The 115,995-nt window shown below is 29.3% G+C and overlaps 2 protein-coding genes and 1 long non-coding RNA gene across 3 annotated transcripts; all 3 read left to right on the top strand.

The window, feature by feature from the left end:
• The first annotated feature begins 31,461 nt into the window (after positions 1 to 31,461).
• LOC136077923 (uncharacterized) lies at positions 31,462 to 34,863 on the top strand. The gene is made up of 3 exons (XM_065792244.1): positions 31,462 to 32,979; positions 33,320 to 33,484; positions 33,710 to 34,863. The coding sequence occupies exons 1-3, from the start codon at positions 31,629 to 31,631 to the stop codon at positions 33,754 to 33,756; spliced, it is 1,563 nt and encodes a 520-aa protein (XP_065648316.1). The 5' UTR covers positions 31,462 to 31,628; the 3' UTR covers positions 33,757 to 34,863.
• LOC136078435 (uncharacterized) lies at positions 33,877 to 37,267 on the top strand. The gene is made up of 5 exons (XM_065794209.1): positions 33,877 to 33,880; positions 33,965 to 35,542; positions 35,658 to 35,747; positions 35,971 to 36,148; positions 37,174 to 37,267. The coding sequence occupies exons 1-5, from the start codon at positions 33,877 to 33,879 to the stop codon at positions 37,265 to 37,267; spliced, it is 1,944 nt and encodes a 647-aa protein (XP_065650281.1).
• A 21,557-nt stretch (positions 37,268 to 58,824) lies between these two features.
• Positions 58,825 to 83,947, top strand: LOC136077646 (uncharacterized). Its single transcript, XR_010637147.1, has 3 exons — positions 58,825 to 58,984; positions 80,703 to 80,748; positions 83,557 to 83,947. It is a non-coding gene; the product is annotated as an uncharacterized LOC136077646 (long non-coding RNA).
• The last annotated feature ends 32,048 nt before the right edge of the window (positions 83,948 to 115,995 follow it).

The following is a 115,995-nucleotide window of genomic DNA, read 5'->3' as shown; positions in this document are numbered from 1 at the left end:
AATTCGCCTTGGATTACAAACAGTTTCAAAAACTCTTCAAAAGTCAAACAAAAGTTATACATTAAATATTTAAAAGCTAAGACAATTAAAGATAAAACCATCTACAAGAATTATGCGAAAATTTTTGAAAGACTTAGAAAATATCTAAAAAGAAATACTAATCTAATTTAATTAAGCAAAACGAGAACCATTCCAAACGCACATTGCAAATTCTAAGTGAAATTACTGGTAACACTAAATCTAAATCATGCTCTTTAAAAAATGACATTAAAATTAATGATGAAATCATATATGATTCTCATGAAATAGCAATTGAACTAAACAAACTTTTTGTCTCAGCTGAACCTAATTTAACAAAAAAAATTCCAAACATAAAAAAAAATTGATATCACGTCCTTAGCAACAACTAATCTTGATTCTTTCGAATTATCACATGCGGAATTTGAAACTGCTTTTAGTTTGCCATAACCAAACAACGCGAGAGGTTTTCATGATATAAATAGCAAGATAATTAAAAATTCAAACGAATTATTAAAGACATTCTTTATAAGATTTTTTTTATAAGATCTTCAATAATACAAGGAGTTTTCCTGATCAGTTTAAAATAGCAAAAGTTACACCGATATTTAAAGGAGGAGATCTGTTCTTCCAGTTTTTTCGGAAATTCTATAAAGAATTATGTATAACAGAATTTACACACATCTTAATGAAAATCATTTGTTACATGACCATCAGTATGGATTTTAAAAAAATAACTCTACAGAACACGCGATTCTCCAGTTAAGACGTTTATCACTGAATCGTTTGAAAAATCTGATTATACCTTAGGCATCTCCATTGACTTATCCAAATCCTTTGATACTATAGACCAAGAAATATTTTTTAAAAAACTCAAACATTACGGAATAACTGGAAATGTTCTTAAATGGTTAAAAAGTTATTTAAATAGTCGCAAACAATTTGTATCCGTTGGCGCTCCTTCACCAATGAATTTGCTAAAGATTACCTGTTTCACAAGGATCATTTCTTTGACCTTTTCTTTTTCTCATATATATTAACGATCGTCATAAAGAATTGAGATTAAAGAAAATAATGTTTGCCGATGATACAAACCTATTTTTATTACCTAATAACATCCCTACACTGTTTCAACTTATGGATCTAGAATTAAACACGGTTTCTTATTAGTTTAAATCAAACAAATTATCGCTCAATGTTAAAAAAACTAATTGGAGTTACTTTTATCCACTTTCTAAAAAAAAAAATTCCTAACAAAATGCCATCTCATTTCATTAATAATGTCGAAATAAACAGAATAAATGTTACAAAATTTTTAGATGTTTATATTGATGATGACCTTACATGGAAAATTCACATTGAAAATTTATGCATCAAAACTTCAAAAAGTATAGGAATTTTATATAAGTTAAGAACTTTTTTGAATAAGAAAATTCTAACTTAATTATATTTCTCTTTTATTCACATCCATATTAACTATGCAAATGTTGCATGTACTACCAACAAAAGCAAACATGAACCTCAATTTCATCTTATTCAGAAGCACATAGGACGATTAGCAAATTTAGTGAACGATTTACCCATGCAAAACCTCTATTAAGAAAAATAAATGCACTAAATATATATCAACTTAATGTTTATAAAGCATTATCTTTTATGTTTTTATGTAAAACCAATTTGAATTTTTCAAAAGATAAAAATAAACACATTCTACGAAATGATAATTTTATTAAGCAGCCATATTTTCAAACAAATTATAGTAAGTTTTGCATTACTTTTCGCGGACCATTTTTATGGAACAAAATAGTTTAAAAAAATTTTTCTCAAGTTTTTATTGAACAATGTAACTACAACTCATTTAAACGAAAACTTAAAGAATTAATTTTTACAATAGATGATTTGGTAATACACTTTTAATATATATGTATTTATTGTGTATGTATGTACAAGTGTATGTAGGATTTAAATAATTTCAAGGAATTTTTCTGTAACGAAAAAATTTGTAATTATCTTGATTATGTTTTACCAATATTACGAGAAATTATCACGTTTATGTTAGCGGTTCTCAAAGACAAGACCTGACAGTCTTCTATGAGTCTCGCGTTCTTTTATTTTTTTTTATTCATCTAACTTTGTAAGTTTTTTATTGTCATTTACATATTATTTTTATCTTATAAACTTGAAAACTTTATATTTTATAACGACATGTTGTTTAAAATGTAATTAAAAAAAAAAAAAAAATTAACCTACTATTACAACTAAAAGATTATTTCTCGGAAAAGCGTTCTCTTCGTAAAGTTCTATTTACAAGATAACCTTGCGCTGTACGCAAAACTTAAAGTCTGTTTTAAGTTGACTTAGCGTCAAAATTTGCGTAAAACAGACTGGTAGTATAAACAATTTCGCTAAACGGACATCAAATTTTTTTTTTCGGACATCAAATTTTTTTTTTTAATTAATCTGCTTGTTAGGGAGTGAACACTTTACTATAACAACTAAATAATAGATTTATTTAAGATTTTTAGCAAGTTATGTTGGGTTTGGCATAAGTTAAATAGTGTCCGCTTTAGGTGGACTTTTTTACGACCGTCCGCATTAGGTTGAAATAGTGTTATATATATATATATATATATACATATATATATACATATATACATAAATATATTTATATATACATATATAAATATATATATATATATATATATATATACATATATATATATATAAATATATTTATATATATATGTACATATACATATATATATATATATATATATATAGATAGATATAGGTTTATCAGGATGCTATGTCTATATCTATCTATACTATATATATATATATATATATATATATATATATATATATATATATATATATATATATCTTCACATATATATATATATATATATATATATATATATATTACATATATATATATATATATAAATTTATATATATATATATATATATACACATTTATATATATATATATATATATATATATATATATATATATATATATACATATATATACATATATATATATATATATATATTTATATATATAGGGTGTATACTTAATTTCTGACCCCCTATATCTCGGTTTAAGAATACGGTATTTCAACACATACCATTTTATTACTGTCATATCAATTTAAATTATACAAAGAATATATGTTAATAGTCAGTAATCAGTATTTTGTCCATTTTTTTCTATGTATTGGGTAATTCTCCTTGGCAGGCTTTCTACTAGGCAAAAACACTCTTCTTGCGTAATGGCAGCCCACTTCTGTTCAAGACGTCTGATCAACTGTTCACGATTACGAGGTCGAGGATTGTGTAAAACACTGTCCTGGAGTCTTGACCAAATATGTTCAATGACATTTAAGTCGGGCGAGTTGCCAGGCCAGTCGGTCCACACTGCTGGAAAGTCTCTGTTGATCACATTCATTGTTGCTCTTGCCGTGTGGGTAGTTGCTCCATCTTTCATCAGAATAACTTTATTTCTCACAGGAAAGATGATCTTATCATCAGCTGCACGTTTGTACACAGGTAGAATATTATCACGGTAATATTTTCCATCAACAGTCTTATTTTGCTCAACAACAACCAGATCAGTTTTGCCATATCGAGAAATGCCGCTGGCTATCATAATCTTGAGACCGAATTTCGGACGTCGAACATAAGGTATTGACTCTGGTGTTGCTGTACGTACTCTTTGATTTTGACGGTTTGGAGCCGGATATAATTCAATTGGACTCTCATCAGTCCACAATACGTGAGCTCGTTTTACTTTACCATCCGGTGAGTCATCTGCAAATCCCTCTTCTTGCAAACGAGTACAAAAATTTACGCGATCAGTGATGTTTTTCTGCGACAACATGGGTTTCACTTTCTGTGTATAGGCATGCTTTCCCCATGTGGTCTTGCGCAAGTATTTACTGATAGCACTTTGTGAAATTGTTTTTCCTCTTTCTTTGTAACTGTCTGAAAAATTCAGTTTCTTAGCTACAGTTCTCGTTCTAACTCCAACTTTGTCTTTGACCCACTTTCTGACCTTGTCCTTGGTTCTTGGTGAAAACTTTGTTGGCTTTCCAGGTCGCTGAGCATCTATGACGTCACCCTCTTGTTTTCTTGCCCACTTCCTTACAGTATTTCGAGAAACTTTACACTGTCTAGTGATTTCTTTAATGCTTAATCCTTGATTACATAAAACTTGAATTCGGTGACGAAGTAACTGTTTATCAGAACTCATTTTCAGAGTAAATTGCTAAAAAACACATGTTATATAATACATGTTAGTAACATATACATATAATACATATAAATACACACAGAGTAAGTAATGTAAATCATAAACATACACCAAGTATCACTGATATAAATAAGGCAAATAAAAATAATGCTGATTATTTCTTGTAGCCAAAATGCTAAACATTAAAAAAGTGTAAACTTAACTTCTGACCCCGGTTTCGAAGAGAAGCAATACTTCATAAACAGTGAAGAAAAAATGTGTTATTAATTGGCAAACTGAGATCACATATTAAGGAGTAATAAGGACAATTTACTTAAAAATCGTGCTAAAACTATAGTCATAATTTCAAAGGCCGTGGAAGACAAGGAGAATGAAAATATTATTTTTATGTATGTTGACAAAATGGCTCCCATAAAAATTTTCTGAGGTCATATCCTATCTGAAGTGAGCGTTTTACGTGCAGAAAGTATAGTTACACCAAAATACATACTATAGTATTTTTCGGGCTAAAGTAGCATTTAAGAGAGCAACTCAAAATCTTGTGTTTGTTACATGTGGGTGGTCAGAAATTAAGTATACACCCTGTATATATTTAAATATATATATATATATATATATATATATATATATATATATATATATATATAAATATATATATATATATATGTATGTATATATATAAATAGATAGATAGATAAAGAAATAGGTTAATCAGGAAGCTATATCTATATCTATACTATATGTATACATATTTATATATATATATTTATATAAATATATTAATTTAGTCTTTTTTATTTGTGTGAACTACTTTGTTTCATTTTTTTATGGGTATGTTGCATACAAAACTTTTAATTTTATCTTTGATTTTTTTTTATATACAGTTTAAACTAAATAAGGAGGTGCCTTATTAATTAATAAACTTTTTAAATCTTCTAAATCAATAGTTTGTTACCGAAAATCTCATAAAATGATAAATTTTATATTATATAATGTTTAAATAATACACTTTTTATCTCCATAACTATATAAAAATGTCTATAAATCAATATTTAAGTACTTTTTATGCAAATAAATCTATCATTCAATATTGTCTTTTTATTGATTCCACACCATTCCCAATGAAACCAGAGATCGCAAGTATCACATTCAATACTTTTATCATTTTCAGTATCAAATTCATTTTCATTTAAGCATGGCTTGTCACACAATGGACACGTATATAAATGTACAAATCCATTCAGGTAACATTGGACATTCAGGTAACATTGGTTTTAAAAAGCAAAATTAAACTTGGAAGCACTCTTTGCCAATGATCTTCATCAAACGTGATTTTGTTTACTAGAACATCTTTCTTTGTATAGACTACAAAATATGTTGAGTTATAACCAGTGATTGCCATTTAGCTAATTATTTGGTTGTAGTATTTGTGATTTATTTTTAACATGACTTTGTTGTCAACCATCTCCAAGAAGTCAGTTTTTTTCCATGAAATATTTACTTCTTCGTCACGAATACTGAAGGGGCATTTATATTCTACACAAGCTTTTAGGCAACACTAACATTGAAAAATGTTGTCCGGAGAAGCACCAAGATATGGTTGTGGTTTATGCAAAAATAAACCACAAATGATTAGTTTCGGGTTTAGATGTTTTACCCCCTCAGTTGACATAAATGCTTTAGCTGCGTTTTTCTCGTTTTCTTTACCCCATTTGATAGATGCTACATATTTTAATTCAACAGGTTCGACAATAGCCTTAGGAAGTGCTGCAACTCTGCATTTAACGTCTTTTTCGCGGTTTTCTTAAAAAAGATGTAACCATTTTGTGTACGGAATAAATGCATGATGATGTTATTCGTCCTCTGCGTTCTTCCCACCATTGCTTTCAGTGTAATTGGTTTCTTGTAGCTTTTTCTAATTTTTGTAGTTGATTGTCATTAAACGTAAGCATATCAAAAAATCTATCAGTCACATTACGTGGATCCGTCGGCGAAAAACTTAGTGCTGCAGAATATATTTCTGTTATTGGGAGTGGCACATCACATTCTGGAGGAGGAATAAACATTGTATTTAAAACGGCGTTAGTGAGAACTTTCTCGACATTTAATAAAAAAGATTTTTTATCAGCATCCGTAACTTCACGCATTTCTTCTTGTCTCGGATCAAAATCTCTTTGGTCTTTACACATCAAATAGTTTTATGTGACCTACCACTTTTGTGTTGAACAATATTCATATCTTTTAGCATAATTGGTTGAACTTCTTTGGATGGAGTTTTCCAGTTACAGACATTGTCAGTACAAGTAGAAGTGGTAATACCTTTAGTGTTTGCAAACTCTATTTTATAAAGTGCTTCTACAATATGGTTGCAACTTTTACTTTGTCCTGCGGTACACGTACAAAACGCTGTGCAAATGGCACCATTTATATTAAACAAAATCCAAAGTTGATGGAACTTTGCTTGAATATGTCGAGAAGGTGTGACCGAAGTACGTATAATAATATAATCGTTCACTTTTTTGCAATACAACTTGTCAACAAAGCCACTTCTAAAGTATGAATACGCTTTTTTTTAGTTTCTAGTGACCAATATAATCAGTTTCAAAAGCATTGCTTTCTAAGATAAAAGCAAATATTTGTCCAATACTTGTAACAGGCCATTGTTTGATATCATCATTAAAGTCAAAGGCTTTCAACGGATCAAAATCTATTTCGAATGATTTCAAAAGATTTGTGTAGTCAGTGTTTAATTTTTCGCAAATATTTTTGGCACTTTTAACAACTTCAATTTTCTGCTCATATGCTATTAAAGCTTTAGCAGCAAGGGAGCTATGATTTCCAGAAGATTGTAAATCGCGCTGTTAGAGATAAAACTGTAGCTCTCCGCTTGACATTTCCATAAAATTCTCAAGAGTTTCAACTTTTATTTTATCGCCGGTTTGCATTGCATCCATATCTAATTGTTATTTTATTTTGAAAAATTTTACTTCATTTTATAACAATGCAACAGTCACGAAATTAAGCTTTTTATATTTGGACGCAAAAGGATCATTTTCCTTATTTCAATAAAGTTATAGTTGTTAAGTTTTTTGACAGAAACAAAAAAGAAGAAGTGATATTTCGGCATTAATAGAGTTTATTATATATATAAAAAAACCTTAAGCTTTGTTTTTAAATAATAAATATGATTTAAATAAACTATTTTTATTAAATAATAATAAATTGTTTTTAAAAACTAATAAAAAAGAAAATGTTATAAATAGAGTTAAAAAATGTTATAAATATGTTACATATGTTATAATTGTTATAAATAGAGTTCACACTGAAAGCAATGGTGGGAAGAACGCAGAGGACGAATAACATCATCATGCATTTATTCCGTACACAAAATGGTTACATCTTTTTTAAGAAAACCGCGAAAAAGACGTTAAATGCAGAGTTGCAGCACTTCCTAAGGCTATTGTCGAACCTGTTGAATTAAAATATGTAGCATCTATCAAATGGGGTAAAGAAAACGAGAAAAACGCAGCTAAAGCATTTATGTCAACTGAGGGGGTAAAACATCTAAACCCGAAACTAATCATTTGTGGTTTATTTTTGCATAAACCACAACCATATCTTGGTGCTTCTCCGGACAACATTTTTCAATGTTAGTGTTGCCTAAAAGCTTGTGTAGAATATAAATGCCCCTTCAGTATTCGTGACGAAGAAGTAAATATTTCATGGAAAAAAACTGACTTCTTGGAGATGGTTGACAACAAAGTCATGTTAAAAATAAATCACAAATACTACAACCAAATAATTAGCTAAATGGCAATCACTGGTTATAACTCAACATATTTTGTAGTCTATACAAAGAAAGATGTTCTAGTAAACAAAATCACGTTTGATGAAGATCATTGGCAAAGAGTGCTTCCAAGTTTAATTTTGTTTTTTAAAACCAATGTTACCTGAATGTCCAATGTTACCTGAATGGATTTGTACATTTATATACGTGTCCATTGTGTGACAAGCCATGCTTAAATGAAAATGAATTTGATACTGAAAATGATAAAAGTATTGAATGTGATACTTGCGATCTCTGGTTTCATTGGGAATGGTGTGGAATCAATAAAAAGACAATATTGAATGATAGATTTATTTGCATAAAAAGTACTTAAATATTGATTTATAGACATTTTTATATAGTTATGGAGATAAAAAGTGTATTATTTAAACATTATATAATATAAAATTTATCATTTTATGAGATTTTCGGTAACAAACTATTGATTTAGAAGATTTAAAAAGTTTATTAATTAATAAGGCACCTCCTTATTTAGTTTAAACTGTATATAAAAAAAAATCAAAGATAAAATTAAAAGTTTTGTATGCAACATACCCATAAAAAAATGAAACAAAGTAGTTCACACAAAAAAAAAAGACTAAATTAATATATTTATATAAATATACATATATATTTTATTATTATTATTATAGTAAAAATTCTACAATAGAAGTTAGACTTCTATGAGTCGAGTAACTAACGTGACCCGACTATAGTAGACCGACGTGAGAGAGAACGGTTCCATTTGTCGTAATTGTTTTTGAACTCGTTAACTGAATTTGAAGCAACTACCGAAGCAGGCAAAGTGTTCCATGATGACACCACTCAGTTTATAAAGAAATTATGTCTTTAAGTGTTTTTCGTTAATTCTCGTTCAATTTTATGCTTGGCACCACGAAGATGACCTGCAGGTCCATCACATAATAGAGCACTTGCTTGGTTTGTCTTCTGTTGCCAGTTAACAACATTAAGTTTTTTATAAATTTTAAAAAATTGGATTACATCTCCTCTTGTTCTACGTTCAGCTAATGTGCTGAGACCCAGATTTGCTAATCGTTTCTCGTATTTCAAGTTGCGCAATTGTGGAACAAGTTTAGTAGCTCTACGTTGGACTAATTCTAATTTTTTAATGTCTTTTAGAAAAAAAGGGCACCAAATTGGTGCACAGTATTCCAATATCGGTCTTACATATGCTGTATAGAGCTTCACAAACATACTAGGATTCCATTTTTTAAAAGTTCTTCTGAGTAGGCCAAGTACAGAGTTAGCTTTAAGAATGGCATGACTAATTTGTTTTGACCATTTGAGTTTATTGTTTATTAAAACGCCCAATGTTCTCTCAACGGATACATCTTCAAGAGGAATTTGACTGCCATTATTATTCACCATTGTAAAGGGGATATCAATGTCTGTGGAACCACCATGAAACTTTAGAACCTTGCATTTATTTATGCTAAATTCCATGCACCAAAGTCTTGACCAATCACATAAAATATCAATGTCTTTTTGAAAAAACCCCAAGTCTGTAACTGTTTTTATTTTGACAACCAACTGGCTATCATCAGCAAATAGTTTGCAACTGTTTTTGACTAATTCTGGCATGTCATTAATAAAAAGCAAAAATAGAAGAGGTCCTATGACCGATCCTTGAGGAACACCACTCTGGACATCCATCCATTCAGATGCGAAATTTCTCAGAACGACACGCTGCTTCCTATTTTAAAGAAAGTCCTTGAGCCAGGCAAGAATATTTTTGCCAAAACCATAGCCAGCCAGTTTGTGATAAAGCAGAGAATGTGACACACGATCGAAAGCTTTGGTAAAATCTAACAAGATGAGCAATGCAGCACAGTTGTCACTTAAGGCTTCGGTAATGATATCCAGTACTTCAAGAAGATTGGTGATGCACGACTTAGATTTGACAAAACCGTGTTGATGCCGAGATAACAGGTTATGCTTAACTAGGTGTTCAGTCATGACATCACGCATTATTTCTCCATTAATTTTCCAACTGCAGAGGTGAGGGAAATAGGCCTGTAATTTCCAGGATCAGTACGCTGACCCTTTTTGAATATTGGCGTTATATTAGCAAGTTTTTACCCAGACGGTACTTGTCCAGAATCAAACGACTTGATAAATAAGAGAGAGAGAGGCACACTGATTTCTTTGGAGCAACTTTTTAGCACTCTAGGATGGATTCCATCGTTGCCAGTGCCTTTCGAAGAGTCAAGCGCGAATAAAAGTTTTTCAATATTGCAACAACTGAATATGGAGCTTGAAACTGGAGAACAAACAATTTCAGTTCTTCGAGGAAAATTTGGCGCTTGGGAGTAAGTGTCAGGTGATGAAAATGCTTTAAAAAATTGATTATTTAAGCAGCTTGCAATAGACATTTTATCTACTAACTGCACTCCATTGTGATCAAAAAGAGATAGAATTTCACTTTTACAAGACTTTTAACTATTTATATAAGAGTAAAACTTTTTTGGGCAAGACTTACAAGCAGAAATGACTTCATTCTCGAACTTTAGTACAGCATCAGCAACAAGCTTTTTGACCAGGCGATTTTGTTTGTTATATAAGACTCTAATATAATCCTTCAATTTCCTTGAAGAACAGCGTAGCTTCATAAATAGGCTAAATTTTTCTTTAGTCGCTGCTTTAATAGTAGAATTAAACCATTTTGGATCACGTTTTTTCAAACTAAAGGACATATTGTATTTAGGAATGTGATGTTCAACCAATGAAATGTAAATGTCTTTAAATAGTTCAAAGCTTTCATCTGCTGATTTATTTGTAAATAATTTCGGCCAATCAATCATTTTTAGACCCTCACTGATGGCATTATAGTCACCTTTATCATAGACGTAATTCACTTTGTGATGACTAATTGTTTTGGTCGATGTTTTAAGTCTAAAATCCCATAAAAGTGAATTATGGAAATGATTTTTTTGTGTACAACCAAGTGGAGGACCAATCGTAACGTTATAAATACGATCAGGGTCATCAGAGAGCACCAGGTCAAGTGTGTTATTGAGTGTATTATATATATATATATATATATATATATATTTATATATATATATATATATATATGAATGTATATATATATATATAAGTATATATATATATATATATATATATATATATATATATAAATATGTATATATAGTATAAATATAGATATAGCTTCCTGATGAACCTATATATATATCTATCTATCTATTCATCTATATATATATATATATATATATATATATATATATATATATATATATATATATATATATATATATATATATATTTATATATATATATATGTTCAAATTAGACGGTGTTTCAATAAAGAGTTCAGAACAATCAGTTATTACAGAGCATTTCGAATAGTACTTTCTAAACATGGTTGGTAAATTTCTTTTTATAATATTTCTGTTTGGAAAATGATAATCCATTTTAACTCAAGAGAAAATAGTTTTATCCATATTATAAATACTGAACTGACAACAGAAGTAGAAATCATAAAACGATGAGCAAGATCTTCAGTTAAAAGAGCTAAGCGTAAACGCATCATTACAAGAAGAAATTCTTGCTGCAATGTTAGAGATTTTAATGATATTGTTTTTAAATTTCAACAACCTCTAGAAAATGGTGGCGGAAACCAATACTTACAAGCTCACGACCAACTGCTTCCTCGATTAGAACACATGCTCCTTTGTGAGTATCTGTGTTGGATGATGTTGTGTTAAAGACTAAACCCTGAAATTTGTCCTGAATTTTCCAATCGTCCAAGATCTTTAAGCAAGTTGCTGCTTGTTCCACTCTTGTTCCTCTTCTAACTTTTGGAACCGCTAGCAATTTCTCCAAACCATTTTCAGTTACAATCACTGCAACGCGGTCCACAGTTTCTTTTGAACCAGTCATATCTGAAAGCAGTTTCCCATTCCAGTGTAGAAGCTACGGAAATTCAATGGAAAGGTTGTCTTTGTCATTCTGAGTAATGTGTTTACGAGTAGACAATCAAAATCTCTTGTTTGTAATTCGAGACAGACTTAAGTTTGCAAGAGGATGTCCTAGTTCTTTAACCACTGAAGCAATAACAAACATAGCTTTGCAATTTGGAAGGTTAACTCTGTCCAAAGCTCCAGCAACTTCTGGACTTGACACAATACTTCTCAGACGCTTTGGCTTTGGTGTAGGCGAAATAGATTGTAATGCAGAAGACAGAATCTCAAAACTCGGGTCATCATCGCTGTCTTGACTGTCTTCTGAGCTGCTGATGTTGGCTGAGACTGGACCACTGGTGTGTTGCTGCTTTCATAACCTTGCATCAAATGCTTGATCTTGAGCTCTCTTTCTGGCTTCCTTAACCGGTAGGTTCATATCAACTCCGACCATGCTGCAGCTGATAACATCATCTCGCTGCATTGCAAGAAATTGCCTATTTTCAGCAATGGTTATTGTCTCCATTGCGGTTTTAGTTACCAAGTCAAAAAGCTCATAAAGCTCAAAAAGCTCATGTGTCCTTGAACTTCTGTTCTTTAATTCTACAGCTTTCTAGGTCTGTAGCTAAATTCTTTTTTAGAAGCTGATAGGAATCGTATAATTTCCGAAGTTTTCTTTCACCAGAATCAATTCTTTGTGTTGGAATTCTTACTTTATTCTACACAATAATCAGCTCTTGAATTGCATGGTGAATGCTCTCCTTTACTGTAAGATGCTCTTCTAGATAATGAAAGAGGAGACAACGGAGGACATCTCCATTTGTTGCCAATCTTGATGATGAAAGTTGCTTAGATGCCTTCCCAATGAGCCATACCTCTGCTGAGTTTCTTGCAGTAACTGCCATTAGTGGTGATGAATCTGTTGATATAAGTATATTAAGTATAAGAAAATAAAAATATTTGTTACCAGAAATAAAATATAATTGTTCTAAATTGTTTATTGAAATACTGCAGACATGTGCCTATTACAAATTGGGCACCAAATTATAGACAACTAAAAAATATCAGATGTATAAGTGAACTCATATATCTAATATTTTTATCATATCTGCTTTTCAGTAAACATTAATTTATTTGCCAGTGTTGAAATAGATATTCAATTATGCAAATATTGCACAAAAATTTGTATAAATTTTTAAAATTTGAGTATTGTCAAAATGATGAAATCATAGCGATCTCTAAAACTGTTCAGATTGGTCCAATTTTTTGTATGGTTATTCTCTAAGCATAGTCGAACAAAATTAGGCTTGTGGAGAGAATGTGGATATATTTAGAATTTTTACCACTCAAATCTGGACCACCCAAATATATATATATATATATATGTATTTATATATATATATATATATATATATATATATATATATATATATATATATATATGTAAATCCAGTTATTAAAGCCAATATGAATTGATTTATTGATATACACTTATAGTCTATTTGCAAAACACTGAAGCTTTGTTCAGTTCCAACATTAAATATACCTGAGAAATCACACGAATCATTCAGCTCAACAAAAAATGCTTTAAAAATTTCGTATCAATAAAACGAAAACTTAAAAAGCTGTTGTTACAAGCACTGGAAAGAGTTTGTCTCGCACAGCAAAAATAAAGAATGAATATAACTTACAGGTTACAATAGAAGATAACAAGTAAATTGTTCAGATTAAAATTTGTGAGATACCATTCTTTCTACCAAAGTGCAAAGTGATCGTTAATGATGCTTTGTAGTTTACATGTTTGGTGTTTGGTTAAAAACTTCCAAATGATTACTTAATTAACAAAGACTTTAAACGAATTATGACAAATGTATTGATACATAACCTACTGCATAAAACTTAACTTTTCAATGTTTGCAAAGGAGTTGAACAAGAAATAATAAATTCCAGTGTATTAAATTATCAACTCAAATGAACTTATCAGCTTTTTTGATCTTGGAGATCCGCATCTAAATTATAGCACTTTCAAAGACATTTATGACCTTGCTTCCCGTTGCTTAGTTTACTATATACGAGGTATTGCTTCCGATTTCAAGTTTGCTTTATCTTTTTTTGCTACTCAAAGTTTTACTGCGAGTAAATTATGTCTACTTTTTGAAAAGCAGTTCTGTTTTAGAATTAGATTGTGCTCCTAATCTAATTGTTGCTGTGTCTGATGATGCTTCTCCAAATTGATTGTTCTACAAAATGCACAAAGGAATGGATAACATTGAATCATTTGTTGTGTTCGTTCAAAAAATATATTTGCATACTGCTTCATGTATTTTTTTGCAATACATTACATCTTATAAAAACATTTAGAAATTTGTTATATCGTTTTGGAGATTCATAGGCGTAATTTATAGAATGAACAAAATTATATATTAAGTTATTTCGTGAAATTAGTGAATGATAATATTTTTAGAGATTTAAAGTTGTTGCCTAAAAAGACCTTAGAATATGTTCAAATAAATTATATTTCTGTCACGAATATTCGCTTAGCAGCTCAAATTGTATGCCGAAGCGTTTCAAATGTTCTACGTTTAAAGTATCCATTAGAAACTCATGCTACATCACAGATATGTGAATTATTAGATAAATTTTCTGATTGTACAATTACTAGTAATAAAAGGAAAACATTTTGAAAAAAAAAATCTTTTTGTCGCTCTAACTTAATGATAACGATGTTCGCTTTGATTGGCTGAAAAATACCTTTTTTAATGACATTGAAACTTGGTAAGAATATATTAAAAATAGAATTGTGAATTTCCATCGGGGTGAACGTGAAAAAAATGCTTATTTCATTACAAATATCAGAAGATCTCCATATAACTGTGAATTTATTAACTGAAGCTACCAAGTTTTTATTAAATAGTGAAATATATTTTGTATTGATTGAACGTTTTACCCAAGATTTCCTAGAAGAATACTTTAGGAGGCATCGCAACCTTGTTCGCCGTAATGACAACCATACCCTCAATCATTTAGAATAGCAATCAAATGCAATTAGAATGCAACAATCTGCAGCACCTGTTACTGGGAATACCATACGAGCTCATATACAAAAACGTTAAGTATTGTGGAGAATTGTTTTTAATGAACCATTAGGATAAAAGTATTAGAGCCAATAAGAATTACAAGAGAGTCTGGAAACATGAAAATAATTAACGTCATTTTAGGATACATATTTTAGGAATTTTATTAATAAAACTAAACGCATGTCGAGTGACATACAGTTTTACATCATGCCTGTTACTCTTTGGATTGTCTTTCCGCAGTCCATCCTTATTCTTTTTTGTTTTAATATTAGTTTATGTTAGGTGGTAATGTTTATAGCCAAAAAAAATGCTCGCCCTTAAAAGTAAATTTTATCATATTTGCTAAAATGTTTTTACTAACATTATAATCAATATCAACTCCATGTCTTCCCAAGATAGAGATATAAAGCTCGCTACTTCTCCATCTTTCAGTAGTTCCACAGTTATTCTGGTAATATTAATTTTTTGCATATGATTATTATTTGTTTCATTTAGAAGTTGCATTTCAGGTTTCACTGATAATTGCTGCCATTTATAATTAACAGCTGTAAGTCTGGCACGACTTTGTGCTTCAATCAATTTCTGATCTGTAGAATTTGTGCTAACAGTGTTATTTAATATTTTTATTATATTTTGGTATTCATTGAATTTATAATTCTGGCTGTTTTTTGATTTTCATATGAACTTTTTGACAAAATAGCCAGTCAGATATTGCAAGGCACCGATTTCATCATTTGTTATATTTTTATTTGGTTTGCTTCATTGATGGGGATTCTTTTGAAGTATGCAAGCACCTTGTCAGTCAGTTGTGTTGCAAAATGGTACTTACTATGGTTATCCTAATTAAGTAAAGTCAACATTTGCTTCGATTACTATGTTATTGTAAAAGCTGGAGTAATAATTCTCTTCATTGTTTGTATTAGTTAAAGCCTCACAAATCTCATTTACATGTGCTTAAAGTGCTTCTATTATTATGAAGTTATAACACTTGAAACTTTCTTTGTCGATTTAAGTTGTAACAATTATCCTCTGATAAATATTTTTGTGACACCAGAACTAAATTACCTAGTACTGTGCTACTTATTGTATTTCTACTTGTATCAAAGATCTCTTTTAGTTGTAAATGTTAACACTTTTGGTGACGGGTAAGTCTCTTCCTTTGATTTACAAATGTTCTCTCAGTCGTCGTGCCCTAGAACTGCCTTGTGTTGACTCTTATTAGAAAAGAAATCTATATTAATGTATTTTCAAAATTTTTAATCATAAATTCTCTATCTGAAAAGACCTTCATCCTGAATATCTGTTAATAAGTCTGAAAATTCTTGTGTTAAAGAGCGGTTATTGACGCCTTGATTTAAATGTTTTGCACACTTTTTGGTCACGTGAATAAAAAACTATTTATCTCAACATGCGCAGCGTAACAATAAGAAATAACAATAGACTTCCAGACCAGGGATGTCCAACCTTTTTACAGCAAGGGCCATTAATTCGTTTCAAAATCAACTTGAGGGCCACAAACATAAAATACCCAAAATAAAAATTATTAAATTTGAAGTTTTTATTTAAATTTAAATAAACAGTTACACTCATAGTTAAGGTTCAAAGTGAAGTTATACAAAAGTTCGATCAATGTGAAACTTGACACTGTTTTTTTTTTGCATAAATGATCTATGTCTGCTTTTATATTTGATGATGCCATTCGAAGGGTATTAGTAAGGTGTTCATCTGTCAATCTATTTCTTTGTTCTGTTTTTACATGCTTCATTTTTGAGAATAACTGTTCGCAGTTGTATGTGCTTCCAAAAAGTGAAAAATATTTAATAGCATGTCTGCACAAATGAGGAAAAACTTCAATGCTCATGTGTTTTTATAAAATTCTAATAATTCTACTTCTTTGTAGACTTCTTTAAGATCTTTATTGTTTTGCAATTCTATTAATTCCATTTGAAATTCATTTCTAACTGTCTCAGCTTTAATGGAAAATGGATGCGCAAATAAGTCTAACTCATTTTTTTCCTTTTTAAAATCACAGAATCTTGTGTCAAATTCATCAATTGATTTTGAAATAAGAGTACAATATCTTTTAGAGTCAATTGTATTAATATTTTTTTCTGATAATGCCTTGAAATGGACAGGTACTTAAGAACTTAATTGTTGTTTCAAAAGTTTTAATTTTAAAACAAATGTTTCTACATTTTCAAACAATTTACTAATAAGTGATCTTTATCCTGCAACTTAAGATTTAATTCCATTAACATCTGAGTCATGTCAATCAAAAATGCCAAATCATTCAGACAGTCAATATTTTCAAGCAAGCTTGTGTCTTTCCCTTTACCTTTTAGAAACAGCACTATTTCAGGTAATAGTATCCAAAATCTTTTCAGAGTAGTAGCTCGACTAAGCCATCTAACCTGGCTGAAATAAATTACATCTTCAGCCTCACTACCACAACCTTCAAGTAATTGTTTGAACTGTCGTGATTAAGGCCACGACTTTTTATAAAGTTAACAGTATGAATAACAAGTTCCATAACATTCATATCTCCAATACTTTTGCACATAGCTGCTCTTGGTGTATAATGCAGTGATATGAAATAATTTCATGAATAATGGATTTCTTAAGTAATGCAATAATTCCAATATTTTTTTCTGTTAGTGCACTTGCTCCATCTGTAGTGACACCACAGAGTTTCTTTTCTGGTAATTCAAACTTCATCAATGTTTTTTTCACTTCAGAGAGAATATCTTCTCATCTTGTTGTGCCTTCATATGATTAATATCTAACAGTTCTTCAATTACTTCAAAGTTACTAGTTATACCTCTAATAAAAATGGGTAGCTGAGCAGTATCACCTCTTTCTGTTGATTCATCCAGTGCCAGACTATAGGCTTCACATTTATTTATCTTTTCTTTTAATGATAATTCAATATTTTTTGATAGATCTTCAACACTTCTAGCAATAGTCTGGTGTGAGAGGCTAAGATCTTCAACAGTAGGTGTTTTTTCAGGACATAACTCTTTACAAAATGTTTTTAAACAGTTTTTTAATAAATCTCCGTACAAAAAGGTTTACCACTTTTTGCAATAGCTTCTGCCATTAAAAAACCTATTTCGGTAGCACTGTAAGAGCTAATCACTTTAGTTTTCATCACTGATTATTGTGCAAGAAAAGTTTTCTTCAACGATTCAATCTTGTCAATTCGAAATTGGCCTTTAAATTTGTCATAACTTACAGCATGTTTTGTAGTGTAGTGCCTTTTTTGTAGTGTAGTGCCTTTTTTGTAGTGTAGTGCCTTTCTCCAAACAAATTAGACATATAATAGAATTACTTTGTTCATGTACAAAATAGTCAGTTGTCCAAGAAGGATTAAATACACGACCCCCATGACCGCTTTCAGTATCACATCTACGTCTTTTAGCTGAAGCCATCTTTATTAAATATATAAAAATAATGTTTTTTCTTTAGCGCGCGTTTTATTATTTCAAATGCTGATTTATATAGTGAAAGTATAATCGAAATCGAATGTTTAATTCGAATTATAAATATATAAATAATATGCTGTTGCTGTAGAACTTATTTTATTACTGTTATTTGAAATTTTTATTAAAATAAAAATTCAAAAATAATGGACCGTGATATGCGGGCCATGCCGTAGGCTGACGAGGGTCACCTTCTAACCCGCGGGCCATGCGTTGGACAACCCTGATCCAGACCATAGTTATATTCTATTGACTATGATTAAATTTAGGGACTTTATGATAAACATTTTGTCTTCTACTTGTCCAAGTCAAATTGTAATTGTATATAATTATTTGAACGTAAAGAAAAGATTGTAAAGTGTGTGCATATTGACGAAATAAATAATGTAACGATGTAACCAATATTCAATCAGATCCTTGGGGTAGCATGGGATCTCCGCTAGCTCCTGCTTTAAGCTTACTTAATTACACAGGTCTGCAAAAAAATATTTTGGGTAAAATAGCAAAATTCGACCAATTTTTCTCATTTTTTAAACGTTATAGATTTTTAATAAACATTTCCTGAAAATTTCAGCTCATAAACTTTACTTGAGCTATTATTTTGAATTTTAAAAAACCCTTAAAAAGCATTTATTCCAAAAAGCAAGAAATAAAAAGAATAGATCATTTTAAAGTATCAAGACTGCTAAAAACCACCAGCTACATAAAGTTCTTTTACCTTATCCTGTTCAGCATTACGGGAAATCATTTTATTTGATCTTGAAGATTTCTCCGACTATTTCCTTCATTATTCGATTTTAAATTCATTCGTTGAATACCAGCAATATTTGCTAAAATTGATTTTTGACAAATAACTGAACCGAATGAGCCATAATACTTTAGTACATTTAATACACCATTCGCACCATCATTGTAATGGATCACTGCTGAATGGACACTCGTTTCAGAAAATGTTTTATTACCATTTTAATAAGTTAAATGCTTTATTACCATTCTGAGTTTCGCCATGTAGGCATTTTTTGAGTAACTCAACCGCTTCTTGGTCTTAAATAATAGGAAGAATTAATGTTTTTAACCATGGTTGAGTTGACATAGATAAATTTATATTTTTCTTGCTACTATCCCAGTACTTTTACCATGCTTTTAGTTATATTTCTAGGGCGAAATTGGTATCGAAAATCATTATCAAGAATGCTAGTAAAATGAAAGAGTAAAGCATAAACTGCATTTTTCATTTGGTATAAATCTCCTATATTGGCTCTAATAGCTGTATCATAAAAATTTAGCATTGAATTAAATTTCTCACACTTTTCCTTTATCAGAAGTAGGTGTTTTTGTTCCTTTGTATTTCTTAACCAAATTAGGTAATCGTGTACCCAATCTTTTTTAGACGTGACCAACTCATTTCAATTTTTTTGGTATTACTTTAAACTCTTGATAAGGATCATCAGAGAAAACATCGTTAAAAGATGATGTATCTCCATTACCGAGATATTCCGTGTAAATCAAATTATTCTTTTGAAGGGATCGCTTGAAAATATTCACTGCATCAATAGATTAAATTGTTCCAAAAGATTTATGATGAATATTGGAGCAGTGATGTCCTACTATCCAAGAACCACTCATTAGTGAATTTTTTCTCTTTTCCCACATTTGCAGTATTTTGAGTGAACTTCTACTTACCACCAGATAATGCAGTAATTACTCAATTCATCGACATGTGCCTACAATTTTGCCAAGAACCACCAATCGAGACACGTATTTTTGATGGTTCATTGGTATCATCACCATTTTGAAGCTCAGTTGCAGTTTTTTTCATGCTATTTTTTGCAACTTTATTGTAAGCTGTCATAACATATTGGCTAACTATTTGAAACCCATGTAGTGTCAAACAATTTAACTTTATGCATCAACAAAACGATTACATAGAACAAAGTCCACAACCAATTTTTCGAAAACCTATAACCGCCCGGATATTTACTTCAAAAGTTTTTTCTTACTTTTTTATATTTAGTTTTGGATAAAACTCTTGGTGAGGTGTTAGTACACGTAGACCAGCCACAAGCTGAGCAGTTTAAGTTGACAAATTGTGAAGTTGTTAATAAAGTATATTTTATGGAGTTTTTCATATAAAAGCACTCCTTAAAAGTTTATTGTCAATTCCCTTTTAACTATTGTGTTATTGACTAAAAGATCGGGCAAGTTAAAAGGAATATTATTGGCTTAACTAGGTTTATAGAATGGAGTTTTAAGAATTAAAAATATATTTAAAACTTGAAAAGATAATAAAAAAACAATAAAAGTACAGGGTGAGGCAAAATTAACTCCCCCATTTGGTTTGCTTTCATTTTTAAAATAAATGAAAGACTTTTTTTTCAAATAGTATGTTTATTTAGCATTTAAATTTTTGTTTGTCAATTTTCAAAAATGACATCAACTAAATGTCCGCCTTTAGCGGTTCTACACAAATCAGCTCTTTTTATGGAATTTTTCATTACTTTTTTGAGTATTTCAACCGGCATGTTTTCTATTTGTTGTCGAATATTATTTTTCAGTTGATCAAGAGTTTGTGGTTTATTCACGTACACCTTTTCTTTAAAATAACCCTATAAAAAGAAGTCTAGAGCTGTTAAATTAGGTGATCTTGCAGGCCAATGCGAATCACTTAAACGAGAAATTAATCGACCTGGAAAAAGGTCTTTTAAAATCCATGTTGTTTCTTTGGCTGTATGTGGTGTGCCACCGTCCTGTTGAAACCACATATTGTCCAGAACTTGTTCTTCCATTTGTGGTATTAAATAGTCTCGGATCATTTGTCGACAATTATCACCAGTAACAGTTGTTGTTTATCCATTTTCGTCTTCAAAAAAATAAGGTCTAATGACATTTTTGGCATGAATAGCGCACCAAACTCTTATTTTTTGTGGATGTAATGATGTTTCATGGATGGTTTGTGGGCTTTCACTTCCCTAGAATCGAGAATTTTGTTTATTGACATGGCCACTAAAATGAAAATGTGCTTCGTCACTCATTACGATTTTTTCACTAAAATCAATTTCTCTCGCAAGATTCAAAATGACATTACTATACCTCAAAGCTGATTATAATCTCTGGACAATAGCTTTTGCACTAACTGGATTTTGTATAGGAAATGGTGTAAATCTTTATTCAAAATTCGTCAAAGAAAGCGCTGAGAAACGTTTAATTGTTGAGCACGTCTTCTTGTTGATGTTTTGGTGACTCTGCAACACTTTCACGAACGCGAGCGATATTTTCTTCTGAGCGGGTGGTTCTCGGTCTTCCTGAATGGAGGGAGTCTAAAGTTATTCCATACTGTTCAAATCGATTTGATAAAGCATTAATTAGGTGCTGATTAATTACGATTTTTTCGATTTTCTCGTTGAGTTAACACCCCTGGCTTATTTTTTTGAATAAAAATAGTCATGATTTCTGCGCGTTGTTGTGGATTGAATCGATTCATATTTAATTTTGTGCTATTCTACTTTACAACTGTAAAAAAAAATTACAGTTAATATCAACAAAAAATAAAAAATAGCTCTTTCAAATAGGGGCGTTAATTTTGCCTTAAAAAATGAGTTTGATATTTGCGAGAAGTAATAAATTAGTGTTATCTGCAAATAAGATAGTGTTTAATATTTTTGATGCTAAATATAAGCCATTTATTTAATGTAAAATAAAAAATGGTTCTAAAATAGAAGCTTGGGATACCCCGCAAGTTATGATGTTTTTTTTTTGAATCTATTGATTTTTAAAGTATAAATTGCCTTTTGTCAGTTAGAGATATTATTTAAATCAAAGTAAACTGTTTCAGCACCATAATTTTTTAGTTTTTTCAACAGTATTTCATAATTTACTGTGTGGAAAGCTTTGGATAAGGCAATAAAAATCTCAATTGTATAGCGATTAGTATTAAATCTATTTGATATTTGTTAAACCAGTTCGACTAGAATATGTCAGTTAAATAGTTTTTCTTAAAACCATATTGACTTCAGTATAAAATTGTTTTTCAACTAAATATTTATAAAGTCTGTTATACGACAGGAACAGGAGCTGTTTTTTGTTTTTTTGCCTTTTCATGCTTTTTTTATACCGTATAACAGCAAACCCACTTGCAATGCGTTGGTTACATTTTTAGGAGTTATAAAATCAGCCAAAACTCTTCCTCTTTTGCGTACCCTTTTTTTATTACGACGTATTTTTGATCTATAAAGTCTCTTTTGCTTTTTTTGATAAACCATTTTTAAAAATTGTCAACATAAAATAAAAAATGTTCTAATGAAATTTTAAAAAAATGTTCTTTTCCATCTTCATATATAAACACAATAGAGAGATGTTTATTAGAACGAGTTACTTTAATAATTTGTTTCTGTTTTAAACAATGTGACAAGGTAAAATCTCTCTTTGCTTTACTGTTTGCTTTAAATAGCGAAATATAAAAATCTCGTGATTGCGGAAACGGAAAACAAATCTCTGCATAAACTTCAAAACTCATTTTTTATGTCTACTTCTTCGAGTAGCCAAACGTTAAATGACTTTTTAATAACATCAACTAAGTCTTCATAACTCATTTCAAATTCGTGTTTGTTTTCACCATAAATAAAAACAATATAAGCTTTATTATTAACATGAGTTACTTTGATTTGTTTACTTCCATCCAAACGAAAAAATAATTTAAAATTACCCTGGACTTTTTAAACTATCATCCGTTGTAAAGGAAGAAGTTTCTCAATTATTATTCGTTTTATAAAATTCGTTTAAACAAGTTTTAAACTCCATTTTTTTTTGTTTATTTCAAATGAATTTCTTTTCTTCAAATGAATTTTTTTTATTTAAAAAATAACCAAATTTATAGTACTTTTTATAAAAAAAAACACAGAAAAAACACTATTAAATATTTTTTTTATCAATATATTTTTGGTATTTTATTACCTACATAAAAACACCGTCATTAATATGCGAAACACAATATAATTTATTTACAATGTCTAAATCCATAATAAAACCACCAAAAAACGTAGATATTTTTGCGTGACCAGTATCTTTATTACCACTGATGATTTCGGCAATGCCATTTTCGTACTCATAAGTTAAAATATACTCTCCTCGCGAGCTTGTATCTGTTCTTAAATTTTTTAACTTGTCGTTGTGTTTTTAAGTCTTTTATTAACCATAAAATTTCTTTAGAATTTTCTTCAACATATCATCGAAGTTTTTGTACGAAACATTTGTCGCATTACTTTTTCATATGTGTTTTTCTGTTTGCTTGTTTGCATATTTTTGAATTCATTTTTGTAAATAAACTTTTTTACAGAGTTAGGCTTTTTTTATACATGTTTTTTAATCCGATTAAATTATAGTTTTAAACAAATCACCAATTAAAGGAGTACCTCCTAATAGGTTACCAAGGATACCTTGACCACGTTTTCTAAGTATACGTTTTCGTCCTTTACCGATTAAAGAATGATAAGGTCTAGGATGAGCTCTCGATTTTCGATGAACAAAAATATATCTTTTAGCATTTCTATGGCCTCTATGTCTTCTATGTCTCATTTTTTTAATAATTATTTCTGTGTTTATCGCGATCTACTTTTGTTAAAACAAAACGATATATCGGTTTTCCTACTCGATTCATTTCACGATTTTGTATATTATTTATATACTTGCTTTTTGTTTTTCGAAAACACATCTGTGCTTTTCTACAAATTTGACGGTTTATTTTTTTCAAGTTTTTCTTAACTCTTCTACGTCTTAGAGTTCTTAGTTCTGTATTATTGGGATCGGTTAACTCGTTTTCATCAAAGGAGGTCCTATCAAAAAATTCAAAAAAAGCATCTCTATGAAAAGGCCATTTTCCATCTACCGTTTATTTGGGTAATTTAGATGTATATCTAGGTTTTAAATTGCTTTTATATGAAGGTGTTGAAAATAAATTCCGTCTTACAATCATACGTGAAAAATCAACATCATCTGCAGCTATTTTGACTTTAACTTTTTTGACTTGTATTTTTTTATATCTTTTTTTTTTACAAGATAAAAAACATGGTGTCACCCTGACACTACCTTACTTATTCTGTCTTTATTTTATCTTAGTAGGCCTACTTACTTGTGTATTTCTTATAGTGTTTATTTTTTATACGGCCGTAACTTACTTAGTCCTGCCTTAATCCTTAGCCTGCTTACTCATTACACCAGTGAGCACGCGTCCCCTGAATTGATTTAAATTGTCATTTGAACACTTTACACAGAGATTTTTTTTCTTCGCAGAGTTTTTAAAAAAAGTTGTTTACTCTGTATTTTAATCTCTTTAATCTTGTTCATAAAAGTGGTATTAAAACTTTCTAAATATAACTAGCATGACACAGCTTTTTCTTTTCATTGCATAAAGTTGCATCACTTTAGTCTTTAGTTCGCATTAAATCTGTAGAGATTAAATTTTTGTACATAAAAAGCGTGTTTTTTCTTAACAAAATCAAATGGCACGAACAAGAGTTGTATACGTTATAATAAATTAAAATCTACAATGGGAGACTTTATCGGTCTAGAGTTAGAATTTACAGAAGAGACAAATAATGTAATTTTAATTGAAGACGATGATGAAATAGAGAAAAGATTATTTAAAATAAGCGAGTCATCTACAACAACACAAGACTCAACAACAACACAAACAGAAATAGATTTTTCTATTGAACAAAAAAACACAACAACGCAAACAGAAATAAATAAAAAAGTAAGTTGTTTTTTTTGTAATTTTTTTAAAAAAAAAATATTTTTTAAGAGTCTTTTTTTATTTTTTTTTTAAAAAAAAAAAAATCGCAAACGTTACGACTCCAAAAGAAGAAGCGAGTTTTTTATAAAAATTTTTTTTCAAGAATATAATAATAGTTTTATTTGTTTCTAATATTTCGTCTAATATTTGCTTCTTTTAATTGATGTTTAATATCGACATAGGATTCGGCTGTATGAACCCAGCGTTTTATTCTTTTACTAACTCTTCCAAGTTTACGATTTGTTTTATTATCTTTGTATCTGTTATTTGTTCTTCGTAAACATGATAATATTCTTTAACAATTGCTCGGTAAATACTGATTTTCAGTCTGTGTCGATGTTGAACTTTGTTTTGTACTCGTTTGTGTTTGAACTGCTTTTTTTGTTCTAGGAACTGTAGTTTTTGATACGCGCCATATTGACAGTATTTAATGATCTAGGAGTATATCTTACTTTAGGCATTTATATAAAAAAATGATATTTTTTTATTTATAACTATTTTTTGTTTATTACAATAAACAACATGGTTTTTTTAATAAAAAACAACTTTTTTTTTTAGCCAAAAATGGAAAATATTTGGATAAACAAACAGTGGTATCCCTTAGAAAAAGAAAACATTTTTAAGTTATTTATTAAAAGACAAAAAGAAAAAACCACTGGCAATTGTTCCGCGTTACAATCCTGTACTTGGTAAATGGTTAATTTTTTTTTAATTTTTATATAATAACTTTCTTTTAATTTTTATAATAACTTTTTTTTCTTTTAGATTATTTTTATTCTTTTCGTAGACAAACGCATGGCAATCGCGAATGATTTAATTGAAACACTTAAAAAAAAGCTAGACTCTTCTCGTAAGTTTTTTAATTTTAGTGTTTTTATTAATAAAAAATAAATATTTTAGAAAAAAAAGTTTTCTTTTTTTATTTAGAACCGCGATATACAGAGAGCGATATATTATAAATTTTTTTTGTATATTTATGGAAATAAACTTTTTTTGTAGTCTTTTTTTATTTTTATATTTTTTTATATACATTAATATTTTGATATACAATTACTATTTTATATATAATAGAATAAAAAATGATTAAAAAAATAATAAATCACACTTCAAAACAACTCCATCATGAATGAAAACATTTGGCATTTTTGTTGAATTTGAAAAGAAATGAAATAAAAGAAATCAAAAAGAATTATATAAAAACAATCGATAAAATAAAAAATGTTTTAACCCTATTTATACTAAGAGAAGCAAACAAAAAGTTGGCAATCAAACATTTGTATTTTATTTTATCCATATGGGAAGATGAAAAACTTTTATATAATATACAACAATGTAAATTATTTATATTGAATTATTTATATTAATTTTTATATTTTTTAGCAAAAATAAAAAAAAATGAATTTTATGCAATTAAAATTAAAAATAGCTTAACATTTGCAAACACAATGGCAAACTTTAGCAGAATATCTTGACTACAAAAAGCGTGAAATCGAATGCATACAATGTGATTATTATAATACCAACGAAAGAATGATGAGACTTTTAAATTTAATATATCAAAAAAAAGGAACCGAAGTCGAAGCAGCTCGTGCTTTATATGATGCTTTATGGGTTTGGTCTATTTACATTTCAAAAAAAGAAAATAATTCAGAACTTATAAAAAATATACAAATAACTATGGAAATAATTACAAACTTTAAATTGCAATAATTTTTTTGTAACTTTTTTATTTTTTTAGCAAACTAATATATTAAAAAAAAATGACACAATACATCAAAAAATGTGGATGGTAAGCCTATTCACTTTTCATCTTTTTTATTTTGTTTATACTTTTATACATTTTTTATTTTTTTGTCTTAGTTATGGTGAATATATTAATGAGGAGACTATTTGTTACCAGGACTTGTTATTGACAAAGCAAGAAGAACAGGATTTGGAAGAATTAATGGAAATGGAAGAAATAACTGAGGAAGATTATGAAAAATATTTAGAACAATTACTGCAAGATATAGAAGAAATGGAAGAAAAAGATGATATTGAAGAGCTAAAAAGAGAAATGTTAAAAGAAGAAGCAGAAAAAGAACTAGAACAGATAGAAATTCATGACATTATAAATGAAATGGATTGGAAACAATATATTTTAGACGTTATAAATAAAATGAATGATTTGCCAGAACTCAATTTGTAAATATTTGTTTTTTTGTAAATATATCTTTTTTTTTTTAGCCAACTAAAAAAATGAATAATAATGATGATTTTGATGTTATGTTTCCCGATTTTGGCGATGTTTTTGAAGAACCTGAAAACATGCAACAAGATATTGAAACCAACCTAATTTATATTTTTATTCTTTTATTTGTTTTATTGAGTTTTATTTATTTATTAATTCTTTTATGTTAAAAAAAGACGTGTATTTTTTATTATAGTTTTTTTATATAAATGTTTTTTTTTCAACAACTTATAAAAAAATGTCAGACAACACATATCCATGTTGTTTTAGTGACAAAGAATTTACTGCAGAAAAACTTTTGAAACATCAAACAGATTGTTCTACAAAGCAATACTCACACGAATGTTTTACATGTAAGAAAGAGGTGCAAGATTTGTTAAACCATGAATGTGATTATGAATTTCTGGACATACAAAAAATATGCTTTTTTTGTTATACCAAAGTGGATGATCAAGATTATTATGAACACTCTGTCATATGCTTTCAATATGATAAAGAACAACAAAATCCATATTTCAACCGTATATATATTATAAAGAACAACAAAATCCATATTTCAACCGTATGGTTCAAGAAGAAAAGAAAAATTTAAATTATTTGAATCTTTCTATTAATCAAATCATGAATGGAATAAAAAATTATCAAGAAATTCAAACTAAACAAATAGTCATCTCAAAAGAAAAAGAGCAAGAAATTAAAAATCTAAAAGAAGAAAATTTTAAACTTTATCAAACCCTAGAAGAAATGAACAAAGAAATAGCAGAATTAAAAATTCTCTTCTATGACAACATGATGGTTTTGGCAAATCAACACGATACAGAACATCTCAAACAAGAAATAACAAAACTCAATTAAATTCTAGAAGAAAACAGCAAGGAATTTTTAGCATTAAAAAAATCAATTCAACAAAGCAAACAAGTAAAACAACATCTTTAAAGACACGCAAATCATCAAACTAGATCAAATGAATCTCGGACTACTATCAGATGAAGCATTTTATACAGAACCCGTTATCGTATGAAAATTGATACTCGAAGTACCAACGTAAACAATCTAGCCATTTACTTTCAATTATTACGAGGTGACCTTAACGATGCTTTAAAATGGCCTTTTACCAAAAAAGTCAAAATGACCTTGAGAGATAAAGATAAATTTTTTGCTCGTACTACTACCAATGATAATTATCTTTAAATTTTAGACGCTAGTTCTTTTGATAAACCTAGTGAAGAATATGTGGCTGTTGGTTTTAACAATTTTATTAAACATGAAGAAAATGAAAAACAATTTATTATTAATAATAATTTATTTATCACGATTACTATTCAATAATATATTTTATGCAAAAAAAATGTATTTTTTTCTCCTTTTTTATTAATATTCATGTACTTTTTTATCTATACTTATTATACATTATTTTTTAGATTAACTAATAAAAAAAATGAATGCAATAGAAATATTCAGAGAAATCAGTCTGGAACTAACCATTGCCAACGTGAAATCTATCAAATTCATGCTTAGAATACCATTTGGAATCAAAGAAACTTTAAAAATGATTTGGATATTGTAGAATACTTTAAAGATAACACTATACAAAACGAACAAGGTCATATTTACGAATCATTAAAAAGCAAATTGGAATATTTACTTGTATTATGCAAAGCTATTCATCGAATGGATATTGTCACTAAATATAAAAATAAAATACCACGTTTGCCAACATATGAAGAAAGCATGATTAAAAATCTACCACCTGTTTAATCACCACCGAACGCAGTATATCCAAGTGCAGTCATAGAAGCCAAACAAGAAGAACTATTCCATTTTTATAATCCTATACCAGAATGAGCACAAGAACCTAATTTCTACTAAAAACTTTTTTTTTTGGGAATCAATTCGTAGTTTTTTACTTGTATAGTAAAACCATGACTTGATTCCCAAACAATAATTTTTTATTGCATTAACTATTTTGTAACTTTTTATTAGACAACTAATTAGTTGTCTAAAAAAAATTATATTTTCTTTATACCAAATGTTTAGATCACACAATAATAATCATTATATTAAAAATGAAGAACTTGATTTTTTTTATAATTGTATTAAAAATACATTCAATGGGCAGTTGATCAATATTATTATATTCATGAAAATAATTTTATTCATTATAAAAATAATATTTTATATATATAGCTAAACTGTTAAAAAAATGGAACCAAAAATGGAAAGAAAAAGTTTTGAAGAATACGATATTCGTTATGAAAAATTGTTATGGTTTTGTCCATTAACAAGGTTGGACTATAAATACGAAAAAGTTCCTACTCTAAAAGAAGTATGCAAAAGAAATATGGCTTACGATAGAATCGAAGCTGAAATCGAATTATTTAAAAAGAAACTCGCAAGTGTTATACCTATGCAATATTACGATAGTGAATATATTATATGGGACGAATCGAAATATAAATCAACAGAATTTACTCCTCGCTTTTTATTTAAAGAACATTTAGATTTTTTTTACAGACAAGCTCATTTTTTATATATAACACTTGAAATATTTTATTCACATTATTTTCACAATTTTTTAAACCACTCTGAATATGATCAATTTTATATTTTATTAAAAAATTACATAGAATGGTCTTATCAACAATATGATTTTATTACTTCTAAAAAATTTGTACATATGAAAGATATTATTTTATATTTATAGCAAAACTAATAAAAATGAAAACAAATACGCAAAAAATCAAAAAACACCCAAAAAAGTTAGAAATCAAATGAAAGGTATATTTTTTCCTGTTTTTTCTTTTAATCAATAAATTTTTTTATTTATTCATCCTATTTTTTTTTACAGCAATGTATCCCTACTTTATCAAACTGCAAAGAGAAAGTTTAAAACAGTCAAGAACGTTAAACGAGCGTTATTTTTGTATCAAACTATGTGGCATATGCCAAAGTTGTCAACTTAAAAAAAATTAATTTTGTATTTTTTATTTTAGAAATATATCTTTTATCACATTTTTTCTCTTTTTTTTTCTTTATTGTTTTTTATTTTTATTCCTCTTTTTTTATACAACTTTATACTATATATATATATATATATATATATATATATATATATATATATATATTATATATATATATATATATATATATATATATATTTATATACTGGCTCCCTTTAAAATAGAAAAGCGGTAGACCTCCTAAGCTAACAAAAGATGAAAATAAAAAGCCTATCTTTGAGAATTAAAAAGAAAGCATCAAATCAGCTGGCAAAAGACATTAACACAGCAACTGGGGAAAATGTCAGCGCTTCTTTTAATAGAGGGCACCTACTAAATTAAAAGGGTGTGTTGCAATTCGAAAACCATTTTACGGTGTGGCAATGAAGAAAAACGACTTAAATATGCAAAACAACACAAAGATTGGGCTAAGGAAATGTTTAATCGGGTTCTGTACACCGATGAGTCCAAATTCGAAATTTTTGAAACGAAAGGACGCCAATATGGGTTAGTGGTAAAAAAAGGCGTTCAAAAGGACATTTCCGAATTTACTAAAATCACTAAACGTTAAATACAGGAAAGTCTCCCTAATTGGATTGGATAAGAAACCTTGTTCCGCAAAGCTCGAATAACAATTTACTCGTTTGCCGGATCATAAAAAAGTATATGTTTTTATGACCATGTATGGATATACATATATATATATAGAAATATATATACTAAAGAGCACGCTTACAGTTTCCAGTTTCTAATTCGCAATAACGATGGTGAGTCAGCTACATCTTTTAATAATATAACTATTTTAAACTTTTTTTTTATTATTTCTAAATAACAAATTTTATGTTTAAGATATCTGGTAGCTTATCTCTAAACAAAATGAAGCTTAATCATCTTACGATCAATAGTTATAATCGACAAGATACGAGTAACATAAACAATTTATAAAAACTGTTCAAGATTATTCCATCAAAACCAGCCAGTTTTCTTTTGATAAAGTTGAAGATGTGTTTTCTCTTATGAGTTTGCCACCTAAACATCAGTTAATGAGATGGTCAACTGAATTATCTCTCCGCAATAATATTGCAAGTGGAATCCATTACATAGAATGTAATTTAGGAAAATTCCTCTATGAAAGTGTTCAGCATCTAATAGCGCTTCATAGGGTTCAAGAGATCAAATTAGCAGTTGATCAAGAGCTGACATGGTTTAATTCTATAAAGTTGGTACCAAAATCAATTGGTATATTCCCTCCTCAAAATTTAATTGAAAAATTCAAGGAAGTGCTTTTTAGAAAGCCAGCTAGTACAGAAATTTCAGAATATGGGATGAACCCTAATACTTTAGCTGAGTTATGCTGTACTAGATGGCTCTCCTCAGATCATATGATGCAAATATCTAGTATTTTAAATTCTATTCAAAGCCATTCAAAGGTAATTTACTTTAACTTTATAGGAAATATTGAGCATTATGTGTCAAGATTAACTTCTGTCCCGAGCAAATTGATATTTATTATAAATGTTGGAGGAAACAATGAGAAAACATTCTCTGGCACAGATTTTAATCCTGGTTCCCACTGGGCATTTGCAGTTTATAATAATATTGAGTGTAGTTTTTACTATGGAGATTCATTAGGTTGGTCAGTTCCAGATGATTTTTTATGTAAAGTTAAATTATTAATCAGGAAATTGTATCACTTAAATAAAGAGGTTAGCATTACATACTGTCATGATCCAAAAACGCACAGATATGGCGTTAAAAAATGCAGTTCATTATGCAGAGGAAACTACCCAATGCAGACATGTGGAAATATTTGTGGAGTTATTACTATAATAATTTGTGCAATATCTTGTTTAAATTATGATTACTTTGTACATATAATAAGCAATGATAAAAGAGAGAACAGTAATTACATTTTTCTACAAGAGCCTACAAAATATTCTAAATATTTAAGATTGGTTTTAATGTCATGGTTTATTAGTAAAGAAATAAATTTGGATTTTGCTGCTCCTGCTTTAGGTGAAGTTTCTAGCAGTTATGAAGTGCCTTCTTATGAAGATTTCAAATATACAAATGTTTCTGAATCATCATTAAATAAGAATAATATGGTTAATATAGAAAGTAACGATTTTTCATCTCTAAAATGTGCATTTTGCAACATTACTTTCACCAAAAAAAAGAATATGCAGCGACATATAAAAAATAAGCACAAATCGATTAATGAAGCTCAAGCATATATTCAGTCAGGCAATTCTTTTTGTCTAGAGTGTGGCTTTCAATGCAGACAAATTAATGGTTTACGAAAACATTTATTTATGGTTCATTTTTATACTTTTCAGAAAGAAAAATTATCTTTTTCTAATTTTAAAGGTAGTTATGTTTTTGATGTAAATTGTTTTATGTGCTTTTATAAAAAAAATGATTTTTATTTATTTTTTTGTTTACTTCTTTAAATTTGAGTTTCATTTGATTTCAAGATTTAAAAAAAAAACTAAATTAGTTAACTAATTTTACAATACTCACAGGAGTAGATTTCTCATAGTTTATATTGTAAGTTATTGTTGCAGGCTCTTTTATAATGCATCTTTCAGAATAGTAGCTTTTATATTATGAATCATTGCCAAATTTGTAAAGGAATAAACAATCTATTATCTGTCTTTCTTCTTATTTTTTTTTATAATTGTTGTTTCATTTTTTTGTTAATGTTTAGAATTTGATTTGTGGAAATCAGATATTGAAAGTAATAACTCAACGCAATATGTTTTACCTTCTGGTGAAAAGTTGGATAAAAATGGTAGGAAAGTATCATACTATCAATGCAACAGAAGTGGATTTTATAAAAGCATGGCAAAGAAAAGAATAACCAAAAGTAGTGGTATGTTTCACTGAAATAGTCTCTGTAGACTACTTTGTTTATTTTTTAAATATTTTTATATTTTGTTTATTATTATTAGAATTTTCTTAATTATCTTTCTTTAAAACAATTTAAAAAGTTAGTTATGTATAATATATAAGTACAGTTAATTGTAATCTTAATAGTCACAATTATCTATTTACCATAATAGATTATTTATTACCATAATAAATATTTTAAAAATAGGCACTCGAAAAATTGCAAAAAATTGCACATCCACTCTAAAAGTTTAACAAAACTTAGATGGAACAATTCTGGTTCACGCTTGTTATTCTCACTATGGACATAGCAATGAAATTCAACATATTTCCCTATCAAATGCTCAAAGACTAGAAATTGCCAGCAAACTAAAAATGGGTATAACCAAAGATAGAATCCTAGATGATATTAGAGATGAAATGGGTTCTGTTTAATCCAGATTACATTTAACTCAATACCAAGATATTAAAAATCTCGAAAAAGCATTTAACATTAATTCTATACAACTTCATGCTAATGACCAAGATAGTGTTGCAATTTGGCTAAAAGAGTGGCAAATGAAGGAAAATAATCATGTTTTACATTATAAATTACAGGGAGAGTCAGATACATTTAATAAATTTAAAGATGCTGACTTTAGCATTATAATGCAAACAGAGCATCAAAAAAAATTTTTACAACAGTTTGGCAAAAATGGTGTTTGTATTGATTCCACACATGGCACCAATGCCTATGATTTTCTGCTGACAACAATATTAGTTATTGATGAATTTGGAGAGGGGCAACCTGTTGGATGGTGCATATCAAATAGTGATTCATTCAGATTTCTAAAATTATTTTTTATAAAACTAAAAGAACATTCTGGAAATTTTTGTCCAATTTGGATAATGAGTGATATGGCATCACAATATTATGAAGCGTTTTGTGATGCTTATTTGTGTGAGCCTTTAAAGTTCTGGTGTACTTGGCATGTTGATAAAGCTTGGAGAGAAGAATTGCATAAAAAAATACACAATCTTGAAATGGAAGCAGATATATATAAACGTATTCGCTTTCTTTTACAGCTAAGTGATAGAAACCTATTTGATGACTATTTACATTTATTAATGAATTACTTGCACTCATCCGATTTAACACAATTATTTGCTGAGTATTTTGAGAAATATTGGGTCAGTAATAAACAAAATTGGGCATTCTGTTATCGTATGGGTCTTGGCATAAATACAAATATGTATGTTGAATCTTTTCACAAGGTCTTCAAGTACAGTTACCTACAAGGCAAGCATAATAAAAGAATTGATAATTGCTTGTTTGCTTTGTTAAAGTTTAACAGAGACAAAGTATATGAAAGAATAATAAAATTAACTAAAGGTAAGATCAGCTTTAAGTTGAAAATGGTGCATTCTAGGCACATTGCAAGTCTGCAACTAAATGAAAGTTTTACTTTGGATGATAAAGAAGCAAGGCTAGTACAGTCTGAAACAAATGCTTGCCAATACAGAGTTTTAAAACACCAAGAGTTGTGTGAAATAAATGAATGCTTCACAAAATGTCCAGAATGTAAAGTATGTGCTCATTTATATAGTTGCGACTGTATGGATTTTCTAACCAAAAATATCCTCTGTAAACACATTCATTTAATACATCGTCTTAGCAGGGTTTGTGTAACTAAAAAAAATGAACCTATTCATTTGCCAACACATTCTATTGAATTAGAGTGTAAAGTTATAAAAGGATGTGAACCTGCAGATATTAATATTTTAAAAAATAACATTATTAAAAATTTAAACAATCTAGTTAATTTAGTTACCTGTAGTACAGTATCAGATGAAGAAGGTTTGAAGAGCTTACACAAAAATATATCGTTAGCTCAAAATACTTTTTTAAATTTAACAACAAATAAGCAAAATGAATTACATTTCAAAAGTAATGTTCCATCAAACACTCGAATAACCAAGCAGTCTCCATTTTATTCAACAAAAAAAAAGCGTAAAACGTCAAACATAAGACTTGCAAAACCTTCTGCAGATGAAATAGATAGTTTTCTTGATTTTACCAACTGGAATTTAAAAATATAAGGTATATATATATATATTTTTTGGCCTTACTGATGTGTTCAATTTTATGTTTTTAATTTTTTTTTTTTTTTATCAAGACTCTCAATTACAGTCATCAAGTAAATTAAACAAGCCAAAACTTGAAACACAAACTAATTGTGTTATTAAAAAAAACATTTTATCACCAGGTAAAATACTTTTATTTAAATGTTTAATTTCAATCAATACTGCTTATTTGGTGTCATAAATGTTGTATTCATTACTTTTCCCAAAACTAAAAGCTAGCAGTTCTAAACCATTGCATATATACACTTAAGCCTATTTGAAAACCTTGTTTCAATAATTAGTTTACCTTTTTGATTGTTTTGCAATTTAATTTTTATTATTTTACTTTGATTAATTAAAATTTAGATCAAAAAAAAATTTTGGAGTTTTTTGGGTACAGAAAATCGCATACAAATCATATGTTGACTGAAAATGAACTGAACATAGATACTGCTCATCTATCTCCAGAAATAATTAACCATGACATTACAATTATCCAAAGTTTAATATATCCGGAAGTATTTGTCAAAGTTAAAAAAAAAATGTAAGTACTAAATATGTACGACTACTTAAATAACATACCTTATTTATTTTAATTTATTTATAAATTACATTTATGACTTCCAGATGATGGACATTATTAATGATTTTGTAATACTAAAATTGTTTTGTAGTGTTTTCTATTAAGAAAAGTTGGACTTGTACCATTTGTAACATACCTCAGTATAAAAATATGATTGAATGTGAAATTTGTGAAACTTGGTATCATTGGTAAAGTAACTTTTATAACCTTGTTGTTTAATTTTAGTGAACAGTTATCCTTAGTTTATGTTACTTGTAGTAAAGCACTATGATGATTGTTAAAGTGTAAATTTTTTTACACACTAAGATTTAGTTATTTATGAAGTAATAGTTTACTTTACCGTTACTCATAGTATTTCCTTAACCATTATTAAATTTTTTTTTACCATTGACCAAATACCATTGTGTGTTAAGTACCCCAAAAAGTCTTCTCCGTTTAAAATTTATTGATAGCGCACGAAAAAGCACTGGCCGGACAGTCATTATTTGTCTGGTGTGAGCAATTTTAAAAAATAATTTTTTTTGTACTTCTTCACATAGAAAAAATGATGAATAAAAAGATTTTTTTGTAATTTAGCAAGCACTAAAAAAAGTGCTGACCAAAGTATTGAGATGTAGGCGAGCGCAAAATGGCAAGAGCGCGAAACCACTCGTAAAACGGAGAAGACTGTCCAAAGCAAAAACATAAATTTTGGTTACAATTTTTTTATCTTTAAATAAAATTTGGTTTACATTATTTTAAATTAAAAGGAAAAAAGACTTAAGACTAAAATTTATTACCCTTTAAATGTGTCTTAACTGTTTTAACTGACAATCATAATTACCTGTTTTTATGGGTGGAGTGCTTCTGGCTACCTCATCCTCCCATTTTCCTTAGACCTTATGTTAAAGTATAAATATTTGGTTGCAAATAAAGAGCAGGCTTAATAAATAACATTAATTTTTAAAAAGTTTTTAAAAAATTTCAATATTAACATTTATTTGTAGGGTTTGTATTTCTGTATCTGAAATGGATCTTGACTGTCATTGGATTTGCTCAAAGTGTGATTCTAGAAAACTTTCCAAACAAGAGCTCCAATAGCACAATACTATTAAGTTAAGTTACATCATACTTATAAGTTAATGAAAATTAAGATTAAAAAATTTCCAGCAACAACTTCTTTTAAAAATGCATTATTTTATATTACATCCCAATAATAGTAAAAGCATAATAGAAAAAAGAATGAAGTTATAATAGGTTTTTGAATCTTAAGATCTGATTTTCAGATAGATAAAGTTTTAAATCATTGCTTATTTTGATTGCAAAAATTTTTAAAATGATTGTAACAATGTTTCCGATTCTAAACCATATTAGAAATTGTACTTATTTGCAATTGTGTTTATTTTCAAAATTATACTTCATTTTTAGTTTATGCCATGATATTGATATTGGCATGAATGTTTATACCTTTTTGATATTAGCATATACATTGGCACAATAATATATTGCTTTTTGTGACACTGGTATAAATTGCCCTAATTGTGCTGTTTGTGTCATGGTGTTAAATTATTTTTGACACAACACGCTTATACCTCTATGACATTGGTAATTTAGTATTATATAGCCAATAGTGAAATTGGTATAAGTCATTAGGGCTATCTTATATATTTATATATTTTTTGCTTGCATTGTGTATGGTGACCTTCAATGATTTTATATATATATTAGGGCGATGCAAAATTTTTAGGTTCAAAACTATCCTCAAGCTTGCCCTTGTTCTATATGACATTAGTAATTATTTTCCAAAATTTGAATCAAATTGGATGATATTTAAGGGTTGCCATGTTTTGTCACATTTTGGAATAAGGTTAAAAAAGTAATAAAAAAAATATTTTTTTAATTATTATCATTTACTTATTATTATGTGGTGGTTTGTGGGTGTTTAATGTTAAACAAACAATAATAAAGCACTGTACTACCATGTGCCCTAAACTTTACATTTGACTTCGATATTGCAGTTGATCCTCCAAGAAAAATAAGGCACAAATTCAAGTGTTTTAAGTAATCATCCCTGAGTTGTTGACCTTTAATTGCTTTACCATAATACACTACCATTTCTTCACGGAGTTTGCAAAAAAATTCACAAATATACAAATTTTCATTCCTTATAGTGAACACCTCCTTGTTGATTGCTGGCCATTGCTTCTGGAAATGGTTAAAAATTCCAACTTCAGGTCCTCCACTACTTCCAAATGCAGTCATGAAAATGGTGGAAGGCATGACTTCAAAGACATGGTGTCTGCATGCTATCCATATAAGATTATCCATATAAGATTCTGCTCTATTATTGTGCAGGTAATAATGTTAAACCCAGTGTTAGATGAAGGAGTGTCAAAAACGAATCCCTGAACAAGTTCTTCCTATTTCCAATCTTTAAGAGCCTTCATACAAGCCTGTTGCTCACCTATACTGTTAATTTCAGCCTGTTGCTCACCTGTAATGTAAATTTTTTTTATTCAAAAAATTTTTCAATGTAGTATTAATTTATAATATAAAACACATTTATTTTATGACACACCCTTATATATATATGTATAAATATATATATATGTTTTATGCTTTCACAGGAAGGCGTGCAATAGCACACGTTTATTTGACCAGGCATATAATATTTTTGTTTTGATGACTTGGCTACAGCTATTTGCGTTTTAAACAGAAAAAAATTGCAAAAAAATAACTAAACATTAGAGAAATTTGTGTAACACTTTAGATATTTAATCTTTTCAATTGTTTCTATACATATATATATATATATATACATATATATATATATATATATATATATATATATATATTATTTTCATGTTTGCAAAAATATATAGGTTGAAGATATAGTTAAACACTCGAGTAAATAAGTACTCATATGTGTTAAAAAATGAAGTTAAGGTGTGAATTATGTTCTGAATAAAAACAATTGCAAATCAGTAAAATTGATTTTTTGCATATGTTATTATTTTTTGTTATATGTTTATATATATATATATATTAGCTGGTAAAAAATATGACAACTGAAGCTCAGGAATCTTGTAAGTTGGTGTTTATTATTAAAATTGAATTTTTTTAATGCATTTCCTATTTTTTGTCATAAGTTTAACCCTTAAATAATTTTGTTTACCTTAAGGTGCATCAAATTATTTTGAAGACAATTCTTGTGGTATTCAAAATTCTAATTTTTTTTAATATTTGATTTATTAATAAATAAAAGTTGTTATTACTCTGATGGTAAATTTGTTATTAATAATGTTACCTGTACTAATTTTTATCTACTCTAGATTTTGTAGCAAGAAAAAAGAATATCGGTAAAAGATTTCTTTACATATACTGCACATATTCTTTTTTACTAAAATAAATTCAATATTAGATCCTTTAAATAATCAAAGGTCTTGTGCAACCCATAAATATATTTTTTGTCACTGTTATTTTATCACTTGCAAAACCAATAATTTTCAATCAGTTCCAATACCAAAAATTTTAAAATTTTTTTTCGATGCTCATTAAGAATGCATTTACTTGTTTAAGAATTTTTTTATTTTTACATCTTAGACTTGGATATAATTAAAAAAGAAAATGGTAATGAAGATAAATGTTTATTTTTATTACAATATTTTATCTATTACATATTTGATTTATTGTCCTTGTTTAATTATATATGTTTTTAGAAAAGAAAGAACTAAAAATAGCCTCGCTTTTAGATAGTATGTACAGAGTTATTCATTGGAATTAAATTATATATCTTTCAAAATTTGCAAAATGAAATAAATTTTATCACGTTTTGAAGATTTTTTCTAAATTGACATTTCTTACTTTATTTTATATATATTGTTAAGTTAATCACACTTGAAAAGAAGTGCAAGGTATAGAAGTACAATAGAATTTTGATCAACTTAGCCAAATTTTGATAATTAGAACTCGTTTAAGATTAAAAAGTTCATAGTCTAATCTAATTTGATCTGTATTATTCAGGTGAAACAGTGAAACCTTGTACCTCCTCTGCTCAAGGAAAACGTACTGAAGTTGTTAAAGGTAATCCTATTTGTTAATGCGTTTAAGTAGCATCGAATTTTATGTTGTGACATGTACTGGAATTTAAAGTACATTATACATGTGTTAACCCTCAGGTATTTTTAAAGTACTTAAAGTTTGATTAAGTAAATAGGAACATAGACTATTTCGAGGCGTTTTTTCAAATACTGTTTTAGTTGTAGTTGTATACTCCAATAAAAACAGGTATTGTCAGCTTTGATTAAGTCAGCTTCGATTTAGATTTCTTTATTTTAGATTCTTCTTGGAATGATTTTATGGGTTGGCGCCGGCAAACCCTGGCCCCAAGACCAGACGGGCGTTCCAATTTTGGGTAAGAAATGGTTCGAAGGACCTGCCCGGCGGCTTTCGATGGAAGATGAAAGGGCCCGAAAAAAATAAAAATATTAATAAAATAATAAATAACTACTTCTGATACTCATCAATAAAAAAGTTGTTTTGTATTTTTTTTTTTTTTTTTTTTTTTTTTAGGGAGGCGATCGACTTTTTAAGGAAGTAAGTTGTTTACGTTTAGAAACCTAAAAATGGATTACAAAACGTGTTGAATGTAATAATGTCTGCACGGTCACGGAAATCGGATTTCTAGAATAAAAAATTCTATATAAGATTGAATTTTAAAAAATCATAGGAAATGTGGCAAACTTACATGACTCATGTCAGTTGCATACACGTAAAGTAAAAATGATATACCATGCGGAAAAACACAATTTTCGTATTATAAAATCTTTGCTTAAATTTTTCCAAAAAAATTTTTACACACAGACTAAACAATGAACTATGACACATTTTTACATACTTTTTTATTTATTTCAATAAAAAGCATTTTAACTTGTTCAATGCTAAATTTTGAATTTAAAAAGTTAATTTTTCGAAGAAATTGAAAAACTTTTTTAATTGTTACTGTAAATATTCAAAAATACCTTTGTTAAGAGATTTTAAGAGTCGTTTTTTTATAAGAGTGAAGCTACTTGAAATTTATAGAAAATTTCGGGGATAAATTATTAAATTCATTAACAAAAACGAAAATTTGATACCATAATTCAAATTGGTCCTACAGTTAATGCGGTTTGAAGTTTCATAAAACGTCGACTTTAAAAACCTGTTTTCTATGTTTGGGTGTATTCAGAATTTTCAGAGCAAATGAAATTTCAATTAATATATTTATACATAATTCTGTATTCACATCAGAAAAAAACTTTTAAAATACCAACAACACACTTTTTACCGTACCCAGTGTGGATTTAAATAGCACAAATTCTGTACTTTTAAGCACCAAGTCGCCGATTAATTTAGATTTTTATTCGGATATAAGTTTTTTAAAAACACAAACATACTTTATTCAATTAAAAAGGATTAAAAGTCTTTTAAAACTCAAACTTAGTCTGAAAATCATTTTTCAAAACCTTAACTCCATTGAATGCAAAGTAATTAATGGTAACTTAGAAAAGCAAAAACTCAGAGCGTCAACAATTACAAATAAACATTTTACAGAAAAATATAAGAATAAGAAAACACCACAAAATCTATAATTAAAAATATTAGTTCATTCTCCACAACATTTGTTTATCACTTCCATGAAGCAGCAGCAGCTGTTTATGGTTTTCAGTGAAGAGATGGTTTTATCAGAGCAAGAATGATGTTGTTTTACATCTTTTTTCAATTGCAATTACTCCCTTTGCAAACGGGGGTTGTTGCGGTTTTATTTTTTTTGAGTCAGGGAACAAATCAAAAACGTTACAAAATTCTGTCAAATCTTTTACCCCAAATTAGGTCAAATATATTTGCATATTATAAATTATTGTGAAAAATCTGTTTCGAACAACCCTTTAAGTATGGCAAAAAGATTTTGTTAAAATTGTGTAAATTTTAGATGCGATGGCAGGGGTAATTTAAAATATTAGTGTTTTTGGCAACGGCTACAAGTGCCATTTTATCCAAAAAAATTTGTTTTTTTTAGCTAATTTGTTTATTTACTTTATATGAAGTTAAATTTATAAAATATTGATAACTACTCAAATAAGGGAGTTTGAAATTGAGGAGTTTCCACCTTAAGGTAAAAATTAAGAAAGGCTAAAATACAACCTTTTTTTTTTTCATTTATTTTTGAAATCACGTTTTCTTAAAATAAGTAAAATTATGCTTTTCTGTCCATCAAATATATTTTTTTTAAAACATAGGATTCTATATGTAATTATTTTTAAGAAAATAAATTTCTATAAAAATTCTTTTATAGAAATTGACAATTATAATTTCTTAATCTTGACACGTACCAATATTAATTATTATGCGCTTTAAAATTTAAATGTATTATAAATGACCGACTAAATGTAATAATAGACTGAATCGAAGATTGGGGTGTTGCATCTATATTATGCTAAATTATAACAAAATTAATTCGTTAAACATCATTTAATTGTGTTCATTATTTGTAACATAAATTGTTCATTAATTTTATTCAGTAGCAAATCAAAATTAATGCTATGATAAGTGCACAGAGAACATCATAAAATATTTACTTGAAAAGTTTTTTTTGATGCTTTTGCAAACGAGACCAAACCATTAACGGTGCATAGGTGCACTTTATATAGTAATATTGTGCATAACAAATATTATAAAATTACCCTTACATATTTATACCTTTAACACTATTATTAATAATACCGTTTATATAACTAATATAAACCTACCGTAACTAATATAACCTCTCTCTCTCTCTCTCTCTCTCTCTCTCTCTCTCTCTCTCTCTCTCTCTCTCTCTCTCTCTCTCTCTAACTATATATATATATATATATATATATATATATATATATATATAAACACAGTGGTGGCTCAAAAAATTAGAGCCACCCAACATTTTTACAAATTTTCATATTCTAAAGCTGATTTTCCCTATATTTTGTAATGAGTTAAATTTACAACTATTTATTTTGGGAATATAGGATATAAATAATAGTAAATGACAAAAATATAGAAGTGTAACGTATATTTAGGAAAAATAAATAAGATATACAAAATATTGTACACAAAATCACTAATACTTAGTGTGGCCACCTTTTGCAGCATTTACGGCTTCAACTCTTCTGGTCATACTTTTGATGAGGTTTTGACAATTTTTTTTTATTTCCTCGCTGTGGTGTCAAACATATATTAATTTTTCAATCAAATCTCTTTTATTTGTTATAAGAATTTTACTTATATCCCTCTTTAACAATTCCCATAAATTTCTATGGGATTTAGGTCGGGCGAGTTTCCTGGCCAGGGTAAGACATGGATTTTTTCAGACTCTAAAAACTTTGTTACAGTTTTTGCCTTATGGCATGAAGCAGAGTCGTGCTGGAAGGTAAAGTTCCCATTCGGATACCACTCCATAACTTGAGGAATCATTCTTTCCTTCAAGACTTGGATGTACTGGTCCTGCCGCATTGTATTTTTTACAATGTGTAACCTTCCAGTACCCTGGCTACTAATGACTGACCAGACCATAATTTTTGCGGGGGCTTCACCCTCTCCACAAGACAATATTCATTGAACATTTCACCTGTCCTTCTTCGGACGAAATTAGTTTTATCCATTAGAATTTCCAATGTGGATTCATCTGAGAAGCAAACCTAAAATTTTCAAAAATTGGGTTAATATTTTTGATGAAATACTTATATTCTTTTTTTTTAATATGGTATTCGTTTAAATTTTAATGTGTTTATATATGTTTATATATATATATATATATATATATATATATATATATATATATATATATATATATATATATATATATATATTTATATACATATATATATATATATATGCTTGCAAATCGTCGGTTAACCATTCGAGACCATGTTGACATGGTTGGAATATCATTTGGGTCGGTGCAAGCGATTTTGAAGGATCATTTGGGCCTCAGAAGACTCAAATCACGTTTGGTGCCGAAATTTCTCAATTTCTTTGAAAAAGAGCGTCGCGTTAAAACGTGTGAAGCAATGCTTTCTGACTATCAAGACGTCTACAAACAAATTATTACTGGCGATGAGACTTGGGTCTACGCATACGACCCTGAAACAACCGACCAATCGAGTGAATACCATGAAAAAGGCGAGCCGAGACCGAAGCAACCACGTCAAAGTCGCTCAAAAATCAAGGTCATGTTGACTGTTTTCTTTGATTATTGTGTTGTCGTGCACTACGAATTCCTTCTAACTGGCCAAACTGTCAACAAGGAATATTATTTAAGCGTAATGCGACGTTTGCGTGAAGCTATTCGCAAAAAGAGACCGGAATTATGGGCCAATAACTCTTGGATTTTGCACCACGATAATGCGCCTTCGCACACAGCACTGGTTCTTCGTGATTTTTTCGCTAAAAACTCTACCCATGTTGCTCCACAACCACCGTATTCGCCCGACTTAGCACCGTGTGACTTATGGCTGTTCCCAAAGCTCAAAAAACCACTCCGGGGAAATCGTTTTGAGTCCATTGAAGAAATCCAACGTGAATCGGAACGCGCATTGAAGGCTATCCCTACCGAGGACTTTTCGGCATGCTTGGAAGACTGGAAAAAACGTTGGCAAAAGTGCATTGGGGCCGGAGGGATTATTTTGAGGGGGACGATACAGATTTGTAAGAATAAATAAAGATTTTTCATTTTATAAAAAAATTCACCTTACTTTTTGATCACAGTAGAATGTATATATATATATATATATATATATATATATATATATATATATATATATATATATATATATATATATATATATGTATGTAAATATATATAAACTGTAGGACAAGTCTAATAAGATAACGTTGATGCTGCTTTTTTCCAATTTTTGTGCAAAACGAGAAATTTTTTGAATATAATAAATAAAAAATTATCTTCGTAATTTTTTTGAACTAGAATTTATAAATATAAATATAAATATATATATATATATATATATATATATATATATATATATATATATATATATATATATATGTATATATATATATATATATATGTATATATATATATATATATATGTATATATATATATATATATATATATATATATATATATATATATATATATGTATATATATATATATATTTGTATATATATATATATATATATATATATATATACAAATATATATATATATATACATATATGTATATATATATATATATATACATATATGTATATATATATATACATACATATATATATATATATACATATATACATATATGTATATATATATATATATATATATATATATATATATATACATATATATATATATATATATGTATATACATATATACATACATACATATATATATATATATATATATATATATATATATATATATATATATATATATATATATATATATATATATGCCAGGGTTATTTTTGTTTTTAGTTGCTAATCCATATTATCAATGAAAGTCAGTATTTTAAGCATTTTAGGCGAAAAAACAAAGCTGTGTAATTTTTCTCAAAAAAAGCTCCTTTTGATTAAGGAAATGTCGGATCATACTACCATTGAAGATTCCTTTCCTAATAAATCTATTTTGAACGATACCTAATCTTGCTCTGAGGTTCATGAAACAGATTTTGATTTTGATGAGACTTCTTTTCCCGCATATCCATTGGATAGTAGTTTTAGTGAAGAAAGCTGTGCAGACGAGAATGATACATCTTTCCGAAACAATTTTTCTAACCTTGTTAAAAAATGTTTCAAGACAATTTGTGAAAGATCTTTTTAAGCTATTGAGGGAAAATGCCACTCAGAATTCCCTAAATCTTACCGTGGTTTGCATAACAACAATGAATTCGACTTTTAAATTTAAAAAAGGTTTGGTGGCGAGTATATTTATCTTGGTCTTAAATAATCTTTATTAAAGTTAGTAGAGTGTGAATTAGAAAAACAAACCTTGGAAATCAGTTTTAATATTGATGTACTACCTGTGTTTAATTCTAGAAATACATCATTTTGGACTATTTTATGTCTTCTAAGGAATACTGTGTTGTTGCTTTGTTTTATGGAACGAAAAAGCCAACGCAGTTGCAGGAACTTCTCCAGGAATTTTTTGAAGATCTTGAAAACCTTTTTGAACATGGTATAGTTTCAAGCACAGCTACTCATCAAATTGTGTTCAAAGCATGTCTGTGATGCACCATCATGATCGTTTTTGCAATGTATTGTTGGTCACATTGGTTATGAATCCTGTGAGCGATGTTTGGCAAGAGGAAGTTGGTTAGGTGGGGTTGTTTTTAACAGTGATGATCTCTTTTCTTTGAGAAATTCTTTGGATTTTGACAATTTCGAGTAATTTAAAAGTGGTCAACAAAAATGCATAAGTCAATTTGTTCTAGACTACATGCACTTGGTTTGTCTTAGAGTTGTGAAACGAGTAAACTTGGTTTGTCTTGGAGTAAACTTGGTTTGTCTTGGAGTTGTGAAACTTTTTTGATTAGTGGACCAAGGATTTGTTATCATTACCATTACATTGTCAAGTAAATCAACTTGAGTTATTGGGATAATGCTCTAATGAATTCGAAATTTTCTTATCCGTCCAATTACCCTTTCAACATGAATTGTTACATGTGCAATATGTCGTGATTCATCGACTTCAGCAGAAGACATTTGCTTTTTTCCTTTGGTGAATTTTGGTAATTTTAAAATCCCTCCCTGTGTAGCAAATTCTTCAAGAAGGATAAATCCTCTATGAGCAAGTACACAATCTCCATGGGTTATTTTTTTTTAAAATCCGGATTTAAGTGTAATTTCTTTATCTGACACTCTGCCACCCCATCCAGGTGATAAAAAACTTACAGCACCTTTGGAGTTATACCAATGAGATATTTAATAGTGTTGTTGTTTTTATAATTTGACCAAGTTTGGGCTCGAGCATGAAGACTAAAAGGTCTTTCAATAAATATTTCCATACAATCAATTATTGCAACACAATTATAAAACTTTATGCGAAAACTTGTTGGCAAATTTCTTCTCAAGACATGCGTTTCTGGCCAAACAATTAAAAACTTTACATTTTCAGCAATAATTGGAAGCCAAATTCTATATATTCTAGTAACTGTTGACTCAGAAAACCCAAATCTAAACTCAAGTCTTTATTTAAAAATCTAAGTTTGATTTTCATTAATAATAACAATAAATGGTCTTCCATTGGTATATTTGTCATTGGTTTTACAAAATCATTAAGTAATGATAAATACCACAAAAATAAATTTGCGTTTGGCAAACCAGTATAAAAAGATAAAAGTGAATTATCATTTTATAGTTTTTCAAATGAAATATACTGAGAAACATATGCTGATGTTATGGCTTTGTTCAAGGTAATCTTTAATTCAACATTGTTTTTACTCAAAGTTTTGACTTGGGAATGTAGCTCAGCAACAAAATTAACATCATCAGTCTGAGATTCTAAAAAAATAATCATGTAACCATTTATTTTATCATAGAACGCAAGTAACTTCTTAAAATTAAATTACAACTTATTTACCTTGATTTAATTTGAAAGGGTCAACAGATGTTACTGCATCCATGTTAACTGACATCTGTTCATTTTCAGCTCTTGTTTGAGATTTATCTTTTATTTATTTTTTTTTGTTCTTTTACAGCTTCTTTCAAATCTTTCAATACTTTGATGTTTTTTTGAAAAAGACTGCTGTCTATATAAAAAAACAGATGGAACATAATCAGGACTATTAGGATCGTCCGATTTTTTTCCTAAATAGAGAAAATAAAAATGCAAACTTCTTTTGTTTTATCAAAATAAAAGAAGTTATGTTAAATTAAATGCAAACATTGTTTGAAACAAAGATAATAATAACATTATAAAAACTTCTAGTTATCAAAAAAATTAATTAATTACCTGAAATAAAATGTTTACTACATAATCTTGCGTTGCAAATCATACTTGTTGACCAGTTTTCACGTTTCAAAGCTAGCAACCACAAAACTCTTCTGTTATTTGATTCTTCTGTATTTCCAAAAGGAATTCGGTAAAAACTCAAGCTTTTATCGCCTTTTGTCCTTTTACTCATATACCCTTCAGCACAACAACTGTCAGGCATTATATTTTAGGAGTTTTTAATCTTATTAAGTTACAATGCAGATTATTTACATGAATATTTGTTCAATAAACACTCACTGTTTGCAAATCGGTTTTTGAATTCCTGCCACCTAGTGCGCATGCGACGGAAATGTAAACATTGAAATTTATCTATATTACATTAAAACAAGTTTCTGTTTTTCATGTTCACTCACTTTTTAAAAGTTGTAGCCAGCTCGAATAAAAAGAGTTCTAGACGAGAAATAGTTAATTTTAATCAGAGAAAGCTGAAGAACGCCCCTGATCAAATTGGGGGGTTGCGTACACAACAACGCCAAGAAACAAAGCACGCTCAAGAACCAGAAGAGAAAGATGAAGAAAATTATGAATCTGAAAATGAATCTGCTGATGATTTTTAAATAAATACATTATGTTGAGAAATACTGCAGTTTTATTAATAAATAGTTCGTCGACTTTTAAATAAATATATTATGTTGAATAATACTGCTGTTTTATTTATAAATAATTCGTCTATGTTTAAACATAAAAGATGTAGAAAATGCTTCCTTTTTTATATTGACATAAAAAAATCTGTAAGTGGTTTTTTTTTCTTCTGTAGAAAAAAAACTTTTATAGATTAAACAAATAATGACGATTAAAAAAGACGTCTTAAAGACGCATTTTTAATGACCAACAAAGACGTGTCGAATTCAATGTCGAAAAAAGATGTCTTTAGATTTGTATATTTGACTAAAAAACACGTCTTAGAGACGCATTTTCTATATTATTTTATGACAAGAAAAAGACAAAAACAGACGTCTTTTCGATGTCGAAAAATAACGTCTATAAGAAATCAGAAATAAGACTTTAAAAGACGTCTTTTCGACGTCTTTTTTCCCACTGGGCAATGTCTGATAGAGTGTCAGTAAACCATCTTACCATAACCAAAATATGTGATACCTGGGGAGGAATCTGAATGAGCCATTTGCACACTCTAGACCTAGTTGCTATTTCATGTTGTGAAGCCTTGAATTATTTAGAATTGGAACAGTGTGGATTACATGAAAATGATTGTATGGCAGTCAAAATTGTTTCCGCTAAAAACAAGACGAGAATTAAAGATGTCAAAGGTGATCCGGAAGGATATGTAAACTTTTTTAGATAATAACAAAGAGCCACGTGGCGGTTCTAAGGTGTCGCGGAAACCGTCTTTGAATTCTTTTATAAACTTGTTTTATTTTAATGCAGAATTGTAACTATTTACAACATTATCTGACAAAGTTAAATGCTCTAGTTTACAATCACTTCTCAGAGCAGTTTTTTGTAATGTAACAGCGAATAAACAAATGGGTGTAATTGCACTATTTAGAAAACTTCAAACAGGAGCACGGATAACTAAGTTTTATGTCTCAACTGAGGATAAAAGTTTTGATCATATCACTAGTTAACTGGTAATAAAAGATGATTTGAAAACAACTATTACCTGCAAATTCGTATTGCCTTTATTTTAAGATAGTAGAGTGGAAAAAGCAAAAAAGACAGTTCAAATATTTCTTACTGAAATCATGATGAAACAGATATTGAAGTTACCGAGCATAAAAAATTTTGAACTAGGGGAGTTAATATTATTTTAATTTGATTATAATATCATGAAGAAATGCTTGAAAAATAAGTTCTGCAGGTTTTGTGCCTTGCAAACAAATTCCGTAAGTTTTTTTACTTGCAAATAGATACAGCAAGTTGTGTGGATTGCAAACAAGTACCGCATGTTATGTGGCATGGATATAGTTATAGTAAGTTTTGCGGTTCGCAAATTTTAATAGACGGTTCTGACACACCTAGACTTAGTGTCTATTGTTAATAATGATTATTTCAATTCATAAATGAAATTCAAAACAATTTTACTACTTTTACTTAAGCATAAGTTACAAACAGCCAAACCGATAGCTAAATAATAAATAATTAGAAGCATGAGTATGACGGAACCTGTTAAAGTATTACATCAACAAGGCTTCTTCAAGACGAAAAATATTCAATTGCTAGAGTGAAAATTATTCAATATTGGACAAGACTATAAGATTGATTGAGAAAAGAGATGCCTAACAACATATACCATCATTTACACGTACTCCTTCTTAATTAAAACAAAACAGGAGGAAGAGCTATTCTTATCCTTGCTTAATTAATAACATATTTTACAAAATGAAAACGAAATGATTACACTTAATATCGAATATTTAGATGTGATCACGCCATTCTGATAAAGAGAAGTCCGCGCAGCGTATGCAAGTAGGAAGGCCATCTGAATTTTTTTGGTTTACCTGTCATAGGATGTTCGTTTGAAACAAAAATATACTTTGAATATATACAAATTTAGGTCGGGTCCTGCTCTAATATTTTAATGAAAACTTCAAAACATGAAATTACTTTAATCGGTTTATAAATAATGCTGATATTGTATAGTTATTGATTTGAAGCAACTAAACTTATGAAAAAGTAACGCTTAGTAAAACTTCGTCTGCGAACCGGGTTATGATATATTTAAGTCAACTGAATTCGTATTGCAGGCCTTGATTAATGGTCTCTATGTGGCAAGTAACCTGAATATATATATGTATGTGTGTGTATATATATATTTAAGTTAAATTATATACACACATATCAGGGATGGCTAAATTAGTGGCTCTTAAAACGTTATCGGCTCGCAAGCGCATGCGGCTTTTTCCAAAAGTTTTGTTGATTTACTATTATTAAAAATTTGAATTATAAATAGCCGGAAGACATATTGATTGAAAAATGGATATAGGAAAAGGTGACAGTAAAGCAGTTCCTAATATATATAAGAAAAGTGAAATTGCAGATGAGAACAGATCACTTCGTGGTGATTAGACAGAAAAATACGCACTTATTGATGAAGAAAGTAAACCTGTGTTCAATTTGCAATACTAATCTAGCTCATAATAATACATGTAATGTTGAACGTCACTATGAAACAAAACATGTGTTTTTCTGAAGAATACCCAATAAATAACATTAAAAAAATAAAATCGAGTTGCTTAAAAAAATAAAATCGAGTTGCTTAAAAAAATAATTAAAAATTACCAAACGAATATTACACCTTCCAGCAAAGAATCAAATATCACAACAACAGCAATTTTATTATAGTTTAGAACATTGCAAAAAGTAAACACCTTACACCAATGGAGAGTTAGTGAAACAAAATCTTTTTGATGTGATCTCAGTTTTAGATCCTAATAATAGCAAAATGCAAAAGTTAATTTCAAATATTTCTGTTTCTCGACATACAACTGAATAAAAATATCTAAGATTAGTGGCGAAGTTGAACAGCATTTGTTAAATGACTTTAAAATTTGTGAATGAATGCAATGCAACAGATATTCAAAATAAACTTCAAATGGCTGTAGTTGTTAGATATGTAACATCAGATGTACTTAGGAAGAAGAGTTGCTGGATTTAGTAAAGCTAAAGACACAGCTCGTGAAATTGATTGAAAGGAAGCCCTTGACACTATGCTAATGAAAACCAATGCTCCTAAGAACATGCTTGTTAGCGTTGCTACAGATGGTGCAACAACAATGGTTGGAAAACTCATTGAGATTATGGGTTTTTTAAATATATATTCTACGTATCTAGAGTTTATCCCAGTTCATTGTGCGATTCATCGAGAACATTTAGCAGCAAAATATTTGCTTGAAAACCAGAAGACATTTAAAATCTTTGACGATGTGAGTTTTTTTGCAGTATCTTATTTTTTAAACTGATGTAATGCAACATTTACTAAATCCAAATTTTTCGCTTCAGGGAAAAGATAAACATTCTGATCTTGCTCAGACTATATCAAGTTTTCTAAAAGAAGTTGATCTATTTCAGAAAGATCCTTCCTTAAAAACTTTTATTAATTCTCTTTAAATGATGAAAATAATTCATAATCCCAATCCTACAATTCAGTATGATGATCATAAGATTGAATCACACCAGAAAAAACTACAGAATTTTTTGAAAAACTTTCAAAACAGATTTAACGATTTGTATGCTCTTAAATCATCATTAGAAATATTAGTAAACCATTTCTTAATTGATATTATTAGTGATGGTTATCCAATACCAGAAAATATACTTGAAGATACATCTCAATTTGAAATAAAATTACTAATTCTCCAAGAAGATCAAAATCTTCAAATGCTGCTTAAAACACTAGCTTCATTAGATTTTTGGAATATGGTTCCTGAAGTTAAGTATCCTCAACTAAATAGGATTAGTACAAACTTGTTTCAAATTTTGGTTCAACATTTACATTTGATTCTTTATTTTCGACTATCAAATTTGTTAAATCAAAGTATTGTGGCCAATCTAACTAGTGAATATGTGTTACAGTTGCTTTGAATATTAATTAGAAGCTTGAAACCAGATTTTAATAAACTTAACTTTACTGGTAAGTTTTTTAAAATCTGGTTTCAAGCCTTAGTGCCTAATAAACTAATAGTAACTTATGCAAGTTCTTATACGAGAAGAATTTTAATAGTCTTTTTCAAGAAATAATTGATTTTATAAAAAGAACTCTTACTGTTATGTCTTATTCTTTTTGCTAAATAATGAAAAGATATTTTTCAATAATTTGAACTTAATCTAAGATATTTTTCAGTAATTTGAACTTAATCTAAGTTCATTGAAATTTTTGTTATTGTGTATACGTTCATTTATTTGATATTTTGCAAATTTCAGTAAGTTAATGCTATTAGGTGATTATATTAATATTTAAAATAATTTAAATATTCAATATTTAAAATAATTTTTTTCTCAAAGAAACCTTTTTATCTTCAGATTTTAATTTCTTGCTTACAATTATTATTATAAGGCAATTTATGGTTGTTGTAATTCTTTTAATGCCAAAATTTAGAGGTGCTTTCTTAATTTTTTCTACTAATGGTATTGTGGTGTAGTGATAATGGTAATGTAGTGTGAATAAAATGGTGTAGTGTTATGGTAAGGTAGTGTAAAAAAAAAAGGAATCAGATTTATGTAGCCAAATTAACATTTAATGAATAGCTTTTACTTTCTTTATTGTTAAAAAAAAGCTAATACAAAAACAAAAGATACCAAACTCAAAAATATATATATATATATTTACATTGTGTACATACTAAGTTTATTTATAAAAGTACAATTTCCATTAACAAAGTCAAAATGTTGATGTATAAAAAAATTTACATTTGCCAATTACTTTTTCAAAGATGAAGTTAGCATAGCAACATATTTATTGCGGCTCTTTAGCACACGTCATTATTTATATGCGGCTTTCGTGTCTAAAATTCTGGGTAGCGCTGATATATATATTCTTGCGTTTCGTATTCTGCGAACAGCTTACCGTAAATATTTAAAAAATATATCCTACGTCTTTAGATTTAATTATTAAGACGATTGTGGACTTAAAGCAATTCCCACACGGTGATCACGCTACCGCACTATGCGGAACCGGCGTTTACTTTCATAGTGATTAAAAGTAAGAAATAAATTTTGCGTATTCATGAACGTCATTATTTATATGCGGCTTTCGTGTCTAAAATTCTGGGTAGCGCTGATATATATATTCTTGCGTTTCGTATTCTGCGAACAGCTTACCGTAAATATTTAAAAAATATATCCTACGTCTTTAGATTTAATTATTAAGACGATTGTGGACTTAAAGCAATTCCCACACGGTGATCACGCTACCGCACTATGCGGAACCGGCGTTTACTTTCATAGTGATTAAAAGTAAGAAATAAATTTTGCGTATTCATGAACGTGTACTTAAAGTCCTAGCTATAATTGCCCAAGTGTCCACGCAACCGGTCTGAAGGAATAAATCAAATTACTTTTCTTGTGTACTTTTGATCAAATTACTGTGTTATAAATACTTATTATAAATAATATAAAAAACCTGTCAACACGTGATACATAAATTACACGGGGATATCGGGACACGAGGAGTCCGTAAAAAGAACCTTAAGAGAAAGGCAATGACTGTTTGTTTGCTCAATGAAAACAACTTTAAACGCAACAATTACTTTACATTCTAATATTCTAACAATTACTTTACATTCTAATACTGATCATAATATGTAGCTAGATATGTAATAAGAAACTTTAAAATAAAAATCTTTTAAAAATCTGTCGGATATAGGCAGAACAATCTATTTTACAGGCTGAAAAATTTACTTGACTCTTTAGAGCGAAAGTTAATGTTATATTACATTTAATCTGTAAAATATGCATAGAGGAATCATGGAATTTAATTCATCATTTTGAAATTATTGCAGTTTTTACACTAGTCAATTAATGAAACAAAAATACTACACACGTTAATTTCTAATAATGTTTAAAATTTCTTTATTTTCCACAGTAAAATATCTATTCCGCATATTCCTAATATATGTGGAATAAATGTTGTAAATAAAAAATATTTTTTATAGTATAATAATAAAATAATCAAAATTACTAATCATAACAATACGAATTACAACATTGTAACAATATTTATGTTGGTTTTAGTAAATGGTATAAGAATTAGCGATATTCCGTCTTGCTCTACATGCAAAATATTCCTTTACCGATGATACAAGTCCAGGGAACCTTTTACCTCAGACAGCTATCTGTTAACCTCGTCTCTATTCACGATGTGAAATGCAATAAAAGTCATGTTTATGTGTACCATAAAGGCACAGCGAGAAAAAGCCCTGATGAGGTGTGCTCTTTTGTGTACAATTACCTGATGTCTGCTCCTCCACAGTTTACTGAAGTCCATGTCTATTTAGATAACTGTGGAGGCCAACGTAAAAACCATGCACTAAACAGAATCTTGTTGGCTCTCACAGATACTGGCCGATTTGATTGAATCTAGCAGGACTAACCGATAAGAGGTCACCTAACTTGTGACCGAGACTTTGCAGTAATAGAGAGAAAACTGAAAAGGTATGACAGGGTCTACATTGTTCACCAGACAACTGAACTTATAATTACTTCTAGTACTACTGGTAAGTTTACTGTTGAAGAAGTCGCAACAGAAGATATTGTAAATTTTCAAAAGTGGTGGCCAATATTCTACAAAAAATCTTGCATTTTGGAACACGGGAAAAAAAGTTCCTGCTAAAGATAAGATAAGTTTTGGAAAAAGTTCCTACTGCACTATACTTACGGGACTTCTCCAGGTGTAATGTAGGCCACTAATTGATGGGCTGATGGTCCAAACTTACAAGATGTCTCAAGTCGTCAATCGCATCGTCGAGTTTCCACAAAGGGTGTGCTACCCATTGTGTAATATTCCGATAAAAAGAGTGAACTGCAGGATATTCGAAAGCTAAAAGGTTTTAAACCAGACAACTTTGACTATGTATAAAACACATATGTATCACAATTTTGATATATATTTAATCTAATATTTAAAGATGTCAAAACGCACCTGGATTTTTTAAATAAATTAAAAATAAAGTAATAATTAGTAATAAGTAATAATTACTAATAATAGATAGTAATAAAGTAATAATTTTGGATATAATAAGTTTTTCCCGAGAAAATAGTTTTTATGATTTTTTTTTTATTAAGGATTAAAACCCCCCAAGATAACCCTTGGTTATTGACGCATTAATCATTAAACCACTTGCTATTTCAAACTTTTTCTTTTTTGAAAAATAAAACGGACAGATTTTACGTCCCTGGCTTAAAAGTTCAAATAGTCTGCGTACTGCTGCAATTTAAGGGGTTTCGGTGTTCCTGGTGGTGAAAAACCCTCTATTCTGCTATTCGCTCTGACCACCAAAGCAAGAGCTTCGGCAACAAAAACGTACAGCAGAAGAGAGAGGGTTACCTTGTCTGACTCCACTTTCCGTAGGAAAGAAGACCGACAAAAATTTCAGAATTGTTTACGAGATTATGTTTTTGGAGAATTTGCTGTTGAAAAGCACGAACGACTTAGTCAAACGTCTTTTCTTGGTCATTAGATAAAATGAAAAAAGATTTTTAAAATCTGCGTAATCTATAAAATCACGGACTAAATGTAAATTTCAAAATATTGTTCTACCTGGGATTCCGCAAGTTTGATTTGGTTCTATAATTTTCCCCATTTTCCTCAAAATTTCCCATTACTTTTGCAAGTCAGCAGGGCCAGCGCTGTTGTGATTATTTTGTAATCAGCGTCGATAAAGGAAATGGGTTTCCAATTTTTGCATTCAGTTAAGGTTTCCTTGTTTAAGAATTAATTTCCTTGTTTATGAATTTCACAGCGACTGGTTTATTTCTCTAGAAAAAGTATTTCAAAAGCAAGTTCTTCCAAATCTTTTTCTAAAATATCCCAAAATTTTTTGTAAAATTCAGCTGGTAGTTCCAAGCCGGTCAGATGGGTGTTTGAAATTTAGATTTCATCATCACTTAAACTTTTAGTGATGTGTGACAAGACATAATTTTGGCTGTCTTCGCATAAGTTAGTTTTGGTGCATATGGTTTTATAATATGAAACCAGGGAGTTGAGTATTTCGCTAGGTTCACTTGTCAATGTGACTTCATTCTTGCGAAATCGGTAATTGACTTGTTGAGTTTTTCAAAAAATACAAAAATTTTGAAGGTGTTTCTCCTTCGAATAGTTTTTGTTTTGTCTACGCTCCGGTAAACTGGAGCAAGAAAAAAACATCGCGTTTTTCTAAAATTCTAAATTCCCTTTGATGCTATCTAAAGTCGCTCCCGTTGAATTTCGTTTTCAATGTTTTTAGTTTTTCGCACTTTTCTGTATCTCTGTACATATGTGTTGAAATTTAGCCCTATAGTTTGCAGTCGTCCCACCATTTTTAAATTGACTTTGTTTGTTAATCTTAAATTAAGAGTTCAACATTATGCCTTGGCACCTCAATTTTGAAAAGGGAACAATTTAATTTCCAGTATCCTGGTCCTATCCTAAATTTACTAAAATTGACAGTTGTTGACCCGAACTCGTGGCCGGAAAAGGGGTTGATGAGAATTTTGGCGTATGTTTTTTTTTTTTTTTTGGCGATTTTATCAGGGCTCAGTAGATTCTGTTGAATTTACATTAAACCTTCTGATTGCGCAATGTGAATTTTTTTGACTTATAACGAAAAACATCTACTAAGTTATACTTACTTGGAAGACCCCGAGTTCAGTTATGCCGTAGGTGTGATATTTAGCATTGTTTGACACTTTTTTTAAATTTCTAAGGTCGCTAAAAAAAAGCGCGTTCCTCTCTGCACATTAATCGCAACTATTCAGCACCTGCATTATGTGTTTATCAAGTTTTATCATGGCGTTTAATACTCCACTCTTAATGTTGGATTTAGAGAGCATAGCCACCCCACAACAACTGTGGCTTGAGTTGCAAATAGACTCACCAGTCCATTCGTCACCCATTGTTTCCTTAAGTAGGATAAGATCGAAGAGGAGGGAAAAATCGAATCTTTTTAAGGAAACCATAAAAATTGTCGCGTTTGGTTTGGTCGTTTAGACCGTGTATGTTGCATGTTAATATGCTAATAGCCTTGATGGAGAGAAACAGCTATCTTAATTTAAAAACTCGTGTAGCTTAAACATACATATAATAATTTAATGACCTGACGAAAATAAAACAAATACATAACTCTTATTCTTAGTGCACAATTTTTTTGATTTTACACAAAAGCCCGAACTACAACAATATAAATTACAGGGTTCATGGCAGTTTTGGAAATCCATTTTCCCCGCGTTTTTCCTGAGTATTTCCTGATTTTCACCCGATTTCAAGTTCTTTTTCCCTGAGTTCGGATGGTGAACATTATATAATTTTCCTTGTTAATGTTAAATGATATAATACTTTAGCAACTGAATCCATGTTCCCCTAATATTTTTATTATAATTTTTTAACGAGTTAAATTCTTCTAAATTAAGTAATAGTAATCTGTTAAAGGAAGGTTTTTAAGTATTAAAAAGTAGTTTAAATGCATTAAAACAAAATCATAAAAGTCCAATAAATATAAAAAATATATTTTCAAAAATAACAATTTGTATCTATTATATAACCTAATATAAAACTAAGAAATATTCCGAGTTTTCTGATATTAAAAGTTTTTAAAAAAAGTTTCCTGAATTTTCTAGGTATTCCCTGATTTTTTAGAATTTATAAACTTTTTATTGGTTGTCCCTGAGTGCCATGAACCCTGAATTACCTTCATAATTAATATACGCGACATTCATAATTAATGAGAAAATAAAAGAATAGATAAGCTCGAAAAAGGAATTTGAAACGAATAAAGTAAGAGGAAATAATAGTCGTAATCATTTACTACTCTATTTAGTCCCTTTACGTTTCCTGACATTACCTTTTAAGTTTATTAACGAGGCCTCTAGTTAAAAAGTATTCTTTATCTTGCTTATCGGGTTTTGTGTCAAAATATATGATATTTCAAGATTTGTACATTTGAAGCATATCGGTCCTTTTTCTTCTATTCTCCAACGATAGTAACCCATCTTTTTAATCTCTTCTCACAACTGTATCTTTTCAAACTTTATATTATAGAAGCTCTTTGTTGGACACTCTCAAGCATATCTTTAATGTACTGCCGATAAGGATTATAGGACGATAGGAGCTTCGTATTTCCAATGCTGGCGTACTAAGGTAGGTATGTAGTATTCAAGTTTTAAATTATTTATATACTAAAATGTTATATATTATTATAATACCCTATAACAACAGTATTTTAATGGTGACAAAACTATAAAAACAGTTGGACAAAAGTTATGCCACTTTTTAGTATCAAAACTTTGATATGTAGATTTTTTGAAGAAACTGCAATCAAAATATAGGTTTTCTTCACCTTAATTGCTATAATTTTGTTATTTTTCCCTACCATATTGTATTTCCTTATTGTATTTCCTTCCCCCTTTTATTAACATGAAAAATTTTTTTAAATATTCACCTCCTCTAACAGTTAACCCCTCCACCTTGGTTAGCTAAATGTTAAAACAAAATTATACATACTAAAAAAAAAATTATTTACTTATATAAAACTATGTATCAATGGTGTTCAAAAGATAAGTCATGGAAAAATTTTCACTGACTAATAAACAATTTATTGCGGTCTACAATAAAGAAATAAAAAACTGTTCTTTGTTTTTTTGTAATTATTTTTTAACCTCGCACTATCCTCATCAAGTTTTCACAAAAATCTTTTTCTTTTTATGAATTGCATAATATACCGGAAATAAATTTAAAATACTGAATACTATTTTAACCAACAAAATGTTTATGTTTTTCAAAAGACATATACCAAAAATTATCATTGTAGCTTCATTTCCATGCTTTGCGTCAGACGTAAACATTGTTTTTAGCGGTTGCAACCAAACAATCATTGAAATCCAGCTTTTTCTGGCGGCGGGTCTGCTGATTAAAATAAAAATCTGATTTTTTAAATGTGTGCTTAAATACTTTATAGAAACATATTAATCAACAGTGTATTTTGATAAGCCTAAAAAAAACGAAGGGGGTGGCCAAACAATTGTTCTAGAGCATCAAAATCAGGAAACAAATCTGTACCGCTCTCAGTTCTCAGTGTCCCTTTCACAGGAGCTGAATACTTTTACAACATGTATGACTCGAACTTCTTCCGAAAGTTAAGCTGGTATTTTCCGCTCAGCTGATTTGCAATAAGCAGCTTCGGTCATAGAGGATAGCACAGTCAAGTTGTTTTTGAATTTGAACAGCTTTTGCAGCTTATGCTTAAACTTAACTTGATACATTGTCTCCTGTACCAGATTTACAGCTCTCTTGCCCCAATCATTGACAACAGCCAAGTTTGACGTACGACTGGAACTCTAAGTAATCAGAATTGATAATCTAGGAGCTAGATGGATAAATCATCTATTTAGACTTGGTTTTGTCATGACCTAAAATCTTAAAAGTTAGCCATAACTCAGCAGTAATGAAATCTGGCCGCTTGCTATAACGCAATGAAAAAAATGCTACTAAAATTGATTATTTACAGTTTTAATAAATGTTTGCTTACAATATTTGTTAAACTAACCTCTGAGTTTTTAAATGCTTTGGTTTTTACTATCTTCTTAAGTTGGTTCTTTGCTTAAATGGCTTGAGCCTATAGCTTAGTTCTACAGATTTTCATTCAAATCTATTCATCCGGCGACATTCAGTATCAATTAAAAACAGAAATTTTATTAAATATACATACCTGAATCCAATGTTCCTAACTTTTCATGTTTCTTTTTGTCGGTTGTATTATGAATGAAAGAAGTTGGTCGCTTGGTCTGTGCTCTTGCCAGACTTGTTTCCTAAAACAATTATAGATCGATTAAAACAAAGGATCCTCCAGTTGTCAACAATGCATGATACAAAATCACATCAGATAATACAATTTCTTAACTAAGCTAATACCACTTTACCATGAATGTTTTGCAAAATACCTTTGGGAAAAGTAGGAATTAATTGCAATCTTCGCTCATCATATTGCCCTTTAAGCTGTTGTGCCATCTCTGTTAGATACTCAAGGTTTTCAAAATCAGAATTGTGCTGTCTCTTTGCTTTCTGCCTTTTTTTCACTTTATCCGAATCCAAGTTTGACTGGCACTCTGCAGATATTGTGTGTTTTCGTGCTGCTTCTAGAGTGCCTAAACAGTGAGAAAATGTCTATCACTTCTACGTAAAAAACGCAAATACTTAGTGTGAAATAATAAAAGAAAACTCACTTTTCTACTGGCTGTCAGCTAGAGATAATCAATTCATTAATTGGACAGTGTAATTAATTAAAAAACTTAATTTATTTTATAAGTTCCTGGTGGTCAACACTGGTCTATAGCACACCCTGAAGAACTAATAATCATTAACAATAATTTTAAACAAAATTAATTTTGGGGAATCACTTTATATTTAGACTATTTACATAAATAGTCTGAATATGGTGATTCAAAATTATGAAAACCAAAATGATTGAAGTATATTATATACCGTATATATTTAATATATACAGCATAGCAATTATTTTATTCATTTTTGTTTTTAACTATAATTATTTATACAGTTTTATTTGATTATTACCATATTTATGACGTACTCGAAAACAGTTCTGTTGCATTTTTTATTGCACTTTTGATTTGTCCTGTTGACCTAAATGGTGGCCAATATCCAAATTTGTTTCCATCCTGCAGCCAAGATATGGAATTGCTTCTACTGAATTATCTTGTTCATCTTCAAAATGAATAACAACATATCTGACACTATTATGAAACTTTTTAAAATACAAAAAACACATTTTCATGTAGAAATTTAAACATGTACAATAGGGGTATGACAATTTTTCAACCCTGTATCCCCATACTTAATTTAGTGGAGTTTTTATGCAAAAACCAAGAAAATATCAAACATTTATACTATATCTCAAAAAAGTTCACCTCCCATTTAAAAACAAGATTTATGGAATATAAGAAATGTAATTTTGCATCACATGTTCCAGTACTTTATAGAAAACCAATAAACATGAATAATTAAAATTATTTTACAGTGTATTTGACAATAAGTATTTAATGTTAAGTTTTTCTATGCTATAAAATAAAGGCACTAAATCTTGCATCACTTTTACCGCACGTTCTGCACATATATTTGACCCTTGTGTTAAAACTGGTGTTGGCTCTGTGGACCAAAATGTCTTCAACAATTTTAATGCTTTTGGATGCTCATTGAATGCTTCTAATAGATGAACAAAATCTGCAGGATTGAATTACTGATCACCAAACCATATATCACCCCATGAACCACAGATGAAGTCACATGCTGCATGAGCAGATTTCGATTCTTGATAGTCTGGTATTAGAATGTAAGCAAGTAGAACAAAAATTACTCTCAAGTTCCATCTTGAATTGCTTATAGCAGGAAGTGATTTGAAATTCACTTTTGGAAAGGTACCTGTGCTTTTGAACTTTTTATAACAAGCTATTAAGTGATACAGGAAGTCCATGTCATCTCGCCAGCGTATCCAATTCACTATTGTCAAAGGATCTCCGGTATTCTAAAGTAATAACTTCAGGTTCTTGTACTCTTGCTGTAATCTTGTCATATATGGGTAATGAAGATTTGGTTTTTTCGTTGATCTTTCAAAAAGATCATTTATAACATGTAAAATATGGTGGTGGCATCCTACAAAAGGTTTTTCTAGTCGAATGGTTTTGAAATGTTTCTGTGACAGTGTTACTACACCAATTCTTATTCCGATATTTACATATGTTGTGTCAGATGCAACCATTTTTATGGCTAGCCACAGCTCATATTCATCCAGCAGAAGTTTTATCCCATTAAATATTGTTTCACCTTTTCCATTCATCAGCTTGAGAACAGCAAGTCTAACCTCTCTCTTTTCATATTTCAAAACAACTACTTGATGTTCCATTTTCTCTATGTGTTTTCTATCAAAGTGTAAAGACCGCTTTTCATTTTTTAAGTTCTCCATGTAATTTGCTTTCAACTTTTCTCCTTCTTTCCCGACATCTTTGTAGACACCACTATGAGTTGGAGTAGGAATAGAAATTCCATTTTTTGATAACGTTTTGCAGACTTTATGTGCTTTTTTGGTACTAATCTATGCAGAAATCACCAAATTTACAGAAAATTTTGTTTTTTGTCTTTTAGATGATGATGACAAACTTTCGACATCTTTAGCTTTAGTATCACTGCTGGAACACTGCTCTTCAGTTACTGAATAACCTCCTTCACTAGCTGATTCATCGAAATATCGGTCTTGGCTGATTTGTTTCTTGAATATTTGTTTCTTTATCAACAACAGTTTTCTTGGATGATTACCTTCAGTATCTTCAATTGTGGCACAATATCTAACTCTTCCATTTATTGACATTTGCAGACCATAAAATTCTTTATCTTCCTGACACAACCACTCACCTTTTTCATCAGTTTTGTTAAACAATTGGGTAAAATTTTGAGTTCTGGGTTTTCGACTATTTTTGTCAAGTGTTTTCAATACATTTTCTATTTTTCTTTCTGATGGTCATTTGCCTTGTAAAATTGGAATATTCAGCTTTCTCCATATAAGTTCAATTTCTTAAGCCAACTCTCTCCTTTCTGCTTTTTACATTTGATGAGAAACTTTTAAATTAATCAATAGTATGCTGTTCTGAAGACATTTTATTCATTTCACCTATACTTTTAACAATAGCACATATTCTTGGTGTCTTAGCTTTTTTAAATCTCACTAAATTTGATTCCCAAACTTTCTTATTCTTGTCTGAAACAAGACCATGTTTAGCAATTTTTTTATGTCTATTACGTGATATATAACTCATTAGGATAACATTAAAAAGATAGGAAAAATTATTTTTAGCTTGGGGGGTAATCTTTTTCAAAAATTGATATTAAAAACTCATGTTTTCTGTTTATAAATATAACTTCTCCACTCATGGTGACAGGGGGTATTGAAAATTCTTAAAAAAATTTTTTAGTCATACCCTTAATGTACAAGCAATAAATTTTTGATTTATGTGATTTTGATCAATTTCTTGCAAGCAGAGAGACATTTTACGACGTCAGAATAATAGTGTTTTATCTCTTTTTGGTAATGCTGCGGCAATTTTAATAACTTGTTATAATCACTTAAATTTTTAAAATTAATAAATAAAATTTGTTAATATGATTGCATAAAACTTTTTTATTTATTATTTATTAAGTAAAACAAATGGCTATATGATCAAATATTATTAATAATATTGTTATATTATCTTATACTATTGCTTATATAAGTATTAAGTTTGCTTATTTTTGTTAATTCAAATTTTATTTTAAAAAAAGTACACAATTATTCTAACATCACGATTTGTAGAAGACTAAATTTTTATAACAATGAGAAAATGCAAACTTTAACTATTAAAATGTTTTTGTCACTTATTAATCACAAGCTTTACTTTAAACTCTAAAACAAATTTAAAAACAAAATAAAAAAGAATAAAATAAGACAAAAAGTTTATAAAGTTCTTTTAAAACATTATTTACAATTTAAAACATTATTTACAATTTAAAACATTTACAAAACCACTAACTCATTGTTAGTAACTGTTGGGAGACACAGAAACTTTTTAGCAATATCATTTGCTGGAAAAGTATAAAGAGGAGACTGTTAATTTGTAACTCTATATATTCCAAGTTCACTTCAGTTCAATGGGTAATCAAAAAATTCTGACAACTGAAAATATTTTTGAAAAATTACAAAAGCACCAATTTTGATTAATAATATTTTTCAATATGCATAAATCACCACAACTAGTAAGAAAATGATTATTGAAGTTAATTTTTGACGACTAAGACAGACAATACGTTCCTTTGCCTAATTTACTATATTGTTCAACATTTGAAAACGTTAACAAAGGACCACGGCAATGATTACTGTTAGGTACAAGAAGAGGTAAACTGTTTGATTTAATGAAATTTGCATCTTTTTTGTATGCGTAAAGTTTTTCAGTGAGCCGTCCACAAATTTGTTGCAAAATATTTTGTGGTTTTAACTAATTTTTCTATAACACCAAGTTGATTTTCATAAGGAAAGCAACTAAAATCATATAACGACCCTAACAATTTTACGTCAGCAGAAATGTGAACTAAATTGTGTATGTTATATACCATCGTTTCTTTTCCATATAATAATTTCATTTCCTCTACAAATCTAATAAGCAGACTGTTTGAATAATCACATAAATTATTGTCTAGTTTATAATATTTTAATAGCAACAAATAAAAGTAAAAATTGTTTATAAAGTTTGCTGCTTAAAATGCTTTGCAATGCTACAGGAATAAAGGGAATGAAAGAAACCAATTTTTCTGACAATTCCAGCACTCTCCGTGTCCCCAAACGCACTGCATAAGGACCTACAGGACCTTTGATCATCAATCAATCGCATCAATCGTCTTGTAACACCCAAACAAATCAGATGCATACAGTCGAGTGGAAATCTGGAGACCATTCCAAAACCAAGATCACATAAAGGACTTCGACTACCAGTATGATGTTCTTCATCCTCCATTTTATCAAAAGGACTATCTGTTCTAAGAGGTGAATCTGTTTTAGGGAAAATAACTTTACTTTCGCATTACTCTCCTACTTGAGTGCACTTCTCGCACGAGCTATAACCAGAATGACATTTGATGTTCTTCATAAAAGCTCTTGCAGTTGTGTCGCATACAATAAAATGAATAGAAAAACGGTATAAAATGTTGTTAATACTCAGCCCATTTAACAGCAAGTCCTTTAGCCCTCCATGAACTCGGAAAGAACTTCATTAAGACTTTTTGGATTGTTTATCCCACAAAACATGCCTACTACAAACGGAAGTGACGGAAAATGTAAGATCTTAGATAAAACTGGCCATAAAACTAACCTAGAACATTTGAAGATCGGCAATCCATCAACATTGAACTGCGGCGCAAATGAAGTGTTATTTATTTGCATTTGGTTTAAAATTATGTTTGTTAAACCAGTTACTAAGCCTAAATGACAATACTCCCCACCACTATCAAATAGTTTTACTATAGTATTTCGTGGTGTATTCAGGGCCGTCTTAAGGCCATCGGGGGCCCTAGGCTAGACTTAATATGGGGGCCCCCTTTTTCCTTAGTAAAAAAATTAAATCAAATACTAAAATAGGAAACATTTATTAAAGCAATGATAAAATTTACATGTGACGTTTACGTGATTTTTTTCTTGAAAATTCTTTAATAATATCATCAAAATCAATGGTTTAAAGAACATCTGATTCAATTGACATTAACGACAAACAGTTCAATCTTTCTTGCAGCATGGTTGAGCGGAGTTCATTTTTTATAAGTTTTAGTTTTGTAAATGATCGCTCGCCAGTGCAATTTGAGACCATCATTGACAGAAAAATTCTAAGGGAAATTTCAATATTTGGAAAAGTTGATTCCAAGTGGTCTCTTTTTAATGTTGAGTAAAATTCTGTAAATGAATGTTCATCTTTTGAAATGTAATATTTAAATTGCTGGCACTCAAAAAAAAGTTCATTTTCATTTATGTCCTTCTTATAAATTTGTGCTAGGTTTGAACAATGGTCTTTTAGTTCAACATTGGCAATTGTTTGAATGTTTACTAGAAATCCGAAATTGTCATTGATCTTCTCATATGCTGATGTTCTTTTTTCCAAATTTGATGTTAGTGAATCAATAACAGAAAGGTATGTTTCAATTTTGAATTTATAACTTCCCTGAAATTCCAATTCTTCAGCCTCACCATCAAAGACGTCGGCTTCTTTTTTTATTCTTTTTGAAGAATCTCTGTAGTCAGTGTTTAAAAGCAAGATTTTGGCTTTTTCCTGGTAATTCTCAAATTGACTCCTCAAATCTTTAATGAAATGCAACAATGACTTTAGAATCCGAACTGCAACATCCAGGTTTAAATTTTCTTTCTGTAAAATCTTCGATGTTTCATTAAAATGACAAAGAATATCATTCCAGAAAATTGTCAGAAAAATCTCAAAAGTGTTCATTTTCGTGATGAGATTTTGAGCATCATTTTGAGTTTCTTTTGACTGACTTATGTCCTTGATCAAAAATTCAAGTGCTTTTTTAATCTCATGTAATCTGTCATGCAGACAAGTCACAGCATCTGCACGTGCTGACCATCGAGTTCCAGAAAGCTGTTTGACAATTTTTTTGCCTTTGCCAACAAAAGACAGAAGCACTTGCCAACGATGAGTTGATGCAGAAAAAAAGTTGTAGAGGCATTGAACAAAGTCAAAAAAAATAATTGCATCTAAACAACATCCAGCTGCACTGTTGCCAACCAGATTTAAAGAATGTCTAGCACAAGGAATAAACAATGCTGATTCACTTTTGTCTTTAATCCTCTTTTGTAGGCCTGAGTACTGTCCTGCCATATTTGATGCATTATCGTATGACTGCCCACGACAGTCAGATATTGAAATTTCATTTTCTTGTAAAAAATTCAAAACAACTGTTTCTAAATATTCAGCTTCATGCCCGTGAATGGGAACAAATTGCAAAAAACGCTCAACTGGTGCCAAGTCTTTAACATATCGAACTGTAAAAGTTAATTGATCTACATGTGACAAGTCTGGAGTTGAGTCAACGCTGATTGAGTAGTATTTTGCTTTTTTTAATTCAGAAATTATTTCGCTCTTTATTTCTTCTAAACTTTATTTCCCATTAGGCATATAAACTCCTCACAGATATTAGGGAAAGGTATGAAGTATTACCTTTTCCAGAATTTCCATGTTTTTTCGTGTGTTCATGTAGGAATGGGTCAAACTGGCTAAGTAACTCAAGAGTTCCTAAATAATTACCATTTTGCTCTGAACCAATGGTTTCATTGTTTCCACGAAATGGCAATCCTCTTGATGACAAGAACTTTACAACTGCAACAATTCTTTTCAGCACATTTTGCCAGTACAATTGTTCGTTATGTAACTGTTTTAATAATACAGAGTCAAGCTGGCTACTTTCTCTCTGCCGACTGGAGTAAGTAAGCATATTTTTGTGATGTTCAGAACCATTCTCGTGTCCAGATATACATTTTAAGGCATTTTTCTAGTCATCAAATCCAGCTGTGGAAAAATTAGAGTGTTTGCTGGAGAATAAGGTACAAGCAAAGCAAAAAACAGAACCTGTTGAAGGTGAGTTTAATAGCCATTCACGATTGAAAAATTCGCCATTGTGTAGTTCACGTCTAAAGCAAGATTTTGATAAGTACCTTTTTTGTCCGCAACTCAACCTTTCCGAATTTTTGAAGCTCCCATCATTGTTCTGGCACATGGACGGGCCATTAGAAATCCAAAATGATTGAGCTTCTTGGGATAACTGATGCCACAATGCTGGGTCAGTTTCTTGAGTAGTTTTTGTTGTTGCGTTTGGATAAGTTTTAATTTGATTTGATTCTGGCTCCTGTGCTGGTTCTGGCTCCTGGACTGGTTCTGGCACCTGTGCTGGTTCTGACTCTTGCTCTGGTTCTGGCTCCTGTTCTGGTTCTGGCTCCTGTTCTGGTTCCAGTTCCTGTTGAATTTCTAGAGTTTCATTTGGCAACAAAGCACTATCAATGCTTACGAAATTTGAAGTTGGACAAAGAAATACATCTTCGGACACAACAGGCTTTTACTTTTGTACCAAAACAAATGATGTCAAAGGAAGATATTTTAAAATGTCTTCTTTTGCTTTAGCGGCTTTTTTCCTCTTTGCAGCACCACTTTGATAAGTCCGATTAGACATGTTAAATGAGTTTTTTTCAAAACAGATGTTTTAAGTTGATCACAGCAATTTCAAATTCAATCTAATAAGATATTTTAAGTGCTTGTATTTAACACTTCTTATCGGAAAATTTATGTTTATTTTCGGACGCATGCATGCATTTTTGCTAATCAAGAAAAGAAAAATTCCCTAGGGGGCCCCCAAACTGAAAAACTGATACTTTTCTAAAAATAATTAGAAAAAAATTATTCCCGAGGGGCCCCCAAACTATGATTTCTTCAGAAAATTTAGAAATATAATTTTTTATTTATATAAATTTGAAAAAAAATCCAGACACATTTTGGGGGCCCCTAAAAATCAAGGGCCATAGGCTGCAGCCTACCTAGCCTATGCGTTAAGACGGCACTGGGTGTATTTAAAAGTGTGCGAGGATCCAGAGACAAGTGAGAAAAATGTAGTTGCAAAATGGTTAATAACTTACGCAAAAATGCTTGTGGAATGTTACAACTAACAGCCCAATGTGCTGTTCCACAAATTAAAATTTCTGTCACTATTATCATAATCAGACTAAGAACTGGAAAAATCTTTACAATCAACAAGCATATTCTCTTCAATGAACATAATCTTGTTTACGTCATCATTATCATCATCAATATTGACAGAATCCAATTCCTCACATTACAATCTCTATCAGATATTACATTTGTAGCAGAAGAGTTCGAACTTATGTCACTATTTGCAAGATGAGAGACATTTTCAACCTTAATAATATCAGCTATTTTGTCACAATCAGGCACGTCAAGAACATTAGCAATTCCAATATTTCTGTCAAAATAAAATGAGGTCTTAACATCTTTGTCATAATCCACAGCATAAATATTTAACTAGGGCTGTTGTATTTGTAGCTGAATATTGGTTTGCACACGACGCCGAAATGTCCTTGCAGAGCATTCAAAAGTTTCTTTTCATTTCTATTCATATTTGTACCTAAAATTTAAATTATGATACTATTATAAAAAGCTTGTTCTCAAAAATACAAAAAAGAATTTATATATACGTATTTATAATATATTTAAAATATAAAAAAGATCATAAAATTTCTCTTTGTATTTGGTGCTATATCATATAAATACATAATATATATATAAATATATATATACATATGTATATATATATATATATATATATATATATATATATATATATACATATATATATATATATATATATATATATATATATATATATATATATATATATATATATATATAAATATATACATATATAGATATATATATAAATATATACATATATAGATATATATATAAATATATACATATATATATATATATATATATATATATATATATATATATATATATATATATATATATATATATATATATATATATATATATACACAGGGTTAGTCAAAAGTTTTGTCTCCCACTGGTCTAACAATTTCAACTTAAATACAAAAAAAATAATGATTTGCAAGAAATACATATTTATTAAACACAATACATAAACCAATAAAATAAAAATATAATTCATGCTTAGTACTTAGTATGTCCTCCATTTGCAGCTCGAACAGCCGCATCACGACTCGGCAGAGATTCCGCCAGAGCCTTCAGATAATCACCATCCATCGATTTCCAAGTTTTTTGAACACGGCGTACCAGTTCTTTCCTATTTTTTGGCCGTCAAGCAGCACACTGTCTTGAAGTTTTGCCCACAAGTGTTCGATACAGGTCATGTCAGGGCTGTTACCTGTCCACCGACCTTTTGGGATAAAGGATGCAAAATTTTTACGACAAAATTCCTGGTTCTTCTTCGCAGAATGTGGTGGAGCACCATCTTGCTGAAATAACACATGTTGAGGGCTAAACACAAGTTGGCGACAGTCAGCATCATTACCGGCTTGTTTTCCTACACAAGCTTCTTTATAAACTGGAAGAATATTATTTATGTAATAATCAGCATTGATCGTAACTTTTTCTGGGACAATTATTAATTTTGTCAAACCATACCCTGACATTCCACCGGCAACCATAATTTTAAGTCCATTTTTTGGCTTCTGCGCCGGGATAATTTTAGTTTTGTCGTCAGTGCGAATGCGGACATTTTGTCGGTTCGGAGTCGGCAAAAGTTCGATGGGCGACTCATCCGTCCAAAGAATGTGACTCCTCTTGATACGCCCCAAATGGTTATCGTCCAGATACCCGTTTTCGTCTAACCACTGGCACAGCTTTAAGCGATCGTCTTTATTTTTAGCAGTTAGTAGGGGTTTTATTGGCTGTTTATAAGCAATTTTATCCCACGGTTGTTCGCGAACGAATCTTCGTACAGTTGACTCTGATACGATTTTATTTTTTTCCCGATATCGATGCGACATGTTCAGCTTTCTTGCGCAAGCACCTGGAGATGAAACCCACTTATTTTTTATAGTTTCGGTGATGATTTTTTTTGACGATGGTGACAAAGCCTTCGGACGACCAGAACGAAACTTGTCGTTAAACTTTGACGATGGTGATTTTGTCCAGTACCGCTGAACCGTTCCAGTACCGCTGAACCGTTTTTTTTAATAAAGAATAATATGCTTTTTATAAATGCAATACGCGAAAAGTTCGCAAAGCATTTATATAACTGAAGTTATCGAATCGCAAGCGTAGATTTATAATTTTAAATTGGCCCAACGTTGATCCAACTTTATTTAAATCTATGCTAATGATTGTAGAGTTAAAACGCGTTGGTTCTGCATTGGACCAACGTTAGTCAAACAATTTTATACAAAATAGTTTCTCCTTTTTTTGATAAAAAACGAATTAATTTAGTTAACAATAACATTCATAATACCAATATTTATGTTAATAAGAGCAGAAATTACAACTATAATGTGATCTAATAAGTCTACTTGTGATTTTGTTATGTTTGAAGACAAGGTTTTAAATGTTTTAGATCTTCCAATTATGCTTTCAACGTGTATTTTTACATGAGATATTTGCCTTGATATATCTACATCACGTGCTGATAATTGGTTTTTTTCTGTTGTAAATGATGGTAATCTTAGTACAGCTCTCTAATTGGCTAACTCTTTTTCAATTAAAAATGCTGTGTCGGCGAGAACACAAATACTGTGGGTTAAAAAATCCCGGTTTGAGCGTGATTTTTTTGTCAGATACGCGACTACCTAGAAAATAAAAACCTACTGCTCCTGCCGGAGTCATTGCAAATAGATATTTTATTGCATTATGTGACTTGTAGGTAGAATAAGTCTGTGCTCACGCTGCTAAGTTTAATGGTCTTGCAATGAATACTTCTGTCCAGTTAATTAGGCAGCAACAATTTTCAAAGTTTTAAAGCAGTTCGGTAAGTTTGCTCGTAAAAGATCTTTGCTCGCCCAGAACTTGTACAAGCGTACGAACTTGTACAAGAAGGGGGGGGGGGGTTAATACAGTGACTATATACGCGGTTTAACTATCTCTCCTTAACTTGATTTTATTATTTATTTATTTTTTCAAACATTAACTTTCACGTGTGTATCAATTCAGTATTGTGTCTTTCTTTCTGAAATCAGTCACAATTTCTTTTTTAATTTCTTTTAAATAATGAGGACAGAACAAAGGAATCAAGCAATAATCTTTCCAAGTAAAAATAATTTTATTTTTTGCAACGTAATTTGATTGGTAGCGAGATAAGAAGCAAAAAAGCGTCAAATAAACCAAACTTTTTTTGAATTCTTTTTTTTTTTATAAACTGGTTTTTTATCATTTCTCTTAAATGTTAAAATATGTTGTAACATTAGCTACTCAAATGCGGCAAGTTTCAAACCTAGCTAGCCTAAATAGCAGTGAAAAATTAATTGTAAAGTCAACGACAACGCTAATTGCAAAATTTAGCGACAACGATTAGACATCGAGTAAATCAAAATTTAAAGTTAAAAACTAACAAATTAGGTAAGCTTTAGCATACTTACGTGCTATGTTTTTTGTGATGCTTAACGAACAATTAAAGAAATACGAAAAAAAGTTATGTAAAAATATATAAAAGTAAAGTAATATTTTTGCATACATATGAATTGAATGAGTAACACACATAAAGTGTAATATGCAAGTGTGAAAAGTCTTAAAAAAATGTGGTATACTTTCTACAACTAAAAATTATGAAAGAAATTAAAGACTAACCTGTTACAAAGTGAGCACTACATAATCGAGCATTTTTTATGGCAGTCTCCGACCAATCTTCCCTTATTGGCGCAATCCATCTTAATCTAATTTAAGATTTCTGCTGTATTTTATTTGAAGTTAAACAAAAAAATAATAATAAGCCTTGATTTTGCGTGGTTCTTTGGTTCGTGCAACCATATGTGCAACACACGTCTGACAATATCGTTTTATTATCAATCAAATAAGAATTAAAATCTGACAAAAAGTTTCAACAGTATTGTTATCAAGTCACAAAAGAGTAAAATTAAACTTTTTGTCACACAAAACTTAGTCAATACGAAACTAAATAAGTTTACGGGAAGCTATTGAATATATTGGTGGTATGTGTATATCAATCAGGAATAAAGGGTAGTTTTCAATATGACATCTAATTATAAATCGAGAATAAAACAGAATTTCCAGAAATTAATGTTATTGCAACTTAAAAAAAAAAAGTTAAAACAATTTATTAAAGTCATGATTTTGATAAAACGTCAATAATTATTTTTTAACAACAGAGCTTTGTGTAATTTGCTAACTTTAGCACATTTTTACTATTCAAATAATGATTTGCAACTACGCAAAATGTGACATCAAGTAAAGAAAAAAAAGGCCCTTCAAAATTATTTAAAAAACAGCACATTTCTTCTGATTGTGGAGGCAATCAGTATTAAAAAAATTACTTCGATTTTGTTAACATTATTTTGGCAAGGAAATATTTTACAAATTATTTTAATGAGAACTAGCATTAAATACCATAAGTAACTTTAACTCGTATACCAAAATCTTCTTTCAACCAGGCCTGCAAGGTCTTTCAAAAAAAGTTTTTCAAATAAAAAATAAGTTTTAATAAAAAATAAAGAGAAATATTTTAAGCTTTGTAAAGGTGATGGCAAATGAATATCTAATTTTTCAAACAAATCATTTCAAAGGCAAAGTTAAATACCAAATTATGTTTCAACCGTATGTGGCTATGAAAATAAGCGTTTTTTATAAGAATAAAAGACATTGCAAAATAGTCGTGCAGAAAGAACATTATTAAACACAATTTTGTTTAAAGCAATTGTTGCATATCCAGAAACCAACTGTAGCTCGTAAAATTTTCACACAAGAATAATGAAACCACTCAACTCTACAACCTGGTTTGTCACGTGCTATCATTGGTTCAAAACAGGGTCTATTACAAACTAAGTATAGGTTTTGTTTATTGTCCAAACATACATAATTTTTGCGTGTAACAACTTCAGGAAGTAAACACTCAATGAAAAATATCAAGAGCAAAGGCATAATTTCATCAACAAACTCTAAGGCTCTTGTAACTCGAATTAACAAATAATGATTCAAAGTGCAAACAAAAAAATCACAGTATTTTTTATTTAAAACATATAGTTGACATTGGACTTGTGCCTAATATTTATAAATTTTTTTCATGTTTCCAAATAAATCGATAAAAAATTTTTTATCTGTTTCCTAATTCACTAAACCATTTCGATAATTGAATGGACATATTATTTCAAGCAAACCGACACTGTGGCAAGAACAGCTTTCTATAGAGTCAGTTGTAGCTCTTTAGAATGGTTAAATGTATAAATATGATGGCCTAATTTCGTCAATTGATAGTTTTTGTGTTTTTCATAATGGTTCATAGTGTTCCCTAGCTTTAAATTTCAATTCTTTACCAAGAGTTAAGGAAAGTGTTTAAGGTGTTTTTGTATAATGTATTAGCTTGTTAAGCAATCAGTTACTTATGTTGTTATATTTAAAATGCATAACCTTATATAAGTTAGAGGCTGTTATTCTTCCTGCTCTAAACATTGCAGTTTAGTAATTTCAGATAAAAAATCAAATGAAGTCGAGGTGTAAGTTGACTTGTATTCTTTGTATTTTAAAAACATCTCTCTTAAAGTACAATCATCAAAATTAATTGCTACATAATCAAACAAACTTGTAAAAGGTTCTGGACATCTCAATTTCCTTTTGTCTCGCCATTTGTCAATGTACCTCCAGTATCATAAGATACTTCCAAGACATTTACGTAGTTAGAATACGCTGCTTTAGTCATAACCTTTTTGAGTTTTTGAACTTTATCTAGAAATTTTTTAAAGATTCTTCTGCATTGAGAGAATAATATTTCCAGTACTTTTAGCTGATGTTATTTCACATGGTAAACCATTACGAATAAAAAAAGTAATAATAAGTGTGTAATCTAAAATAATTTTTAAGATTAAACATTTATTTAAACAAAACATCCTCGTTGTTTTATTATAATTTATTGTACATTCAATATAAACAAAAACGTTTTTGTTTTTTTTAATTTCTGATAATAAAAATTTGAATAAAAAAAATTTCTGTAACTTTGTTTTTAAAAATAGAATTCACAATCCTTCGCAACTTTTTAGTAATTAATATCATTAACGTGTCCTTTCACAAAAAAGTTATAAGACTCCAGAGACTTAAAAGCTTTAAGTTTTTCATGAGTTTACTCACTTGTAGAGTTGATAAGGTAGTTATTAACTTCTGGGATATTTTGTCAAATCTGAACTCATATACGGGTCCGGCAACGTGTCTTTATTTGCTAATGTTTATTTTTTTTTTTGTAATCTAATGGTTTACTACTGTTTATCATGCTAAAATACAAGTATTATGACCACATCTTTTGAATTTTTATTCGAAGTCCAGCAGAAAATTAATCAACGAAGGTTCGAAAATTAAGCTACAATTACTGCCAAGAATTTTCGCATGCGTGCATTAGCGGACAAACTCAAAGCAATTCTAACCTGTCTGAATCAAATATAATAGCACCAATAGATTGTTTATTTGGTTGCATGAATACCTATATTTTATAGCAATTGTGCATTTTGCATAGTTACCTTAATTAAAAGACTTTTGCTATTAATGCTACAGTACTGTTCTTTGTATTTAAATGATAACACAAACATAAACTTACTTATTTGGTGTTGCTATGCAGTTTTGGGCTCTTAGAAACCAGTTAGTGATTTTTTCACTCAGTAAAAAATTGAAACCTCTTTGAGAAGATTAATTTATTTCTCAAATTAAAACTCCATTTCTCCAACTCAAACTCCATTTGGAAAAGCGTTTTTCTTAGGATGATAGGGTTTTCTCAAACTACTTATCAAAGGGTTAGAAGAACACGTTAGTTGCCTTAATAAATCTTCATTTGTTTTAAAACATGATCATTTTTTGGAAAATGATTCACGAAATTTCCTAAAGATTTTAAGAATGTGATGCAGACTCTTGCATATGATACGAGAGATGTAGGTTTGCATACATAGGAATTTAAGCAGACTTCTCTGCATTCTTAAAAAATCTTCTAGCAGTTTTCCATTGATTGAGGACCCAGAGCTACCAAACGTTGGCATATCAATTACTAGTCCAAATACATCGCGAAACCTTATCTGGATTTTTTGTTTTCGTTCTTAAAAAATTTTCTATTAGATAGTGCCCTTGTAGCCCTCAATTTTAAGAAGACATTTCATGCTTTTAATCCAAGCATCCAGTTAAAAGACCGAAGCAGAGACTTGTCAGCATATTTTTAGCTGCATTAAAATAATTTATTTATGTTTGGCAGCATAAACAAACAGAACAACATCAAGATGATGTAGTTGCTGTAGATAATACTATAGAAACTTTGCGGCCCACCATCTTTGATACAATTTTATGAAGTATTGTCAAGTTTTCACATAGTTCTAAAGGCAAATCTTCAATTGAACTGTTAATAAACTGTTTCCAAACTTCAAATATTTAATTGGTCTGTTAATAAATTGTTTCAAAACTTCAATGTTTTTTTTTTAATGAGAATCTTATTGGTCTGCAATATAAAGTTGAAGATGTATATGGATTAGACCAAATTATTTTTTTCATCATTAAGAATCCAAGTAACTAAATTGGAACAAAACAAGTAAAAAAAGTAAAGTAATAAAATTGCTGTATGATTGACTAATGCCTGAAAGTTTTATTCTGCAAAAAAGTAATTAACAGTTCTGTATGTTTTTTAGGAAAACGTTGTTCTTTAGCAGTGCGAACGCTATTGTAGGCAGGATAGAGATTACAACCTTTTCTCACAGCATTATTTTTCAAGGATTGGTAATCAGATTTGCTCATATTGTTACCTAATATGAGCGCTAGAGCTTTATTTAAAGTGTTTTAAATATGTTCTGAATCAGAAGGTTATTTTAAGGGTAAACTTCGAACCACTTTTGTATCGTTTCTTCTGCTCACTTTAAAAAGATTATAACTACTGGCATATAACAGTTCATTATATTATTTTATAGTATATATACAATATTGCTGTACAAACTTGTTATTTCTGTGTCTTCCCTCAAGGATCTTACCATTTTAGCGATATCAATTTTTTCAAGTTTCTCTTCTAAGCAAACTCTCACTTACAATAAAAATATATTGACACTCTTTTGTTACAGCAGTAAGGCCCCTCGATCATAGGAACAAATTAATTTTTGATCAACGAAAGTATCTGCTGTAAATTTTTTAAGTATTGTCGTTGTGTTCTGATTAATTTTTGTATTATAATTATTTTTTTTTTATAAATTTCTGTTTAACATAGCCAGCTATATACTGCAATCCATCTAGCTCTTGGACACTCATTGGTTTTTGTTTTCCTTTCTTCATAAGGAGACTTGTTGTTTTTATAAAAACTTAAAATATGATTTCCAATATGAAGGGCTAATAAAGCACGTATGCCCCTATCCAGATTTAAGATATAATACTGGCATATAGAGCAATATTTGAACAAAACTTTAATAAAAATATCATAGCATTTCTTGATGATATGAACTCAGTTGATAAATTGCTTACTTCATTGTACAGGATACCATCATACTCAAACTTATACTCTATAATTGTCTGCCTCATCTCTTCTGCGTAATAAGTGTCACAGAATAAAATATTTTGCACTTCTTTTTGAAATATTTGAAAATATCTTAACAAAATAATAAATTAGCCTACCGAAACTCTGGCTAAGAATGTCACCGTTACTCTGGCTAAGAATATCACCACTCTAAAAACTAAATCTTTATACTATTTCTTTTTTACTATATTGTTAGAGGACATATAAAACTTAGTTTGAATGTATTACTAGCGAAATCGTTGCTTTTTCTTGCATTGATACTTTTGCATCATTTGCAGTTTAAAAGAAGCTATTAAGAAGTTCAAAAGTACTTCTTATATTAAGTTTTAAATAATAGATGCTACTACTATTATAGCTGATAGGATTTTTGTTCCTTAGAAGTCGGCTTCAATGACACCTGATATTATCTTTTTTTATAATGTACTGCTGCATTCATAGTGGCCACAAATTTCTATATCGTGGCAAGGAAAAACGTAAAACTTCCAAAGTTATTATATATATTGCCTAAGCAAACTATAGATATTCACTTTGCTTTATATTATAATCCATTAACTATCGTTTAAGTTTTAAATCTTATGTTAATAACTAAGCTATATGCTGCATTCTGATTGTACTTATATATAAAGAACATTTAAAAAAGACTTTCCTTTCTACCTGAACTTTAAAGTCTCAGAAGATGGACAATTTTTAGCGTTATAAGCAATGGATAATACGCAATACCATGAAATATGTATAGTAAGGAATTTTTGTTTATCATTTTATTAGTTTTTACCTAGATAGCAATATATGCTTTTTAACTAAGAAAACTACAGTGAATGTTTCGACTATTTTACGTTAAAACAATTGTTTTACATTTAAAACTATTGGATAATAAATAATTTTTAAAAGTTTCTATTGAAGATTGTTTTAAGGGTCATCCATAAAGAGTTAACAAATAGTTGTAATAGATAGTTGTAAACGATTATTTTTCTTTGAAGAAAAATAATCGATTAAAGAAAATCTCCTAGATATATTTAATAGGTGAAATCAGCCTGACATACTTTATAAATAACCAATTAATTAAGGTTATAAAATAATATATATTTATAAATATATATATATATATATATATATATATGTATATATATATATATATATATATATATATATATATATATATATATATATATAATATATATTGTTACTTGACAGACTGCCTGCTCCAACCAAACCCTCAGTCGATGTAGCAGCACTCCCTTGCGTGTCAGGCCATAAGATAGTTGATGTAGCAACACTCTGTGCATGATATGCAGTAAAAAAAATAAAAATAAAAACATTTTATTAAAAAAAATAAAAATAAATTCATTCTTTATATTGTTAAAAACATTCAAAATGTTTTTAAAAACATTCTGGTCAATTAAATTTGCGTTTTTGCGGTTTTGTTAAAAAGCGATTAATAACAACACGCAAATGTTGGACGAAAGTCAAAACTAATTAATAGCGACGTACTTGTTGGCATAAGAATCATTTTTTATAGAACTACAAATATAAATTTATATATATATATATATGTGTGTGTGTGTATATATATATATATATATATATATATATATATATATATATATATATATGTATATATATAAATATATATATATATATATATGTATATATATATATATATTTATATATATAAGGGAAATATATATTGTAATAGATACAGATATATGTGTGCGTGTGTGTATTTATATATATATATGTATATATATATATATATATATATATATATATATATATATATATATATATATATATATATATATAATTTTAAACTAAATAATAATCGTTGTTTATAATAGACACGACGTGAACGTAGGCCTGAGCCGTCTATCTAATAATTTACAAGGTACATTTATTTTGCAAGCTCCACTACTCTCTGTACCTTTTTGCAAGCTTCACTACTCTTAGGTGCCTAATATAAGGTGTCATTGTCAAATGTCAGGTGTCGGAATCATTTTCTAAGTCTAATAAAACGAAGTTTCATAAATAAATTTATTGTTAGACGATTTTTATAGCTTGATTACACAAAAAATTTATATTTTTTTAGTAATTTATTTTATTAGCTTTATATCTATACCTTATATTTTCCATTAATATTACTTATAATTTATATTTTCCAATTTTTACATAATGATAAATTTTTAAATGTGAGGTCCTAACAGCTCTGTATAGATGAGAAATATTCCTTATATTAACAAAAGTAATAGGCCTTGAATTTAACACCGAAGAGTACTTGCTGTAACTTTTTTTTTGTCTAAATGAAATTAAAAACTAAATAAATTTATAAATCCAAAGTTTTAAATAAGCACCTCCTGCCTTTAACTTAAATATTTAGGTATAATATATTTATTATACCATAAACATTTGGGGTAAAACCATTACTAAAAAGTAATCTGGAGCCCTAGAAGTAAAACTATATTGTTCAAAGTAATCAGACTCGATAACCTTGGATCTAACAGTAGGTAGTTAACACTAAAGCAAAATGTTAATAGATACCATAAAGAAAAATAAGTTAAAAGTACTAACTAATAATGCTCAGTTTGTTTTCAACAAAAATCAGAAGAATACCTGGATGACCATTAGGGTCCGGAGAGAATATTTTTCAATTTAAAGGTTAAGGAAAAGGTCTATTTTTATGTAGAATTAACTTTTAAATAATCCTAAAATATTTTTTCGATCTAACAATGTTTTGATACCCAAATTTGCATTAGAAATTGATAGTAGTTTTGATACCCAAATTTGAAATACAAGTTTTGATACCCAAATTTGCACTAGAAATTGAAAAAATATATATATAAAATCTTATTTTAATAAATTAGTCCTTCCTTGTATTTTACATTAAAATAAATGCAAATAATATTTTTAGATAACTGCAAGGTTGCTTGATACTTGTGTTATAGTTCTATCCGTGCAGATTTTACACTTTTATTCATAATTTTAATGAATAAAAAGTTCTTTAGACTTTCTAGTTCTACAAATTTTCTCTTTTTTTTTAGTGATGAAAAGTGAAGAAAGGTTTTAGTGATGCGTTCTTAACAAAAGGTAAGTGGTTTATCCACTATCTTACCCAGATAATATTTTGATAAAACTATTAAAACACTCTTAAAAAAACGATAAATAAATCTATTGATATTAAAAGCCTAATAAAATTTCTTTCTTTGTTTTAAACACAGGTAACAACTCTGTTGAGCTCTACCTCAAATATATCCATTTCTTGCATCTGGTCTAACTACAGACATAGATACCACTATCACTTTTTACAGCACGTTTAGTACTTTGGGTATAAATTTTGACAGAAAGAGTTATTAAAGATGTCAATCTGACTAATATCAACTTATCTTTAGTAAGCGATTAAGTAAAAACAGGTTCTTGTTCTTCTTCGTTTTCTAATTTAACTAGCTTTTGAAGAGCAGCTGCGCTTCAAAGTTCAGTTTTGGTTTAATTTAGTTAAATTTTATCTAGTTAAATTTGCTTATCTCCAAGGATATCATTACCTCTTTGTTTCAAAATAAGGTCAACTATAAAGCTGCGGTCTTCTGCATTATTACAAGGTAACAATGAGATCAAAATACTTTCACGGCTTGCATACCAAGCTCCTTACTGGATTTAGGCAGGGCCGGCTTAAAGGTATATGGCGCCTGTGGCCATTTTTTAATAGGTGCGGCACCCTTTTCTACCTTCTTTCCCCCCCCCCCCCCTCCTTCCTTCCTCCGTATAAAAAAATAAATCGTATTATGGACATTCGTGGTGAAGTTTCCTATATTTATTTACAATTTAACCTTTATGGCTTTTATAATAGCAAATGATTTAATCATGTCTTCTAAGTCCAATTCTTATGCATCCATTCTATCCTGTTTCATTGTTTGAGCCAATATACGTTTTGATTAACTTTATCTTGGAAAAGCTTCTCTCTGCTGTTGCAGCAAATACAGGTAGAGTTAAAAGTATTCTGTGAGAAACAAATAAGTTTCCCAAAGCTGCATTCAAATTGTTTGAACAAATAAAGTTTAAAATAATTCTTGGAGAGTAGTTTCCCTTATAATGATTTCGCAAATTTTTCATCTCATCAAACAAGTCAGTTCCAGAAACGTCTTTCAACTCATTGCAAGATAATACTCTTTCTAAATCCATGCATCTTTTTAGTAATTCATCTTCAGTAATGTCCTTGGCATTTAATCTGTAAAGAATATTGAACTGATTATTATGCTGCATAAGCATTTCAAACCGACCTGCAAAGATCCAATAGCGTGATCTAAAATGCTGTTGAAAAAGTTAATCTTAAAATTGTCTTCTTCAGTCATTGATTCCTCTTGGCTTTCATAAGCAAACATTCTTTTTTTGGTACGACCACGATTTTTTTTAAATTCGGGCTCAGTATTTAGCTCAACAGACAATTTTTTTTGCAGTTTCTAATATCTATTGAAGTTTTTCATCAGTTCTATAATCTTTAACATACTCGAAAGTGGTAGAAATTAATAAAACAGCTTGAAGAATATTTAAACTGACTTCTTGAAGAAATTTGCTTGTTATCTCAATCTGACTCAGCACATCATACCAAATGATAAGGCAACAAACTAATTTAAAGTGATAAGGCAACAAACTAATTTAAAACTAATTTCTGCAGTAGTGCTCTGGACTCAGATTTGTTTTTGGTTGCAGTTACTGAAGATACAGGTAATTCGACATTCCAGAAGCTTTCTAAAGCTTGTATTATCTCTCTCAGTTGATGTCTTAATGGTTTTAATGCATCAAATCTACTTGCCCATCTGGTTTCACAAAGTCCTTTCAAAGTTAAACCTTTGCAAATTGATGTAAAACGTTCCATCGCTGAGTTGCAGATGAAAAAAATACAAACAAATGTTGCACATTGTCAAAGAATGTTACTGCGTCTTAACAGCTTTCAACAGCATAATTGACAGCTAAATTCAGTGAATGAGATGAGCAAGGAACATAAAAGGCTCGTAAATTACGATGAAGGATCTTGGCTTGAACTCCGTTTTGTTTGCCTCGCATGTTCGATCCATTATCATACCCTTGGCCTCTTAAATCTTGCAAAGTAATTCCATAAGAATCTGAAGTTTTTAATAATTTTCAGTCATTCCAGTGCTAGTAGTATCAATAATGTCAATAAAGCTTAAAAAATGCTCTCTTATATCAACGTAGCTTTCCTTTTCATTTGGAGAACGTGGAATTATTGTCATCTGTTTAGTATGGGAAATACAGTCAACAATATTTGAGTAGTATTTGCTTGCCTTCAAATCAAGTACTTTTTTTTTGACTGCTTTAAATAAAATTTGAGTAGTTTCATTTTGAATATTTTTACTCAAGTAATGACTGTGAGTTTCTTTGCTTTATATTCTCTTGATATGCTCTTTTATCGCAGGATCAAACTTGGCAAGCAGTTACACTATTTTTAAAAAGAAACTATTATTGTCATTATAAAGTTTATCGGAAGTCCCTCGCAAAGCTACATTTTGCGACCCATGCAATTTTATAATGGAAAAAAGTTGTTCTAAGACATGCTGCCAGTGTTTTGTAGTTTTGTCTCTGCTGAACTGCATCAATTGTAGATGATCCTTTTAACCTTTTTTTAAGATCATGCCAGGTCATATAACAATTAAAAATGATCTAAATTTGTCTCGTGACCATTCAATCTATTATTTAAGTTTTTCCATTTTGATACGCCCTTACCAGAAACCTCAGTAATCTTTTTAGAAAAGAGCTTCCAACGGAAACAAAAGGCATTGTCTTTTGTTTTAGAATAAACTAGCCGCTCACGTTTATACTTTTCCCATTTGATAGCTTCCGAAAATAATGACTTATATTAAATCTTCGTTTTCTTCTTTCTAGGTTTGTGAAAGGAAAATCAAAATCCATTATTTGAATTGGTCCAATTTTGACCGGTAGATCTGTCAATGACACAGTATTTTTAGGCCAGCTTCCAACATCCAAGTAATTATCGGAAATTTCTGGTTCAACTGCGCATGTTGTAGATTCAATGACGGCGTCCATTTGGTTGCTTGCTTTAAAATGACTACAATTGAGATCATTTTGGCTAGTTGATGGCTCACACTAATTAGATTTTTAAATATTACTCAAATTTTTAATGATTTTCTAGTCAAATTTAATATATGATAAATTGCTAAATGTTTGATTTTCTTACCTGAATGTTTTGAATACTTTTAGAATTAATATATAGTACTGACATAACTTCTGAGCAAGTTTTGAAATACTTCTCCAAACTTCCCTTATATTTTGACAGGGAAACATCTTTTTCTTGTTTTCTTTTTAGGTTTTGAGCTCCTGATAATTTTTTCTTTCCAAAGATGATGGTTGTTTTTATATCCTCTTTTGAAATATTTTTTTGTTCACTTAAATTTGTAAAAAGTAAAAAATAAAACATGCATTGAATTGAGTTAGCTTCATAAGCAAAAACTTGTTCAATGTGGATTATACAGTAGTACTGTATAAACTGGTTTTTTAGAGTTATGGAGAATTTTCTTTATAAAAATTTTTAAAAAAATTGAAATCTTAATCAAAAAACTTTTTTATTTTTAATTTATATAAATTTTTTATTTTTTTTGGTTTTTGAATTTTTAATTTTCTATTTTATTGTTGCCCTCTATGAAGCGGCGCCTATGGCCAAGTGGTGCTTGGCCACGCTGTTGAGTCGGCCCTGGATGTAGGAAGTCACACTTCTATTACCCTATCAGATTGATTTATAAAAATTCTCAATTGAGAAACAATGTGATAGGTAGCATTCTTATGTTTGTCTTTAAGTTTAAAGTAATTTTGTAAACAGAGTAAGACAAGTAACCCTACGTTTTTCAAATCCTGCTCAGTTAATCATGTTTCCTTGTCCACATAAAGACTATTCTTATGCTAGTAGTGAGCTATCTGGCATGACCACATCAAGTTTCTATTAAATTCGGTGACTGCACACCTATTTTAACTGCTTTACATAACTTTTAGGATTGTTTTTAATTTGTTGACATAATTTTTGTATTGTTTCTGGAATGTCAACAAAGTTCTCTCTGTTAAGAAGAGCCTTGAGTTGAGAATTATATTCCATTTTATTAACATCAGGAAAAACTTTTCCCACATGACCTACAAAATTTAGTACTACATTATGTTGGTCCATCAATTCCTTCCAATAGGTAAAACAAAAACAACTAACTTATATGAAGGATGCATATGACACAGTGGCACTTGTGATTTAACAGCTTTTCAAGATGCGCTATAGCACATTTCCATCAGGTGGTAATTGAAATACTATCTGCTTCAAGTAATAAACATGATTTAGTAAGGTTATGTTGTTTCAGCAAAATATAACATCTTAAGCAAACTTTTTAGCTAACTTATCTGGTTTAATAGGTGCATTCGGGGTAAAATGACCAACATATAGAGCGCCATCTTCTTAAGTCGCGGTAATGTGTTGCTGTTTGATAATAATAGGGTGTATCTGTGTGTTTGAATTGTTTATCATTGCTCTTGTTGAAACTTTCCTTCCATTAAAGTAAATATCAATATTATTTGCATTTGGAAGTTTGGAATTATCATTTTTCTTTGCATCCACCATGACTTTTTTCCTCCCTCTCGTCAACTTAGTAGGATCACAAAAGGATCTAGGGATGAGAAATCCTGCTTCGATTAAATTTTGCAGATAACTTGTAGCAGTAGCTGCAGTTGCAGTGAAATCCAAAACCTTCAAAATAAAATTAGTTAATGTTTATTTTGATTAACTAATCATCCGAACATTTGTTGCTCAATGAAACAATAATGTATATAATTGTCTTATGCTAGCCATAGCTGTTTTTAAAATCTTGTTACAAGAAAATCATAGATATATAACTTTTTCTTTAGGAGCCTTTCAACAAACAATATAAATTTATTACCTTGTTTTAAAGTAAAATGTCATTAAAAAACATTAAATGGATCATAGTTTTTGTTAAAAGAGAGCTAGGACAAATATTTTCTTGATATTCTTCATCTAATTTAAATAGTTATTATATATATACAAATATTTGTGTGTATATATATGTGTGTATATATATATATATATATATATATATATATATATATATATGTATATATATATATATATATATATATATATATTTATATATATATATATATATACACACATATATACACACACAAATCTTTTGATTTTTTATATATTTTATTTTCTAAATTTTTTCAGCATGTCAGACTTTTCCCCTGTTTTATTTCATTGAGTTTATAACCTTCTGAGCTCCAACGTTATAACTTTTTTAGTAAAAATACTATTTTTACTAAAAAGGTTATAATGTAATCATTTTTACAACTTTTCGGGGAAGTACCCAGACAGATCGTTCTTGCATTGAAGTATTGTATGAGGGCATTAGTGAGGTCTATAAGTTTATCTAACTTCAATATAAGTTCTTCTAATAATTTTACTTTAGTTCTTCCTAATGCAACATTTTCTTCTTTCTCCCAAGGAGTTTTTATTCGATAATATGTAACAACTGGCCTATAACAACTGGCTGTTAAAACTTAACACTTGAATTCTGCATTGTGCAAAAATAAGTGGAACTACACCGCCAGTAAGATCTCTGGTAGAATATTTGTTTTGGTGTGTTTACTTTTGTACTTACGTCTATTTTCAGCTATTTGACATTAATTATGAATAACTTAATTAAATAACAAATTAAATAATAACAGACTACAATCTAATAAAGATTTCAAACAGTAAAAGCTTAGACAAACTCTATTTTAGAATTGTTTCGGCACTGCGCTCTTTATAGGAGACAAATACATAAAAACGGCTTAAATTTATTTTATAGGAAGTTAATATAATTTTAATAATGTCTACGTGTGAAAATTCGGGTGTCAAGACGTTTTCTAATAAAAAGTGATCCATAGGAAACCTACCAATTTAATTTACGTGATCAAAGAATTAATTTTTTCCTAAGCTTAAATTTCATTTTTCGTCAAAAATATATGAATTCTTTTTATCATCAAAAATATATTTCACCCTTAAAATATAAACTTACTATTACAAAGGATCTAGTGCCACCTGGCGCGGAGTTAAAATAATTGAAAAAAACAACTTTTGAATTGAGCTTAATCAAAAAAATGTTGCTTTTTATTAAAATTATGAACAGCTTTTTTATGATTTTTAATTTCTTCTAAAGTTTCGTTTCACACTGCCTTATCTTTATATTAGTCAAACATTTTGCATATGTAATATTTCAATCTAACATTTTTCCCAGAACTCCTACATCTTCGTATAACTGAATATCATTAACTGGCGCATCAGAACTTTTTTTTGCTTTTAACCAACCTTTAACATAAAAAACTGAGCTGAAAGTCAAAAAGATTTTTAGTTTTACTTTATCGGAATCAAGTAAATCTTTTTAAAATATAGACATCTTTGGTGCATACAATAAATAAGCCATGCATCTCGCATATGATTTGCTCTTTTTTTTCATATTTGTGGTTTTTGTCCACTCAAGAGGTAAAGTGCTAACAGATCTTTTGGCAGATAACGACGTCATTATAAACACACATTGCATTTTGGGATTGCCTGGAAGCAAACAAAAATTAAATTCGTAGATATCTGTTATCTAATAAGTTTTTTAGATGTTGACCATTTTTATTTTATTGGTTTACAACTATTTATTTTTTTTTTGCAATACTTTTTTGTAAAGGGTAAGAATGATCATTGTGCAGTTTTTTGTTGTAACAGCGATTGTCGATACAAAGAAAAGTATGTTTTGAAAGATCGTATTTGGAAGACATTTAATTTCAGCAAATTAAACTTTTTTAATTCGCTAAAAATGTAAAGAGAAATATTTTTCCACATGGGGTATGATTATTAACATAAAAATTGTTGACCCTATAACAAAAAAAAAGCTATATACTGTAAATACGAATATTAAAATATGTGCAAATCAGTTTAAATATGGGAAGCCAACCGAGCTAACCCTCATCCAAGGTTATATTTGAAAGGATACAAAGTATCTCCTCAAAATAAAAGAAAGTTACTAATGCCTCGAAATACACCTATTACTCGAAATACACCTATTACCTCGAAATACACCTATTACTCGAAATACACCTATTACCTTGAAATACACCGAAATACACCTAGAAAACAAAATAATACACATTCTTTAAGTACCTGACCACTACTAGTAGCGGTAGCAATAACGATAACATTCCCCAACAGTCTTCTTTGTCAATACCTCCTCCTTGTCTGTCATCAACAACATTTGATCAGCAACTTTCTCCACAACAACTCAGTTTAATTACTAACACATCAACAACTTATCCAACATCGATAACACTTAATAAACAAAGTCGTATTAAAAGATTAACATCGGAGGCAGTGCGTTCTTTACCCAAAAGGTGTAGAAAAAACATTTTCAGGTGTCCAACTGAAAATGTTTTTTTATATATTGTTATCCGTGTCAAAGCTAAAGTTTCTTACAATACGGATCATTTCAACCAGTAAACCTTTAAGTAGTAGGAAACCTGGTCCAGCACGACAGCTTTTTGTTGACGAAGAAGTTTTACTTATCTAAATGCGTATTCGATTGGACTCACCATTACAAGATTCAGCATTTTGCTTTAAAATTTCAGTAAGTTGCGCGTCTCGGATTTTAACTAAATTTATGACTTTATTAGCTCGAGAACTTGAACTAATAATATTTACACATCCTCATATTAGAGATTTTACTTATTTTGAAGGTATTGGTGACTGCATTAAACAAACTATTTAAAAATATGCCAACACTAAAGCTCCATATCAAACATATATTTCTTATATAAGTAGAAACCCAATAATAAACTTATTTTTTGTACTAAAGGCGGTTCTACCTTTTTTGTTTCTTAAGGCTACTATGAACCTTCCTCAGATCGTTTTATCACTTAAGATTGCAATTTTGCAAGAAAATTCACTCCAGGTTTTCTTTCACTTTTTGATACAGTTTAAATGTTCCAGATTTATTTCTACCGAGGCAGGTAAAAACTGCAATTCCTCCATTTTTAGGCAGTAAGCGATAGTATACGCCCTCTTAAATGTATCATTGCAAGCGCATAGTACGTGCAAGAATATATATTGAACGTGTCATTGGAAGGCTAAATGAATTTTGACTTCTAAAAAACACTCTGCCTATTACATTAGTTTCACTAATAGATGACATATGGATAATTGCTGCTGTCATTAATAACCTGCAACTACCTCCAGTAAAAGCAACAGCAGTTTAAATTGTTATTCCTTGATTTCTTTGATGTTATTTTTGAAAGCTGTTTTTTGAACTAGTTGTACCGTGTGCAGTCTGCTAAATTCTGGTTGTTACTTGGAGCTTCCCGGACCCTTTTAGAAACCTGTTCGAGAGTGGCAATCAACCACTATTCATCTTTTTAGAAAAAAAGAACTGTGGTTGGTTGTCTCCCTCGGGCGGGTCCCAAAAACAGTCCGGGGTGCCGAGTTCTGACCTAGGTTTTGCAGGCTGTTGTGTTTGCTCTTTATTTTTTGATTATTATTGTGCTATTTTATGGAGTTTGGTTAGCTCTATGTTATATTTGCATTATAAAATTTTTGTAGCCTGCAAAATTTTGGTCATCACTTGGCACTTTCCGGACCCTTTTCAAGACCCATTTGAGAGAGGCAACCAATTACTGTTCTTTTTTTTAAAAAAGAACATTGTTTAGTTGCTCCCCTCAGGCTGTTTCCAGAAACGGTCCGAGGTAGCTAAGTTCTGACCTGGATTTTGAAGGCTGTTGTGTTTGCTCTTTATTTCTTGGTTATTATTGTGCTAATTCATAGAATATAGTTAATTTTTTATTTTTATTCGCATTTTAAACTCTTTTCAGCTTGCGAAATCCTGGTCGTCACTCGGCACCCCCTGACCCTTTTCAAGACCCATTTAAGAGAGGCAACCAACAACTCTTAATTTTTTTTTTAAAAAAAGGAACGGTGGTTCCTTGCTCCTCTCGGGTGGGTTCCGAAAATGGTGCGGAGGTGCCGAGTTCTGATCTGGATTTTGCAGGCTTTTCTGTTTCCTCTTTAATTTTTAGTTTTTATTGTTAAGTTTTATAGTTACATGGTATAGTTATAGTTTTATAGTTACTGGTATAGTTACATTTCAATATCTTCGATTGCACAATTAAATATCATTTATTTTGAAAAACCGCAGTTTTATAGTCAAAATAAGCTTTTATCTTCAGGTTATATTGTCACAAAAATCACAGCTCATATTGTCAGGTTATATTGCCACAGATTTATTTTTATATCTACTATTGTCGTTATAGGTATTCAAAAATTTTTTTTTCTTTTTAATTTGCATTCGTTGTCGTAGTAAATAAATTACTTTCACAAACACAAACAAGGTTTCTGAAAGAAGATCGTAATGATCTTATTATCACAACCTTTTACAAGGATGTGTATATAAACTACATCAAAACATAATCAACAAAAGATAAAACATAATTAACAATAAAAGTTATTAAGAAAATTTAAAATTACAGTTACAATTAAAAAAATCTGACTACATCATCCATAAAAATAATTAAATTTTTTAGTTTATATTTGAAAATGGGAAAAGTAAAATGCATGTCGAAATTGGACAAAACAATTTTATTCCAAAGTTAGGGTGCATGATATGCAACACAAAACTGATTATACTTGGTTCGACAAAAGGGCTTATGTATAAAATTATTATTTCTTAGTGTATGTTTATTTATTGGTTTCAAACAAAGAAGATCTATAAAAAGGGGCAAAAATATATAATTTTTCCACATATACATAAAGCTCAAAACATTAAAAACATTAAGCTCATAAATATTGAGAACTTTCATTTCAATAAAAAGTACTTACTTTTTTCAGTGCTTCACCATGCAACATTAGCATAATTTAAATAACTATGAATTAATGATTAGTAAAGTTGAGTAAGACTTTTTTTACAAAAATTTGTTCTGGTTTTATATAAAATTCCAATATTTTTAGAAATTTTTGTACTAATATAGTCGATATGCGTTTTCTATGTGATGTTTTCATCAAGAAAAACACCTAAAAACTTTGTTACATTATGTTTTTTTATTTCAACATCATCAATAAAAATTTTAGGCAAACTTTGGGGTAAATAAGCTTTTTAAGAGACTGGGTGGAAAAGAACCCAATTTGTTATTTTAGTGTTAAGAGTTAGTTTGTTGCTTTTAAACCATTTGGATATACTTTTAAGTTCATCATTCATAGTATATAAAAGAGTTTGTAAATGTTATTATCGAAAAAGAATAAGTTAGTGTCATCAGCAAACATGATACTCATTAAATTCGAAGCTTTATTTCGATCGTTTATATAAATCAAGAACAATCGTGGTCCCAAAATGGAACCTTGTGGAACGCCACATGAAATATTTAGAAATTTATTTGGATGATCATTATTGCTGAAAACAAATTGTTTACGGTTGGATAAATAACTTTTGAACCATTTTATAACTTTGCAATTTATTCTATAATATTTTAGCTTTTGTAGTAAAATTTCATGATTGACAGTATCGAATGCTTTCGAAAGGTCGATGAAAATACCTAATGTATATTTAGACCTATCAAAAGAATTAGAGATTTCACGTACAATTTGGATAACTGCATGCTCTGTGGAATTATATCTTTTAAAGCCGAATTGATAGTTGTATTAATAAATCATTAGAATGAAGATAATTGTATAATCTATTGTACATAACACGTTCTAGTATTTTTAAAAATGTGGAGAGGACAGAGATAGGGCGATAATTACTGATATTTGTTTGATCACCTTTTAAAATTGGAGTAACCTTAGCAATTTTAAGCTGTTCAGGAAAAACTCCTTGGTGTATAGATGCTCCATATACCTTAAATAGGATTTCTTTTAAGTATTCAAAACGTTCTATGGCTATATTACCGTTTCTGTCATCTGCTCCGGTTGTTTTATTTTTTGTAAGAGTTTTGAAAGCTTTTTCAAACTCTTAAAAAGATAGTTGAGAAGATAATTCGTTGGAACTAGTGCAATTATCCACTTGTACTAAAAAATCTCTAAATGTAGCATTTGTATGAGGAATTTTGTTTGAAAAAGAATTTATTAAATTTATGAGCTATAGCTCTTGATTCGCATATATGTTTGTTATCAACTACAATTGTTTGGGGGAGGGAACCTGAGCATCTTTTTTGTCTACCACTAATTTCATTCATTATTTGCCAAGTGCGTTTTGAGTTATTAAAAATAACTTATCTATGAGTCTTGAGTGGTAATATTTTTTCAAGTTTTTACGAACTTTTTCAAATAGGTATTTGCATTCTTTTTATCTGCATTATAATTAAAATTAATATGCTTACAGTGTAGGAGTGATAATTGGTCTTTAAATTGTTTTATATTGGTTTCGTTAAAAGTGCGTATTTTATTTTTATTTGAATTGGTTATATTTTCAGAGTTTGAGTTAAGCAACAAAAATATTGGAAAATGATCAGACATATCCTATTTTAGGATACCTGTTTCGATATCATTGTGGGATATATCTGTTGTAATAATATTATCAAACAAATGCAATATTTTTTGTTACTCTTGTTGGGCGATTATTCAAGGGTATTGTTCCAGTTTCGAAAAAAGAATCGTAAAAGTTTTTAATTTTATTATTTTCATTGCATAGAAAACAGTTCATATTTAGTTCCCCAATAATAAAAATCTTTTTTTTTTCTTCAATACCTTTTTTAAAAATATTTTGTTCAAAAAAAATGCCCAAGTTCTCACTCACACCGTCAGGTGGTCAATAACAACAGCTTATTCAAAAGTTTTTTGATTCATTGATTATAATTTCAATAGTTAAAATTTCTCTATCGCCATCAGATTCATCAGATATCATGATTCCATGATAAACAATGTTTTCATTTACATATATAACAACTCCTCCGCCGCGTTTATTTACTTGTCTCTGAGAGAAATTGATTTAAAATGAGGAAAATAAAAGTTTAGAGTATTATTTAAATTATTCGAAATCCAGTTTTCAGTCAAACAAGTTATATTAAAAATTTTTTTGTTTTCTCTAACAGATTAAGAAGTTTTTTAAAATTATTATTGAGGCTTCGAATGTTTACGTAGAGAATTCTAATTTTACTTAAATTTTTGTCGCAAATTTTTTTAAAAGGAAACCCTTCTAATTCGCTTTGATAGTGAGCAATCCATAACGTATTTTAAATTTTTATTATCATTTATGTTAGAAAAGTTGAAACTTATGGATTCAAAATCACTAGTCCCAACCATGCTTTTTTTTTTTTAAGGGGTATTTATTTTTAGAAAAAATTATTTTTAAAACGTAATGTTTGGGTTTTCTATATTCCCTGCAAAAAATTCTATCATATTTTATAATAGCATACTTGCCTTCACTGCGTAGTCTTTTCACTTCCTCCCATAACTTTTTACGACTCTCAAATAGTTTCCTTTGCAAAATCTTCTTTAATAAATATACCAGTTCCACGCAAGTTTTTCACGGCGTTTATAATTTTGTTGTTGTCTTGGTAATTTAGTAGCTTCAAAACTATTGTTTTTGGTAGTTTACTTTCTCTTGATTTGCCCACTCGATGCGATCTTTCCACAACCACTTCGCTGTCAATTTTAAGTTGTTTTTTGAAAATATTTTTAACTGTATTTTCACAGTCACTCCATGCTCTGTTAGGTTTTTCTTCAATTCCATCTATTCGTAGATTATTTCGACGAGATCTGTTTTCTAAATCGATTGTTTTTTTGTGTAAAATATTTAAATCATAACACTTTTTAATTTGTACAATCTTTTCCATTAGGTTTGTTACTTGGAAGTTTAGAGTTGTTTTAAAGTCACTTATATGTTTTTGAATATTCGTCACATTAGATTTGTTATTGTTTACATAAACTTCTAGCTTTTCAATTCTGTCCGTTAATATCTTTTAGTTTGCACTCATAATCGATGGAAAACTTTTTTCTTGATCTTTTAACAACTTCTCTGTTTCTTTCAAAATAGATTTTTCTTGTTCTTCTATTTTGTTAGTAATTATTTTTTCTATGTTTTTAATTGAAATTTCCATATTTGAATAATGATCTAAACACGCTGTAGAAAAAAAACACTTTCGTTCGCTTCGATAACTAATGTGCAAACATAATGAGGTGTCAAATGCCCAAGAGCATTCTCCTATGAAGTGTATTATTGCAAGCGCATAAAATGTGATAGAATACATCCCACGCATTTTTTTAAAAGGGATTGGTTTAAAATGCCCAGTGACGAGGACAAAATCAGAAGTTAAATGCCAGATGGCGGGAATAAGAACAAGATCAGATGTTAAATGCCAAATATCTTATGCCGCATTTGACACCTAATTTTGCCCTTGTTCTCACCATCTATTATTGACAGTTAATATTAAAGGCTAAATTTAGCATTTGACATCTATACAATGTTCAATATTATAATTTTAATAAATGGTTATTAACTAACATTACTATTTATTTTTTTTTTAATTTTGTTTATTTTCTGAATATCTTACTTACAAGTTTCCGCATTTTAAAGAACGTTAATGTGATTGCCAGGTTTATTAGGGTTGTCAACATTTTTTTTTTGTGTGTGTATGGTTTTTTAATTAATGCAAATATTATCTAAAGTCTAAAAAGAAGTAAATAATTTTAATTTTAAAAAAAAACATATTTAGCTGCATTTTATTACCCCGAAAAATTGTTTTTTGTTTTCTAATAGGTTAAAAATGGTATAGAAGCGTTATTTATATGAATTTAAAAAAAAATAACCACTTGAAACATTTGTCTTCAAATAGCTTTGGCGTTTTTTCTCTAGACTTTCGCGAATTTATTTAGGCTTTCATATGTGTATTCTACATAATTTCTAGAAAGTTATGATTTCGTTTTGGTTACCTAATTTTAAAAAATTAGTGGAGACAGTTGTAAAATAATAAAAAGCGAAGTCCTTTGATGTGATGATAGTGCTACTATTATACCAGTAGCCATTGGAGGGCTTAAATCCGGCTACACCGTCTTCGTAAAAGTGCCTAAATTTTTGTATAAAAATTATTTGATAAAACAATGCATAATCGTTGCAAGAAATGGTTAAACAAATATAATTACGCTCTTTTTATACAACAGAAAATAAATATAGAAGTAAAAATTAATGTAAAAAAAAATCAAGTTTTGCGTAATATTGCTCCATTAGTGCGATTAAATTAATATTTGATCTATTATTATCAGTTATCTACTTGGAATAGACGCGAACAACAAAGTTAGTATCAAGAACTTATATTTATACTTAGTGACGAATGCATGAAATTTTGGTAAGTGGTTATGTTGATCAAAAAGGAAATTTTTAACAAAAAATAGGTCACCATTAGTTACCTAAGGGCTTATATACCCTGGATTTGTCACTATTTATCCCAATAACTAAAAATCTCGCAAACACTAAAACATCTTCTAGCTTCTACTACTAGTGTTTTTTTAATATTTAGGGGACCCTTAAAAGTTTATGTCACAGTGCAATTTCACTTGCATAGTGCCGTGGCGCATATGATGTCAGAGTGTCTGATTTTCCTGACTCGACTTGTTTCCTTGACTTAATTTATAGTTACCAAAATTTAACTTCAGAAAAAATGCACTTGATTTCTTGTAGAAAAACTCCCTGCTATTGTAAATAAAGATATAGGTCATAAAACAATCTGCCCACTTTATGTAAAAAATATACAACTGATATATGTCTAGCCGGCTTGCAGCTATATACTCTGAGATATCCCTGATTTTTCCAAACTTCAAGTTTCCTGACGTTTCCTTTATCCGGAAGACCCTGCATTTGATATTATTACTTTACATATTATTACATTAAATTGTCACAAAGTGCCTGGGTATATAAAAGTTTAACAATGTCAAAGTTTGTATAAAAAAAAAAAAAGTAAAAGTATTGTGCCAACTTAATTCTAAGTTAGTCACAGATATGACTAAATTTAAAAAACAACCACAGATATAAGTTGTCATTAAAAATAAATAAAAAACTATACATAGTGGTGTACTGATAAAAATTATCACTATGTTGTTATTGTTCCTATAATGATGAATGGTAACACTCCTACAAAGTCTTCTACTTTTCGTCTTCTTGGATTATTTTATAGTACCCACCTCTCGTGGAAACCTTATAAATAAAAAATTGCAAAATTAACATCGGCTAAGGTTGACCAATCATTAACGTGCTCACCATTTTCTTATTCTTGATTACTACAAATTTATTAATTATCTTTGTATCAAATACTGTTGTTCCATTTAGGCTAGTTCTTCCAATGATACCCTTTCTATTTTTAATAAAAACCACAAAAAGTATTGTAAATATTGTTGAACCTGTTTTAGCTTCTAAGCTTAATCCTGTGTCCCATGATCATAATAATGCATCTCTTTCTCTTTTTTACAAATACTATTGTTCCGTTAACCAAACCTTTTTTTAATTATGCATGACTTTTCATTCAGCAAAGTCGCTTGGTTAAATCAGGGCTGTGGAGTAGGAGTCGGAGTTTCAAAATTTGTGGCGGAATCGGAGTCGCTAAGCAATATCGCAATTCAATACTATACCTTCAATAGTAAAACTTTTTGATATTGCACTTGCATGTACATAGTATTTAACCTTCAAAGAATTTTTCATATATTCATATATTCCATATTCGTTTAGCTTTGGAGTCGGAGTTGGAGTCGTACTCTTAAAATTTCAACGAATGTTAAAATTTTCAGAGTACGACTCCACACCCCTGGTTTAAATATAGAAGTAGTGTTATGCAGCATGACCCATTTCAGTAAACAGATATTTTATTGTATCTATTCCTTCATGCTCCAAAAACTTTTATTCGTCAAATATTTTTCCTCTCACAGTCTTCAGTCAACGGTTTTCTGGCTCTTTAACTTTACTTTCTGTTTTCTGTATCTTTTAACTTAAATAGTGGCTGGTTTCATCCTTGTTGGGAGCTAATTAGATTTTAAAAAATCAAACATATAAATGTATAACTTGATTTTCTTTAGTTATTTAGTTTAAGTTCTTTTTTTTTTTTCAAATAGTCAATTTTTATTTATTTTTTAAATACATTTTTATTTATAATTTTTTCTATTTTTTTTTCTTTTTTGTTTATTATATATATATATATATATATATATATATATATACATATATATATATATATATATATTATATATATATATATATATATATATATATATATATATATATATATACATATATAAAAAAAAATGAATAAAAAATAAGTAAACGTTTGACGGCAAGTTCTTCATTGCTTATTCACCATGATAGTGCACTACTGGAAATATTTTCAATTTGTTCACACATCTGTACACATAAATTAAGAGAGGATGTTAAATTTGTTATTGTTTGCCTATCACTAACCTTCTGAATTACTTCATAGTATACTGATGATGTAATAACAAAATTTCTATTTTTAAACCAATTAACAGAATTTAACTGGTCTGTTATATTGCAAATTTTTTGATAATAAAATTTGTTCGATAGGTTTTTTAGTTATAGTGAAACAAATTCATAAAGATTATACAAACTATTTCATCAATTTTTTTAAGATATTCTGTAGCATGTGTAAAATCAATATCTATTTTATAAAAACTTGTATTTTTTGAAACTGCAAAACACCTGCATTACCGTTGGTAGCCTTAGCAATATTCTCCCAGCCCTCAATTGTGTATGTGACATCAATGTCTGTTCGTGAACGAGGCCCATAAAAATTTCTACTTGGACCAGGTTCAACATCATTTTCAGGATGTTGTCGTCTAAACATAACTACTTTATCTCACATGGTTCGTGATTTTTTCGGCGCTTTTCAATTCGTACATCCGATTGTTGTTTTTTGCCAGTATATGTTTTATTATGGCCTAACCTGCCTTCATTCTCAATATAATGCAATTATATGCTTACAGGATGAATTGTAACTTGCAATACACGAACAGTCAACAGTAAAAACAAACTCTGAACCATAAAAATATACCCAAACTAAATATGGATTTTCGTTTATTCTTGTGTGTGGAACAACAGTAGCTCTAACGTAACAATATCAAATACTCTCAACAATGTTATTAAAAGTAACATCTTTAACATTTCCAGAATATTGCAGTTTTTTCCTTCTCTAAACCCCTTCATTGCACTCCTATTAGTAGCATATTATTTAATGACTTCTAAAGTCTAAAGACTTCCACTTTGCCAGTTACTTTTTAAATCTTCAGGAAATAGAAGATTTAGAATATCGCCATTAACTAACTTCTTTCTTTCACTGTTATTTATTTCATTAATACGGTTATCAGTGGTAGGTAACAATAGTAAGTTTAAAGCTTCTGCCATAATACTTATTCTATCAAAAGTGTTTTTTGCGCACTTCCTGAACCAAGCGGAATTCCTCTTGATAATAAATACGTTTTTAAGTCATCTACTTTCCACTTTGACAAGTCTACTGAAGTAAGAACCATTTTCAAACAAATAAATGAGAATAATAATCTAGGCTAAAGCAATAATGCTAGATTTTCGCATAAAGTTATATATTTAATAAATTTGTTTGCTCCCACGCAATCTCAAAATGCAATGCGTAGTTATAATGGCGTCGTTATCTGGCAAAGGTAAATTCTGCCGCATCCTTATACTCATCGCGTCAATGTTTACATTTTAATTGTTTTACAGACGAGTTTGCTCTGCGTTTATTTTAAGGCAAACACTTTTAAGATCTAGAGACCTATTTAGATTTCTAAGTGGAAGCAAATCCTTTTTTTTTTGAAGATCTTTGAAAGCTACAATAACAACAGGTTTTGTATTTTTTTTATACGATTGTCTTCTATTGCTCTCAGGAAAAACTTAAAAATAAGATGGCTACAAACCCACCAAATTATATTTTCATTGGTTAGCATTCCTATAGAAGTGTTGCAGCTTTATTATTTATTCTTGTGTTACAAGCAGTCGTATTAAAAACATGATCAACAGTTTGGAAATCGCTTTCTTCGAAGTCTTCCAAAACTCTCTTTCAAATAGCAAGTCCTGTAAGGGACTGTATAAGTTTCATTGACAGTATTTTTTTTTTGAACACAATTTGGAAAACTACTCACAAAAACAGTTAAATACTCAAACGTTTGGCCAAAGATCGGTTTCAAAATTTTAATATCGCAGTGAAATGTCAAATAATCTAATTTAATTTCTTTTTTTTTAATTCGGTTTGGATTTTCTTTGCCATAATTTGGCAAAGAAAATCCAAACCGAATTTGTCATCTAGCAATTGAGTAAAACTGCGTTAAAGCAAATTCCTTTTATTTATAAGCTTATTTTAAGATTTCGCAGGTAACCTCTATTTCTCATGTAATTTTATATACTTCTCTTGCTTATAAGGAATAACGGCCTTATCCCAGAACGGTTTGATGGAGTTAGTAATAAGTATTACAACTATCTTAGATTTCGTAATGTATTAAGTATTAATGTCTCCCTTACTTTAACAAATTTTTCATAAGAACTATCAACAACTTGCTAATGATACCTTAAAATGCAAGGCAAAATTTAAATTAAAACTTCACATAAACTTTTAAAAACTTAAATAGTGTTAATCAGGTTTTATATGGTGTCAAATTTAACATAAAAACTTTGTTAACATTTCTGAGAGTGGGCAGAGAGTTTGTTTTTAATTCTTCAATAGAATATCCAACCAACTACATTTTGTTAGTTGACTTAAATACTTTTTTGTATTTCTTTTTTCCTGACTTAATTTTTCTGATTCAATTTCTTTTTTTTTATTCTGTTTAAGAGGTGGCATTTGCTTCGTTGTATTTCTACTTTAAATTACATATAAAATCTTCAGACGGTGGACCCAGTTCTGATTCTGAGTGATTGGGAAAGCCAAGAATTTTTACGATATTTACAAAACAATTACGAATTATGCAATCCTTCTAACAAAGCGAGTAAACGTCAAGCCATGAGGCAAAAGTTGGCTGTTCGAGGGCAAATTTTCATCCCCAAAATGAATAGAAGAAAAGACTTTGACGAAAAGGAAATTAAAATATGGATGAAAGAAATTTTGACACGTTTTAATGCTGTAAAAATGTTAAAATGCGAACTTTTATCGGATCACGAACGACAACAAATAAAAAACGCTTTTCAAGAATACGTTTGCATAGAAAAATGTAAAAAACTCTTTGTCAAAGAATATTTGTATCCGTATCCAAAATTTAACGAAAACGGAAAAGTCATCGTGAAAAAAGAGAAAAAGAAAGAAAAAATTCAAGCTTTTCAGACTTTGTTTATAACAATTACAACGTTTTAAAAGAATATTTAAACTCTACTCATTTTGTCACGAAATTATAAATTATTATGCTAATGAATTAATCTCATTCGACACTATACAACCTACAAAACCTGTAATCGATTTAATAAGACAACAGTTTGACGTTGATTATTGTCAAAAAGAATTGTATTTTCAAAATAATTTGTATTTTTATGAAACATGAATAGATATAGACCTTATAACGAGTCTCCTTTATTAACTTTACGGAAAAGTATAAGCCCGAAATGCCTACAACATGGATGTTTTTAATAAAAAATATTACAAATGGATGAGCAAGAAAACGCACAAGTTAACCTAGAATCTGAAGAAACAAACAGATCCGATTTGTCTGAGCTTATCCGGAGATACGATTTACCTTCTCTTAATTATGCTGATCCCATCAATCTCGAAAATCAAATTGCTGGCGAAGTGAGCTTTCAACAAAATTTAAATGCTTTGTTACCTCTAGATACTATGCTTAACAGCGATATAGCTACAAGTTTAATCAGCGATGAAGAAAAATGGAAAACATATCTCAACGTGGGAGGAGACGCTTACGCTTTTAAAACCAATTTTAAGTTTGAATAAATAAAGCGAATTCAATGATCAAATCGATCAAAGAAACATAAGCGAATCCTTAAGAATGATGAGAAATTTAAAAAGATTTCCTATTCAAGACAGCTCTCTTACTTCTACACCACCCACCTCTATTCAATCTACATTAAACACTTTACCGCGTTCTACTACTTTAAATATTATTCTATCAACTCATAAAAAAATTTATACTTGACACCTCCTAATAAACTTTTTAATTTTTCACGAAACAGCCAATTCGAGCGAAATTCTAGAACAGCTTTATAGAAACAAATCTTTAAAAAAAATTTCCAACTTACCTAAACATCTCGTGGACATGTGTAAAAATCATGTCAATTATCGGTTTGGATCTCATCAAATTTCTTTACGCGTTTACAAACCGAGAAGCGAAAAAGCCACCCTAAACAATTTTAAAGTTTATATTTTATATCAAGCCAATGTCGTAGATGTAGAAGAATCTATAGCTAGTATTATTAACAACGTCACCTACTTTGCCTTTGAAAAAATAAACGATCCAAAACAATATTCCTATTATGCTATCGAATTTTTAACTTTACTGACTTCTTCTCATTCTGTAGCTAACATTAGAATAGCAGCCGATTATTACCAAGTAAGACAACTTACTTTTGCCAAATTATGGAGTTTTATTAAAAAATACAACATACCCATCCAAAACGAAACTAAATTAACATCCGAAGGTGTATATGCTGGCGCTCTAGCTCGAGATCCTTACACTGTCATGACTTCTAGTTTTATAGAAAGCGAATCTATAAGCGATAAAAGTTTTGGTGGAACGAGAGCTTTTGAAATATTATCACAAACAAAAGACATGATTCAACAAAGATGTATACAATATGGGGAAATGTTTCAAGATTACAAACATAAAATTTTGAGAGAATACATTCAAGTGAACAGTTATTTACTAGCCAATAAAGATATTTATGTTCGAATGTTAAACAACTATGACGAAAACGCGTTAGCCAACAGACCCATCGGAGAAACTATGCTCTATTTAACATTTAAAACTTTTTTCAACCCTGTACCTTCTTTACCTCTAGAGATGTAGTAGATGTAGTCCTATTAAAAGAAGATGTAGAACAAACTTGTGCTAAAGGAGGTATGTTGAGATTGTTGCAACATATTAAATCCAATTCAAATCAATTTTACAGTACAGAAAATACAATCAAAGAAAAAAGTTTACTCGAAATGTTGATGATAATGGATACAATGTATAATTCTCGACTTGGTCGTTTAAATTCGTTTTTAATATCTTATAAAAAATATTTTGAAATGGATTCTAATAATATTAAAAGTTTTGCCAACGCTTTAAAAATACATACCAATTTACAAAAAAGAAATTTATTGACTCATCCGTTAACAAGGTCTTCTTTGTTAGAAATTCCTACACCCAAAAAAGAACCACGGACACGAGCATCCGATCCCTATTTAGCACCAATAAAAACTAAAAAAAGAAGAAGAACCTACCGAAACAACTAAAACCAAACCTTCTGAATCTGAAACTGCTCCCGAATTATTAGGTGCTACTACATTACCAGAATCAACAGCTGCTAGTGCAACTGATGCTAGTAAAATTACCATAACTACAAAAGAACGACTAGAATTAAGAGGAAAGCCAATGGAAACGAGATCAATGAGAAAAAAAAACAGAAGAACGAAAGCCATTGTAACAAATTTTTTTTCAATATTGGACAACGTTTTGAGAGATGCTATTGATAACCTTGCAGAAGATCAACTGACTAAATTATCGAGTAGTTTGTTTGCTTTAACAGATGTACCCAAAATTAAAAAAGTTTTGCTTCCATTGGACATTTTAAAAAAAAATCCAACCGATTTAAAATTTTGAGAACAATTATGAACGCTTTTAGAAAGTTCCATTTATGCCAAATGGAAAGGTCTTATAACAGCTTGGTCACACGTCACTTTACTTTTTAAAAAAACAACAGATGTCAACGTTAAAAAACAAGCGCCTAGAAAACCTTATGTTTACGAAACGCATCAATATTTGTATGATAGACCTCGGCAATATTTTCAAGCTGATTTGGCCGACGTGAACAGTTTTAATTTAAATTTTGCTCCTCATCGACCCGAATTTTGTTTAGTTATGGTAGATGGAGTATCTAAAAAAGTGTATTTAAGAGTCATTAGTAAAAAAACTGCCGATAAAGTGCTGAGCAGTTTTAAACATATTTTTAAAGACATTAAAAGAGACGATAAATCTTTTATCTACTTGCAAACCGATCAAGGTGGAGAATTCATTTACAATAAAATGGAAGAATGGTGTTATGAACAAAACATTGTTCATTTTAGTTCTAAAAATTATGGAAAAGCTTACTTGGCCGAATCAACAATTGGACGTTTAAAACAACTTTATCAAAAATTAAGAAAACAAGGCAAACTTCAAAAAAACAATTGGAGTTTTTATATTGAGGACATGGAACAAAAACTCAACGAAAAACAAAGAGTCACTAGTGGAATCGCTCCTGAAGAATTGGATGCTGACGAAGCCAAAGGTAAAGCTCTTCGTTTAGTCGATCAATACCGCGACGGCAAAAGACGAGGTCATCATTTTTCTTCCATCATGTTACATCGAGTAGAAAAAGAATACAAAAACGAAAAATTAAAAATATACAAATCTCTCTCCGTTGGAACTGAATGTTATTTGAAAAAATATAAAATAGATCCCAAAGACACCTTTAGCAAACCAACTACTCGTAATCAACCGTATTGGGACACTACCAAAAAAGTTATTATTATCAAAATCTCTAAACGCTCTAACCCTTTAGTAGAAGGTTATTTACCCGTTTATATTTATAAAGTTGGAATAGTAGGCAATTTAAATACGATTTTCAAAGTAAAACGAGAAGATTTATTACCTATTAACGAAGAAGATAAAGACATTTATTATAAAAACTTTAATGAATATGTTAATACTTTTTTAAAACCTTTGAAGAAAAGACTGCAAGAAAAAAAGAAAAAATGAACAATTTAACGTTTGACGATGTTTTAGATGTAAATAAATATGATTGTAGTACGTAATAATTTAGCGAAATTAAAAATACAAATAAAGCTAGCGTGCATTATAATGTTTTAAACGATTTTAGTTCACCCTTGACTCCTAACGATATCGACAAACCCACATTTAAAAATAATACCATTTTACATTTAGCCAGTATGGAGGTACCTATTAATTTAAACATTGTTTGATTATAAAATTCATCTATAAAATTTCACGAAGCTTTTCTTTTATAAGGCTTTCTATTTCAATAGATGGTTTAATTATTAAAGCTTCTGGAAAGTTTTTGATATAGTGATTGGACAGAATACTTCCTAGCCATTGCTTTCTTTTCGTATGAAAAAATGTGCTATTCATATTGGTGATCTCGACATCCATGCCTCCTAAGCCTTACTCTCCATAAATATCAAGACCCGAGTTCCAATTTCTATTAAAATCAACATAATGACTTTTTACCAAATGCATTTTTGAAGTAATGGACTCGTTGGGCCTTTCTTTAAGAAAATAACTCATTAATTCATTAATGGCTCTATCTCTAAAAAATTAAAAAACAAATAAAAAAACTATGAGTAGCGTTGCAAGAATAACTTTAAATTCAAAAATAAGTTTCATGACATAAAATAATTTAAAAAATGTAGTTTTACCTAATTCTGGTAATGAACTATATTGATTATTTTACTTGAATTCATAAATGTCGCATATCGCGCATTTGGAGAACAAATCAACTAATTTCTCACTTAAGATATTTGCTTCTTTATGAAATTCTGTACCAATAAATCTAAAATCACTTACTATCTTAGGTATCGAAACACAAAGATCTACGATACTGTTTAGCTAATGAATAAAAAATTAATTTTACAACACATTTTCAAAATTAATGTAAAATAACTTCTACATACATATGAACTAATGTATTTGAGAAGATTTTAAAAAAAAATGTAATAAAATCTGTATAGAAAAATCTTCAACATTTTATGAACATGATTTCCAATAAAACGTTTTCCATGATAAGCTTTTCTTTGAACATTAAGGCCACATAAAACTTTATTAAGTTTTTTCAAAAGTGTTCTGTGTACTTTTCAATTGTTTTATATAAAAATTATATATCAATAAACTCAAAAGTTATTATAACACACAAATAAGGGGTGCTCTTAAATTGATTAAATTTTATAAACAGAAGTATAAAAAATTTTACATCATTTTTTTAAATATTAACTCATTAAACCTTAGCATTTTTTTTCTCCATTTAATGAGGTACTCTGGGCTGAAATATTTCACAGATAATTTCTTTATTTTTAGGAAAATATATATTGCCATTACTTTATAAATTATTAGAGTTTTTTTTACAATATTCAGTAATAACTTTTTCTCCTTTGTTTATTTTTAACTGAAGTGCAATATATTCGTCAAAATTTCCGTTGTTTACAGTTTGTTGTTTATTTTTATAACACATTTTAGATGCAATTTTTTTCATCTTTGAGCTAACAGCCATCTTTTACCATATTTAAAAAGTTAGGATATGTTCCTAATGAGATACGTAATTATGAAATGCTTACCTAAATTCTTTAACTCAAAAAACAAATATTTAAAAAGATTTATTAAAAGTAAAAATGCCGTATATTAGAACATGTAATACTTATGTTAAAGGAATATTAAAAAGTGGTGAATCAATATCATTGCCACAATACTTTGCAAATTTTGGTATTCAACCTTTTCGAATATATTTATCAAAATCTGCATTAAGTGTTTCCAGAGTACGTTTGGAACAACTGTTTTTCTTGAGAATAAGTCGTTTTCATCTCTTCACAAGTTATATGACAAAACAATGTAATAATATTATTTTGAATATACGTAAAAAGTCTTAAAATAAAACTAAATAAAATATAATAAATACCTTTAAAAACGTTGTATTGTATTGCAGAATTTTATAATTTTATTTTATACCATTTGCACCAGTAATTCCATATGCTAAACATAAAAATTTGTAGCCACCAGAGATAAATACTCTTATTATTTTTGTAATCTTCAACTTGAGTTTCTCTTGGCATTCGGCTTATCAACATTGACAATTTAATAACACATCTTAAATGGTCCACCACCATAATCATTGCCAATTTTAATGTGAGTTTCGTCATTTTTTATATTGGAATGCTGTAGCAATTTCTTCAAATAGTTTTTCCCAAAGGCTTCACCATAAAAGATAAAATCCGGGTCGTCAAAAATGGCTGACCTCAGACACTTTTAGGTTGGCACATATATATACATAATATAAAATTTACTGTTTTTAGCAAGTTCAGTTTGTTTCTTATATAAGATGGAAAATCTTTAACGTATCCATAAGGAGCATTTTTTATTTTAAGTGAATCAATAAAATCCTTTAAAGGAAAGTCAAATAGTGCATTACAAACTACCCAAGCTTCTCCAGACCATGATTTAGCTACTTCTCTTTGCTTTTTATTTAATGCACATATTTTCTGTTTTGAGTAGGGTTTCTGAACACTGTTTAACAGTATCAGTAAAACAACTGTTTTTTTTTACAAACAAAGGGCAAACAGCTGTTTTTTAAATGACTTTTTAATTGTTCTTTAATTGAAATTAAAGCGACAAAAATTGAAAACTGGAACTTTTTTTATGCATTCGCAAACGACTAAATTCTATTTCAATATTATAATGAGTTTTAACTGCATAAAGTTTCATTCAAACCTGAAAATGTTCGAATTTTTTATTCGAATACATTCAGATAAAAGTTTAACTATTTATAATTTAAAAATTAACAATTGCTAAGAGAAAAGTTTCTTTATTAACAATATAACAACACGTTTGTTAAAGCAATTTGAATGGTAATTTATTTGATTTATTTTTCAATAGCAATTTAATAAATAGTTTAAAATATAGAGTAATAAGAAACTTTAATAAGTAACTCTAGTTCAGCAGTTATCATTTTTATTAACAAAAAATACTAAGCACACAGGCAAGTACTAAGAAGTTTCCTATTTTAATAGTTCTTTTTTACTAATCTAGCACTAAAAGTTTCTTAAAGGTTTCTCAAGAGCATCGTTATAGTTATAAACAGGGCTACTAGCACTATTTTCTTATTTACAATGACTTAAAAATAAATGCATAGTTACTTGTTATGAGTTGGTTTTGATCAGTTGGTAAAATGGCTACTTAACATCCTTACTTTTTATACATATTATTAGTAATGTCAGTCTAGATATACGTAACAAAACGAAAAAATCCAATAACAAAAGAGTCGGAAGGACAGTGTCAGCGTTGTAACAAAATAATAAAATGCTCAGCAAATTCTACAACTACCTTAAAAAGTCACAGCCTTTGTTTAGATAAAGCAACAGATTTAATCATACCAGCAGATGAGAGTGCAAGCGAGAAAAGACAAAAAACTGTTGGCAACTTCTTTGCGCAAAAAAAGCTTCAAAATATTGTTTCTGATTTGGCTATGGATGATTCAAAGTATTGTTTCTGATTTGGCTACGGATTTTAGTTCGAGCTACAACCAGAAATAAATACATTCGCCAGTCAATAGCTCGAGATGGATTTAAACTCACCACTAACGAAAGTGATGTAATGAAACTTTTACGCAAAGATTTTGATGAAAAGCAAAAATAAAATGATGGACACCATAAAATTAAAAGTAGCCAATAAAGTGAAGTTTAGCATGACTGTCGATTAGGTTAATACTTTAAGAGGACGAAGATATTTTGGAGTTACTATTCAGTATAAAACTGACAACATCACGTATAAACAGGATTAATTCGAATTTTGGGTTCATGAAGGGCGCTTGATATGGTTAAAATAATGTAACAAAATCTAAGAGTGTTGGGTATATCGACAGAAAAAGATTTGGCTGCATCTACTTACGATAGAGCATCTGTAAACAAGAAGTATATTCGAAATTTAGATGTTATTCGCCAATTTCGTCTTAATCATGATATACGTAGTTTGTGACACACTTTATACGAAAAAACATGATATTGAAGATTTAAGCGACCCCTGTGATGACGATAACAATAAAAATGATTCTTTTGACGAAGGGAGCAATTTTGAACTTATAAATGATGATTGCGAAGATTATATTGACTATAATAATTTACTTAAGAACTCACGCAAACTGGTAAAATACAGTACTGTGAATAGGTTTTAGACCACTTGTATAACTAGACGTATTTACAATTTTTTTCCTATGTAGTTTTTTTAAAGCGTACTTAAGTTTAATAATTTATAAGAAAAGTTGAAAGAAAATACTATTTTTAATAAATATATAAAATTGATGAGGAAACATGAGGGGTTTGTTTGTTTATATATAAAAACGATGTGTCATAACAACTACATCCAAAACAGAACATTCGAAGAATACTGCTACAGAAATCAGATAAACTGGCTCCCTTGAAAATAAAAAGAAAAGCGGTAGACCTGCTAAGCTAGCAAAAGATGACAAAAATTTTTTTTTTTTTTTTTTCTCTATTACAACTTTTTATTAATTTATTTTACAGTTTTTATAAATAAAAAAATTGTAAATAGAAGAAAGAAATTACAATAAAAAGATTTTGTAATAAAAATAATAAAGAACGCGGAAACTCTAAGAAGACCGGCAGGTCTTGTCACCGAGAACCGCTGAAGTAAAGCACTTATTATGAATTTAAAATAATATAAAAAGTATATACACAAATAACGTTTTTTTCACATTAAACATTAGTCTACAGATTAATATAATTAAATAAACTTGAAAATATTTTAAAAGTAAATCAATATATTTGTAATTGAAAAAATTAGTTTTTTAAGATTAAATTTAAAAGAGTTTAAAGTACAATTTTGAGAAATATTATTTGGAGCATTTAAAATTACATTGTTCCATAAAAATGGTCCGCAAAAAGAAATACAAATTTTTTCAAAATTAGTTTGAGAGTACGGTTGTCAAATTAAATTATTATTCCGTAATATATATTTATTTCTGTCTTTTTGTAGATATAAATTATGAAAAGAAATAGACGATAAGTTTGTTTTATATTGAAACATGAAACATAAAATATTAAAAACATTTAGTTCGTATATATTAAGAACTTTCATTTCATATAATAGAGGTTTGGCATGAGCAAAACGGCCTTTAAAATTTATAAGCCGTGCAACATGCTTCTGTTGCCGATAAAGAGGTTCGAGTTTTCCTTTATGTGTACTGCCATAAGCAATATTAGCATTACTTAAATGGCAATGAATTAGTGAATATTATAATTGAATTAATGTATGTTTGTTTAAACGCTTCTTGCTTTGTATAAAATCCCTATACTCATAGAAATTTTATTACATAAATTTGCAATGTGGTTCGTCCAAGTAAGACATTTATCAATATACACACCTAAAAATTGTGTCACTATAACCCGTTTAATAAGAATATCATCAATAAAAAGACTTGGCATGTTATTTGGAAGTTGGTATTTTTACCAGCTGGATGGAAAAGAATCCATTTAGTTTTTTCAATATTTAATGATAATTTGTTTAATTTAAACCAATTAGAAGGTTTAGCTAGTTCAATGTTCATGTTGTTAAATAATGTTATTATGTTATTATGAGAGAGAAATAAGTTGGTATCATCAGCAAACATAATTGTAATTAGATTTGAAGCTTTAAATAGGTCATTAATGTAAATTAAAAATAAAAGAGGTCCTAATATGGATTCTTGCGGAACTCCGCATGTTACATTTAACAAACTAGATGATGTTCTTTCATCTGCATAAACAAATTGCTTTCTATTATAAAGGTAACTTTTCAGCAAAACTAATACATTACCAGTTATTCCGTACCACTCTAACTTTTTACAAAGAATTTTGTGATCAATAATATCAAAAACTTTCGCTAGGTCTATGAATACAGCCAAAGTAAATTGAGAATTTTCGAATGAGTAAGAAATATTTCTAGTAACTTCAACAATTGCGTGTTCAGTGGATTTGTTTTTTTGAAAGCCATATTGGTTTTTGTATAATAAGTTGTTTATAGTAAGGCGATTATATATTTTGGTGTACAAAATTCTTTCTAAAACTTTAGAGAGCGCAGGAAGAACTGAAATTGGACGATAATTATTTATGCATAATGTATAATTATATGTATATAATATATATAATATATAATTATATGTATATAATATGTGTATATATAATATATAAATATATGTATATAATATATGTATATAATATATAAATTATATGTATATAATGTATAATATTATGTGTATGTATAATTATGTATAATGCGGTAGTGGTGTAGTGGTAAAAGCGCTAGCTTCATAAGCGAGAGGTTCGGAGTTCGACTCCCACCACGTCCCTGGAAGTACCGCGCTCAACTTAGTTTCTCCGCGCAGCGGCCTTGCTCGGAAAGGATCGTGTTTCGGAGTTAAAGAGTTGAGAGAGGGTTGCACCACGAATAACAACTAAAAAATAACACACACACACACAAAAAAAAAAATGAGTAGCCTCCTCGACTGTAGTGGCCCCCCTTGGGCCTTGGGGAGGTGAATAATCTAAAAAAAAAAAAAAAATGTGGGTAGAGTCACCGTTTTTTAATATTGGTATGACTTTTGCTATCTTTAGGCTTTTTGAAAAAAATTCCTTGTTTTATTGAAATTAAAAAAATTTGTAAATAGTACATCTTTTAAAACATCAAATGAACTAATAATAATGTTTCCGTTGACACCATCAAGGCCTACTGATTTGTTTAACTTTAACATTTTAAAAGCATTTTTGAATTTTTTAAAAGATAATTCAAAGTAGTTTAGGTAGGAATTTAAAGGGAAATATAAGTTAGTAATTGGATTGTTAGGTTTATGAATTAATTTGGCAAGATTAGGCCCAACAAACACAAAGTATTTATTAAATTCTTCCGCAATCTCCCTTTTATCATATATCAAATCATTATTATGTCTAATTGTATCTGGTAAAGTGTGAGATAAAGATTTCTTGCTGCCAGTAGCTTCCCTTATAATTGATTAAGTAAATTTACGTATAAGCCAGGTTGTTGTATTTCAGGCAAAATTGCACTAACAGGATTCATTTTCTTTCCTCTCGATCGTTTATTTTGCTCCGTTTGACCTCTGTGTTCCTTTAACATGTCGATTGTAACATTAAGGTTTCCACCGATATTTTCAGCATCTTGTTGAGAAGAACCTCCTGGAATAACTCGTAGAACCTGATCTGGATCAAATGGATTTAGACCAGTTTTTCTGAATCCCAATTTTGAGATATTCTTTCGAGTTGCATGCAAATTTGAGTAGAGCTTTGTGAGTAGAATATAGGAAATTGTTATTTTGGAATTGTTCCCCTAACATGACTTTTTTCTCCATGTTTCTAAAATGCTTCGCCAGTAACTTTTATGTGGTTTGAAAAAGGCAGCGTCTAATGGCTGCATCAGGTGAGTTGAAATTGTGGGAATAGTGGTAAAATAAATGTTGTTTTCTCTGCACAGTGATACAACAGTAGATGTAAAATGAGAGGCAAGATTATCTGCTATCAAAACTTTTTCTCCAGGAATGTTTTCTACATGAAGAAGGAAAATATGACGAAACTACAATTCAGACGTACGAGAATCAAACCACCCCGTTTTTGTTACATCATATCTGGAACCTGCTGGTCCACCATTGCTCCGATTTCTATAAAGGTTTTCTGCTTTATAGACCGCAAAGAGAGGAAGGATGGACCAGAAGCAGAAATACAAAACATAAGTGATATTGCTACTTTTGAATGTTCAATAACACGTTCGACTTGTTTTGTCACTCTTAAAACTACAACTTTCCTTATACCTGGATCATCGGTCATGTTGATTTCGTCAAAATTAAATATCTTTTCCGGTGGCATGTTTTCTAGCTTCTCCCTGGCGTTTTCAAAAATTCTTTAACTATTTAAGGAAAAGCTACTGCTCTGGAACTGCTGATGTTGTAGCTAAACGTTGTGTGAGATTGTTACGTAACATAAAACTGTTCATAAAGCATATCACTAGGCATGTTGTCGGCAAATTCGATTCAAATAACCTTGAATTATGAGCTGGATATCAATCTTTGTCAACTGATAGGACCACTTTATCAATTCAACCAACGTCTCGACAATAATTTTCTCTTCAGTAGCGTTCAGAGTAGTAGGATGTCCCACTGTTTAATAATGTCGCCAATGCAACTTGTCAATGAACTTGTCTACGTGGCACTGAATGTTTCTTGCTGGCAGATGCAAATGACATTCCATTATAAATATCTCGAAGAGTATTCTCAACCTTACTTGGATCGTAACGCTGGTAATTCTGTCCTCCGATTACTTTTCTATTCATCTTAGGCATTGAGAGATATTTATTTGTAGATATTTTGATATAACCCGGAAAAAACAATTTTACACCAACGTTTACCTCGTTTTTGAATACCTAAATGATCTATTACGTGCACAGAATAGTCTATTATTGTCATTCAATCAATATGTAATGTTACTAATAATTATTTTTGTTTCTTTTTGGCTATTATCTATTACGTGCACAGAATAATCTATTACTGTCACTCAATAAGTTTGCGATTAAAGCTATCATTTACTGGATTGTTAAATTTAGAAACACTGAAAAAAAAATTTAATTTTACAGCGGCTGACGAAGTTGTACTGCTTGACGAAGTTGCCCCGAATAACAGTATAGCATCTATTACCCATTTTTGTGGGTAAACTTTCTTATTGTCAATGCTGGTGTTTATATAATAGACAATTTCAATTTTTTTCGAAAGAGTAGTTCGCATTAACTGGATCCTTTATTATATCTTCTCCACAAATTATACAAATTAGTTTTAACTTGGTTGCACGGTCCATGTTTAAAAGATATCAAAATATAGCAGTTATGTTAATAAAAGTTAAGGCAAATAAAAAATGTGCTTTTAAAAAAACCCGTTTCTACCCGAAGAGCAAAAAACATTGGCGCAATATTGTTTGTATAATTTACATATTGCAACAATATTTTGCCAATATTATTTGCTACACCGATAAAATCAACTTTAAAAGAGATCAATAAAATGACGGAAACCAAAAAAACCTACTTTTAACTAAAATTCGTTTTATTATAATATAGCTGATTAAAAAACAGAACAATTCAAGAAAAAAATGTCATCTTTAGATTTAAAGGTAAGTAAATAAAAATGTTCGTTTAAAAAAATTACCGGTCTCTAGAAATCAACTTAATAAACAGATTAATAAAATAATGAAAACAAAACAATCTACTTCCAGCTAAACAAAATTCGTTTTATTATAATGTAGCTGATTAAAAAATAGAACATTTTAAGAAAAAAAGTTTATCTTGTGATTTAAAAGTTTTCGTTAAAAATCATATTTCAACAACAAAAGTAATAACTTAATGATTTATCTGCCAACTCTGAAACAAATCACTACGGTTTAAATAAAGTTTAAAATATTAAACATAAAAAAATTTATGTTAGAGTAACTGACCTTAAGAAAATAGTAATAATAAAAAGCTTATATTTCAAATAAAATAAAAAGAAGTACGGCTTTGATTGCATGTATTTAACCGAACAAATTATAAAACAAAAAAAATTGAAAATTTGTGTTTTTGCTTAAGATTTTATATTTTTTAAAAATGAAACTCTGCAGTATTTTAAGATGTGCCACATAAATACTTTCATAAAAAAAAGTTTCTTGTAACAAAAGGAAAAATATTTGATGCAGCCATTAGTATAATAGACTCTGAAAAATTTGAATATTATTTAAAAAAATACATTTATGTATATATATATATATATATATATATATATATATATATATATATATATATATATATATATATATATATATGTATATATATAAATTGATTTAATAAAAAAGGCAGCATATTTTAGATATACTAATATCTTAACGATATTTCGTTGACCTATTGTGGTCAGCGTCATCAGGTAATGAAAAAACTTTATAAAACAACATAAAATCAACCGTTTAACAAAGAAGACATTAAAAAGCGTAAAATATAAAAACCAATCAAATAATATAATAGTGGCGTCAGTTAAATTTTCGTCAAAATTGTCACCAAGATTTTGCTTTCACACTATCCCCGTCATCCCCTATTTAGAACAGTTTGCCCAATACCTATCTCGTGTCGAATTCTTGCTTTTTTATCTCCAGGGATTTGCTAACCTTTCTTATCCTGTATTCTGGAATGACTGCCAAAGTTTTTGGATTCAGTACCACGGTACAAAAAGTATGACGGGATGTTTTATAATATTACGTGGCCCCTGAATTCGACCAATTATAGCTTTTACAGGCTCGTTGGGGTTCTGCGCTTCTTGAAATAATTTTCTTTTGGTCTCACCAATATATATACTTCCGCATGAGCATTTGAGCTCAAAAATACCCGGGTTCGAGTTCGGTGGTAGTTTTGTTTTGTTGTTGCACAGTATGTTATTTAAATTAGGAGCTGAAGTAAATATAACTCGAATTTTTTGTTTTCTAAATTCTCTTTGGAGTTTAGGGTCAATAATAGGTATCCGAGGTAGTTTAACAAATTGTTGGTTTAATTGTTTAGATGTAGTATTTTTTGAAACGTGGTCTAAATAGTTTTTGGTTATTTTAATAAGATTACTTTTGTTATAGCCGTTTTCTAAAAATGTATTTAAGAGGAAATCAATTTCTTGTGAGAGGTGGTTTTGGGAGTTGATTTGTTTTGTTCTACAAAGAAATCTTTAAAGAGACCAGTAATTATGCATAGGATAATGTTTGGTTTTATTTGAACATTGGTTATCGCATCCTTACGGTGTATTTGAAATTCATAAAATCCGTTCATTTTATTTGTAATAGATATATCTAAAAAGTTAAGTTGTTTTTATCCGTTTTTAAGATTAACAGTATATTATATTATATCATCTACATATCTTTTGTAAGTTATTGGTTGGAATGATTTTACAAAGGCTATACTAAGGGCTCTTTTTTCTATATTTTGCAAAAATGCTTCAGCCATAACTACCATCAACGATAACCCAATTGGACCTGAATTAGGTAAAACTCTGCTTAGTGAAAGTTTAATTAACTTGTGTATATTTAAAAGAGTTAATTTAGTCCTAGTTTTTAAATCCTCTAAATCATCGTTCAATATGCTAATAATAAACGGTATTGCTTCATTGATCGGTACAGATGGATATAAATTTACTACATCAAATGAAACTTGAATTTCATTAGGGTCTATCTTCCATTCTTTAGCATCGTTGACAAAACTACTTGAATTAAGTAGTCGAGTTGTATTTTTATTTTATGTTGGTTGAATGATTTTAAAAAGATACTCTGATGTTCCATAAGGTGGTGTGTTAATATTGGAAACAAAAGGACGCATTGGGTAGTTTTTTACTGGTTTGTGAGCCTTAACCATTCCATAGATTCTAGGTGGAACGCAATCTGATTATTGATCACATCAGAGTATCTGTTTAAATCATTCAATTGTCTAACTTACCCTATTTCCTTAGTTTACAAACAGTTTTTGAAATTTAGTGGTGAATGTGGGTGTTGGGTTGTAATCAATAACTTTACTATTTTTTATTTGTTCTCGTAATTTATCTTTTGCTTCATTTTCGTTTAATAAAGCAAAACCTGTTCCTTTTTCAAATGGATATATATTTAGATGTGAATGCTTTTTTAGGTTTTGTAAAGAAAAGCGTTGTTGTTTTGTTAAAATTATCTTTTAATTTTAAAGAACTAGTTAGGATTTTCGAACAGTTTTGTCGAAGAATCTCTGCCTACGTTTGTTTATTTTGTTGTTCATGTGCTAAGGCGCAAGTTTCAATACTAGTGATGATGTCTATATAAGGAATATTCTTTTGAGATGGGACAAACTTTGGACCAAGATTAAGTAGTTCAGTAGTTGCTTTATCCTGGTTGCTGGTGCTGGTTTTAAAATTCGAATAGGAAATTTTTTTCAAAATTGATTTTATAATTGATATTATTTTGCAATTTATAGTACTTTTCTTTCATTTCAGTTTGTTTTTTTAAATAATGGTAATTCTTAGACTTGCTCGTTATATTATTAGTTAACTCATAATCAATAGATCTTATCTATGATTAAAGATATAAATTTAATTCATCAATTAATTTCTTACTTAAATATAGTCTTTCTTTTGATTCGTTTCGAACATGAACTAATAATTTTTTTCTCTATTCTTTCATTATGTTTTCAGCTTTTTTCGTACGCAATGCACTTTGTATTCGAAACGAATTTGGAATTATATTTTTTGATGAACACACTATTTAAATAACATACTATTCAACAACAAAATAAAACTACCACCTAACTCGAAATCGGGTGTTTAC

Source organism: Hydra vulgaris, chromosome 03, assembly GCF_038396675.1.
Source record: "Hydra vulgaris chromosome 03, alternate assembly HydraT2T_AEP".
Classification (NCBI taxonomy): Eukaryota; Metazoa; Cnidaria; class Hydrozoa; order Anthoathecata; family Hydridae; genus Hydra; species Hydra vulgaris.
This window is presented reverse-complemented; position numbering and strand designations above follow the sequence as displayed.

What these genes read in the sequence shown, in the direction of transcription:
- LOC136077923 (XM_065792244.1), top strand. Translation starts at nt 31,629, where the DNA reads ATGAGTTTGCCACCTAAACATCAGTTAATGAGATGGTCAACTGAATTA. An exon ending in ATCTTTTTCTAATTTTAAAG is followed by an intron (nt 32,980 to 33,319) that starts GTAGTTATGTTT and finishes GTTAATGTTTAG; the next exon opens with AATTTGATTTGTGGAAATCA. An exon ending in AAGAATAACCAAAAGTAGTG is followed by an intron (nt 33,485 to 33,709) that starts GTATGTTTCACT and finishes TTTTAAAAATAG; the next exon opens with GCACTCGAAAAATTGCAAAA.
- LOC136078435 (XM_065794209.1), top strand. An exon ending in TTCTGCAGATGAAATAGATA is followed by an intron (nt 35,543 to 35,657) that starts GTTTTCTTGATT and finishes TTTTTTATCAAG; the next exon opens with ACTCTCAATTACAGTCATCA. An exon ending in GTCAAAGTTAAAAAAAAAAT is followed by an intron (nt 36,149 to 37,173) that starts GTAAGTACTAAA and finishes ATTTATTTGTAG; the next exon opens with GGTTTGTATTTCTGTATCTG.